The sequence below is a fragment of the Melanostigma gelatinosum genome (genome assembly GCF_949748355.1).
Source record: "Melanostigma gelatinosum genome assembly, chromosome: 5".
In the NCBI taxonomy this organism is placed as follows: Eukaryota; Metazoa; Chordata; class Actinopteri; order Perciformes; family Zoarcidae; genus Melanostigma; species Melanostigma gelatinosum.
In genome coordinates, this window is record NC_136638.1 from 24,376,362 (window position 1) to 24,486,232 (window position 109,871).

General features: G+C 41.7%; 5 protein-coding genes across 5 annotated transcripts; 3 read left to right on the plus strand and 2 right to left on the minus strand.

Moving 5' to 3' along the window:
• Window positions 1-19,017: 19,017 nt before the first annotated feature.
• On the minus strand, window positions 19,018-23,652 carry gask1b (golgi associated kinase 1B; the record flags this gene model as incomplete). The annotated part of the gene is made up of 4 exons (XM_079268657.1): window positions 19,018-19,735; window positions 20,648-20,868; window positions 21,804-22,021; window positions 22,791-23,652. 4 exons carry the CDS (start codon window positions 23,650-23,652, stop codon window positions 19,528-19,530), a joined length of 1,509 nt encoding a protein of 502 aa, XP_079124783.1. The 3' UTR covers window positions 19,018-19,527.
• A 1,311-nt stretch (window positions 23,653-24,963) lies between these two features.
• On the plus strand, window positions 24,964-31,050 carry tmem144b (transmembrane protein 144b; the record flags this gene model as incomplete). The annotated part of the gene is made up of 12 exons (XM_079269223.1): window positions 24,964-25,096; window positions 25,196-25,363; window positions 25,490-25,612; window positions 26,044-26,143; window positions 26,486-26,563; window positions 26,692-26,770; window positions 26,968-27,026; window positions 27,649-27,767; window positions 28,112-28,231; window positions 28,824-28,921; window positions 30,666-30,719; window positions 30,967-31,050. The coding sequence occupies exons 1-12, from the start codon at window positions 25,006-25,008 to the stop codon at window positions 31,048-31,050; spliced, it is 1,173 nt and encodes a 390-aa protein (XP_079125349.1). The 5' UTR covers window positions 24,964-25,005.
• A 24,660-nt stretch (window positions 31,051-55,710) lies between these two features.
• rxfp1 (relaxin family peptide receptor 1) lies at window positions 55,711-86,802 on the plus strand (the record flags this gene model as incomplete). The annotated part of the gene is made up of 18 exons (XM_079269224.1): window positions 55,711-55,753; window positions 59,089-59,226; window positions 68,981-69,064; window positions 73,071-73,176; window positions 75,125-75,196; window positions 76,035-76,106; window positions 77,649-77,720; window positions 77,898-77,969; window positions 78,132-78,200; window positions 78,319-78,390; window positions 78,572-78,643; window positions 79,338-79,409; window positions 80,136-80,207; window positions 80,853-80,924; window positions 81,731-81,960; window positions 84,730-85,140; window positions 85,361-85,579; window positions 86,474-86,802. 18 exons carry the CDS (start codon window positions 55,711-55,713, stop codon window positions 86,800-86,802), a joined length of 2,277 nt encoding a protein of 758 aa, XP_079125350.1.
• Window positions 86,803-89,100: 2,298 nt separating this feature from the next.
• Window positions 89,101-98,638, plus strand: etfdh (electron transfer flavoprotein dehydrogenase). Its single transcript, XM_079269339.1, has 13 exons — window positions 89,101-89,333; window positions 90,062-90,220; window positions 90,444-90,673; window positions 90,941-91,022; window positions 91,434-91,552; window positions 91,988-92,065; window positions 92,541-92,687; window positions 92,852-92,992; window positions 93,650-93,793; window positions 94,731-94,899; window positions 95,625-95,807; window positions 96,780-97,001; window positions 97,983-98,638. Exons 1-13 carry the CDS (start codon window positions 89,303-89,305, stop codon window positions 98,144-98,146), a joined length of 1,869 nt encoding a protein of 622 aa, XP_079125465.1. The 5' UTR covers window positions 89,101-89,302; the 3' UTR covers window positions 98,147-98,638.
• ppid (peptidylprolyl isomerase D) lies at window positions 98,629-103,517 on the minus strand. The gene is made up of 10 exons (XM_079269340.1): window positions 103,359-103,517; window positions 102,538-102,678; window positions 101,973-102,079; window positions 101,557-101,745; window positions 101,328-101,450; window positions 100,874-100,980; window positions 100,341-100,482; window positions 99,997-100,083; window positions 99,775-99,817; window positions 98,629-99,115 (listed from the first exon to the last, which is right to left on the minus strand). The coding sequence occupies exons 1-10, from the start codon at window positions 103,441-103,443 to the stop codon at window positions 99,027-99,029; spliced, it is 1,113 nt and encodes a 370-aa protein (XP_079125466.1). The 5' UTR covers window positions 103,444-103,517; the 3' UTR covers window positions 98,629-99,026.
• Window positions 103,518-109,871: the final 6,354 nt, after the last annotated feature.

The following is a 109,871-nucleotide window of genomic DNA, read 5'->3' on the forward strand; positions in this document are numbered from 1 at the left end:
GGATAGAGATGAAAAACATCCTTTGACATGTTTTGGATCTGAGCAAAAAAAACAACTGTTACGTTTTCTCTTAATATTCAAACCTGTTCTGAAATCTTCCCAGCCTTCAAAGTAGGCTACCTTTTAGAATATTAAGCTGGCATTCTGCTTCCATGCATAACTTTGCATGTTCATCTTAAACTCTTCAAGAACGTGGATGAGTGGGCCTAAACGTACACGGCTCAATGTACAAGTTCAGAATTGGGGCATTAAGAATACATCTTGCAATGTCACGGAGGAGCGAAGTCACATTTTTCATTCATGAATCATTTCAACGTCCACCTTCATGAATATCTTCCACATTCCTCTCCATCTCTTTCAAAATGCACCAACTGTGTGTCCCCTCATGACATCAGGCTGTAAATCCTCAACGTGAAGCCTAATTCCTCCTCAACAGCAGCTGTGTTTTGCGTTCACCTCAGGAGCGGCAAAAGGGGGATTATGGTTAATGGAGTTGTCCGACACAGAGGCAGAATTAGCCCTTGCTGATCTTCCTGTGTGGTTTCAGCTCACGTTCATTGTGTTCCTGAAGGAGGAAGCAATGAATAGAAATTACATTTTGGAAGGGGGAGGATGTTTCTAGCATGGTACCTGAAGGAAAGCGCCTGTTTTATGTGTTGGCTATTTGTGCTGACAATGACTGTCCGGATTTTGTGTCCTGGAAAAAAAAAAGAAACATAATATGTGTATTTGATTCTGCCGGTGTGTGTGTGTGTGTGTGTGTGTGTGTGTGTGTGTGTGTGTGTGTGTGTGTGCGCGCACGTGTGTGTGTTAAAGCATGTCTGGTTTGTCATGTGCTTACCTCGGCAGATGGTTCCAGGAGTGGCTGAGATGGTAAGGTGTCGTGTCTGTGCTTGACTGTGGAAATGTCCTCTGTTCTCTTTGTCTGTGACCATAAAATAACTGAATGCAGCTCGGCATTGTAGTTTGTGTTTCATTACAGAATAATAATCCTGTATCATCCTCATCACAGTGAGCTGGTCCTCCCTAACAACAAGAAGAGAGTTACATTCTGTCATTTTTATCGATGAAGGTCTTCTACAAAAACTACCTCTGTATATCACTCGTCTTCTCTAAAGTCACTGCTATCTCAGGCATGTTTAACTCTAGTCCCCCCTTGGGTAAATCCTGAACTTGGAAATTCTGCCTTTCACTACTTCAGATGATATAAATGGTATTAATTACAGAGGATTTAAAAAAAAACGTCCCACAGGCTGATTTTAAATTGTTAGCTTTGGCTTTGTTTATTTTTCTTTCTCTCCGCTGTGATCTCAATGAGATTAACTGATTAAAAGAGGTTTCGTATTAAAGTAGGTTGTAGCTTGCATTAAGTAAGTACGTTTTTTTTGTCCCCTCACTTTGAATTGAAGTTTTTTGGTAAACCTTGACATGTTTTAGCTTGTTTCATAAATAGTGTGCTGCTTCCTTCAACAGCTATAGGACTGGGTTTTTGGTACTCGATAGCCTTTAAGGTTGAATTAAAATAACCCAGTACCAACTAGTATCGAAACCTCTCCAGCATTTAAAAGAGAGACGAAGATAAGACCTTTGTGACTCCAAACAACTCCCAGAAACACAGTAAACTGTCAGAAATGTTCATCTTTGTATACAACTGGCTTTGGTTCAAGCATTACCCAAAGAGGCGTGACAATCATTTAGCGAGCATTCTTCTTCTCAGTTATTTCAGAAGCCATTACTTTGCACCAACAAACTTTGATTTTGAAATCCATTACTTTGAATTTTGGATTGATGAATTTAATCTCATTCTCTCGTGGAAGTGCAGGGGCACAGTGGAAATCTGATCTTTGACTTGGCGTCACTCCATGGCAGGCGGAATGCAATAGAACTTCTGGCACACCAGCTGTCATAAAGTTAGCGCTGGGACTTTAATATGTTATTGGCTTTAAGCGTTTCCTGAACCTGTTATGCCATGATTATTATAATTTTTGACTTAGGAACAGGATGTCTGTTATCTCCAATGAAGTCGAATCATGGACAGGTAACCTTCCTAACGGCGCCAGCAACTTGGTAGCAAATCAAAGTGAAGCATTGGCATGTGGAATATGCATTAAAAAAATACTATCCTGAGTCAACAGTTTCTCATAAAAGTGTATGAAAAGTGAAAGTGCCTGTGATGTAGACAGATTCAACTTCAGATATTCCTTTTGTTTTTGAAGTATTAAACAAAACAAAGGAGAGCAATGTGGTTTCAAGGCTCCATGTTCAAGAAAAGACAAAGAAGTGAGGAGTCATTGAAGGTTATGATGAAGGCAGCGTTGTAGGAAGACATATTTTAAAGGATGATGAAGCGCCGATTCACAACAGAAGAGCAAACGAGCAGGGACATGTACTATTTACAATGTGCAGAGTGGGCGGTGGAGCCTAATGGCATTGCATTAAAGGCCTCCTCTAAAAAGGGACTTGTTAAATGAACAAGCATCACTTTTAACAATAGAGGATTCACTCAGAAAGCCTTGGCAGAGCAGTACCATCACCACCATTGATTGATTTGGACAATGTTCAGCTTTTGATGCATACTTAACATCACTGAGACTCTACAAGTTTGAGTTGTGTGTACAGCAACAATAATTGGCCCGCAAAATGTTTCTTTGAGAAATTATAACCACCCTGTGGGAATTACAAAGTAGCTCTGCAATGGAAAAACTGTGTCGCATCCCTTCCAATTAAAACTTGAATTCATCAAGTGCCGACTGTTTCCTACAATGAAGGTCACATTATGAGAAAACAGCAGCGATCAGAACGTCCCATCCAGAGAAGCCTCAACTCAACTCCGTCAGATCTTTTACCTCTTTCATCCCTTTCGGTGACGAAACATCACAGACGAGCTGAGCTGGTGAACATGAGCGACCTGGGCACATTTGACTGATGTTGGGTGTTTCTGAATATTTGAAGTTGAGATTTTTCAAACCTCTAGAGTTGCCAGCTGCCAATGTTTTCGACAGCAACTTCAATATTTTTGCTGCATCTGTATTGAAACCGCTTTTAGAAACAGATTTGATTGCAACAACTTCCTTCGAAAATGTCAAATGACTTTGTACTGATTGGTCGGTTCCACTGACTGTCTTTGAAGGGAGAGTGGGTCAGCTCTCTGCAGCTGCAGACAATGTGGCTCAAACAGCTTATCCTTGAAATGATTAAGCTTTCCTCTGTCTCTCTCTCTGTCTCTCTTGTCACTTTCAGTTTCACATTTCTCTCTCTCGCTCTCTCTCTCTGGTCTAATTCCCTCTCCAGTAGGAGTGACATGTCTTGTAGGAGGGAGTGTGTATAGTGGGAGTTAATTTAATCAACATCATGCTTTGGTAAGGCAACCATTTCTCAGCAAGTCCACTTACTGACCTCCAGGTAGTGAGTCGACTGTGTGTGTGTGTGTATGTGTGTGTGTGTGTGTGTGTGTGTGTGTGTGTGTGTGTGTGTGTGTGTGTGGAAGCAGGAGAGTGACGGGAGGAGTCGACTGGAGACCACGACTCTGTACTCCCTCTGCACCTTGATTCACCTGCCCGTGTCTTCATCCTGAGCCGTGGGAGATGGGTGGTTGCTGGTATCCAGCAGGGGTAATATTATGGAATGGCAGCAAGTACGGCTGTCAGAATCCCGGAGGAGAGTGTGTGTTCTTCCTTGTCTTGTGTGTAGGCGTTGCTGTGTTTGTGTGTGCACCATGAGGGCTCAGCGTGGCTGCTGTGGTTGTGTCGCGGCCTCTCCACCTCTCTGTGTGAGTCCGCAGGTCGCCAGCCAGACACTTTTGATGTGCATCTGTGATGTAGAGCACCGAGGTTGTTTTTTTTGTTCTACCTTTAAATCCTCTTTCCGATGGGCTGAATTAATCAGTTTGTGTAGCATGTAGCATTATAATCAGCGTTAAGTGGTAGCACAGCATGAAATAGTATAAATTAGGGATGCGCAGTGTTGAAATAATTTCTCAGAGCCAATAATCCATCTGGTCATTTCGGCTGGTACCCTTTTTCTAATTATCTGTGTCATGCAATAACACATTTATAACACTTTAACTGTGTGGTGCAGATGCAAAAACCCAGAAAAAACACTCGGATGGAAATTGTCTTGGATTACAAACACAACACAGATTCAAAATGTCTGCAATCTTGAAGATGAGCAGAATTATTTCCACCATCAACGGACTGTGTCATGACTGTGTCAACAAAGAAGGCATGCGTCGAGGTACAATGCGTTACAGTTTTCATCAGAGGGCTACGTTATTTAAGTTCTCATTTTTTCAGAACTGCGAGATGCATCTGTCCCCTTCACATCACTGGAACAGACTTGCGTTCTACCAGCTGTAGAATTCATGAGTAGGCGGAGAGGGAAGAAATACGAGCAAGAGTTGCAGTTTGAGAGCACAAACTGATGGTGGGGAAATATTGTTCTCTGATAGGCTATTTCCTGTCTGACTGTCAAATGGCAGTGCAAATGATTCATCTGTATATAAGCTTTTATTCACATTAGATTATCAAGGCCTGGCACCAAAGCCATCAGCATTTCTTGTAGCTGATATAGAATAGAGGTGAAAAAAATACACTGCATTTGGGAATACTGTGGCCAGGGAAATGAGAAATGAAAATCATGAATCATAAAAATGGACACATTAATGCATCACAAAAAGCATTCCGTCTACACATTATTACCATTATTAGAGGGTGTACACTTTACTGTTTGAGGACTATGTTCTTTTGACATTCTGTAAGGATGACATTTAGCGAGAAGCACGACTTAGAAGCACATCATGTCATTTACAGGCTCGGCTTTTTCCTGGACTTGTGAAGGAGGACATTTACATGTCTCCTACAATCCCTGTTATTTTGACTTCAAGGGATTTTCAGTCCGTTCATCATTGATGATAGATATACTGTATTAGACTCTGGTTTGTAGTGAACAAATCGATTTTTAGTTTTGACCTACCAAAGTTCCTGTTCTGGGAGTGGCGGTACTTCTCGTAATAAATTAGGAATTATGGGTAAGCTTGTCAAATCAGGCGAGTTGTTCTGTTCGACAAATTCAACTTTCATGAAATCTGCAGCTTCGTAACAGCACATTATCATGTGGCATCCTTCTCTCACCCTTTCTTGGGAGTATTGTGTTTTGGAAATCTATTTCAGTGCACGTTTAGTGTCATTCTGGACTACTGCATGCAATTACAGTGCCATCCTAAATTCACGAAATGCAATCACTGGTTGTTACGTTCTTCTTGGTGCATCCACTGCTTTGTCAGCACTTGTCCGTGCTAATATAGTGTCCCTGTGACCTGTTGATTCAGATCTATTGCTGTCTTCTGCTGGAGGCTGTCTGCTTTTAATTGCAGCCGTGTCCTATGTAACCTCCACTCTCACATGTATTTTTTTCAGATTCACTGCCTGTGTAAATCTTTTGAACATTGCTGCGTGAACTCCCCCTCCTCCTCCTCCTTCTCCTCCTCCTCCTCCTCCTACTCCTCCTCCTCTTCCTCACATAAGTTCAAGACTGTTTCCTCACTTACTGAGGTTGAAGTGCAACAGCACCACCTGGTGGACTGAAGTTTGTCAGTTATAGAGGGAAGAGTAACTAAATATTTCTGTCTTGCTGTTTCCTAATGACAGGATTCAGCATAATTTTGTTTTTCATATTCCCCTTTGAATTTGCTTCATCTTTGAAATTGTCTCTTTGTTTTTATTGCTCCTCTCATCCTCTTCCTGTCTGTCTTTGTCTGCTCACTCTCCGATCTCCACCCACCTCCTTGTTCCCCCAAACATTATTTTCTACCTTTTTTTTTTATCTCAGACCGTCGGTCTGTCCACCTTTTTCATCAGCTCTTTTCACACACTTTATACACAGGCATCTTGAGTGGGTGATATCTAATGCATTAACAGCTGGTGCTTGACACGCTGTGCTTCATGCAGCACAAACTGTTCCAGCAGTACATATTTGGCCGATGACTCATTCATTATATCTGCATCCTTTTCTTTTTTCCCCCCGACATTTAACTGATGATGTGATGCAGTAATGGAGCATCAATAAAACTGCAGATGGAACAATAACGCGTGGGGGTGTTACGCTTTGATGTTTATGACATGAACACATGGAGCAAAATAAGCTGTAAAGCATTTCCTGTTATCAAATGTTGAAAATATGTAAAATAACGTAAAGAGGGCGGTCCATTGGCCCCTTCCTCACTTCCTACCCCCTAAGTCCTGCTCCCTTCCTCGAACCACAACCCATCTTCAAATCCGGCGTTCATTTGGATCTCAACTACACACCTGTAAAGTGTTGTGACTGCATCCAGGTTGATGCGTTTTCGCCTTTACGTCATCTGTCCACAGACAGACAGACAGAACTGTAAACACCTGGACAAGTACTCACAAACAAATCACTGGAATAGGCTCAGGCTTCGGCTACACAGGACATATACTTGCTTGTAGGATTGGTCTTGGTCTTTGCATATCATTTTTAAAAGAAGTAAAATATTACGCCAAACCTATCTTGTAACGTAGCTGTTTTGTGTTTGTTTGTTTTGTTTCCTTTAAAATGGTTCAGAAGGATTCAGTAATATAAGGAAGTAATATAAGGTGAGGGTGGATTGTGGTGTGATCTTTTACACAACTCAAATTATTCTTTGTGGAAGAGGACATAAGATTGCTGTTGATTTATTTAATGAAACATGATATCATGTTTGCTGTGCTGCAGGTGGGAGGACGCAATCTCATTCTGACTGGTGCATGATGGATGTTCCCCCCAGACATCCAAGGATTCAGCCCTGCCCCGTGTCACGTTCAATCCCCAGAGAGGTGACATCTCTTTCTTTCTCTCTGCTGCCTTCCTTATCTCTGGCTGTATTTGTGTCTTTTTACATGTCTTCGTCTTTCTTTCTTGTTCAATTCCTCTGATTTTCTCTGTGTTCTTTGTACGCTGTGTTTGTTTTTCTTGTTCTTCATCGTTGAACCCATATGATACGGTAATTTAGAGTGAAATATTGAAATCTAAGACATATTGTTTTTAATAGCGTCCCCATCAAGAAGAGAAAAGTTTTAAAAGAGATTACAAAACGTCATTCTGAGTAAGACCATCCTGTTCCTGTGGTCACTCTCACTTTGTATTTGATTCTTTGTCCTCTGAAAGATGAACATCGTATCACAATTCATTCCTTTTCTTCCCCTCTCTTTCTTTCTCAGTCTATCCAGCTCTGTTAATAGTCTCTCCAGTCCCCAGAGGAGGAAAGTGGAGAGAGAAGGCCCCGCTGCCGACTTCGTACTGTCCAAATGTTATTTCATCTCATTCATCAGTGCCAGCTTCTGCCCTCAGCGGAGAGGCGGGATGCTGGTGAGAGGGAGGTGATGAAAGCGCTGTGATAGACAAGCTAAATTACAGACAGGCCCAGTTCCCCCTGGACCCGTTTCTCTTGGAGTCCTTGAAATCTGTAGTTCAATTAATTCCACCGTTAATCTGTGTTTTCTTGAGATGTCACATGAAATACAGCAGCGCTCAAAAGGAAAAAAAAGAAATCACACTTCACAACAAGAATTGTGTGAAATGGGCATTGCCCTCCTGTTTGAAGTGTATTCACACGTTCCCGTTGCAAGCTCCAAATCTTCTACATTGTGTGAAGATGAGACACAAGTTAATGGTGTCTTCCATCGTGGCACCAGTGTGCCCTATTTGCCACCAAAACATGCTCATGAGAATGACACAATATTGATGTACTTTATGAAAGCTCTAACAATGACTTATGGCGAAATATCTGATGTTGGAGTATGTACCCAAATGGTTCAGATTTAAGTGTGATTGCGAAATTAAACATGCATTTCCATCTGCCGCTTTTTCAAATGCTATCATAGAACATCAGAGCTGAGGAAAACACGAAAGCATTGGGACACGTTAGCTGCAGGTCGGAAGTAACTGCAGTGGTATCATCCCGTCCTCCAGCGTCTGCACAATGACTAACTGTCCTGTGGGCCACAGACATAAACATGCTGGTGTGCTGTTTAAATCGGCAAGCGGGTCATTTTGACACATCTCAAGCCAGACACCAAGCAATTCATTCCTCGAGATCAAAACTGCTATTCATGGGTGCATATTTAGCATTTTCCTGCTGTTCCTGGAATGAGGCATTTATGTCAAACCATCTGTGTAAAGTGGTGACAGCAGCCTGCCAACCGGTGTCCCGTCTCATTATCTCACACCTATCTTGAACTCGTGCCACGAAAAGAAAAGTATACCTGACATCCCCAAAGTCAGATGAAGAGACTTTACTGTCAGATTTACCATCGCCGGCTTGAAAACATGTACAAGGTCTAAAAAGTCCAAAAACGAACTGCAAGGAGAACGACATCAACGATTTTGAGTGGAATTCATTCGGAAAACTGGCATTTCTAAACAGGGACGCACAGCAAACATCAATCAAAACACATATACTGTATACTTTTTAAGTCTCCAATACAACTTCAACTTTCTATGCTGCTTTGTAAATACCATCGACCATGTTGGGCATGAAGCTCGACAGCCATGTTAGCAGCTCTGTGAGGCTGTCGCCTAGTTAGGAACGGCGGTGCGTTGAGGTGAACGCTAACGTCGGCATGCTAATGTGGACGACAATACGACCATGCTGGTGTAGCAGGTATGTCGTTTACTGCGTGCACCGTCTTAATTCAGCATATCAGCATGCTGACATTTTACCACTGAGGCTGATGGCATTTGTTTTGCAGGTATTTGGTCGTGAACCAAAGCATTTGATTCAGATGTTGCTCTGATGATGACGCTCGAGGAAAAGAGAACGCTTTAGCACACAGACTGAGCAACATTGCTAGCCCAGCCGCCAGGATTTTTTTTTTTGGCATAGTACATTTTATTTCGATACATTCTCGTTACATTGTTATTTTAACATAAACCATGATATTTTTTACGAACCTTTTAACCAAGTCGTCTTGTTGCCTAAACCCAATCGTTTCACAACATACAAGGCTGATATGAAACGTATTCATGAAACATGTATTTGGTTCAGCAACGTCAATATTCAAATTATCTTGTGGCCAAATCGTATTCCTGAAACATCAAATCAACTTTAGTCTCAAGTTTCATTGAGTTGGACAGCTGTGGAGCCTAGTGAGCCCTGTTCAAGCATTTGTCCAGCACCACGCTGTGTACCTGTGACATGTCCGTGGTGTTAACCCATAAGTCTTCATGGAAAAGGTCTTTGGAGGGCTGAAAGTTATTCTTCTCAGTCAACCTCTGCCCTCTCGCTCCGCTGTGCATTTTTAGAAAAAGGTTGGAGATGTGAAGTGGAGTGTTCAGCCATTGTCAGTTTATCACTGTCAGCTGGGCCCACCAGAGAGCTGAGGCGGGAGGGGTTTGACACAAGGAGGTCGAAGTATTTCTAGGTTCTCATCTCCCAAAGGAGGAGGCTTCATGTCAGAAAACTGCATGAACAGAGAGACAAGCGAGAAGACACTCTGTGGGTGTGAATGATGCATTTTTCATTACGTGTCCTGTTTAGCGGTGCAGGAAGAAGATTGCACTGCAAGCATTTGAGACTGTTTGTTCCCTAGTTCCAGCTGTACTCATTTGAAATCATCGGGACATTTTGAAGAAGAGCCTCGACCAGCGATCAATGTTGGGTTGTGGAGATTGATTTTACCACAGTGAGATACAAGCATGTGTAGCCCGATGGCCATTTTCTCGGATATTGTTTTGTTTTTTGTTTTGTTTTTCGGCTGCAGACACAGAATTGGTGACACTTCTGATGTATTTCAGGCAAGTGCATTTTTCAAATGGGATTTCTTTGTGGTACTGGACTTTAAATGGAAATCTTTAAAGGTCCCTTTGAACAGAATAGGCGTTTGCCATTTCCTTCTAACATAACTCATATCATTCTTGCAAAAGACTTTAAAAAAAGTTGTTTGCGCACATCCCAGATTTATTTTAGGGCACAAAAATTCATTTTGTTTTGGTCAGGGAAGTTTTGTGGTCATAAAATAAATTAAAGTTCGCTGTTGGAGACAGGAGACATTTTACAATCTCTGAGTCAAAGTCAGACACGTCACATCCGACCATCAACCCCAACATCTTACATTCGATTTTTGCAGTGACGTGTAAGGCGGCAGCCTGACTGAGCCAGCTGGGCACGCTCACATGCACTAGAATCATGCACGGACAGCCCGGCGATGTCAACAAAGCAAAAAGAAGCTCAGATCAGACTTCATAAGAATCCCACATATTGCACCTTCAAGCATTTGAACAAATTAACAATTATGTTTGTCATCTGATGAGAACAGTCTCAAAACCATCACCCAGGAACTCAATATACACACAGGCCCCGACAGACCTGTGTAAATTATTAAAAGCTCTTTATTTGCACATCATACCACAGGCACGGCACATTTCTACATTTTGTTCCGTCTCAAAACAGCTCATTTTCTTCACGGTGCTTCTATAAAACAGCCACTAGCGGGCGGCAGAGTAGCACTTTTAAATAAAATATCCCAACATCTCACAAACAGTTGTGTGTGTGGCCAGATCTGTGATGTGGTTTTGGACAGATTATGTGTTTGAAATGCTCTGGTGGTACTGTTTTCCTGTGTTTGCGGAGGATACATGTAAGTGCGCTCACACTGTAGAAGACTGTTCGGTACAGAACAACATTGCCATTCATGAATTGACAATTCTTCTTTCAGTTATATCAAGCAATGCATAACATGTACATGTATACAATCTGGTTTGCAGTGGTTGTCAGGTGTATTATTTGTACACGTCTGTTTTACTTCACTACTGATCAGCGGTTCCATTTGGCATCAGTTATACATCAGCTAATCGACTATCAGTTTCCTGTAGTCACAACTAATCATATGCATTCAGGTGTATATACACTGACAGGTCTTACTATGTCACTCTGCTGATGATGTTGTGCCACATCTGCACTTGGTACTACTTGTTAATCAACCCAGCCTCCTGTTTATGTGCTGAACCACTTTGGTGTTGTTGACTTCACTGACATCTGATGTGCATAGAGCATTCATCACAGACTCATTAAATCAGTCAATCATTTAATGAATCAAACGTTATTTGTACAGCACCTTTGGTACGGGTTATTGCAGTCCAAAGTGCTTCACAGATGACTGACAACCCGAAAATGAGATTGAGCTGGTGTGGACCGTGAAAACATCAGAACAGACAACAGCATTTCAGCTGAAATGACATGAAATGAATATCCACAATAACAGTAAGCATAGTAAAATAAAAGCAAATTTGAATATAATTTTAAAACAAAAAATTACAATAAAATAGAACACATTTTTCAACTTAAATGCATTCACAAATGTGAACAAAATAAAATGAATGACTGACTTGGCAAGCAACTGAAGGCATACAGGTAATCAAACATCAACTCAGAAGACAGACAGCAAGTTGCAGTCGGCCGCCGTGTATGAGTCAACACTTTTGAATCTTCCTGTTCAATATTTTCATGGCTTGTGATGCCAGTTTGGCCGGAGACTATACTGGGCACCGCTCGACCCACTTGATTGACCGAGCCGCACCCCGAGGCCGGTCTCAGTCGTTTCCTTTCCGGCCCGCTCTGTGTGCCTGCCCAGCCCGGGTCAGGCTGTTCCTGTTTGGATTCCTGCAGGAATGGGTAACATTCTCCGTGGAATATTTAGTTTGGAGAGTTGCCTCGGCCACAGTGGTGAGACATGTTTTCCTCTTACTTCTTCACACAGGCTGAAGAGGTGAAACCCCATCAGAAGATTCATGTGAGGTGGAAGATTTAAATAGGAAGCCAAACATCATGGTGGAAATTGATTCCATCAAATTTCCAAAACTATTCCTCTGCTTCACGAAGCACATGTGCTTCCTGGAAATATAAAAATCGTGTTTTCCAAAGAGTCTGAAAGAGACATTCATATTGCCAGCTCCAGGTTGGTAGACCCAGATTATCACTATTTTCATGTACGCATAATGCTCTTTTATTGTCATTGTTCATTTTACAAGTGCTATTTAAATTAGAATGTATAAAGAAATACAAGATGTGGCAGGAAGTTTGAAAAAAACATCTTTTGATACGAACATTCAAGCTTAAAATATGTATCATGAGCATTTCACTGAAAATGATGTGATTTGAGTTATTTTAATTGAACAGAAAAATCTAATTGTGAATAAAGTGTTCCACCCACTGGTTTTATATAACAGCTTGCTTTAATCCGATAATAAGCAGCGCAGTCATTTTACCAGAGGAGCAACAGCTTTCCTTCAGTTGGAGGTCTCAATGACCCAGCGAGGTAACAATAATGTTTAATTTCTTCCTCTCAGACCAGTCTTGATTCCTTTCTCAGAAAACAGCCCAAACGGTGTGAGAGATAAAGTCTGAGCTCTGTCCCTTTCTTTCCATCATAACATTCTTTGTATCTCCAGCACAAACTCTTATCAGTCATCACATTCCTCATTTCCTTTGAAAACAGTCGAGTCGTTGTTGTTTGCAAAACTAATAGAGTGCGGCAAGTTTAGATTTTAAGACCTCGAGAGTCCCGCTCTGACCAGGGCCACGGTTTCCCCGCGCTCATTGGATGCACACAGCTTCTCATCTATGCAGCCAGAACAGCATCTTCATGGTAAAGACTGGCATAGCAGGACTAGCTTTACAGCTGTTGCCTTGGAGGGTCGTGTGTGAAGATTCTTTTGAACAATAAATCAACGGCAGTCGGACCTAACAGTACTGTAAATGCAAATGTGTCTGTAAAATAAATGTCTTTTATTAGCTTATCACAGGTTTATGAAAACGTACTTTCACTGTCCAAAGCACTGACAGATTGAGGGGATTCAAAATGTACAGGGGAAAAAACAAAAGGTTTTCTGCACAGGTTATTTCCAATCCCTGGTGTAGAATATACTGTAAATGCCTCCTCTATGACTTCAGATCTTTCTATAGCTCATGACTGAGGCCCAGCCAAGTTCAGAGTACTGCTGCTGGGACAGTTTTGACCTCGGATAGACGAGTCAGGAATGGGGTAGGTGAGGAATGTTTGGCGTCTCTCTCTTTAGGCTGTTCACACCTTCGGTCAGTTACTGCACATGTTGTTCTGTCCTTGTTTGACCTGCCAAGGGACTGCAGATGCAAATTAGCTTAAGCTATAATCTGGTACAGTGCATCGAATGGAGACATTTATGTTTAAACTGTACATGGTCCCTTTTAAATAAGTGAAATAAATGAAATGCTTGTGTCAGTTAAATAGCGGAACATACTGTCAGTGTGACAAAGCGGCTTGTGTTGGACCAGTTTACCCCGTAATGGTTGTTTCTTGCCTTTTTCCCCCTCCTCTGGGTCCTCGTTTGTTAGATGGGATGTTTTCCACTATGAGTAATGGCAGTGGGGAAAGGCACCAGCTGAGTCTGCACAGTCCAAAACGGGACTCGATTCAAGCTAAAGACCCAACAGCACACGTTCAGAAGCTCTTTGCCACATGTAGAGTGTTAAGTGTGGCAACATTTAACATTATTCGATTCTTTCTCCAGGTTTTTATTCCAACCAAAAGGGATTGGCTCATATATGCTCTGATTTTTGGTGCCCATGCACAAAATCACTCAAAACATGCCTGACCTACTATTGAAACCTGAAAACTGGTAGTTCACTCGAATCTCACGACCACTCATTTTGGTTTGAGATGAAGGCTTTGTCTGCCAGTTGCAGATATTATCACATGCTCACGAAATGCTGCCAAGAAGAGCAAAGGAAGTATTGCAGCTTCATAACGCCAATCATCATCCTGCACATGGAGTCATTCAAATGAATTTAATATGCACCGGAAAAACAGTTTATCATCAACAAGTGATTTCGGTTTTACCTCGTTATGTTTCTTTCTTAATCAGGTTCCTAAAAATAGAAGAAAATAATTCTCCGGTCATGTGACTCGTTTGTCTTAAATCATTTCGGCGCTCATCCCAAATGGTCTCATTCAGAGTCTGCTGCATGCTCCACATGCCACACCTCTCTCTTCACAAGATCTCTAAATATAGAATGTGACATATTCAGCCCACAACTGTTTGATTGTCCCGTATATCTCCGGGAGCAGATGTTTGAGATGCCAGTCCACGGAGATGCCTCGCCCCGCTTTTCAGCGCGAGCGCTCATCCCTTTAATCTAGCGCCAGTTGATGAACTTGGGTTTAAAAGGTTCTTCTCTCACCCACTACCTGTAAAGCCATCAGCAGAGACGACAGAAGATGGGGTCTGTTACCTCGACATGAAGAGCAGTGAACCATAGAAGAATTTCATCAATATGAGTTTTAGTTATCCTATCACCAAGTGTGTCTGGGTTAGTTCACACCAGAGAGTATTATTTAGAGGGAATACTGAATGTGTGTGTTCTTTGGGAATTAATTATGTTAAATCAAGTTTAAATAATAAATTGCATGTCTCATCGCAACTACAAATTATATTTATTGACGAAGTTTACTTTCTGTACTTTAAGGCTAGATTGCCAACGACGTGTCAATTTGTTTGTGATAATTTAATTAATGCAATTTGTCTTTTAATATTGTACCACTACAGCACGTTATAAGGCAACGTCTATTTGATCCCCAATGAGGCTTTATCTTGTAGAGGAGCCCTGAGTTTAAAAAACAAATGTGAACAAATGTGTACTTCATCGAGCTACCACTAAGAGCCAACCTCCGGTCCTGAGAAATGAGGCCAACGCAAAAGTACCAAAAACAGCACTTCATCAAATATACTTGAGGCTGGCTCCAACAGTGAGACCCCAGAGATCCCCGTGTTAAAATGCCAAATCTTACAGCAGAAATAAACATGTTTACAGCCTTATGCAAATGTTTGTTTTTTCCCCCTGTTGATGACATCTAATCAAGGGGTGAGGCCGCTTTGATTGACAGATGGTTGTCGTCGCAGGTCGCTATAGCTGCTCGCTGTCTCCTCTGCCACCTCATCGGGGTCAGCCTCAGCCCCACCAACGATCCACCTTTTTGCCCATTTTTGGATTCGCCAGGAGTTAGGCTGGCACCACCTTTAGCTTCACAGCAGCGTTTCAGAAACCGATGCGTGAAGTCACGGTGACAACATCCATTTTTTTTACAATGAAACCATGAAACTGCTTCCATCTCAGCTGCAACTGAATGGAGTAAACTGACTGCGTTGAGGAATTGGTGCAGTGAAAATGAGTTGTCATCAGCGTTAGATGTTGACAGGAAAATGACTCCGCTAAACGTTCTTGTGGCAGTTGCTAAATGAAAGCAGGGTATAGAGGAGTTGTTGGAGGTGCTGCCTTATAACTGGCATCCTCCGGTCGTCTCCACCACGGCGTCTCTCGTCCACATCCCAAATATGCTACAAAGTACAAATATTGAGCTGGATGTGCTTCGATGCACTCAATCATGCAGATAAGGGAAGTCCCTCACTCGCCTTCATCTTGGTCTGTCACAGTTGAGCCAAGCTATTAACCTTCACCTCTTCACATAAATCAAATTCCACATAATGCACAGACTTTCAAGCTGTTTAAAAATCCAAATCCTCCAAATGGCATCCGAGTGTCAGTGCTCGGCTGAAGTTATTCTCGACCCACCGCTTTCATTAAATCGACTTTTAAAGCTCATAAAGTGTCCTGACATCGCCTGTTTCATCAAGACTGTTTCACTCGGCTGCATTCTTACCTGGCAGAGAGCTTTCTACTTCAACAGGCTGTGAGCTGCAGCTGGAGATTGAAGCAAACTGTTGGTGGGATGATTCAGCATATTTACTCTTTATTTCTAAAGAATCAGCTAACCAGAAACACAAAAGCTGCCCCAGGAGGATTACATTTTTCACTGATCAGAATTCTACAAAGAAATAGTCACTAAAGGTGAAACAAACAAATACTCTGCCCTGAATAGAGCGCAAAGAGGAGGTGTCTTTTCAACTGACAGATGATTGAAACCCGAGGAGTAAGGGTTTTTAAGTCAGGACAGCTGATTTAAATCCCTTAAAAACTTGCTCTCTTTCACAGAGAGGGGATAAGATTCCAAAATCCTGGTGGCGCGCCCGGCCTGCAAAAAAAATGTCTCTCCGTGGAGCGAAAGTCATCAAAAAAGACATTACTCACCGTGTGCCCCGATTCCATAAATCTTCACACGATGAATTATGTGGTTATTTAGTGAAACAAGCAAGCTTTGACATGAGTTTGTGTGACGTGTTGACATTCTTTCAATATCTCCTCTAAAGTCCTTATCAGCACAAAGACAACTTGCTCCAGCAGTGTTCGAGGCACTGTGGCAGGACAAAGGATACTCATTTTGGTTCTATGTCTTCCCATGTGATCCACCTCTACAGTGTTCTGACTGTGACCACCCAGGCGCTGTGCTGTTGAGACGCTCCGAGAGACTCGTGGCAGTGCAATGATGCTTCAAAGACTCCATGGTCCAAGAATTAGGAAGGCCTTTTAGAAAATAAGAGAGACCGGTGAGCGTCTAACAAAAAATAAAGCAAAATGTCAAAGCAAACGGGTATTATCAGAGATTTATTTTTTTCTTTTTAAGAAAGATGACTCTAATGTTGCTTGTGTGTGTGTTTAGATTTACATTTTGGAAAATATTTATTTTTGTTTTCTTCCTGAACGTCAGATGAGAAGGTTGATTCCTCTCTCATATCTGTCTGTTGATACAGTCAGCAGTATGTTAGCTTAGCTTAGCATTGGGAAAATAGCTAGCCAGGCACATAGCCCCACATTAAACCACAAATAGTTGTTTTTACACGAGTGACCAGCCACATAAATAGGGTCCTGAACAAGGGGTCCTTTGCTGACATTCTGTTAAATGTTCTCTGGATCAGTTCACATTTTGAAAAACATTCCCTGATGTTGATAATGTGTGAAGTACTTTGTGCAGCTACAAGTAGAACACAAAATATAGAATACAAAAAATAAAAAAGTTGCTTTGACCAATATAGCCAGCAGGCACATGGTTTGCTTACTTTTTAAATCACAGTTCATTCACTTGCAAACTCTGAAGGGCAGGGAGTGGGAAAAGTGACATCATGGTAAACCAGCGTGATTATCAGCGCTCAGCTGAGGTTACAAGAATAAAGAGCTCCTCTGACCAGGCAGCAGCCAGCTGGGAACAGCTGAGAAGACCTGTCCCAAATGATTCTCATCCACTGCCTAAAAGACCAAATCTTCTCAATTTCTTTACTCTCTTGGAAACAAGAAGAGCAAAAATGTGAACGAGGAGAAGAAGAAAAGCGGACACACTAAAAGCAAAAGGCTCATTATCCGTGTAAGAATGAAAATATCTGAGAAAAAAGAAACAGTCGTTCTCTACATTTCACAAACCTTACCTAAAGCCAAACCTTGTGAAGTTTCTTGAGAACTGATAAGATAATCCAATTTACCATCTTATTCCACAGTGCTCAAGCCAAAACCTGCTGAACAAAACATGGAAACTGAAGCACAAAGCCCAGTGCCTGTAAAGGTATTTCAATTTAAGTGGCCCGCCTGAAGACATATTTGCAAACACTATTTTCCCAGCAATGCTTTTTTTTTTTTTTCCTTTTCAACTTTCACTATAGATTTACCGAAAGCATTTGTTTGTTCAGGATCAAATACAGTTTCTGTGCTTTGCTAAAGGGGCCTTAACCTAATCACAAATCTGCGAGAAGGTGCCAAATTGTGAATGGATGCAGCCCAAGGCACGCTTTATCTTGCTGTGGCTTGTCTGCTCTCTTTGAGCCTCAGTACGCCGAGGCACGGGACAAGGCGGCGGATAGACCTGGGAATCGGTACAGGCTGCACACTCTGCTTATTGGCTGGGGGGTTACACCCCCTCGTTGGGTCCAAATTCTCTTTGCTGACTTTCAGAAGAGTCCCTGGCACATCAAAACAGGAAGAAAAGAGAAAATACAGGTTGAAAAAGCTCGCTGTCTGTGGGCTGTCATCTGCGACAGCATCCAACAAAAAGATGCCCGTGCTGACATTTCGTTTGTGTTGCCATCGCAGTGCAAAAGGTGATAGTTGATGGTTGAAAATCCTTTTTTCTTTCAGCCAGTTTACCCTCTTGCTGACAATGTCAAAGTCTGTTCAAACCAGAGATATGCTCGAGAAAGTCAGAAACCTAGCATGAAAATATTTTAGCATTGTAAATCCCATGTTACTTTAGTGTGTACTTTCACCACTTTAGCAAATTACGGCTTTACCGGGACATTTTCATTCAGCTACCCAGATAGCTGTCAACACCATACATCTCGTGAGACAAGCTCACACGATGCCACACTTGCTGCTCTGCCATCTCGGCAGTAGTTTGAACATCATGTCAGCTGACTCTCTCTCCAACAGTGTGGAAAGGGCTTTCATGGGTTTTGAGTGCTCTATTTTCACTGCGTGGGACAGTGTGGGGGGACATAGGGGGGCTGTCAGGAAAGGTCCAGGTCATAATGCTTGCCTATATATGTGTCTGTGGTGTGTGTCTTTACATATATTGTGCCATAACAGTCAAAAAACAAACGTCACCTTTTGTCCGTGTGTGTTATCGTGTGAGAATATGTAAGTAAGTTCCGCTGCAGAGCACTCTGGGAACTGGGGAGGGTTTTCTAACACAAACACACCGAGGCAAGGACTACCCTGACACACTGATGCGGGTGCAGAGGGGTTAAAGAAACAGCCGAGTGAATGCCCGGCAAGGACACGAGAAAATAACCCACAAAACTCTCCAGAGCACGCTGTTTACGACAGCATGAAAAGTAGAACCCATGCTCCGGCTCGGCTGTCAGAGACACAGACTATTTCTATACATGCTTTGACATGAGAAAAAGAAACGTCTTTGCTCATGCATTTTTTAAACATTGTCTCTACTCATTGTCTCGTTTTTTGTGTCAATGAGGACAATTTAAGCAGGAAAAGTTTCACACAATCACAGTAAAGTAGGGATTTACTGATGACGTGTTGTCATTTCTCGAGCCAAAATTCAATACAAGCCTTCCAGTCATACACAAAGCAAATGACACTTAATGCCAGGCCTCAGGGGGAGCAAAGTTATAACTGCAGCATATTCTGTACACGATGGCCGAAAAATGTATTTCACCTTGATGAGTTCAATTACAGCGTCTCTCAGGCTCTTATGCAAATGACTGGTTTCCATTAAGAAGCTTTCTATTAACAACACCACAATGCTATTTTAAAAGGGTCGTGCCATTTATAATAAGTCCTTCATTAGCGATGTGATAATTGTTACTTTACGAATAGAAAGAACTCTCGAATTATTCATTAATCTTGTTAATTCTTCCAATAGTTCACGGTAAAATTATATGGTCGTGAAGATTAGGACCAGTTTCACTTGACACCGTTATGCTCACATGTCCTTGTGATAGTTCATATTAAAGAACTTGCAAATGACATTACATGATGACATCACTTAGAAAATGTAAGTGGATGAAGCTCCAGTGTCTTGTAAAAGGACAGTAAGTCACAGAGATCAAGCTGTTATTCAACTTCATCTGTGTGGCATTATTGAGGTCACTTGACTGTCATCACAGGTTCATTGTGATGATTTTGATCCCGTGAGCGTTGACGTAGGTGAGGAGGACCTTCGCCCGCCTCTCAATTACATCGATGAGCTTGTCGATGCCCTGCCGGCCGCCCTGGCTCTCCCAGTATGTCCGGTCCAGGAACAGAGACTGGAGGAGCTTCTCCCTCAGCCTCTTGTTCTTCAGCACCAACACCGCCTGCTCTGGCAGCCTGGGGAGACAGAGAGTGAGTCAGGAAGGACACGTATAATCAAATTGGAGTTTTAGTTTCAGGCGCATGTCTCAGAGGAAGAGCTGCTCTTGGCTGGGAGTAGAAATAATTTGATCCATTCTCAATGGGCACAGCTACCCTGTTATTATGGGTGCACCAACATGCTGAACATGAACCCTCAGGCAAGAGTGGATTTCATGATTCCCTGCAGAGGCGTTTTGCCTCAGAGAAATGTTTGTATATCAAAAATGAAAAACCACAACAGAGAGAGAGAGAGAGAGGAGGCACATGGCTAAGACTTTGAAGATGACTGGAGAAGAGCCATGGAGAGATTGCTCAGTGGTTGCTGACTATGTTTATGTTTTCAAGCTGCTCAGAACTTCCACGAAACTGTGATACTGCATGTTGTACATGGAATAAAATGTCAAAGTTTGATAAAAATCAAAAGGATAAAACCATCTCAGATCTACAAAGAATTCAACATGAGATTAAAAAAAAAAAGATCGATGATCGAATGACGTCCTGTCATTTCAAAGTTGCTCCACGAGCCTTGCTCAGATATAAAAATGAGCTTTTTCAGCTTTTTTTTTCAACCATGTTGTAAAAACTTACTAAAAACTTCCCAAGAAAGACAACAGTCACTTGTGCTCCAACAAAATCCTTGCTGTGGACAGTTCCAATCATTCAATACACAGCCTTATATTTTGTAAAAAGGAAAACATTGATGAATCTGACAAAAGTCCATATTTTGATGACATTTGTGTGTACAAACGGCCCATTGTTTGAGGAAATATACATTGTCAGTTTTTGATGTTTGAAGCACACACAGCAAACTAAATATGAGTGAAATGTAATCTATTTCCTACATGCAGAATTTATCACATAATGAATGTTTTTGTGATCCAAACTTACTCTTTAATTCCTTCCAGGAGCCTGAAGTCCAGGTTGTCCTCATTGCGGTCGAAGAACCCCTTGTTGTTGGTAAAGACCAGGTGTCTGGGGTCGTGGTCCCTGTGGATGATGTTTGCCAGCTGTATGTGGGTTTGGTCCCCACATTCAGCGTTGTGTTTCACACACACATCCTCCTGCCTGGGCCTGAATCCACAGCAGCTCGGATCCAGACGGTTGTGAATCTGAAAGAGAAGGTGAAATGAATCAATCAATCAATCACAGTTGTGATTGATTTATGAGTTTTCACATTGGTATTGGTAAATTGTATTTCGTAAATTTATACAAAAACTGTCATATCACATCAAATATGAAAAGGAGGATTTGATGACGTAGCCTTATTTATGGAAGGATAACCTCTAAAGTCTAAAGAGATTAAAATCATCACCAAGACAATCATGAACAGAAGTTCAGTTATCTATTGAGGCCCTGACTTCAAAAATATTCATAGATGTTTTTTTGGTGAAGAAGGGTTTTCTCAGAGGAGTTCAACATTTGCTTCTGTATTCAAATATGTTTTTTGTCACCTGGGAAAGTTTGGTTGTTTTATTATTCATTGTGAAAAATCCAATATAATAACGTCATTATATTCAGGTCACTTGTGTCTTAGACAATATGTGTTATGTGTCCAATCTGTATGAAATCTGTTTTTCTTAACTGCACAATATGAATTCCTCTTTACTTATTTATGAATCTATTCACGAGGAACTTCAAATAAAAGAACAAAGATACATAATGAAAGCTGTGGCACTGTGACCGCAATGGTTGATTTAATAGTTCTAAAGGTATCCAAACTATTGGAATCAAAGTATGTATTTTCCATTTCCTCATTCTGTTACTTGGGATGAATTTTAAAGAATTCTTAGGAGATGTGTACCCAATGCCAAAATCTGATCAGAGAGCCGGGACTTCCACACAGGAAACAAGACATCTGTTTGGCCAAAAAAAGGATGTTTGCAAAAGTCATTCATGAAGCATTTTTGGAATTCGATAAAGAGTGGCTCTATCTGCTCAAAAGCAAACAGAAGGACAGGAAAGCTGCTTTTTGTTCACGTTCAGAGAAATGTGGGATTTATAAATCAGTCTTCCATTATGATGGTTTTCAAACAGCTTCTGTTACCTGTAACAAGAAGTCAAACAGAGCCAGTTTACTCCACTCGTAGTGATGAACTGTGGAGCAGCCAGAGTCCGGCTTTGGGTTGATGTTTTTATGCCAACATCTCTGTTTCAGGGCGCTCTGGTACTCCCCCCATGTTAACCTCGTGGTGGACCAGCCTGCAGCACGGCCTTCTGGGTAGAGAGATGCGTCCCATAACACCACTGGACAGGGCTGGCCATCTAAAGAGGGAGGATAAAAGGATTACATGGCCAAGTTTCAGCAACTGTTTCATCTCTGTGACTATTTAAAAACAAATGTTGTGTCCAGGAAAAGCTTACTGAGCAACGGATACTGCACACTTCATCGGTGGATAACATATACACACTTGCACAGCATGACCTCATCGACTACCACTAATGGAGTGATGATTGGTCATGATTTCTGGAAAGAGACACTGCTGTTGAGTCGTCACAATGTATTTTATTGGCGCTTTGAGCAACACAAGCCGAGTGCCATCGAGTTCCATTATATTTGAGATAAGGCAGACATCTCTACAGCTGGTATCTCCTAAACTCGGCAGCTCACATCAAAACAATCTAGCCTGAAACACAGCACTACAAGTAAGAGGAAACCATTTTTATTTTGGGGTGAACCGTCCATTTAAATCAGTGTTTGAAGAAATCACGAACAAATCAGACTCCCAGAAACAGAATGTTGTGTTCTGACTCACAGTGGAAAAGTTTCTTGTTTCCTTTGCAGGCGTAAAAACAGACACAGATGTTAGGCAAAGATGGAATATCAGTGGAGTGAAGAAGAAAGGAAAGTGGACAGTGGCTCTATGTCTCCTGTATGTGCCCCCAACTTCCTAAATGCATTTTAATGGATTTGCATTCATTTGGAAATGACGTTTATTTTCCTCAGAGATATCCATCCCACCTCCTTACTGCTCTATCTTTCTTTGTTTCGATCAGCAAATGGGGGATTTTGTCCTGGTGTCTGTGAACATACCGTATAAGAAGCTGAACCTTCTGCTGACGGCTGGTAGTGTCCTATTGAGCCCCAGCACCCTGTCCAGATGAAAGGCAAAGACCTCAGTGGTGTCCACGGGGCTGCTGACAACTCCACACTGCCCTCCACATACATTGCTCCGTTGTGTGTGTTGCAGGTTGGTCGTTGTCTCGCCCTCAAATACCAGAAGTGATGGAGAGTCTCTACGAGAAACTTCTTTGATGCGCAAAACGTTGGCATCCGCAAGAAAGCGCATGTCTTTCACGTCATGTGGGCTGAGCCACGGCGGTGCCGTCTGGCTGTATATTCGTATAGAACTGATGTGAGAGTCTGCCTGTGCGTCCGTATGGATTATTTCCAAAGATTTGTAATACACATCCCTCGTTTCTCCCCGAGAAGTATTGGATGCAAATTTGCGCTTAGTTTGGCCAGCGTCCCGCTCCAAAGTGCCAAGTTTATTCTGCGTAAAAGCTGAATAGGTCTCATCCTTATTCCGCCTCACTTTTCTCCTCAGTTTTGGTCTGATTGTACCCCGAATATGTTCTGGTTTTAAGCGCTTAGACTTAAGCGTTATGTACACCACGTTGGACCGTGTCGGGACCACAAAGCTCGCACCGGTCTGCAAATCCACAGAGTCTGTAATATCCAAATTATACAATCCACGGGTGTGCCGGTACTTCTCTTTCTCAATCCTTCTGTCCCGGTGCTGCTGCGAGTATCCGACTTGTGAACCCACCACCAACAAATAAACAACACATGCGCTCGCAATGATCAAACTCCTGTTTGAAAGAGGGCACCTCCGAAAGCTGCTGGTCAGTCTCAGACAAGGGAAGAACAGCCAGTGAAAGCGAGGCTTCTCCATTAGAACTTATGTTATTATCATGGTTGACTGTCTTTTTCCAGCCCAACTCAAACTAGGGAGGAGCACACAGCTCCCGAAACTCATTTTGGAAGGAAGGATGTGTGGCCACTAGTGCACGAATACGACTCCGTATTTATGGGATGGACGGGTTGGGAAACCACCCTCCAACCAAGATCTCAAAGGTTGTTTTTTTCATGTCTTCTTTTAGTTACTGCTTTAATCCTCTAACATATACAGCCTGATAAGCACAGAGGGCCTTTCATATCGAACTTCATTACATTTTCTGCAAACAGGTCAAGTTATAAAAAGTAGGAAATAACGTTGCCATACCCTAATATTGTGGAAATCCTCCCACGCAACTTTTTCAGCGTGAATAGGAATATTAGGGAAATCATAGCCGTTATATTTTTAATAGCCTAATTATTGTTTTTACTAAAACAACAAAAATAAAACGCCGAGCTGTTGCTAAAATGTCACTCGAATCGTCGACTTTATGGTCATATTGTTTGATAAAATGAAAATACAGAGTTTTGAGGTGAAGGTCATTATTTAAGTTGAAGTGCAAAGAACATTAGGTCCATCATACATCACGCGTTTTAGGCGACATCTGCTGGTCCTTACTTCTTAATTGGCTGGGTGCAAACTTGGGACACAATAGAAAAGAATAGAATAGAAAAGAAATGTGCAAAGGGAAACAGTTAACAGCAGGAAACAAATGTTTCCTCCGGTGTAAGGGAGATGCCGGCTGTAGGCAGCAGCTACAGGATTTCCTGACTCCAACACCAACATCTTTAAATATAGAACTCTTGTGTTGTGGCCTGTGCATACTACTGATGTCCAGATGAGCGCTGTCCTCCTCAGTCAGGCAAACCTGCAGAGGTGAATGAAGGAAGTACTTCGACCTTAAAGTCAGGCATTACATTGTTTACTGAAGCGTTAAAACATTTATTTAAAGTGCCTTTATATACTTTATGTGCTGGGCAGCTTAGCCTGTACTATTTATCTATATATCATATTTTGTAATGTTATTAATCGGATTCTACAAACTAACTCGTAAATAAGGTAATCAAATTGATAATGCGTATTATATCTGAAATGCACTATTTCTAAAACATACACACGAGTTGAGTTTAACTTCAACCTGTCATTCATTTACACTGAGATGAAGCTCACAAGACTTTATTTCCTCCTGCTTGCCGTGTATCCACTGCAGCATGTTGGATTGAGTGATTACATAATTGGCAGCACCTGGCTGAGTGTAGCTCCTCCCCGCTGCAGACACGCGCGGCCTCTAGCTGGTTTTTTAACACCGTGCACCAGCTGCATCCTGGAAGACAAATATATATTTAAAAAATGTTTGAAGCAAAATACCCACCTCTGCTTTTATTTGTCACCACATTATTGATGATGAGCTGTCATAGCACTGGACATGCTGCTGAACAAGGTACGGGAACCATCATTTGTATGTGAAGGAGAAGCCTGAGGCTGTTCTGTTGTCCAAAATCAACAACACTGAGTGTTTTGTTCTTGCTTAAAAATTCAGCTGTGAAACATGGCGAAGATGCTGCAGCTGGCAACTTGGAAACATTTGAGTTCACCTTCAACTCAACCAATATCACTCACTTGGTCTATGGAATTGCTGCCAATGTGGTTGCTGTGCTGTTGTATGGAAGCAATTTAGTTCCTGTAAAAAGAATAGAGACAGGCGATGGTAAGCATACAGCACTTTCTTTTCTTAAAAAAATATTTATGTAAATAATTAGTTGACTGTTCCAGTGAAATCCACAAGTGGCGTTTTCTAACCCTTTATGATAATTTGTCTTTGTTCTGGTTCCAGGTATGTTCTTTCAGTGGGTATACTGTGCAGCGATATGGATTGTATCTATGCTTGCAGACTTAATACTTCAGTCGCCCAAATTCCAGCCTTTTGCGATGCTTGGAGGTGTCATCTGGGCTACAGGTAATTCCTCATAAAGCAGAACACCGAACCCGTTCGTGCTCTTTTTCATGTGGTTGAATGCAGACTGGTCTCATTGGAGCAAGTCTCCTCAAAGTGTGGCTAGGTCTGACTTAAAACATGCTTAAAGGGACTTAAACACTCCACCTGCTGTAGACCATCTTAAAAATGAGTCTTAAACTGATGGTGTTGATACTGTTCTGGTGAGATATGACTTTAAAGGACACTTACTTGTCCCAATCTCGTACGACACTCTCCAGTTTATTCGGTACACCTAGCTAAACCAGTATTCAACTGTAATGTGCATAAAGTATGCCGAGAACCTTGTGCACTGCATGTCTTTGCACCGGCTGACTCTATTGTAGACATTTGTAGACCATCACGGGTCTTTAAGACATGCATGTTGCTAACTGTTTCTCCCTTGTTATCTACAGGGAATATAGCAGCTGTTCCAGTTATTAAAGCAATTGGCCTCGGTCTTGGGAGTGTAATTTGGGGCTCTTCAAGTCTGTTGATATGCTGGGCCAGTTCATGGTGAGTCGGATAAATGTATGCTCCTTCAGCCAGAATGGAGAACACATTTCCTTTCTTTTGGTGGTGATATTTTTGATCAGAGTTCATGTTTTAGTTGGACTCTTTTGGTTGTGTGCAGTAGAGTTTTGTAAATGCCGATAGTTGCTCTAAAAGGAGACGGAGGAACCTGATTTTCCACAGATTATGTACCGTCCGGATATAGTGACAGTTTATGCAAATATGTTATATCTTTTTACAAGTTATTTGCTGGGTCCTGTAATGGAGACGTCAGCCCAGGGTTACTGTAATTTGGCAATATATTCAAAATGAACGGAGTATCTGAGTAGTGACTGTCTTTCACAGGTTTGGCTGGTTTGGGAATGCTCAGGATGTTTCCAGGCCGCTATTAAATTATTTGGGAGCTGGGTTGTGTCTGCTCAGGTAAACTGTCTCCCTCCTTCTTGCCAGTGCAACAGTTTAATGGTTGCAACAAAACAGTGATGGCATTTCAGTTTGATGGCTGTTTTGGACATCGGCGGACAGATGTGACAGATTTGTGTTTGTTCCAGTGGCCTGATTTTTTTCTGTGTGAAAACGGACGTGGAACTGCATCCCAACTCTGAATCGATTCCATTACTTCTCGAAAGAGTGAGTACATTGAGTAGATGTTAGTTTCTCACCTTTTGTCATTTCTGACTTCACTCGAACGAATAGGAATTTACCAATGCATAAGGGCAATCAATTCCTGCCACTTGGTTTTTCAGATTGATGACGTTGTGTTTAGCATGTTCCGATGGTGCAGTTGCTTTATTGGACAACATGACTTCATATTTAATTTTCTGCAGAGATCAAGTTCCTCAGCGTTCTGGATGGATGTCATCGGACCAAAGACCAGGCGGTTCATGTGAGCTCAACTCATTAGCCGTCAGTGAGCTGCGTGCACGTTTATTATTCTTGCAAGCTACAAGCGTCGACAAGGGAAGGTTTACGAAACATGTGTTTGCTTGATCATCAATAGAAATGTTCCCCCAAGGAACAATGATAGAATTTGAAGCCTTAGTTTCTACAGCTGCTGGCCTGCTTGGGTTTAAAATGTAACATGATTTGTCTCTTGGCTAGTGTTTCTTTTTTGAGTTAACGTACAGTAAGCCTTTCTTTAAGTCATGACTTCAACTATTTCACAATGAAATCCCACTTAGGAAATGTAGTGCTGCCTTGCAACAGCAAATTGATATAGTAAGCCCTTGATGAAATGAAGCAATCAAAAGCAAAAGTCCTTTAATGAAGGATAAAAACAACACTGCGAACAGTGTTAGGCTTTAAAAGTGCATGTGAGTATACTGCCACTAGTGTAAGTAATACAGTCTCTGTTTACCACTTTTAAATAAAAAATGGGTGTGCACATCTGAATATATATATATATATATGTTACCATGCACATGTAATGAATCAACTTGGTATGCAATGGTGAAATTCAACAATGTCAGTGGAGTTTAAAAATGCATCCATCATGTCACTCTGGTTAGAGGCTGCCTGCTTGCTGCTGTGTCGGGCCTGCTGTACGGGGCCTCCTTTGCACCCGTCCTTTACATAAAGAGCCATTCATCGTGCCCTAACAGCATGTTCCATGGAGCCAGTGACTACGGTATGGCTTTAAGTGTTTGATAACTGACCTCACGTTTTCTTTCTTTATTATTAAAGATGCTATCGATATATCTTACTTAACTAAAATCTGGAACAAAGATTAAAATGTCCTCTCTGGTTTGAGACTGTATCACACTGTTGGTCTATAAATAACACTGGCTCCTCCAGCGAACCAGTTTTAATATCCAGTTTGCTGAGAGACTCTAAAGTCATTGTCTGTGTGTTAGCTCAAGGATCAATACAAAGTATTTCTTCTCTTTTGTATAGTTTTTGCTTTTATTATAATTTGATTTTAGCTTTTTTTTTATTGCAAAACTACAAATTCTTATTTCAACTTCTTCACAGAACTCAACTATGTCCATGCGCACTGCTCTGGCATTTTTGTGGCAAGCACGGTGTACTTTGCCATCTATTGTGCGGCCATGAATAACAGGCCCAGGGTCTACTCCCGAGTCATCCTACCAGGTAATCCACACTATCGTATGTTGAATCATTATATTTATTTCAACTAATGCTTGTTTACACTGAGTTACCGCTTCGCAAGATGCACCTGTGCAATCTAATGTATTGAATACTGATGGCAGTCTGTTGGGGGTTTTGCCATTTCACCCTGTAGGTATTGATGGCATCCTGAGCGCATGTGCTCTAGTCCAGTGAGTCATACTAATGGTTCCCAATCTGGGAATCAGGACCCCCAAGATCAATCTTGGGGATGCAAGATCAATGCAAAAATATCCCTCTTACAAGGAACATTTTGTCTGAAACTATCAAATCTGCTAGTGCAGTGAGAATATCCGCTCTCTTTGCCAAGCTGCATGTGTAAACGCATCCACTCAGGGGATGGTTAGATGTGTTGGTTCCGGGAAAGCTACTGTGGATAAACATGTCCATTCCAGCCCAAAAGCTGGCATGCAGTGAATGAATACCTACGTTTAGTTACTTGCACCTTCTCTCATCTTATTCGTCTTTCTACTTGAACCTGCATTGTGAACTACTTGCTTATCAGCTGTGCTGTGCGTTGTCTTGTTCTCAAGGACATTCTCCTCTTGCTCTCCAGGTATATTGTCTGGATTGATGTGGGCGTTGGCCACGTACAGCTGGTTCCTGGCCAATAACTACCTGAGTCCGGTCATTACCTTTCCTATTGTCAACACAGTAAGTGCAACATGCCCTGAAAGCTTAATGGCCTGGGAATTTGAAATACTGTACGTTTGCCACCACTTGAACTGAGCAGTCTGCCAATTTTCCATTTGAAAAGGAAAAATACTGACTTTAGCTCTGTACAAGTACTCTAATTGTTCACGTTTCAGTTGTTAAACATGTCAACATCCCCCTATAGCCTGAACTCGTCAGACACTTAGTTGGCTGGCTGCAGACCAGCCTGATAAATTGATCAGTTCAGACATATTTGCATCTAGCCGAGCGGTTTTCAGCCAAGCATGATTCATCTGAGATTTTCCGATGTCTCTCTGGTTGTGACGTTTCCCCGGTGGCGCTGCTACATAAAAGCTTATGGAGTGTCCAGAACAATACAAAAGTTAATTTCCCATAACAGCATCACTGCTAAATGCTGTGGCTGTCGGCACATTGTATTTAGACTGTTTTGTTGCCTTTTTGCCCGATGGTGTAGCACGAAATGTCAACAGGACCAAAAATAAAAGCCTCAAGATTCATCCTCTGGGGACAGTGGATATATTAGTTTTCAGTATAAACACCATGGAGAAAGGTGCTGGTCATGGGGGAAATTTTGACCTAAATGAAAGACGGTCCAATCAATAGTTTTTATCTGGAGGCAATTTTAATCAGCCTGGCTCACCAGATGTTTTGTTTACGAAGAACCACCTGAGAGGCACACTCATTGGAAACTGAAGGTACTTTGAAAAACCTTGGCAGGTAATAGACTGAACCACCTAATCAAACGCTTAAGGAAGCGAGCAGAGCGAAACTGTATTTTCCATCAAGAAACTCCTTCAGTGCCAATAAATACTCCCCAGTTCTGATATAACTGATGCTTTTGCAGCATCTACCCAAACCTCTTTAGGAGCTGTTGCTTGATCGATAAGTTGCCTCTCCATGTCGCCACACGCAGCCTTTAGCTCCTCACAGGATGCTGATTGGTCCGTGCTCTGACTTACCGACCATAAATACATTATTTGAAGCCTGGCTAGATAGATTTCGTGTGATATGCGATGCCACAAGAGTCTATAGCTGCCATGCAAGATAACATTTTAATTGCACTTTAGCCAGACTTTGGTGAGAGGATGAACCTGCTTTTCTTTGGCTGTGGTGAGTCAAAACCAATGCCATCCTGCATCTCCTATTCCCTCATAAGATTATGACAATAATCCATTTTCCTATCCTGAAAGCCCTGACGATAGAAAACAAAGTTTTCTGCGTGTACTTTCGTTCAAAGTAACACTTTCAGGAATTGCGTGTAATAAACATTGCTGCTAACAAAGCTTTGGGGATTTGTCATCTTGCTCTAATCCCCCACAAAGGCAATTGCAAATACTGTTGCATATTAAACGTATTCATTAAATAGACTTATGGAAAGAGATTAATCTGTCCATGCATGTTAAAGCAATATAGTAGACTATGGTATGCTAATTAATGCACAGTAGCAATTATGTGCACATAGAGCAATGGCTGGCTAAACTTTGTCACCGACGGGAAATTTGTTGCTTTAGATATAAAATGTAACAAAAACATAATGCCATCATAAAATAAGACTCCTGGCATTGACAACAGCGTTACCAAATAAACTTAATTAACTAATTATTTAACCAATTGCTCTACCTTTTGTGTGAGAAACCATGTTAGTAGAAACTGATTTTAAAAGTGACTATGAATCGTTGTTTTGGGCTCTATAAAGCGTTAGTTTGGGTTCTTTACTCTGCAGGGATATGGTCTGGTTGCAGCACTGTGGGGAACCTTGGTGTTCAGAGAGATTAAGGTAAGTGCCACAGTACTAATCATGTCCAATGATTTAGTCATTCATTGTAAATTAGCTCTAATAAATGCCAGCCTTGTTTAGCAAGTGCACAGCAGCAGTTTACCAAGGAGAACATGACTTCATCCAAATGAAGGTTCCCTAGTGAAACTGCCACCCAGCTGAAATTGGAAACGAGATGCTTTGATGATTGAATTCCACTGAACAAATACAGCCACCAAATATCTTAAACTTGTGTTTTTCCTCTCAGGGTTTGGTCAACTGCTTAATCTTCACCTTGGCCTTCTGTGTTGTGCTGACCGGCTCCTTGCTGACCGTCCTCTCAAAGCTCTAATAATGCAGAAGATTGTCGCGTGAAACCAGCTGGTGATTGTAATGTTTTCATTATATACATGTACACATATTAACTTGTGGGTGAGCCGAACAGAAAGCTATCTTTTGTTTGGTTGAAGGACTGTCTTGCTAAGATGCTGTATTTATATTAATCACTGACATGGTGGTTGTTTGTGTGTTAGTTTTGCTTTTTGGACAGCAAAACTAAATGATTCCATTTTGTCTGCTCCAAGAAGCCTTTTAAAATAAATTGCTTCATATAGAAATGTGTCAGTGTTTGTATTTCTATCAACACTAGTGGTTTTCTCATGTCTCCCCATACAGATCAGTTTGTGTGACATGAAAGCAGTGTGCTCTTGATTGACTTGGTTCGCGCATATGAGGGAACATGGATGAAAGCACAGTTGAAATCAGGGTCCTCTTAATAAATATATGGGGAGTTGAAACAGACTTCCAGTTAAAACGAGAGCAGTATTTGTGATGCTTTGTGACTTTACAGTGAAGCGCTTTAGGTTGAAAAGAAAATCTGTCATAATGGTGTTGTCCTCTTAAACAGGATTAACACAGAGATCATTCTTTCCTTTTTAGTGATGTGCATTTTGTATAACACAGTGGCAGTAAAGTGTTTTGTCAGCTTGTTAAGACATTGTAATTTTGTACATAATTAGTGTGCAGTGTAGCCTATGTCTGTACGCATGATGCAACAAGGACTAGCTGTTTCTAAATTAGGCACTGCACAGTAAAGGTCTGTTAACTCGGTACAAACGAGGCAAGGTATTGGCGTTGATGTTTTAGAACTAAAAGCTTGAGTACCGTGCAAGATTGCCCTGCTGCACGTATTGTACTGTGAGGCTATTGAACCACTTTTATGAATCGTCACCTTCCTAAAATAATGGCCCACGTCATTTTTTCAGGACTTTTGACTTCGGCAAAATAAAACGGACCTAAGTCACACTCTTGACATTATACTACAGCGGTAGAATCGCATGTTCTGTTCAACTGAGGATGTCGGCGGTTTTACCAGAGGTGGCCAACATCATGAGGAGGTGATTTAGGCAACAAAATCATTTTTGTCAAAAAAATGACTTTGGCCATTATTTTAGGAAGGTGACGAAATACTTTTTCCAAAAAAATGTATCTCGATACATATTTAAATAAACGCATTCAAATGGGAAATAAGTGTTCTTGCTGAGAGTTTGATGAGACGATATACAGAACAGTAACTTACTGGAGTCTTCTTGTACTGGTTTCACACTTTGTTTTTGTACAGATTAAACAAACAAGACTTAACCAACTAGTTGATCTGTGAGTTTTAAAGGTGTATGTTGGTGGATTTTGTTACACTACTGTTGGACAGAACCAGACTTGCTGTTTTCCCCATTTCCCGTGTTTATGTTTGCATTGAGTAGGCACCCCACGCAAACAAATCCACAGGATAGCCAGTCGTCAAAAGAAATACAGACGTCGTTTGTATGAATAACACGGATGCATCAGATGAAGAGAGGATACAGCAGCTGTCACCATGACAATAAGGAATGAGGATGTTATATTCGGAGCGGTTACACTGTCAAATTAAAGATTCATGTGAGAATTCAGCACACTATTACAGCACATGTAGGAATATTTTAACATAAACCTTCACGGACAGCCTGATCACTAATTTATAGCTCATTTTAAAACGGTTTCGGAGTGACGCTGAGCGACATCTGCCATCCTATCAAATGGATGCTTGGTATTGCATTAAAAGTGCAGATTCACATATGACACCAGTCCATCACGGTGACAGGAGCATTCGATACTGAGGTTAGATGCCATTCAGTTCAACTTGATGGTCATCAATCTCCATATAAACCTGTCTACCTTTCAACAATATGTCTTCAGAGGCAGATTAAAGTCACAACCCACCAAAGGTTGGATTTAGACGTCGTGGTTTTGAAAAATGAAAGGATTTCATTGATCTGAAAGGCTACATTTGTCGACAACTTTGAAGTGGCACTGTTCCGGCACATCAGTGTGTTGAACAGTAATTGTAAGCAGTGGGCCTGTGTGCTTCCATATCATGTGTTTTGGCAAGACTGTCTCGACCGGGGATAAGCCAATCGTGGGTTATATTCACTCGATCGCATAAAAAAGTGTATTTTTCTGCGTATGTTTTAGACTGAAAAACAAAACACATGACAGACGAGACTTCTTCAAATGCACTGTGAATATTTGCACGTTTTAATTGAACTGGGGTCATTGAAGCGTGTTCTCACTGTGGTCAGTGTAATAAGAACATCTGGGTTTTTTAATGTCAGTCTTCATTTTATTTGATACTTCATGAACTTATTTCACACGACCTCGAATCCTAATATTATAATGATGCAATATTTCAATGAGCGCAATCAGTTATTTTCCTCCAAAACTCCCTAATCAAGAAAACATAACTGTGTTGATCTTCAGTGTTACGCTTTTCTTGCTTCAGGGGTATTACCTATTTATTTTGGCTTCCATTAGTTGATGATTTGCCAGATGCTAATGCATGTTGCTATAATGCATCACACAAAACTCAAATGAGTGAAACAATTACATTTTAGAAATCACAGATGTTATCGCAACAATGCATTTAATATTCCGTGAAATGTTGACGTGAACAGGGTGTAAAATACCTGGTGCACTGCTCTCTAAACTTTTTAGCACTAGTGGTGACACCTAAGTCACCTAAGTTTTCTTTTAAATATTTGTTCTCACATCACTGGCTGGCTTATGGCCATGCTGTGTGTGCAGCCTTCGTGAAAATATCAACACAGAGCGCAGCTTTAGAAACAGGTTTAGGGCCGTGTTTTTAGCTGCAAACATTTTTGTTGACATTCCTCCGTCATGCGTTTCTTCTCCTCCCTTTGAATTTATCTCCAAAACTGTGATTTGTTAGCCGTCTCACCCACAGCCTCTTGTATGAGGTGGAAATGTTTTTGAAGTGTGAATTTCTAAAAGTCATCTGGCACGCAGGGCTAGTTCTGCTCTGTGTGAATAACATCACAGTGTGCAGGTCATCTGTGGGCAAGCTTCAAAAAGGTTTAATTAAGAGGAACAATTTACTGTTCTACTGATGTTACTGAGTCTTATCTAAAGAGCACATGTCCTGCCCCAGTATCACCTCCAAGCTGGTATTCACTGTATAAAGACTTCCATAATTTGACAGACCTTTTAGTATATTACCAAAAGTAAATTGTACCCACAGAGAGCTTTGTTCTCCTCCATAGCCCTTCTTTTATGTCATCGCAGGACTTCAAGCTCTTGCTAAATCAGCTGCTGAGGGTGTCTCTGTGGAAACAACGACTGTATCCAGGCTTTCATTAAAATTGTGATATTTCTCTCCCCTCATCTCACGCTCTCTTCCTTAATTTCTCTCATAACTCAGGACCCGAGCTCCGACGGAAGCTCTTAATAGGACACAATCAGGCCCCTCGTGATAGGGTATCATGTCTAAAGCTGCCGTTATAGTTTGTGAATCCATGTAGACTCATATTTGCATGACTAATGGTAATCGCAGTCAATTTTAGTAATCAGAATGATTAAGTGCCGTGTTAGTGATGTAAAAGCTTACAGTGGCCTCAATTCCCTGAGTGCACCGTTTGTCTGAAGCATGCTATTAGAAGTGTTTTGCATGTGTGAGTGCCTTGTTAGGATGGGACACAAATAAGGTTAGAGACATTACTGTGCTGATTTAAGTGCCAAAAAACTGTGTTGAATTCTGCTTTACGGAGGTGTATTAGTGTGCATTAGTTAGGCTGGGCAGTAAAGGTTCCTTAGCAACCACTTATAGGTGTGAGATTGGTTTGTTGTACAAGGAGGGAATTTTCTCCTGAACTCATTCAGCACGACACTTGGAAATGTGGGGATATGTTTTGATGCATTTTCTGATTTCTCCTCGAGTCCTCTTGATAGTCCTGCCCTCCTCCACTTTAGCTGCTCCATCTCGAGGCTGAGCACTTGTTGCTCATCTTGATGAGCTGTCAGCTTTGAAACGTCATATTGCCTGAGGATGAGACAAACTCAACTCAAATCTAAAAAAGCCACCGCCGGAGCTGAAAGAGCAGATGGTGAATGTCGGGGATTCCATGCTGTTATAAAGCAACGCTTTGAATGGGTCTCATCTGCTACATTGTATTTTGTTCCTCACATCTTTCCACCATCATTGTTGCCATAGCGTCACAGTATATTTAGTTTGTTCATTTGAGTGTAAAATATCCCATGCATTTTAGCTTTAAAGCTCGTTCTGGGTCATTTCATGTCTGTGTCTTCAATAGGCAGAATGTATGAAATATTTGAATTTTGAGTATAAAGCAAAGCCATTCGTTGTGCGTTTGTTGGATCTGTAACTGCTTGCTTGTGTGGACATAGTTGAGCGCTACCCTTTGTTTATTTAAAGTTTAATAATATTGAATGTGTTTTATGTCCAAATTATAAAGTTTAGGCACACAACACTACAGACACAGCTAGATTCAAAATAATCTTTAATGCGCTCATCTTACCCTGCTCATTAACACATTGAAGAGGTCTTGACGTCAATTCACGATGCTAATACTTTTACCCTAACACCATCCCCACTTTTGAACCAACTACCAACATCAGTCTGCGGCCGGCTGTTTATTTTACACATTTCCCATCACTATTTTGAGTCCTTCAAATCTGATCCTCAACTAATAGACAGCACGTTCCGCCACAAATTCAGCTCAACTCCCGGCGGGTGAAACATTCCTCAAGGTTTCCCTCATCTTGAGCGGACACAGACGGAGAGGGAGCAGATCGGGGGCAGCGGGAAAGAGATGGACGGCCTGTCGATAGCTAATCACACACATGGCTGGGAAATCTTGAAAGGATGTGCTTTGATTCAAGTTGGAGGAAGATGTGTCCTCTTCGGCTTTAACAAATTGAACTCTCTCTGGACATAAAATAATCACCAACTGCTGCCAGTCCCGTGAAGGCTCAAAGGAGTAAGATTAAGCCCTCTGAGGCAAATTCATGATTTTGGGCTATACAAATTAAATTGAATAGAAGGAGGCAACATATATACAGTAGACAGACACATGTTTGATGCATCTTATTTATAATACAACTAACTGAGTGCTGAGGTTTAGGTCATCATGACGCCAGGACGATCCACCTACTTGCCTTTTTTTGCATTAGCCTGGAGTCACTGTTTCGTCACTGCTTGGATGACGACGGTCGGTTCCACCCACTTTGAGCTTTACAAAGGCTCTTCAGAAACCTATGGGTGACGTCACGGAGGCTACGTCCACATTGTATTCGGTCATTGATCCACTCATGAGGGCAAATTTAGATGTCCTCTCCCTTTTTATTCGCCAGAACTGAGCTGTGAAGTCTTAAAGTCCTTATTGTTTGGGAAACACTTGAGCTCATTTGCTCAAAATGATAGATTGTATTCCAGGTCCAGTTTGTGATAGAAAGTGTCTGTTTGCATTCATTTCAATTCCCCTTATCTGACAGTGAGGACAACACAAAGGTCTCTTATCTGTTTTGACAGACGCAAAGTTCAACAGCCTTTGCTGGGTGATGGACATGACACCAGCCGCTCGGAGCATTCCTTTCTTTTATTTCATTTATTTGAAAGTCTTAAACAGACGAACACGATGCAGCGAACATCAACATCACAGAGAGACTTAACAACCTCAGAGTACTGATCGTTTTCGTAAAGCCTGAGGACTCGTTCCAAGAATGCTCTCTACAATATAAAGTTCATTCAAATTCAATTTAAAAAGTGTAAAAACGATGAGATCAGGAATAACACATCTGTCAGGAGAGACATATCCATTCACTGTCCCTCACTCTACTGCCATCTACTGCATCTATTACTGAAAGTATCACTCTGGTGTCCACTGTGTCCCATCCGGATGTCCTCCTCTTTCACTCCATCACCACAGCAAGCACTTCATGTTCAACCTGTGTGAAAGTGTAGCAGGCTGAGAGTAAAACTTCTCTTTGACCTTTACCTTATGAGCTTGATATGCGATGGAATGAGACATTGACCACATGACCATGTAAATACTGATGTAGAGACACATTTCTCCTACTTTGCCTCAAGATCAAACTTTATAAGTTAGCCCCACTGAGGCCGAATTGGGAATCTGTTTTCTGCAGTTGTACCAATGCATTTCCAGTAAATCTAGACCCATGTCTGCATGGAACAGTGCAGACTGAAGTTTAAAATGCAAACGGCCTAATTGCAAACATTGCAATGCATGCAAAACAACACAGCACCTAAACATGCAGTACCACAGACATGAGTATACAACAGCATCATTGTTGTTTTTCCTTCCGCTGTTCCTCCTCCACTCTCCCTCCGACTCATGCCATCATAAAGAGGAATATATAATCTGCTATGCACACACAAACAATGACAAAGATTACGATTACCCTCGTGCAATTTGCAGATGCTCAGACATGATGGAAAATGAAAGTGTCAGTGTGGTGGCGGGCGTGGGTGGCTCAGCTGTGGAGGGGCCGGAGTGTGGGAGTGGCTCGGGGAACGGTGCCGGGAAGGGACTTAATTAGGCGCAGCTGAAACTGATCCTGATTGTCTCACGCGCAGCTGTATTTAATCCCACAGTAGCGACGGCGGCGAGAGGGGCAGCTCGGGACGAGCACCGAGTTCTGCTGAGACGGACAGCACGGAAAACTCCCGCGGCGTGTGCTCGGAGGCAAGGCAGGAGAGCACACGGCCAAGCCCAGTTAGGGTGTAGGACAATAGAAACCATTTGAACCCGTCATTCCCCCGTGTGCTGGCGTCATGTGCTCCCCAGACCCACCGGGATATCAGGACTTCATTTCACTCAATTTAGTTTTGGTTGACTATTGAGGATTTCTATTTTTAACTTCCATTGTATCTAATTCATACTGGTTTTATATCCAGAAAATCTTGAATAGGGGGAAATAAAGCAATCACCAACATAATGTGTGGCTCTGAACATTGCAGCTTTTGTCCAGTATGCCACAGTTTATTTTTTTAAAATAAAACAATATATTATGCCACCGGTCCTCTCTGTCTCCTCTTATCTGCACTGGCTGTTCAGCAGCTTTTGTCAAGAAACACATTACAGTCTCCTCACTGACTGCCGTTTCCCACTCATGCATGCTCGTATTGTCGGCCATCTTTTGAGACGCCTTTTATCAGCTCAGAACAGAACCTTATAAAGCAATTGAGGTGCATTTATTACCCACTGGGTTTTGCCCTCCTTTTGAAATCTGCTGCCAGATGGGACTAAGCAGCATTTTGTATGAATTCAACAACACTCTCCCACAATACCGCCTCAGGTCATCGATTCGAAACGTCCGCTCCTTTGTATCTGTTCATATGGTGTATTTTCACTGTTCATATTTTCGCTTTCATGTTCGTGTTCCTTTTAGTGTGCGTTGATGTAACGGTTTATGGTGTATGTTTGCTTGTTTTCTTCTCTTTCTTTGTGCTGGAACTGAGCTATGCTCTTCTAAAACCATTAACACCAACACGGTTGCATTGCAAAGCATCTTGGATCAGCTCAAGCGAACCGCTGCAATGTTTGATTATCACTGCAACCCACACTGAAACCACTTCAGAAGGACTGGCCTTTGATGCATGTACATTAGTGATGACGCTGTACCCGTATAAGATAATCTATTGATATATGTGTCCATTAATGGCTTCTCTTTTTTTCCCACAGAAAGTATACGGACAGTGAAATTAAGATAACAAGTATATGGATGTTATAGGCACAGTTATTGCAGACAATTTCAAGGCAAAAGACAAACAAAATTTAAAAAACGTGTCAGCTGATCTTATTTCTAAACATTTCATTTGTGCCCTCTTTTAATTCTACCTCTGAAACGGTAAATACTAGTGTTCATGCTTGGTATTACTCTCCGACATGGTGCTGTTAGAGCATGCCATGAGATGAAAATGCATTCCAATGTTGGACAAGCTCCACAAACTACATTTAAACCTACAAGAAAAATGTTCTAATACCACAGTTCCATAAATGGCACAAATGCACTGGATCATTTAACCGCCTACCAACACCCAATCAGAACAGAACATTCACTGAGTGTGAATCAGAAGTCACATCTTCAGGTTGTATCAGTAGACATTCAGTACATGCAGTGGCTCTCCTCCAGCACAAATGGACTTCAAATGAAACGTGACTTTCAAGCACTGACTCTCAGCTTTGCTGGTCTTCTGAGAAGAAGATATATACTCACTGAGAAAAGGATTTGTTGCATTTTTTGCCATTGAGTAATGTGGATGTTAAGTTTACATCCTCAACTTAAAGCTGAAGCCAGCGCTGTATCCTCATAGGTGTTGGGAACTAAAGGAGCGTGTTTGGGTTATCAGCATTTAAGAAACTGAATTCTTGACATCAATAGAATTATTGATGTATGTAACAATTATTAATGATTATTAATATAAACGGGGCACCACCCTGCGAACAGGGACCAATAACCAAACGATAAAACTAAGTCTCATAATTAGTAGTCACTCATAATGTCAATAGTCTGCGTATGACTATACATTCAGTGACAGTGAAGGGTTTTAAGTTCGAGCACAGGCCACTACATACAGTCTTATCAAATACATATGCACAAGTAATCACAGACGACTGCTCCTGAAAGTATAACAGAGTTTATTGAATCAAAATAATAAATGATCAAATCAATTAATATTGCAACCAACAAACGTTATCATACAATTTTATATGCCTAAACTAAAGAATGAATAAAATGGATGAGAGTGTATGTATGTGTGTGTGTGTGTGTGTGTGTGTCTGTGGGTGAACAGGAAGGAGTCTTACAGCTACGCTAAAGACTACAAAGATGGCGGCGTCGAGTGACGCGGGCCAAAGGGGAGGGGCCTTAAGAACTACAGCTAAAAACTACAAAGATGGCGGAGTCGAGTAACTCGGACAAAATGGCAGTTAGGCTGCTGTAAGTAATTCACGTGTGCCGATGCAGCACGTGTGTGAGGCGCTCGTTTGAACGAGGTTCCCCAGGGGTAGAGCTAGGAGCTATGTGTATGTGTGTTTCGTGAAAGGAGGAAAGAGAAAAAAGGTGGGGGCTCATGGATCAGACTTCTGCGTGCGATGTGGTAGGGAGCCTGATTGCTGGTTCTATCATGCATAAATATACCGCTGTCGTTTCTGAACTGCCGGTAACTTATGCCGTGATAAACCACGCACCTCAGCTCACTCACGAGTCGAGTTAATGAAAAGAGAACTTCCACACGGAGTGGAAGACAATGAATGAAAAGAAATCAAATAAATCCAAGCAAACAGTCACAGTTAATACACGAATACAGCGGAGCTTCTCTCGTCCGCGAGGAGTTGCGTAATATCTCGATATCACGCGACAGTAATTTAAACACACAAAAACACGGGAATATCAACATATAAATGAATGGCCTGAATTAAACTTAAGTTAATTTAAGCTAAGCTATGCCCAAATGCCAAGAATCTTACTTGTAGATGCTTCGTTGCAACGTTGAAGGGTTCGTGAGCAAAGTTGTCCTTTTTCTTCGAGAGGAAGGGGGGGGGGGGTGCTTCTCAGCGCGGCGTTGAGCTGGCGCTGTTTCGGTCTGTCGTGGCGTGGCTCGGCTGGAGCAAACGCAGACGTGATCTGTCCTCGCGGCAGGGAGGGTGATCTAATTTCGGCTGACGGCGTGCGTCTTACCGGGAATCGTCGGTGAAGGAGGGAGGCGTTGTCGTCTTTCCTTCGCCGGAATGTGTGCACCAAAAGAAAAAGAAACAAAAAGCGCTGAACTGATCGCTGAAGCAGATTCGTTATCGCGGGCTGTTTCATCCAGCGAAACGGCTTGTCAGGGTTTGAGTAGGGTTGAAGGGCCGTTGCTTCCTCGTGGCCTCGTCGTGCTGGAGGGGGGGGAGGAGAGGCCGATGTGTCTTCATGCGTCCAGGACGAAGGTCCGGGCGAAGAGAGCGGTTGTGTGCCTCCTAACTCAACCGAGGTCGAAGGGGGAAAGCTGGATTCTCTGTGGCCTGGACGGGGGGGGGTCCGGGCGAAGAGAGCGGTTGTGTGCCTCCTGTTACCCCGGAGGGAGAGTTGGAAAAAGCTATGAGGTGGGGGCAGCAGAGAGTTTTATAGAACAGTGGCCGAACCACAGGGGTCCTCGGGTCTCTTGGCTCTCGGCCAATGAGATTGCCGCGGTTACCATGGTTATTTGGGGGGGGGGAATTCACACCTGAGTGTGAAATCCCTTTGCTCTCCTCAAACTACAAGTCAGGATGAGACCTGTGCTTGAAACAGTGAAGGCCTGATTGTCTTTGTCCACAGCACATGTTGAAGCCATTTATCAGACCCCAACATCCCCCCTTTGTTCTGAAGAGCGAGATGTTGGCTTCGGTCTTTAGAGCAAACCAAGGGCTGGCATGTGCATCCATGTGGTGGGGAAACCTGAAGAGGTGAGACAGTCCAAGTGTTCCTGAGACCAAAAGCAGTGGTTAAAACAGGCAGTGTTCATTGTTCATAGAGTTCAAGGTTCATAGTGGTCAAGTTCATGGTGTTCAAGTTCAGAGTTCATTGGCATCTGGGCAGATGACTAAGGTGGCATCTGGGCAGATGACTTTAACTACTTCTACCTACATCTACTATCATACACAATTCAAATCATAGGTGAGCAAAACATTATTCCCAAATAATTCAATCGCTATTATGATGTTGTGATATTCTAGCATTGTGGCACAGTGTCAAAGAAAGTAACAACCCAAATAGACAAAACAAAACACAAAAGAGAGAGAAGGAAAGAATAGAAAGACAAGAAGCAGGTGCGGGGCAAACAGTGGTTACTGGTTCAACTCCTAGACAGGACTGGAGTCCGTCGGCGGAGCAGTCGTAGGTTGGCTACGTGGTGTTATGAATAGGAGGGAATCCAGTTTGTCTGTCGCTTCTGGATCTATTAGTACATGATATGCGCGTCTATCTCTCTCTAATCGGTAGATTTAGAGCGAGTCCTGTGTCTAAGTTTTAGAATCTATCGATATTGGAGTTGCGTTGCCAAGACTATAGGCCAGAGGTACCTGTGAGGGTTGCATAACAGTAGTGGTGGCAGATTTACAGATTTCGTTAGCACGGCTAGTGTGACTAGCTAGGCTGGTCTTTCGCTGCTCCAGCTGTTGACAGCTGAGCCTTCTCGGATGAGGTCCTGGATTAAATCTGACTGCTACGGCAGAGGTTATGTCCTCTTTGGTTACTTCTGGTAGAGTCTATAAAGCATGCAAAGGGTTCTCTATGAGAGTGGAGCATCAGTTTACAGTCGCAATGAACGTTTTTCAGGTCATGCAACTGTTCTGGTTCAAGTTGGATGTGTTAGCGGTTAGTGCATGTCTACAGGGTGAGTTGGAGCATGCAGTTAAACGTTAGTAGTCAATAGTAAGCTGCCATTCTGCCGGTTGGTTTCGGCACTGGCGAGATTAGAGTGTACTTCCTGTGAAGTGCATCTCTCTAAGTTTCTGTTGTCAGAGAGCCCACCCCCCTCGCGCTGTTCAAGTGGCGAGGGCGGATATCCCCAAGTTACCGTCAGCACTCAGGGAAATGTCGCGAACAGTTTCACTCTGGAGTGTGTCATGGCGGGCTGGTGATATCTCCCTCCCCCCACCCTCCTAATTAGAGATGGAGACAGGTCCGGCGCACAGGTCAAGTTCAGTTACCTACGGCACTGGCGACTTGACAGGCCCGGCCGATGACTCGGCTGAAAGAAGGCGGTGGCTTCGTTGAACAAGCTGGAGGTGGCTCATGCTGACAGAGCAGGAGAAGAAGGCTTAGTTGACGAAAGATCTTACGAGCTAGGGTGCTCGAAAGGCCTCTAAGGTTGTGGCACCCTAGAGGTGTATGCGAAAAGGTGGGGGAACACATGAGGCTCGTTTCTGACCCGGAGTCGGGTAGAGCAAGAGTGTTATGACCCCCCAGTAGGACTGAAGAATATGTATAGATTTATACATAACGGGCATTGCCTTTGCGAACAAGGTCGCCCAAGAAGGTTGAAGAACGAGGTGCGAACATGGGAGTGGTCGTTTCCGGAAGTGTGCTGAGTTCTCTTCCCCCCCCCTACCACGTCGACTTGGCAGCAGGGGGAAAGGTCACTTGGCTGAGTCAGGTGGGCTGCGAGTCAGCGTTACCTGATGTGTTGCCCTTGAGGGCGTCTTTCACCCGCCTGGTTCCGTTGGTCTTTCGACCGCCAGGGTCGTCTGTTCCTCGGGGGTGACCAGGGCTCGCTAGGCCAAGTCCTCTCGTCGTCTTCCGACGCTAGGTCGGAGTCGCTCGACTGTTGGATGCCTAAGACTATGGCGGTGTCTTCGTACCGATTTGTCGGCCGTCCGCGTGTCTCCCATGCAAGTTGCGTGTATTTCCTAATCTCTGGCATGGTGAGGTTACTCGTTCTGCAGTGCATAGTAACATCGTATCTCACGTTGTCGTGGAGATTGTGCAAGAAAAGCGACTTGAAGGCATGGTCTTCTAGACCTTGGGCGTTACGTCCTTGGAAGTACGCAGATCTCAAGCGCTTGAAGTAGTCTCTCGGAGACTCTAGCCTTTCCTGGGAAATGGCAAAGGCGCCGAGGGTGGCAGAAGCTGGGTCGGTGTACAGGGAGTACTCCTCCCTAAGGGCGTGACAAAGGGATGAATAGCAGTCGCGGATGCTTGGCTGGAGCGTTTCCACGAAAGCGTGGACGCTTCGCGCAGTGGTTTTCCACACTAGCTTTAGCTTTTCGCGCGATGAGAGGCGCGATAGGTCGAGGAGGCAGCGATCGATCTCCCTTAGGTAGTCATCGATGCTCGAGTCGTGATTATCGGGATTGAAGCGCTCTACGTCTTTTGCCAGAGACTCAATCTGTCGAGTACGCAGGCCTCCAAGGTTGATGGGGCCTGGGCCGTCCGAGTCGTCTGAGTCTCCATACTCGCGATGGTGGTAACGACTATCATCCTCCCTCCCTGAGGGGGATGGGGTCAGTTCTTGTCGCGCGCGTGAACTGCGTGGAGGATTGCGGTCGCCTGAGGTGGTTTTGAAGCCGCCTGGGCCGACTAGGACCTGGTGTTGGTCCTCTCTCCTCCTGGTTGGGGATGTCGCTTTCAAGAAGTGCAAGGTGGTTCGGGTCTCGGGGAATGAGGGAGCCGAGACCAAGAAATGACTGGGCTGAAAGGCTCGATAGGGGGTAGCAGTACCTACCGGGGTTGCTGGAACACCTTGAAGCGCTTTCAGTTTGTCATCACTCTCTGATGCTTTAGAGAGTTTTAGGTTGACCTCTCTGAGGTCACTGCGCAGGCTACTATTTTCTGACTGTAGGGCTCTACAGTCACGTGACAACTCCTGAACCTCTGTTCGGAGTGTCCAGATCTCGCGTTGCTGCTCGTTGCTCTGTGCCCGGGTTCGGGCAGCTTGCAGCTGCATTTTCTGATGATAGATGAGCAGTATTTCGCCGATTACGTCCTGAATCAGGCGCTCTCTGTTACCTGCTGGGTTATTTACATAAGCCACCAGCTGCTCTAATTGCTCGTCGCATAGGACAGCAGTGTATTTTGCAAAGTACTCTCTTTCCTTTGCTGTGAGTCCGAGGACATCAGCCACCGCATCTCGTAGTGCGGTGTCTTCTGGAGCTACAGCTCCAGGAATGGGGAATTTCTCGTCGCTCATTCTCTCTAATGAGCACGACTCCCAGTAGTTGTTAATTCCCTAGTGTTAGAACGGAAACTGTTAGTGTTTACGGTTCTCAGTGAAATGTCTAGTTCTGTAACTTAGGATTTCTACTGTTAGATGTTAATTACTGTTAGTGTTACGGTTCATGCAGGCGCACAGTGAAATGTCTAGCTCTGTGACTTACGTTTCTACTGTTGCTGCTCTGAGGTATCACTACTGCTTTGCAGCCAGAGGTGCGAAAATGCTAATGTGGTTTAGCACTTTGGGCCTGTGACAGCTGTGTGTAACTTCTTTGGAGGGATTTAAGAAAACAAGCAAGGTATTACAAATAAACGATCAAATCTACTACACAGCTGGCTGTTAGTTTAAGAAATTAAACGAATCATTAAACCTGGAAGGGAAACGAAATAAAATTTCGAGAAGGGAATTAAAGATTAAGATTAAAAATCAAAATTTAAAATCAAAAATTTAATTACAATAAGACAAGATTTTGAAGATCAAAGCCTACCTATTTTGGGAAATAAGTTTCAGGAATTTGGATCATTCAAAAGAAGAAAAAAAATAATTTTTCGGAAAAAATATTTTTTTGGAAAATTAATTATTCAAAAATAATTATGGATTACTGTGCATATATACTGTAACAGAACTGGAATAACGTAGCCTCACACGGGGCACCATTATGTTGGGAACTAAAGGAGCGTGTTTGGGTTATCAGCATTTAAGAAACTGAATTCTTGACATCAATAGAATTATTGATGTATGTAACAATTATTAATGATTATTAATATAAACGGGGCACCACCCTGCGAACAGGGACCAATAACCAAACGATAAAACTAAGTCTCATAATTAGTAGTCACTCATAATGTCAATAGTCTGCGTATGACTATACATTCAGTGACAGTGAAGGGTTTTAAGTTCGAGCACAGGCCACTACATACAGTCTTATCAAATACATATGCACAAGTAATCACAGACGACTGCTCCTGAAAGTATAACAGAGTTTATTGAATCAAAATAATAAATGATCAAATCAATTAATATTGCAACCAACAAACGTTATCATACAATTTTATATGCCTAAACTAAAGAATGAATAAAATGGATGAGAGTGTATGTATGTGTGTGTGTGTGTGTGTGTGTGTCTGTGGGTGAACAGGAAGGAGTCTTACAGCTACGCTAAAGACTACAAAGATGGCGGCGTCGAGTGACGCGGGCCAAAGGGGAGGGGCCTTAAGAACTACAGCTAAAAACTACAAAGATGGCGGAGTCGAGTAACTCGGACAAAATGGCAGTTAGGCTGCTGTAAGTAATTCACGTGTGCCGATGCAGCACGTGTGTGAGGCGCTCGTTTGAACGAGGTTCCCCAGGGGTAGAGCTAGGAGCTATGTGTATGTGTGTTTCGTGAAAGGAGGAAAGAGAAAAAAGGTGGGGGCTCATGGATCAGACTTCTGCGTGCGATGTGGTAGGGAGCCTGATTGCTGGTTCTATCATGCATAAATATACCGCTGTCGTTTCTGAACTGCCGGTAACTTATGCCGTGATAAACCACGCACCTCAGCTCACTCACGAGTCGAGTTAATGAAAAGAGAACTTCCACACGGAGTGGAAGACAATGAATGAAAAGAAATCAAATAAATCCAAGCAAACAGTCACAGTTAATACACGAATACAGCGGAGCTTCTCTCGTCCGCGAGGAGTTGCGTAATATCTCGATATCACGCGACAGTAATTTAAACACACAAAAACACGGGAATATCAACATATAAATGAATGGCCTGAATTAAACTTAAGTTAATTTAAGCTAAGCTATGCCCAAATGCCAAGAATCTTACTTGTAGATGCTTCGTTGCAACGTTGAAGGGTTCGTGAGCAAAGTTGTCCTTTTTCTTCGAGAGGAAGGGGGGGGGGGGTGCTTCTCAGCGCGGCGTTGAGCTGGCGCTGTTTCGGTCTGTCGTGGCGTGGCTCGGCTGGAGCAAACGCAGACGTGATCTGTCCTCGCGGCAGGGAGGGTGATCTAATTTCGGCTGACGGCGTGCGTCTTACCGGGAATCGTCGGTGAAGGAGGGAGGCGTTGTCGTCTTTCCTTCGCCGGAATGTGTGCACCAAAAGAAAAAGAAACAAAAAGCGCTGAACTGATCGCTGAAGCAGATTCGTTATCGCGGGCTGTTTCATCCAGCGAAACGGCTTGTCAGGGTTTGAGTAGGGTTGAAGGGCCGTTGCTTCCTCGTGGCCTCGTCGTGCTGGAGGGGGGGGAGGAGAGGCCGATGTGTCTTCATGCGTCCAGGACGAAGGTCCGGGCGAAGAGAGCGGTTGTGTGCCTCCTAACTCAACCGAGGTCGAAGGGGGAAAGCTGGATTCTCTGTGGCCTGGACGGGGGGGGGTCCGGGCGAAGAGAGCGGTTGTGTGCCTCCTGTTACCCCGGAGGGAGAGTTGGAAAAAGCTATGAGGTGGGGGCAGCAGAGAGTTTTATAGAACAGTGGCCGAACCACAGGGGTCCTCGGGTCTCTTGGCTCTCGGCCAATGAGATTGCCGCGGTTACCATGGTTATTTGGGGGGGGGGAATTCACACCTGAGTGTGAAATCCCTTTGCTCTCCTCAAACTACAAGTCAGGATGAGACCTGTGCTTGAAACAGTGAAGGCCTGATTGTCTTTGTCCACAGCACATGTTGAAGCCATTTATCAGACCCCAACATAGGCATTAGCTGTGTCCCAAATCCATACTGATTATTTTCAATGCTACATACTTATTTTCATATGATACAGCTTCATCTGTCAATATAAAGTGGTGAATTGTTTTTATACTAACAGGAAGAGATACGATACGTGCGACATCTGACATCCTATAACGGCAGCAGTGGGGTATAAACTAGCCAAAGGCCATACTTGAGTAAAAGTAAAGATACCTTACTGGAAAACTACTCCAGTAAAAGTAAAAAGTCACCTATTAGAATACTACTTGAGTAAAAGTCTTAAAGTAGCTGATATTTATTGTACTTAAGTACAAAAGTAATTTTCTGATATTAAATGTACATCATAACCTGAACATTAAATGAACATCATAACCTGTTCATTGGAAGTAAAAGTACAAGTAAATGCTGTTAATAAAAAAGCAAAGGGTCAGAATTTTGAGAATGATGAAGTTTATTCTTTTAAGTGCTGTGGCACCATGACCAAGGACAAGGAGCTGTGTTGACAATAATTGGGTTGGCTGTGATCCATCCAGGAGCAACAATATTCAACATAATATATTGTACATCAGTATACTTTTGCATCTACTATGAACGTATCATCATAATTCTCCAAAAAGCAATATGACACTATGAAGGAGTTGCGTTTATAAGTATGCTCATTCCGACAAGAGGATGTAGAGGCCAATGCATAATATTATGTTCAGCAACAAATATCCACTTGATGCATCAGGTCAGTGTTGTGAGAAAGGACGCCTGCCTTGTAAACTCCTATGGGCCTGATTTAAACACAATAGACAAAGGTTTTGCTCAAGCTGAATCTGCAATTGGGCGACTGCTACCATCAGAACTCCATCTGATCATCCACAACATGACTCAAATATCAAAACATGATCAATGCTAAAGCAACACCGAAAGTAACCCAGTCATTACTTGAAACTGAAAAATGTCCTGTTCATCTTCAAAAGAAGTTGGTTTTCAAAATTGCGAGAATTCAGTCTCGCTCTTCTTGGGCTGAAGACTAGTCCTGCGATGCTAACGAGTCTTTCACTGAAATGTATCGGAGTAAAAGTATCGGTTTTCTTTGCAAAATGTAGTGAAGTAAAAGTAAAAGTCAACAGAAATATAAGTAGTAAAGTAAAGTACAGATACCCAAAAAAACTACTTAAGTACAGTAACGAAGTATTTCTACTTCATTACTATACACCACTGAACGGCAGTAGTGAATATCTTGGTGTTAAAGGGTTATTGACAGTATGACTGATTTAACGGTTCTTCAGAGTGTCTGCAGGGAGAACATGTTCCTGTGTCTGGTTTTGCTGTACAAACATTTTGTTCAGATTAAATGAGACACAACCAAACATCAACCAAAGCACACCATCATCATCTGTTTTTCTGTATCCTGGTTGTGGTATAATTAAGAATGATGGAAAAGCGGTTTCAGCATGTGATCTGTTGTAGAGTATAAGCACCAAGTACATGGTGTCTTTTCTCTTTGTAGTCTAATGGATGTCACATACAGTGCTTTGATACAGTTATGACCGTTGACGCAACAACATGATCAGACACCTCGGTTCACACCTTGATGTTCAACACATGAAGTGGGAAACATTTCAATCTTGAATACCATTTCATTTAATTAATTACTCATCATTACAACAAACTGGTACCATCATAGCCTCCTTGGATGTAGAAAAAGCCTTCGACAGAGTAAACTGGACATTTCTCACAAGCACATTACAAAGATTTGGCTTTGGGGAATCATTTATTACATGGGTTAAAATTCTATATACTTCACCGTCAGCCACTGTCATCACTAATGGACAAACCTCACAAAGCTTCACACTGCACAGGGGGACGAGGCAAGGATGCCCACTCTCTCCCTCACTTTTCACCATTTTCATTGAAACGTTAGCTGCAGCTATTCGTCAGAACATCTACATAAAAGGAATTCAAACACTCAACACCCATCACAAGATCAGTCTCTATGCAGATGATATATTGCTCTTCCAACAAAACCCCTACTCATCACTACAGGAAACTATTAAAGTCATGGAATCATTCTCTAATATCTCCGACTACTCCATTAACTGGAGTAAATCATCCATCCTTCCATTAGATAGTAACAGTTGGGATGGGGCAGCCCATACATCACCTATCCCTTTCTGCACAGGTGCCATCACATATTTGGGAATACATATTTCCCCCAGGCTGTCAGAGCTGTTCACACTCAACTTCACTCCATTACTTAAAACAATAAATGACGACCTCTTCCGCTGGATGAACCTACCATTATCACTCATGGGCAGAATAGCTACAGTTAAAATGACAATACTTCCTAAAATAAATGACCTATTCACAATGATACCATCTCAACCCACCCACTCCTGGTTCAAGTCATGCTATGTCATGCTATGTATACGTCCTCACATCTGGTTGTCTATCTAATGTAAAGCTGCCATGTTCAGAGCCACAATTTCGGAAAGTACCAATTGTACGGAAATTCCTACTATTTCTGTGACTTCAAATGTATTACATAACCTCGAGAAAGGATTAAATATAAACTATGAAACATTCTGTACAATACAGTCTTTTTAAGACTGTACTTGTTTACACAAGGGTCACCGCATGAATAGAATTGCACAAGCGGACAATTTGAAGCGTCACGTCGCAGCATTCACTCACACTGATTTCAGTCTTTCTTTCTTCAAAAGACCACCTGCTGCGTGTTTAAAGGCAAATATATCAGCAGTCAGCAGGGTCCTTCTTTGTCAAAGTTTCAGATTCCCACAAACTATAACAGATTAGAGCTGTCCCAGACAACACAGTCTATTATATTCAGACAACCAGAGCTTTTCAGAACATTAAACACTGGAACCAATGGCAATAGCATGCCCCCATTACTCTGCAGCTCTATCTTAATGTTCATCAAAACATTAGCTGGTGTCATCGGTGGCAGAAACTACACTTCCTGACCAATAATTGCACAGTTTTCTAATGAAACAGCACATAGAGAGACATTTTCTTTTCTTATTTAAAGGACAGACCTCCTTCTCTTTGCTTATTTAATCACTCTATTTCCATCTTATACTGTGTATCCCAGTTATTATTTTCGCTTTTGCATGCAGATTGTTTTCCTCCCAGGCAGTGCTATTTCCTTTATTTTTAGAGGCGATCAGGAAAGGTTTTTCATGGATTTGTGAGTATTTTTACGTGGTACCTCTATACTGCACACATGCATCTGGTGATCCAAGCTGATTGTTCAGTAATCCCACAACATTCTACACATTCTACAAGAACAGCCTGCAGGGTCAGATTTAAATTCAGGTTGTAAGCTGTGATTCATTCTGTGATAGCATGGACTGAAAGTACACTGAGACAGCAGGCTCTGAAGTGACATTGCACACTTTGCAGTACGCGCCGCCATCATCGAGGATCTTCAAATCCCTGAAATGCAGCTCGGGGAAACGAGGAGCATGGTCAGAGGAGATGAGGCTTCTCGAGGAGCTGACAGCAAAGAAACACCGGTCTATCATTTTCGGCACCTGCCACATAAGAGGCCGGACACACACAGCTGAAATATAAAATAATTAACCATGGCAGGATTCTATGAATGTAACTGTTCCTTTAGTATTCAAAACTTATAGTTATTTATCATGATCAAATGTGCAATCAATCTTTCTGCCCTTAAATATTTAATACCTTAATGACATGTCACCTTAATATGATTTGTGTTGTTATCATTGCATGCAGGCTGCACCCAATTCAACTGCTCTCATTGTGACAGGATGTTTACAAATGCAAACGGCTGCTGATTTGAATTGATTGGGCCTGTACAGATTGTAGCTCTTGCATTCTGCATTAATTTGCAGTATTTCATGTTGTCGTAGGGAGACAGGAGTGCGTTTGTGTGTGTATATAATATCACTTGAATCATATCATACAATTCACTCTGAATTTGGAAAGTACAGTTCTTTTCATACAAATGTGTGTAGTGCTTTACACAATGAAACATAAAGGCTTAGGTGCAAGGACAAGTAGCAATTGTTTCCATTAGTTTGGTCGATGAAATGTATACTTGTAATGTACAAATGCACAATCACACTCATCCCATGTGGATAATCCAGCACATCAACAGGCTGCTGCTATAAAGGGGACATGAAAGGTTCAGAGGATCAGTACTTGTGCTGATTAAGTACTACCGTTGTGTCAAGGAAATGATTATGAGGAGTTGTCCCTTCATGCAGCCTTACAAACAGGTTAATCAGACTCATGATTCAAAAGCAACATAGCCAAATCTTTGCATTATTTTGCATGTAAACGTCACATGCTGACGCTAATGCGTTCAGTTCATTTGCATAAATAGAGATATTTTGCTACCATGGATCAGGAATGGTTCGCTGTAGAGCCATTTGCTCCAGCAATTCAGTTTGAGGGATGCTTTTTATTTTGTTATTGATAACCCTGAGCGGAAATTCCCTCTCACTGGCAGAACAATTGCAAGACCATATAAATATATATTCACAAAAGAAAGTGTGTGTTCTCTCTGAATTGTACCACACTGTTCTAGTAGTTAGGATGTGCCTTCTGTCGCTGTTCAACACAGAGTGGAGCTTCAAATGAAGTGGGTCCGATTTGGTTTTGTAATTCGTCAGATTGATCCCGTTCAATAATCTGCCTCTCCAGTTTTTGCATGCTAATGCTTCCATTCCTCAATTTACATTAGTCAGGCAAAGGGTGCTAAATGCATCCTGCCAAGAATCATTTCCATATAAAGTACAAAGCGCTTTTGCAGGGCACGCACAGAGTAGACATCTGGAGCTCTATACATTACTGTCACCATGAAAACTCAGAGATTACATCTCTGGACACCCACCTGCTCACGGCTGGTAGCATAAGTGTCAGTATTGATCCATACAAGACCGTCTATCAAACACAAGTGTGACTGAACTTCAGCATGTATTAGTCAGTGCCTGTGGTTATTTATTTTTTGGTTAACAAGGTTAACATTGATCGAATCAGCCAGCTGGAGCCCTGTCAAGGCTGAATTTCATTGTTTAGGATTCAGGCTTACATTTTCTGTTTTTCTATTTCTGTATTCCAAGGAGTTCCAGATTTAATCTATCAGCAAAGCATGAGGCTTGAAATGACACTTCCAGCTATTTTTTTCAACATTTATTCATATTCAGCACACTGAGGAAAAAAGTGTGCTGCATATCAAACAACACAGGTGCAACATACGACACGAGAACTGTGCATTCTGAAGCATAAATGTCACGAGCAAAATGTTCTCCGTAGAGGCCGTGCCTATGAAAACATACTGATGTTAACGCAGAGGTTTGTGATGACACACACACATACAGACACTGCTGCACTCACTCAACACTTGCTAAAGATATGTTTTTATTTTCACTCGACATCAATGTTGTCCTATATTTCTTTCAATTATTAATAATTTTTCTAATTCATGGTTTTAAGGAAGCTGTAACACAATGAATAATTTATGAACAATACTTACAACAGACAACTTGATCCAAATCACTCCCTCTCCAATCTCTTTCTCCTGCAGCATCTGTGTGTGTGTGTGTGTGTGTGTGTGTGTGTGTGTGTGTGTGTGTGTGTGTGTGTGTGTATATACAGTATACATGCAACAAACTGAAAAAGCAACTAACTCAATTCAACATGCCTGCTCAACATAAAAACTGCATTAGCTTTGGAAAGTCTGAACTCTTTTCAGCTGCTGAGTCTGAGGTATTATTCTGCTGTGTTTTCACTGTCTTTGTAATATGTTATGTTATGTATCACTATCAACAGGTTTTCTTTTTTTTACCTTCAGAGGTCAGAAAGAAGATGCTTGTAAAGGCTTAAATCGAGGTGAAATTCTGCTGACATGAATCGGGAAATATTAAATCGTCATTTGTCTTCAAATCTCAGAGAAACTCCCTCCACGATTTCAATCTGTAAAGTCAGAGCTCGAACACGCATCCACCAAAAATAACTTTGCATACTAAAGCAGCAAAACCCCAAAACAAACATGCCATCCCCTTTCACAAGAGCAGAGACACGATTTGAAGATGTGCTTGAGGATGCCTTCAGGGGTGTAATTCACTGAGAGTAGATTGCCAAGCACCCACAGGGCTGGTTTGTATCTAATGATCTGACTGTCTGAGGCTTGTCAGCGACTATAAAAACAGAAAAAAAATGAACACATGTAATGTTTTGAAATCCAAGTTTATTATTTTCAACCTTGAAAACTCATGAAATGTTTCATCCTAACTTAACGATATCTGGACTAAGGTCAAACATAGATTCACATCCAAAGGTTTTTAGACTACTTGAACTTTTAGGGATGAAGATTTGAGGTGAAACAGTTTTTCCAGTTCATTGCGTATGTTACTTATAGGCAATGTAAATTGTATTGATTCTTTACGATTTATATTGCATTTATAAATCAAGGCATGCCAATTTAAAGTAACAACCATGGCATTACCGATTTGCCTGTGTATTTCCCTAGAAAAATAAAAATGATTTTATGTCTGATTCCCTGAGAGGCAGTAGTGCATCCATGCAGTTACTGTTTACATTCCAAGCCAATGGTTTAAATGAGATATAGGTGTGAACCTAACAGATGGACCGTGGTTCTATTCCTGGCCCCTGCAGTATGTCAGTGTCCCTGGGCATGATACAGAACCCCAAATTGCTTGTGTGAGTATGTGACTGATTGTCACTCCTGATGAGCAGGTGGCACCTTTGAGTGGTTATTAAAATAATCAGAATAGGAAACGGTTTAATTGCCGGTTTAATTGTTATTTTTTGTTGAGAGCACCTGGCTGCTGTGTCTGGAAATGTCAAGTGTGAGTGAACCAAAACAGTCAAGTTACAGGCCCTGAGCTGAAAGACACAAAAATGCTCCATAGAGTGGTACTAAATATTGATCGATGCAGCTTTAAACCCTGAAACATTTTTAACCTTTCCATGGTTGCACTAGAGAGATGAGCCAATACACACTGGGATTTTTAGGCATGGATCACCCTGCCTGTCAGAATAAAGCCCCTGCCTGGGATCAAGTATTTTATTTGAACACAAACTGACAACATCCTCTGGACTTTCTCTGCTGCTTACGAGTTTGAAGATTCAAATTGTATAGAACTGGAGGGAAATCTCTCAGGAAATCATGCCAGGATTGTTTTATTCTATTCGAAAAAATATCACATGACAGCAGGTTTGCAGGAATTGTAGAGCTTGTTTACGATGCTCTTAAATTCATCAGTCCTCTAATATGGGGAGAGGTCCCTTTTACATACTGCTCTGCTGATTTGCGTTCATTAGATGCCTTTTGTCGGCAGTAAACTCTCAAGGTGCAGTATGTCAACCCTGCAGCTGAAAGTTAGAATGAAGTGAGTCAGAGACGCAATTTCACATGGTGTGCTGTAAAAAGATAAAAGGAAACTGCAAAAACAGAGCTTTTAGCAAAGAATGGACGGGCTCTTTGTTGATTCTTCCTGCTGGCGCTGCACTCTGTCTCATATGTTCAGACATTAAGCGGTAATGTGAACCGCACTACCAGACCAAACATCAATCTTTTGAGCAAATATACCCACTCCAATCTGAACTGAGGGCAAGATGTTAAGAGATTGTTTCTTATAAAATTGTCTGAGACCGTTGTGATGTGAAATGGGTCTAACAAAAGAGAAGAACAAAATCATTCATTTTTCTTAAATTAGGCACTTTCTTTTAAGATGCAAGTTTTTCAAAAGTTATTTTTTGTGTATTTTATTTTGATAAGGAGCCCTTATTTTACTTGAAATGAGAGAACATTTATTGATATGTATTATTTATAATCCATCCAGTTAAATTTGAAAACTGAGAATAATAATTGTTAAAATATAATTGACGTGTACTTTCTTCATCTGATTTGACAGTTGCTGTCTACACAGAGACGTCACTACTACTAGGCTCCTTGAATGTTCTCTCACTCCCACCCCTCCACGCGCAGCACCTGTGCTGTCACTGCTTCTCGCGCGTCACACGATGCCAATTTATTCATTAGACCTTCCTCTCCGTCGGACTGGACGCAGACCGAGTCGACCTTGCGAAGCGGCCACAGGTTCTCCAGGTCCTCCTCCTGCAGCCGCTGTGTCTTATCTGCACGTGTTCATCACACAACGGAAAACTTTTTTATTTTTACGCGCAGGTTCCCAATTTTGGACGATCAGCATCGGGACATCGCGTCTCCCTCTTTTCCACCACCACCACCACAGCAACCTCGTGATCTTCACAAAAACTTCAAGAGGGACCATGCACGTGTATGTGGCTGTGGTACTCGCTTATGGAGTGTCGGGTAAGTTCAGCAACGTCTCTTGTTGACGAATTTAGAACTCACTTTAGTTTCAATCTCTGCCTTTTTTAAAAAGCCAACACGCACAATCTGTGCTGTCTGCTCTGGTTGCTCACAATGTATTGAACAATTGGTTTTCAAAGAAGTAGCCTTGCAGGTTATCAGAGCGACTTAAAATGATATGTTTTTAGTTTGTTAGGTTTTCAATGTGTAGTTCATGTGGAGCAAAATGAGATCTTTGTGTTTTTATCCCCTCTGTGTTTTATGTGAGTCAGTGCAGGGGCTCTCGTTTTGTCAGTGGTATATTTCTGAACAGTGCATCCAGGTCTGTGTGAAGCCCACACTGAAATAGAGCTGACCGTAGTCAGACCCAGCCATTATTTGCTCAGCAATTATTTGCAATTATTTGCTGAGTCAGAACTCCTCACCAAGAGCGGTTCAGGTCAAAAAGAATGCTCATAGGAGCTTTAATCCACTGTGTGGATTTGGTCTTATAAAGCACATCAGTTAACTCCATAGCAAGATATGCTATGAAGGATATAGTTTCAAATCCTGAGCAAAGATGGAGTCACAATTAACGAGATTTCTTTTTTTGGGGTGACTTTGAAGATATGTGCTCTAATCTTAAGTGATAATTGCATTCTTTCGTTTGGCTGCAGACCAGTTTTGCTTTGTGCATTGATGTGCATGCTGCTTATGCACTTATGATACTGTACGGCTCTGGTGGTCGAGGCAGGAAACTGCTGCATAACTGCTTGCATTCTAGCCTGAACCATGCACCCGAGACCTGTGGAGAAAAAAAGCAATGAATGAAAGTCGTGACGGGCCACACGGTGTGTCACCTTGTGAGAAATTGATCTCCTGCAGCGAACAATTAAGATTCTATCTTTTACATTGTCGCAGTCCACAGATGATAGGCAACGCTCCAGAAGCCCACAGAGAGCAATGCCCTAAAGATCTCTCGGATCCCGACTCACAGCCAGCCTGCCATAAGGGGCTGTTGAGCCTGTGGTTTTTTGTGACGCACCTCTCACTGCTGGCTCTGGTCGGTCCTTTTCAGCTTCTGTTTGTTCGACTCAGCCTATTGAACCAGTAGCAGAGGCAGTCGGTGAGGCCGAGTTATCCGAGTGGCCACTCTGGCGAATCATTGTTTCCATTAATTTAGTGTGGAAAACCTCATGGAGAGCAACTGAGGAGGGAACCTTCATCCTGTACGGACAGACATGCTATTATACAACTGTGGTAATAGATGGCATCTGTACGGAATGACCAGCATAATAAAAGTACATTATAGGAGGACAACATCGTACATAGAGTGTAAACAAGTGCCCACGAACACATCTTATCAAAACGGCTTCTTACTATTCTAAGCAAGATAGATGACCAGTGGTGAAAAGAAATAGAGAATATTTATGGCCGTTTTTCAGTGAAATGAGGGCAAAAGAAAGTTTTCCCACGAAAACAATGACGACATATTTTAGCTGTTGGTTTTTCCTTCTTTTCTCCCCATGTCATAAAAATATCAACTCCTTTCCTTGTGCTTGTGTATTATGTGATCGCAGCACAGCCATCTGCTGCGATGGAGTGCCTTAGACTGAAATCAGTTTGCGTGTTGATGTCGTGGCAGGCTTCATGAATCCCACACATTAGAGGATCATGTGGTTTGAAAAAAGAATTTCATAATTAACAAGTGTGTACTCCAGGAAATGGTGATTTATTTTCCTTTTTGTTTCAGAAAATAGACCTCCTTAAAATGTGCTTTCCATCTGGCGGGGAAACTGTGGTGCCGTTCATTAGTAAGCCTCCTGTCAGGTGGGAGCTTCACAGTTAAGTCTCTCCACTTAACTGTGACGTCACCATTGTAAATATGATGCATGTCTAAAGCAAAGCTAAGACCTCTTGTGCTGTAATTCAGCATAGTATCCTTTATAAGAACAAATAGTCTGAGTGTAGAGCAATCAGAGCAGTCTTATTATTTTACAGGTCAATTCTGAGTTTTGTGACAAATGTTAAAAGCTGTGACCCGTTCTCAAGAAAGCACAACAGATACTGTACTTTCTTTAGGCGTCTCAAGAAGTTTGGTATGAGCACCAAAACTCGAGGGAACTTCTATCGCTGCACCACGGAGAGCGTTTGGCAACCTGACTGTTCAGGACTGCAGATTGCCAATGAACTGCCACAACTTCATAACCGCGGCTTAAGTCGTCGGTAACCTTTAGTTCCTAATTACGGACAAAAGATGAGAACATGTGAGAGGTCCTGTTGAGACATAATGACATGATGAATCAATAATTTAGCATGGACTCAAGTGCCAAGTAGATAATGAGGTGAATCATAAATTATATTCCCTTCTTAATTGGTTCCAGAGCGAAGATGCCAGATGAAATATGTATATCTGCAGTTGGATTGCTGTTGCCCTGTGTCCTGTATTTTGAACCACAGGCACGATGAGGCAAATACACTATGGCGCATGAATAAAGAATGTTAATAATCAAAACATGGGTGAGATGAGGGAATGATTCATTTCCTCTTCCAGCTTCATGGCTACACTGAACCCCCGGCTCCCCGGGCACCGATCAATGGCAGCCCACTGCTCCCTAGATACAGGGATGGGTCAAATTTTGTGTATGTGTAAAATGTATATGACAATAAAATCCTAACTTCCTTCCTGTATTGTTTTGTTTATGGAAAATATATAGTGGAGTAATGTCTACCTGAGCAGAGAATGAAGTTGCTCTCCCTCTGTGTCTGTTGCTATCTGAGCTTCTATGTTCTTTTATTGCCATTGAAGGGCCTTGTCTCACCATGTTGAGAGCCATTCAGAGGCAATCAAAACTCTCCCAATTTCCTATCATGCACCTTTCAAAAGAAGCATCAACTCATGAATAGTACAAAGAACAGCTGTCTGGTTAAAACCTTTGATGTGGGTTCAGACAAATGGATTCAAAAGCTTCCTTAATGCGATGCAGAAACTCCTCCATGAGTCTGTTTGGAACACGTCTTACTGCTGCAGGGTCCGACAGAGGGACCAGTGGAGCAGCGAGGTAAAGCTCTGCTCCTGGCCGGAGGAGGAGATGCTGCTGCTGGGAACTGAGCTCTCCTCCTCCTGCCGGAGCTTCCAACTGCAGGTTGAAAGCAGCAGCGAAGCCGGATGTGGGTCTGTCAGCTGTGGGCTGGTTTCTGTTGGGGTCTGAGCTGAAGGGCTTTCTGGTGAAAAGTAAAAAGTTTCTCACAGTAACTCACATCTTTCAAGGGCTCTCAATGTGTCTCTAATAAAGACCCGTGGCACAAATGCTCCATTCATAATCACACTCTTGGATCTTCTGCTTTGTTTATAGCGCTCAATATCACAGAGGAGAAGGCGGCGTGCCCCCTTGGATATTTCCCCTGTGGCAACCTGACGATGTGCCTCCCTCAGGTCCTGCATTGCAACGGCATCGATGACTGTGGAAATCAAGCAGATGAGGAGAACTGTGGTAATTCATTGCTTCTAGAGGAAATGTTTATGACCATGTGCTGTTTCACTTCATGCCGACAGCAAATCTACAAAATGCATTTGTAGATTTGTAGTCATTAGTTCTGTTGGGAGATGTTTCCCATGTTTAATGGCCATAAAAGAGAGGGATGAGAGGTCTTGCGTTCTGGAAGTCTACTCTCCCCCTCGAGGGGTTGACTTTGTGACTCGTGTTGTTATTTCTGAGCGGAGCGTAACAAAGTATCTCGGAGGAGGAGCAGCATTATGAATGATCTGGAAGACTACGCAAACATGTATTTTATCGTGCTTGTCCAAATTTTTTAAATGTAGTGAGCATACTACGGTTTTAAAATTATATTTCTATACCACTCACGCCAGCAACAGTCCCGTTATATTCTGTCAAATGATTCTGGTCCCTGTCGATGGTGGTAATTGTTACACAGAGAATGTAGGCATAAAACAAGAGTTAGTATGTTACTACTGTTTAAGTAAGCCAGTTAGTTTGTTGGAACAGAAGGTGAGGTTGGGGGGGGGGGGGAGATAAATGAGCACCAGGGACTGAGCATTAATGATGGAGGGATGAAATTGAGCATATGATCGTGTCTGATGATATGCCAGGATTGTCGGGGTGCAGGACACCCAGGGAGTGAGACTCAGCGTGGGGGGGGCTTGTCTTACTGTGACTGCATTGTTTCTCCTTTAGTTCCCGTGATGAGATTGTTGTGTTGTTGTGTCAAAATGTCTGTATTAACAAGGCAGTTGCATGACTGACACAAGTCCTGTCGGCAGTGTTGGAGAGTCGGCTGCCAGTTAACGGTGCTGACAGAGCTAATAGTGTTTACTCTCTACAGGAAGCCATGTGTACTGTACATCACAGCAGCACATCTAAGCTGGTCGTGTCTCATAAGCTTTCCCCAAATAGCAAGACAATGATTGGGAACATGTGATTTGAAACATACCGAGATGATAGACTTATTCTGAGCCTGTCAACAATATTTTAGTTGGAGCAAAAAAACTGATCTGTTCCACACTGTTTTGTATAATGTTAGAAGAAGCGTCACAATTTAGAATTAGAGAAGTTGACTCTGGAGAGTGCAGATCTCCACCAGGTGTGTCTGGTCTGGGGACGTGTTGGTGGGGAACAGGGAGTACAGGGCAGGCCGTGTGTCCAGCCTGTATGCGTGACAATAATATGCAGGTTACATAATTATACTGCATGCAATTTGTTCGTATGTAATTTGTTATAATAGCAATAATAATGAAATACTTCAGTACATTTATTTATGTATTTTATTTTAGGCTTTATATTTCAAAACGGTAAAAAATACTTCAATCACTCAAAATATTCAATCACTCCCATCAACCCTGTGTGTGTGTGTGTGTGTGTGTGTGTGTGTGTGTGTGTGTGTGTGTGTGTGTGTGTGTGTGTGTGTGTCTAGAGTGGAGGTTGTCAGGAGCATATTTTTACTCGCACATCTACAGATGTGTCTGTAGAAAAATGTTTTCAACATTAAAAAAGCCTTTGCAAATATTTCATGAGGAAGGAAATGCATTCAACACATTTTAAAGCCTCAAGGATACATACTCCACATGGTACGTTTGAATTTTCTCTTTATTGATGAAGAGTGTGGCGAGTGTCATTAATCCATCTCCACACTGTAAACTGAACTGCATGTCCGAGCAAGTTCAGATATAGGATTTACGTCACCAGAATACAAAATTGTGGCTCTATATTAAATCAATACCTTGCACAGAAGCATAAGCTATATCAGGTGTTACTTTACAGTCAAGTGTTGTTATTAACTCCCGCGTTATCCTTTGACTGGTGAGACATGAAGAAAAGTTCATCACGACTCAAAAATATATTTTTAGCACGTGTCCAAGCTTGTCCTACTCCCACAAGCGAGGCAGTTTTCTGTATTTGATTCCACTCTCCTGCACAAAATCACCACAGCAGAAAATAAGCTTTTCTTTTTCCCTCAATAAACGGACGCAAGCGGCACAAACTGTCTGAGCAATATGGCAACATTTCCAATAAATCTTTCAGTGTGGCCAGAACTTTGTGAAACAACCTGTATATATTCTATGAAGGACAGAATGTATTATGCAGTTGTTTTTTTCATCACTTCTCAGAATACTATAGCTACTGTTTACTAGCACAACAACAACTCTATTCCACGGCTACCTTTCAGTATAAACCTGCTTACAGGACTTGTTAGGTCAATTATAGTACCATCCTAATTTGTATTAATGCGTCTTATTTCTACAGACCTTTTGTGTTTTTGCTTTAACTCGTGCCTTTTCTAAAATACTCTTCCGTGTATGATGAATGTTAGGTTGTGCTCTTTTATAATAAGATATCTGTTCCTGCAAGAAATATTGCACAAGCCCCAAACCAAAGTAATGATCATAGTCATAGCCATCTAGGCCCCATAAAAGTTGCTTTTGAAAAAGTTATTATGTTTTTAGAAAATATGAATCAATCACACAAATGCTGACTGACAGCAGCATGTATGGGCCCTGTGGGTTTACGTGGCATTTAAATTGAATGTCAGCTCGAATGGGCTCAGAATTTTCAGGGCATTATCTCATATCTCTAGCTTTTGTAATGTTATAACTGATGTCAGAAACTTCAGAAGATTTTTTTTTTTTTGTTCACATTTTCACTAAACAACACTGTTACCAACTATGGCTGACGATATAGCAAACTCTCAATCTCCATTTCGGCTGAGGATTTGAAAGGCTTTTCAACACTGTATCAACATTGGCTGTCTGTCAGAGTTTGCAAGACATCAAAGCCAAAGATTCAGATATCTGAAAGATGAAATGCTGTTTTTACTGAGGGAATCACTGAGCAAAGAATACTTCACATCGGCTCAACGTGAGGAGGATAAAACAGGCGTGTTCTTCTGCAATGTCACAATGATGGAAGCTTTTGTGGAAAAAGAAAAAAACAAAACATAAAAGGATGATGCGATGGTCAGAGATGATGTCTGATCACCAAAAGGCTCCAGGTTTGATTGCAGCAAACACAGGGTTTAAATGAACAGTGTAGAAATGCAATATAATATTATTAAGAATGTTTAGTCACCTGAAAAGGAGACTACGGTGTTTTCATTACCTTAGAATGAGACGTTTGTATCTACATACTAGAAAGGGCCATTCGTGTTCTCGCTTCCGCAGCCTTGGTTCTCCTTCACGCTTGGCACGCAGGAGAAGTTTCAGTTGTTTACAATCTGCAACCTCACCGCTAGTTGCCTCAAGATGCTACAAACTAGACCTTCCCAGAGAAAGATGAGAAGTCCACTGAGCCCCAATCCACTCATCACCAGACTGTGTAGATGTAATGTAATAGATATAACACAACACATAATCACTGTCAAAGTAATTCAAAAGGGTATGAGCAGAAAAAGTTTCCATATCAGAAGAGCTTTCTTGAACAAGTTAAATGCTGCTTGACGATGAAATGACCAACAGTTGTGAGGCCGTTGATTCGTTGATGTGTCTGCTTCGTCTCCGTAGCATGTATTAGTTTCATTTTAAAGCCACACAGTTGCATTCCCCCTGGGTTGTAACGTCACAAAGGCCAACATGATATTTGATTAGAATTCACAGCTGCTTCATTATGGGGGCTTTTGTTCGAAAAGCCAATGTTGCATGCAACAACAGCCTCTCATCAGCTTATGTTAATCGAATGTCGAGGCCCTTAGTCTTGATATGAGCTGCGATTGTAGTGCCAAATGAAAAGAGCACTTATTGATCAATAATGAATGTTTCATTACGAAAATGAGATAAAGTCACACTCACTCATTTCTGTAATGAAACACAATGTAACAGTGGGGCTGTTGTTTAAAGGTCTTTCTTAACCAAAGTAATTATGTTAGTAATGAAGGTGCCCTGTGGAGCTTTATTGTGGTTACTCACCTAAATGCATTCGTTAACTCGCTTCCCTGCCCTTGTTGGCAAATTGCTGCGTTTCTTGGTGCATTACCGTCACATGGGGACCCACACAATTCCCCATCGTCAAACCTCTTCTTACTGCTCCAATCAAATGCTATGCAGTAGGAAATTTGCCATTTTGTGTCATATAAACTCCATTGTAAACATGACCAGGAATGGATCAATTCAGGAACATTTCTGGGTCTCACTTAATGTGTGAAATGGGCTTAAGTGCAAAACCTGCTCTCTTTCAGTCAATCTTTGCAAACACCCGCTGTTTATTTGTTCCAAACTAAATTCCTTTTTTGAGCTAAACCGTAATGCCGGTGGTGCAGTTCGCTGGTGTGACACTGGTCTTTACAGGTTAATCCTCCTCGAGAAGATCAGATTCATTGAAGAATGAGGAAAGACATACAGGGTCAACTTTTTCCATTTCAAGCCCACTGTGCAATGAAATTGAAATGAACATCAAAGACTTTTAAGGTGGATGATGCGTTTCCTGAGAATTGATTCATCCAACCGTTTCAGCTTACATTGTTGCAGTGTATCATTCATAAAGGCTTTCTCCTGCAGCGATTTGCATGGAATAGAACAGAGCATGGAAAAGATGAGGCTCTTCCAAGATAAGATTGGAAATGCATTGGCTATCAAAGACGTAAGTGCTCTCACTCGACTCTGCCAGAAAGGAGTTATTCCTTTCTCCTGCACTGTGAGTTACATTCGGTATGGCCCATGTCTGCTGCAGAGCATTGAGCGTTTGCTAGGATAGCCCTCTGCCCCAAAACAAACTTTACATGTTTATGTGACTAAAAGCTGCATGTATCACCTGTTTGCCCCTGAGAAAACCAGAATTCTTCACTGAATCCTATAGAAAACCTGACAATCGTGATAAGAAATGGTTACGTGCATCCTCTGTAGTAGCGCTCCGAGCCCCTGACGCATACAGTTGCACTGCTGATGTTCTGTCCTACCAACTACCTAATTATATTAACTTGGCATCCCAGGTAGTTCCTGATTAGATGTTTAGAAGGAAAACAAGTCGAGGATCCAGGTCATAATAGGATGCTTCCAGGAGCAATGTAGGTCAGACCTGTTGTTTGAGATCATACTGTATTTCTGTACTCTTTTGATAGATCTGAAGTGGGCTCAATTAGGACATTCACAACAACGTGTCCCAGCCCACGGAGGAGCGTGAAGCCTCACTCCACCTCGTTTAAGTCGCTGACAGATGGTGGAAAGGTTTGGCGTTGTTATCAGAAAGAAATGAAATTAATTATTTCTCTAAGTCCTGTCTGTGTGTTTGCAGGCATTTCATGTTTGTCTCTTTCAGTTTGACTTCAAATAGTGTGCAGGCTACATTGCAATGTTCCCACAGTCTCTCCCCCTCCTCCTCCCTTTGTATCACTGTGGCATTTGATCTCTGAGCCGCAATGACGGTATCAATTTTTCAAATATTGGTTTCATTGAGCATCAGTCGTTTTGTGCTATTTAACTCATGTCTATCATCACAATGATATAATGAGTCACAAATTAATCTGCCTTTTGAAGGCAAAGTTCAAAGTGACTCAGTGAAATTCTGATAATTTCACTTTCATGGTTAATCAAACCGTGGAATTACATCGATGGTTTTCTTCCCCTCGAATTCCACTGCTGACTGAAAATGACATGAACTCAATATAATATTTCAATGCATTGGGTGGCAGTGACTAATTGCAAAAAGCTAGATTTCCCATGTGTGGTGTCTTAACCATGCATGGCTTTCATAAATGTAGGTTACTTCCAGACAAAACAATTTTGAAGATTAACAAATGGATTGTAAACACGACCCCAAAGAACATTAAAACTTTCTGTCTTTTTATGATGCAATTAAAAGTTGGCTTAAACCCTCCCCTCAGTGATTGTCCAATCGTAGCTTAGCAATCGTAACGAAGCACAGCAGGTCCAACACCAAACGCACATGAGCAAAAGTGTATCGAATGGGATAAACGTTGTGTGCCTGCTCCAAGTTGCAAACATTATCTACCTAACTACCTACGATAGGAGGATTACATTTCAGCTCAATTAGCACATAATTGCCAAAATACATACCATACATACAGTTTGTGGGTTTCCATGTTACTTTGTTTTTGAAGGCCACATTCATGACTAGAGTGTTCACTGTGTCGTATTTCCCCATTCTGTTGAAGTCAATCCTGGATGGTATCACAGTTTAGGCTAGCGTTAGCAGCTCTGTCTTGCTAGCATCCAAACAAGGTTATGTGAGAACAAAACAAGTCTGTGTGGTCTGATGAATTGTTGGATTTGAAGAACACTACTTCTCTCCTGTTTATTTCTCAGTTGTATCTTACCAACTTCAAGCTGTTGTGAGCTTTTTGGAGTGATTGTTTTTATGCTCTTTGAACAAGCCTGTTGTTGCAGTCGCGTACTGAAAGGAGCTTTGAGCCAAAAGCTGCATGATGCGAGACTGATCTGTCAGTCATTGAACTTGAAAAATGAATTGCTCCTTGCTATCCCAATGGGAGTTGCTCACCTGCTGAGTTATGTTTTGTCTTTGTTATCCAGCTTCCATCACTGAAAAGCTAATTAGAATTCAGTGTCCATGAGGATTCGCTGTCATGTTTGCGTACTAAATCAGACAAAAACAGATTGCCAGATTGGTTCCATTTAATCCTGAGTGGGTTGTTGTTTAGACATTGTCACGTAAAACGTGAGTCATTAAGTCGTTAAAGCTCCCATGAGATGGTTTCCTGTTGAAACAGGACTAAAAACCTCAGGTGTGAAAAACAGTATTCACACGTTATGGAGGTGTTTTGATATAATATGACAGAATCACACATAGTTAAGCCAGGACGTACAGTGGACACAAACATCACGTTTACACAAGACAACAGAAATACAATGGAAGGCTTATTATTGACTGCACATCAAAAGGAATTATCAAAGTTTACAGGAATATGAGTCACACCAGTCACTGGAAAGAAGCTGAGGGTGTGAGGATTTATGTCTGACTCTGCTGTATTTCCCTCAGTGGGGTCCTCCTACGAGTCCCGCCCACTGCCGCGCCTCTCTCCGTAGCCACAGCTGTGCCTCATCTCCTGTGATCGCCTCCAGCTGACATAAATACTCCTGTCACTCTCATCCCAGTTGTCAGTCCGTCCGTTTACCTACTTGGTATGCCGACCCGTGAGTAGTCCGTTTGTGCACTCTCTGAAGATCCGCTACTAACGATGCATTTCGTTTTTTCGACTTGCCTGCCGTACAGTGTCGAGCCTCGGGTTTTCACCTGTACGAAGAAGCCTTCCAGTTAGTTCCTCGGAGATCAACTGTGTAGTCTTGGCGTTCCTGTGTCGAGCCTCGGGTGTCACACAGACGATCCAGCCTGCCTGCCAGCCGCGGACGCGGACCGGCCACTTCCCGGCTGAGATCCGATACTTGTTCGCAAACAGTTGCTTATTTACACATCCAGCACCATTTTCATTCATTTTGAGTTGGGTTTCTGTCCACTTGATGAATGAAAGTCCTTTTTCTTTTTGCTCTTTTTTACAACTCCTGATGGAAATATCTGGCTTTTTAGCTGCTAAATGCCCCATGTTGTTCCCCAGTTAACTCTGTTAGTCTGCTGTTTGGTGCAGCGTATTGTGTACAGCAGGTTTTTAGAGCTTAAAATTACGCCACGAGAGCGGTGGGAGTGAAACAAAACCGTAAACTGGCGGCACAGCTAAACAAAATGAAACTCGCCGTAAAGCTGAGAGGAGCTGCAGATTCAAGAGATAATTCTCTCTCGGTTCATGACCACGAGTGACCCATTTCACATTTTCACATTATTTTCACATTGTCATTTGATACAATTGATAAAATTCTCATTTCGTCAACATAACAAACACTGCTTCCATCAGAACAACCGAATCCATAAAAATAACCTTTTTACTGCAATTTTTCATGCAGCATAGGGATCCATTTATCACAGCAGTTTCCATCATAGCATTCATTAATTAAACTGTGTAACAAGCCATTACTGCCAATACAAAAGTCAATACTATCTCCAGGGAGCTATCATAACATGATCAAAGAAGAACTCGTATTTAAAAGGAGATGTGCTTCAAAGACATGAGGAAATGGAGTCCAATTAGCCATGACAACATCATTAAATCCTACAAGATGAAAAACCAGCACATTAGGGGAGGAAAAAGGAAGGGTGGACTAACATGCCATCTTGCCAATCAATAGCGTACTCACTTCTGAATTCATTCGAGGCTTCTGGTTTCATAGAGGCAAATTGGTCGCAGCTTATCACAAACTAGAGCACCATGAGCAAAAGTCATGCAGGCACAGCTAGAACATGCAAATTCCCTTATCTTTGTTTCCCACCAATGGACCAATGTCCAAAAAGCAGAGGTAATTAGAGTCAATCAGAGCTTTATATCTCTCAATTCGGTCAGTGTTTGAAACTGGTGTGTCCTTTATCCAAACACATGCATGGGAAGCTTATCAATTGGTGCCAGGAGCGCTGTCTTTTTATCACCGCTGATGGAGTGCATAATTCAATCAACTGTGCTTTGTGGTATTGGCGTTTCACATCGACACTGCTGCAAATCTGTAAGAGACCTCCTGTCTCCTTTTTAAAGTTCTGCTGCTCGCAGGTACAGAGAGAGGTCAGGGTTTCACTACTGTATAACTAAACAGAGATTGTTCAGTTATTACAGACGATAACTGATGATGACTTTGGAAATCCCCTGACTTTTCCTTTCGTGCCACCATGAGGTGGTTTTGAGCGAAATATCTCGGCAGGTATTGAAGGGATTGCCATGATATCAATGTCCCCCTTGAACTTCACTGCGTTGGCACAATTGTCATGCGGATCATGTGGACTCTGCATCACCTTTGTATAAGGTGCGGGACTTGAAATCAATACACCCTCATTGTAAGTTATTTCACATGATTGTTGGGGTTATTTCTTTGAATTTCACCATGAGCACTGCCAGGAATGAATGTGGGACTTAAGGAAACTGTAATAATGAAATCATTATGTACATTTAATATGGAATTATTCATTCATTCCACAAGATCCTTGCTAATGAAAAAGGTGAATACCTTCTTGCAGGTCACACGAGAGTCTGATTAGCGGTCTAATGAGTGTTATTATCGCTGTGGTTGATATATTACTCAAGGAAAATTCCTCTTTATCTTCAATTTGAGCAAGAGCAAGATTTTCCGGTTTATTCATTTTTAACCCCAACAAAGTTAACTTATGTTGCTTACACATTAACTTCCACCATATATGTATGATAGTAATACATTTGACAGAATAGCAGAGGCTTTGTGAAATGGCTGGCTCATAAAGATGAAACGACAGTTACCTGAGACACAGCAGCACAGTGACTTAAGGATTAGTTCCTGGCTGAAGTTGAAAGTTACCATAAAGCACCAGGGTTTGAAGAAAATTGATGGACAGTTGGAAAATCACCTGTGAGGAGTCTTCTCTGGAATCTGGACTTGGGTGTGTGACGAGACTGCCAGGGCAGGGTAAAGGGTTTTTACAGCAGTGTGGTGTGTGGCATTGGTTTATGCTCCATACCTATCCCTGTACAAATAAACATCAGAATAAATGTTTGCATTATACCTCCAGCCATCATAAAGCAGCAGAACATTCATCTCGCCTTTGTGTTGCTGTAGGCGAGGTGAAGGTCATTCTGTGAATCACAACGGAGTGAGAGGGACATTTGGACAACCTCAAATCATACTTAAAAAAAGGTGTTTGGTTTTGATGGAAAAATGATGGGTTGTAATCGCTTTGTCTGTCTTGTGTTATTTTCCAGGAGATAATAACGGGTGGCCCAATCTTTTCGACAACTATTTTGGAATGCCCAGCTATAACACTGGGACCAAGTCCAATGTGTGCTGTAAGTACTGCTCTGTTTCTAAACTGCATTGTTAAAAGATTGGTCAATTTGGTACTCCTGAAAATAACTTTTACCAGTCATATAACTGTCCTTGATTGTCCTTGATTTTTTTTTCCTTTCTTTTTATTGTCATCGCTGCTGTGTTACAGATTGTTTTCTTATTAAAGGAACTCGTGGGCAGCGCAAGAGCCTACAGCGGCCTGGCTTTTATCACCAGCTGCTGTTGAGGTGCCTAATCGCATACAGTTTGTGGGTGGGAAGCCGGTGAGGGATCGTGTCATAGTGACTTGGTTTGGTTGGTTTCCTTTGTAGAGATGGGATGGGGGCCGGTTGGCGACAACATGAACTTCAGGATGCATTATGCTCTCATCGTGGAGCTTCAGATAAAAAGTAACAACAAAACGCAACAAAAAAAGTAATACAATAAAACCAAGTACATGTATAAAGGCTACTGATCATCCTAGATGTGGGTATTCACAATATCTTAACGGCATGAATGTAGATCAAACTGGTATACGACAGGATAAACATTTATTTTCTGAACAATGCCAAAAAATAAATAAACAAATTAAAGGACAATTTCAGTGTGATAAACATTGTGTTTGTATCTTCCATCCCTTAAAAGTTAATTGACTATTCAACTAATCCTTTCAGACTCATCCCCCCAAATTCAGCAGCAAACAGCTTTGACAATACAGGCTTGCAAAAATAAGGTAATCCATCATCGTAAATCAGGAGTCAACAATTACATTTTGCATCAATGATGAATCACAGGAGGGAGCTTGGAACTTCTTTTTTTAATGTAAAGTAAACCAAGCTAAGACAGTAGCTTATGTTGAGCACAAATAATTCCACTGTGTTAGCCAGTGTTTAGTTCTTTCAAAAGCAAAGGAGGCTAAGTCTGTCCCTTGATTGAAATACTTTACGTATTTATCGCACATTCACAAAAAAGCTATGATAAAAACCTGTTTTACAGTCACCCTTTTATGCATGTTGACTACCAAACTGGTCAATGAGGGAATCCTTGTTGCGGACCTATTGTTTTAGGCTCTCTAATTTCCGCTCTCCCTTTTCCCTGTTTATCAGCTTCGTTCAAGCGTTGGATATGTCAGATATATGTCAACAGATTGCTCATTTCTAACCTTGGTATGCTTTCCATACCTTTTTTTTATTTGTGTGCAAAGCTGGAGTAGATGTCAGACATGTAAATGACATATCTTATGATGAAAACAGTAATGGTATCGTAATAGTAATAGGAATGTGATTGATAATAATGATAGTAGCAGTGGGTGTCGGCAGGGCCATGGCAGGAGGCAAGACCACGGTCCAGAGAAACCTGTGAGGCGAGAAAGCAGAAAGTGTCCGGGGAAGAAGCAAAGTTGGTAATGTGCATAGGACATGAATTCATACGGAAGGAGAGAGAGAAGAGGAGAGAGGAGCTTAGTGTATCCTAGGAAGTCCCCCGGCAGTCTCGGCATATAGCAGCATATATGGGCAAACCTGAGCCATCCCTAACTATAAGCGTTATCAAAGAGGAAAATCTTAAGCTTACTCCTAAATATGGTGAGTGCGTCTGCCCCCCAGACAGAAACTAGAAGCTCGTTCCACAGAAGAGGAGCTTGATAAATGAAGGCGCTCGCTCCCATCCTACTTTTTGAGACTGCATTCAGGGAGCGCAGCTCTCTAGTAGGCTAAGATAGTACGATAAGCTCCTTAAGATATGATGGTGCCTGATTAATAAGGGCTTTGTAGGTGAGGAAAAAGATTTTAAATTTGATTCTGGATTTACAGGGAGCCAGGGCAGAGAAGCTAATATAGGAGTAATATGATCTCTCTTTTTTTATTCGTACAGTCAACTGGAGAAATTGAAGAGACGTATAAGAGCAGCCTGATAATAAGGAATTGCAGTAATCTCGTCTTGATGTAACAAATGTGCAACCACATTTTTTTGCATCGCTTTGAGACAGCATGTGCCTGATTCTTTAAATGTTATGTAGGTGAAAAAAGGCACTCCTTGAAATTTGTTTTGTCTGGGAGTTAATTAAAGGACGTCCTGATCAAAAATAAATTGGAGATTCTTTACGGTGGTGCTGGATGCCAGGGTAATGCCATCTAGAGAAACTATATCATTAGATAATTGATTTTGGAGGTGTGCTGGGCCGAGTAGAATAACTTCAGGTCATCCAGGTCTTTATGTCTTTAAAACGTGCTTGAAGTTTACCGAACTTGTTGTTTAATCTGGCTTGATCGATAGATATAATTGAGTATCATCTGCATAACAAGGAAAGTTTATGGAGTGTTTTCTGATAATATTGCCTAAAGGAAGCATATATAAGGTGAACAAGATTGGTCCGAACACAGAACCTTGTCGAACCCTGACGAGAACAGAAAGTCCTTTGTCTGATGCAATTAGGTCATTCGGAATTTTCACCAGCGCTGTCTCTGTGCTATGATGCACTCTGAATCCTGACTGAAACTCCTAAAATAAACTATTGTTGTGTAGAAAGTCACACAACTGATTTGCGACTGCTTTTGTCAAGGATCTTAGAGAGGAAGGGAAGGTTAGAGATCGGTCTATAGTTGGCCAACACCTCTGGATCAAGAGTGGACTTCTTAAGAAGAGGCTTAATTAGAGCTACTTTGAAGGACTGTGGTACAAGGCCTGTTAGTAAAGACAGGTTGATAATATTTAGGAAAGAGGTGCTAAGTAAAGGTAAAACTTCTTTAAGCAGCCTAGTTGGGATAGGGTCTAAGAGACAAGTAGAAGGTTTAGACGTAGAAATTGTTGAAGTCAATTGGTCAACGACGATGGGAGAAAAGCCATCTCAATATATATCAGGGTTTACAGCGGTTTCTAAGGATCCTAGAGTTGAGGATTGATCGGTACTGGTTGAGGGCAGGAGATTATTAATCTTGTTTCTAATAGTTATAATCTTATCATTACAGAAGTTCATGAAGTCACTACTACTGAGGTCTGTCAGCCTGGCTACGGTGCTGAAGGGAAACCTGGGGTTCCTATTTGTCTCTGTTATTTTTCCCTGGCATTACGGAGGGCCTTCGTTTATGTTTCAAGACTATATCACCAAACTACCCGAGATTCTTACAAATTGGTGGAACGCCAATGTTGTTGCCATGGTGTTGTGATTTGCACCATGGAGCGAACTTCCTTGGTTTTATTATCTTCTCTTTTAGAGGGGCAGTAGAGTCTAGTGTCATTCACAGTGAGTCTGAAGCGCTGTCAACAAGATATGTGTTCTGCAGTTCCCCCATTGTTGATCCATGTACATCTTTGTCTGTAAGGAGACTGTTTTCTTTGTTTTATTTGATGGCAAATTGGGTTTATTTGAAAGTAAGCATACCTGCAAGGTTACAATAATTGTGTTTTATTCAGCAAATATCTATCGATCAAAAAATACCTTTCCTTTTGTGTGGACCCACTCAGGATATTCAGATCTTTTATTTTTTTTACTTCTTTTTTTTTTTTTTTTGATTTACTGGCCTCAGTAAATAGTTACTCTGAAAACATCCAGTTCGCTGGGAGGGGAGCGAAACATGACTTGTCTCAAATGTGTAATAATCTCCACAAAGGAAAATAAGTTTGCCTGTCAAAGTGAAGCATTCAGTTAATACGTATGTGCCCTCAAAGATAATTTGCATTCATTGGATTCAGGAATGCCTGGTTAGATAATCTTATCTGCTCCATTTCATCACATCGTGCATATCCATACTGGGATTTAATGAAAGACAATCAAAGCTGTCTTAAACCAGGAATACTCAATATGCAATATTGAGAAACCTGCTATTTCCAACCTGTGTTTATCCTCCAAGTCACTCTTACTGAATTCTGGTTTTATTGTTTTCTCTGCTGCTTTAATCTCAGGACTTCTTCCAGCGGGACGAACTTGGCATTGAGCCAAACCGCTGAAGTGTTGACACTTCGACGGTGCATGACCAGTTGATTGGAGTGTCCTCTGATGTTCCATCTCTCTCCCCTCCATTTCTCCAGTGCTGGGTGTCATTCCTGAGCTCTGCCAGTGCCGAGACCTGGAGCTGGACTGTGACGGCACAGAGCTTCAAGACATCCCAGTGGTGGCGATGAATGTCACCATGATGTGAGTTTTTGTGGTATCTTAAAGCCATCCTCAGAAAGCCTCCATCCCTGGCTGTGACTGCCACAGCATGTGAGAAGCCGGATTTACTTGAAGCCAGAATTACAGATGAATCGCTGGTGATAGTGACTAATGCAAGCCCTTCACATTCAGCTGATGAGTAATGTATGTCCTTGAAAGTTGTATGAGAGCCAGCCTCACACACTTGGTTTCTTACATCTGGAGAGGTTTATATTTCAAGATTTCATTAATTTGGGACAATGGTACAAAATACCTTTTCACATGTAGACAAGGACATGTAACCCTGTAGTTACGACAGAGTTTGCCAATGTTTGATGGAAGTACAATACCCTGTTTCAGACTTTATGGGGCAATTTAGGCTGTTTTTATGTGGCCTGGAATATCAAGGCAATTACCAGGCAGATTGGCCTGTCCTCATTATCTCTTACAAAGTGTCTGCTTTGTCATTGGCACAGAATCATTTGCTTAATAACGTATTTGGGTGGCATACTATTTCACACTTTTTCTCCCCTCTGAAACCTTGCTGCCTAGAAATGGTCAAAGAGCCCGTCTCTCATTGTGAGTTTAAAGCGCAGCTGATCAAAGCAAGAGACTTTTGTCATCCATATGAATTTAGTTTGAGAGCAAAAGAACACTAGAGTTCAGATTCCCACCAGTGACTGGTAATCTATGTGTTTATTTGTTACTTTCACAAGCAACTTGACTCTTCCTCATTGTGCGAAATACCCGGTGGCAATCGGGGGTCCCGCCTTCCCCGTGTTGTTGGTGAATGGGTGAAGGCTGTCTATTGTTGTAAAGTGCTCTGAGTGGTCACTGAGTGCAATTTGAATGTTGTCTGTTTGAAAAATTCACTCGAGGCCGATGTAAAAATCATGAATCACAGGACATTTATTCTTGCAAGAAGGAACAGAGTTGAAACACATACAGAGTACACGGATCAAGGCTGCTCAAAGGTCTGCCTCTGAGTCTTTGTCATATATACTGCTAAACACAAGCAGCTGGCAAATCAGTTTTTGGGGACTATTTGTTGGACAAAGCAAGACATTTGAAGACGTCACCTTAAAATGTCTTGCTTTGTCCAACAAATAGTCCTAACCCCAAAGATATTCAGTTCACATGAGAGTAAATCAAAATCTTCACATTTGAGAAGCTGGAAAAAGCAAATATTCGGTCCTTTTGCTTTGAAAAACAATTACTTGATCATCGAAATAGTTGCAGGTTAATTTCCTGTCAATCAACTAATCATTGCCTCTCTAACGCTGATGATCAAATCTCTGAAATGCACACTTCCTCGTGAACAGGTGAAATTCATCAGGCTAAATCAAGGGATTTATGACAAGTCTGCGCAGTTTAGAGAGTTTGGTTAACGAGCAAACGTCACGGAAAGATCAGTACGAGGAATTTAGGATAAGAGTACTTTTAATGTTCTTGCACGAGGCCCGACATGTTTTGATAAGTGAAGTGGAAAACTTGTACCTATTAAGGTCAATCTCCACTTATATAATAACTTGACGAGAGAAGCTTTTGGCACAGCATGTGCGCATGGACAGAAATATACCAAAAGGTTAAAGTAACATTACATTCACTGTGCCTTATACAGTGTAACCCAGGTCATACAGAATCACGTAGTACAATCACAACACCAGGGAGGAGACGCAACAATGTCAGACACTCCCAAAGTAAAAGCATGCCATGGGTGAAGGACTTTAAAAAGGCCTCTTAGGTTATTTACCATGACAACATAAGTGTTTTGAATGGGGCTCAAAAGCCCCATTTATTAGGAATTTGAATAATTCAAACCTGAATGTTAGAAGTATAACCTTGACGGAGGAGGAGCTGATCAGCTGTTCAAATGCAATAGTACTGAATCGTGATCAGCGGTGTAAACCTTATTCAATATTCTGATGTTGACTCTCTTTTTATCCTTCAGGTCGCTACAAAGGAACCGGCTCCAAAAACTGAAAGCAAACACATTCTCTCAGTACCAGAGCCTAAAAAAACTGTGAGTGTTCCATTAATTGTGGATTGCATATAAATACACACCATGTATTCTTTGAATTGTAATTCATGTATTGCATTTTATCCTTTATTGTCCTTTCGTCAGTCTTCTTTCTAGGTCTGAGAAGCACCATATATAATGAATCAGTATTTGTGGCATGCATGGGAGCCTACAACATTAATTCACCGCAGCATATACTGCCTTGTTTGATACCAAAGAGCCGAGATGATGACCGACCTTTGACTGAAAATGGAAATAAATACAAATACAAATACAAAGCTGATAAAGTGTATGACTGCTGGGAACTTTGAATGCAGCGATTGTTCTCTTCCGAGCACGGACCCATTCATTGCCGGCTTGCGTTGTTTGTCAACCTCACACAGTGCCACTTCCATGTGGCGTCAGGAGAATAAGCCTCCGCCAGGAACCTTTAGGCTCCCTCAGACTGTTCAGACTGCTCTGAATATTTCACCGGATTGAAAAACCTCCCAGAGATGTGCATAAATAAACATCAGAAATAATCACCAGGTGTGTGAACTACACAAAGAGTCAAAGCACAGCTCTCAGCGGTGGTTTGTTGAACTCGCAGTATGTGCTGTAAACGAGGATGCCGGGTATTATACCGACCATGACAGTCGGGTATCGGATACAAATTTCTCTCAGCTCGGCTGAATTCCCAATTATGAACATTTCTTTGTGTAAACTTAAACAATCAACTTCAAGCATTGTATGTGTGTGTCTTTAATTAAACCAACAGGCTCAATGATTATCTCATGTTTTTCTTCATTGTTTATTTGGAATTCAAACGATTCACAAACTGTTTTGTGCTTTTGTTATGTAGATACCTCCAGCACAACAGAATTCGAGATGTGAGTCCTGACGCATTCAGAGGGCTCTATAATCTAACAAGACTGTAAGTTTCTTCATTTTCATTATTTTTCTTATTCAGTAATAAAGTACTTATAGTAGTACTATTACATGGTACTTATATAACGTGTTTAACAACATTTTTATGACACACTGTACTTTGACTTTTTAGGGCGGCCCTCCTTTCGTCGTCAAATGAGTTCTTTTTGCTTTTTTTCATGCTGAATGACATTATTTCACACACAAAAAATGAAGAGCACATCTTTGGAAAACACAAGTTTTAAATTGGTTCTTTTGCATGATTCTTCGTGCAGTAATTCAGTTTTACAGATCTGTAGACAATCGTGTGTTAGTCGACTAACAATTTCTCAAGTTGAGGACGGCCATAGACTTTTTTTTTTTTTAAAGGATTTTTTATGGTAATAGTCATGGTATAGTTTGTCATAAAATGATAGACTGTCACTTCTCACTGTTAATTTGTTAGGTAGTGTGCAAGTGTACACCACACTAAAACAGCAAATGGCAGTGCTGCTGCATTGCCAACCACCTCCTTATGTCGTATGTTTTATATTACTGGATGTAACTAGCACATGTGTTTATTTAGGGGAGCACAGTTCTCTGAGCAGAATCCTCACTGCTGCTTGGATTCTCTGAGAGCTCCCTTTTTTCTATCGACCTGTGTAAACATTTGCTCAGTCAATTCCTTGGTGTAAGTGTTTCTGACTGAAATGCTATATATATACTCAGTATTACAGACAGGACAATCTAAGGCTACCTGGGGGGTCTGCTCTCACCAGCAAACTGCAAAGGCTGTCCAATCAGGACGAGTGCTACACAACACAAGGATTTAAAAAACCCTTTTCAGTGAAGGATCTGTATCTAAACGTACCAATGTCCCTCAATGTCGTTACCTACCGGTGAGCGCTGGAGTCAGGTTCCTTTGATTTCTCTCTGCTCTGACATTCAGTTTGAGACTTGTTGTCGAACCGTGTATCCGCCTCAATGATCCACTCTTCCACCGTAGCCTGCAGTTTTCTGAAGCCGTCCAGGAAAACCGCAGATTTTTCCTGAAAAGCCTCAACAAAACTGCAAATCCGTCTGCTCCGGTTGAATTGTGAGATAGGGAGGCTCTTCTTAAGAGGTGTGGGATGGTGAGATTCCCCATGTAGTTGAGATTTCTAATTCTGTCCATATAGATATAGGCATGACAGCGACTGGCTTGATGTTTTTCTTGTGAGCTGTGAGGTTGTTACCTATATATTATAAGTGTATGTGTTTTTCTTAGGATACTGCGTTTTGTGTGGGTAGTGTGGTTCACAAGTATTATCATGTGACTATCATGTGACAAGAGCGTGCATTTAAAGACGGCGTATCTGTTGATATCGCTCAGTCTGTAGAAGAGCATTTGCTCGAAACATCACTTGTGGATTTGACAGAAAAAATGCACTTAAGGGAACAACAGTGAGCAGACCTTTTTATTTGTATTTTCATAGATATCCAGTAAGTGCAATAAAAGCAAAAGGTTACAACTTTTCCTGTCAGTCTATTTAGCACGATGATCAAAGCAAACTCGTCTTTCCTCTCTTAGATATCTGAGCCATAACAAGATATCTGTCCTCATGCCGGGGGTGTTCCAGGACCTGCACAAGCTGGAGTGGTTGTATGTGTATTCTTCACCGACGGATGAAGAATATAAAAAGCTGCATGCATAGTATATTAGGATATATTGTTCTGTAAATATTGATTTGTTGTAGGCATAGAAGTCCAATTTTGTGATAAATAATTCAGACTGATTAAGTGGATTTTGTTCTCTTACACATCCTGTTATTTGTTGTAGGATCCTAGAAAATAACGATATCCGTCAAATATCGTCCTTGACATTCTCCGGACTGAACTCCCTCGTTTTACTGTGAGTTTTTCTTCTCTAGCATTTTCCCGTTTTGCTTTGATGTGATTCCTTGTCCAAACATCGACGTAACATTGTGGTTTTAAGAGGTTTTTCAGATTGAGTGAGTGTTGCTCCTTCTGAAAAGTGCACGACACGTTGTTACATTGCATCGCTGGTTGACAGGGTTATGATGAACAACTCTTTGGCAAAGCTGGATGACATCTGTCGGGAAATGCCAAGATTGAACTGGCTGTAAGTAGGATGTCAAGATATCAAAAGCTGACGTGTCATTTAATGATCTGTGTGTGCGTGCCATGTATGTGTCTGATAATTCCTCTCTGTGTGTACATTTCATAACATGCTCCTGCAGGGATTTGGAAGGGAATCTAATTGAAACCATTGGAAATGTCTCATTCTGCTCATGCAGTATGCTGACAGTTCTGTACGTATATATTTACATAATTCAATCCATGGCAACATTTTTGCTTCAAGATTTTGACTGAATTTTTGTGATATGCCTGCAAATCACTCTCCGTTTCTCAAAATGCTGACAGTTCATTTGATGTGAATAGGTAGATCAACAAGTATGACAATAGTATTTTAAATTTATTGCTTTTCTCCAGTGTTCTACAGCAGAACAGGATCAGCCATATACATGAACACGCTTTTTCAGTCCTACAAAAGCTTGGAGAATTGTAAGTTCATTTTGTTTCATTGTGCAAACAAACCTCAAACCTCAGGATTAAAAGAAGCTGACGTGATGCAATTTAAATGTGAAGCATTGTGAAGATGTGCTATCTGCAGAAAAATGTGTGAAAAACTCACTTAGATATATTTTTGGTGCCCAAGGATTATTTTGCCGAGTGTCTGACCTTTGTGTCAGCCCCAAATTTCCCCTTGAAAAAGTTTCCGCAGATCTACAGGTTGAATTTTTGTTGAATTTGTTAGGATTGTCTACGGTCTCCAGAGGATGAATTCAGCAGGTTATTAAAGTTGAAGTTTATAATCTCCTTCAAAAACATTTTTTGTTACATTTGTTGAAATTCTCAGAACATCGCGACAGCAATCCGCCCGTCCAATCATTTGACAATTTTCCGTTTTCTTTTTGCCAACAAATCCCGTGAAAAAAACTAAACCAACAATGAATCAGCAGGTCACCATAGCACTCTCCTTTTAAACATGTAACCCACAGCAGAATATAGCAAGTTATAGAGCGGCATTTACTGCAGGAGTGTTGTTAGTGTGCCTATTATGCAATCCTCACCAGGAAGAGTTACACAAGTTGGATTTTTTTGTAGATCAGTGGACATCTGTCAGAAGCCCAGCAATCAATATCTGTTTATTGTTCTGTGCTTTTGTCGAACTGATTGGATTTGTCTCGGCGTGCAGGGATCTATCCAGCAACAGACTGGTGGCCATCCCTCCCAATCTCTTTGTCTTGCTGGGGGATTTGCTGCAACTGTGAGTTCTGCTTACACAATTACACCATGATGTACAGATCTGTTTACAAGCATTGCTATTCCATGAATATGTAGCAGCAGTTTTTTTTCTTGCTGTCGGGGACTAGCCATAGAATCGGAAGTATGTTTAGAGCAGATAGAGGTTCAAAGTGATTAGTAAATACAAAATAAACTCTCCTAGATTAGTACTGACCACGGTGACCAACACATTGCATTTTCTTGTGGCTGCTTCACAATAAAAGCCACCATGCGTTTCCCCAAGCAGTAGGATGTTATGTTTGCATTCGCAGTAACATTGGAAAGAGAGTGAACAGTAAACAGTGTGGCTTTTATAAATGATATAAAATTGCGTTGGATTACATGCTACATTTTTCCTGTGAACCCCTCATTCTTATGCAATTTGAATCCAGTGCAGGAATGGCGGACTCCGCCACTACTTATAACAACTACGATCTCGAGATTTATCTACTGTTTGTTCATACATGAATGGCTATTTCAGATGAGATGCAGAACATAAATAGCAACATACATTGGGTTTAGATCTTAAGTTGTAGGATGTAGGAGTCTCAACAGTGTGGTGGGTGGATATTAAGATGCCAGTTAAAGAGGAACAATGCAAGGACACATCTTCAAGATATGCATGAACAATTTTGACATGCAGAAATGATGTCAACAATAAATGGGATTTATTTCCATGTTATCTAATTGAAAGTTTCTTATCTTCTAGAAATATATCATACAATCCCATCGTGGAGCTCCAAGTTGACCACTTTGACAAGTTGCATAAACTTAAGTCATTGTAAGTATATGTCGCTACACACTGGACGACTAATTCAAAACTAGGGCACTGCCTAGGTGCCCTTGAGCAAGGCACCGAACCCCCAAGTGTTCCCCGGTCCATGGGCAGTTCCTTGCTCTGACATCTCTCTCTGACATCACTCAATGAATGCATGTGCCGATGTGTTAAGTGTGTGTAATGTCTAAAAAAATACTGCAGTGTGTTCTTTGTATGGTTGTCTCTGCCAACAGTGGAGAATGTGTTTGAACAAGTAAAGGCTGACTTGTGTTGTAAAGCGCTTTGGGTGGGATCTAAGATTATAAAAGGGCTGAATAAAGGCAGTGTCTATTTACCTTTAGAAGAGGATAGGATGGGAGGAGGTAATTATTCTTGCAACAGTGTCCCATTTTGTTTGGGTCACAGCATTGGCTGCATGATGGTTCCTTGTTGTCATTCGGATAGTATGCGCTCTTTCGTCTTGTGACACAAGCGTTCTGGACACATTCTGGATAAACAAATGAAAGAAAATGTATTTTGTCCAGCATCATTTTTTTTTTTTTTCAGTCCTTGAAAAAGTATTGGTTCAGAACCTTTTGAGGAAAACACCTGTTGTGCATTTGAGGACATTATGGCGTGTCTCTGTTTGTATGTCTTTATATTCTCAAGGAGCATAGAAGGGGTAGAAATTGGAAACATACAACGGAGGATGTTTGAACCTCTCAAATACTTGACTCATATGTAAGTACGCCATTGTCATGTTCTATGTTGGTACTGTTAATCCTCGTCTTTTGGCATGGACTGTCACGTTGACTGGAGGCCTTTCACATGTATTTCTAGTGTTGAGTCCAGAGTGAGGCTTATCGAGACGGTCTGGCTTCCCCTCTGACTGGAAGATGATTAAGTCAAGTTTAGTGTAATCCATCTTCTCTGTGGGTAAAACAGCCTTCGCCCATGCAGGTCCTAGAATGGATGCAACAGAGCGAAAATGAATCTCCCTTGCCTTGTATATAATCACAGAATCTCCTCGAGGCTCTTTATTCTGTCGAATTTCATTCAAGTTTCAGGAAGATACAGTTTGTTTCGCTCAAATAAAATGTATCTTCTCTGAATCAGGCGACAGGCTTTCCAGCCATGCAGATTATTTGCGTTTGTCTCTGGGATTTCCGCCTCTGGACCAACACAATGGAAGGGAATGGAAATTAATTTGTGGTGCTCACAGCATCAAAAGCAATGGGCATATAGAGTTTTGAAAGAAAAAGAAAGAAAGCAATTTCAGTCCAAATTGTTTTCTTGATTCAGTGTGCCTCTCAAGCCCCCACGGGCCACAGCTACCCTGAGTTTGAATCAAAATCAATTCCTGAGTCAAAACCACCCAAACTTTTCTGTTTTTACTTTCCAACTGTCTCAATTCATGAAAAGAAAAACCCTGTAAAAGAGTGTGGAGTGCACACCAGCCTGTAAGGACACAACATCTTGCATTTGTACAGAAACAGACTCCCTTATCTTTTGCTTAATTTGACACTTTCTTTAATCCACAATCCCAGCTACTTCAAGAAATTCCAGTACTGCGGCTACGCTCCTCATGTGCGCAGCTGCAAGCCCAACACCGACGGCATCTCGTCCTTCGAGGACCTGCTGGCCAACATCGTGCTGAGGGTCTTCGTGTGGGTGGTCTCTGCCACCACCTGCTTCGGCAACATCTTCGTCATCTGCATGCGCTCGTACATCCGATCAGAGAACAAACTCCATGCCATGTGCATCATTTCTCTCTGCTGTAAGTCACACTGCATTTACAGGAGGGCGGTAGTGGAAACGAGCTTTATCTAGTTCACCATCATAAAACATGACTTACAATGTATACATAACAAGTATTAGCCAAATAAGTCACGAGGGGAAAGAGAGTGTATTAGCAGCCCATAAACATATTTTTCAATATGGTTATTGACCTGACTGTAGTCAGTAATTATGGATACATCAGAAGTGATAAATTCTGCAAAATACTTTAATATTCTGACGTAAACAAGCTTAAAGAAATTAGTGGGAAATTTCAAATGAGTTCCCAACGTGCTTATCAGTGCATTTCATCAACATTGAGTTTATATTCCACACACTGGCCCGCTTATGAATTTGATTATGTAAAAAATATTTGATGTCTTCAATGAGATGTTTTCCTTCACTGAATGAAAATAATTCACAAATTCCAAGAAATTATTCACAGCATAAAATGGACCCAAAGAAACTGCCCACGGATAACAGTTTGATTGAATAATACTCACTCTCACTGTCTCGCTCGTCTGCCAAAATAATGAAATATTTGGAATGTGGAGGAGTGACGTAGAGACGCCGTATACGGCTCTGGTACATCAAAGCAAGCCAGTCCTGAAGCATACTCTGCTTTATGGTCTATTTTACTCTATTTGACCATCATTTATTAAATGTACATCTTCCTGTATTGAAGAAGACTTGAAACTGGTGAATGAGACCATAAACTCAAGTAAATCTAAATCAAGTTAGATGTAGTCATTTTCTCGGGCCTCTCCTGTTCCCCCTCAGGTAAACACGGGAAACACCGTGAGCTGTGAGCCACCGGCTCTCCATCGACATATTCAGAGCATCTGAGAGGCAATGGAAATGCTCCCAATCTCCGATCTGGCACCTTGAAGGTTTAATAGGCTGCAGTTACTCATGTGAAAATCATGTGATGAATTTTCCTTTAAGTTTTGGCATGTTTGCTCCAGATTTACATACAGTATGGCTCTCACCGTGTTATTATACGTCACGGGAAGAAACTGAATTCATCACAGTGTGCTGTGGAAGAGAATATAAAGCACATAAACTGCTGCTGTAGGACGTCACAGTATAAAAACCAGCTTGTGTACATTAATGGCTATTAGTCCCAAGATAGAATTTCATTCCACTTTGATCTCTCTAGCAGAGAGAGAAAGCACAGAAGCACAAAAGATATCCGGAAATAAATGTCCTAACAACACATTCATACATATATGCTGAGGTTTTAGTCACATTGAAAGGATCCTGTGGACTGAAAAGTCCACAGGATCCTTTCAATGCTGTCCCTTCAATTTTCACAGGACCAATATTAAGATAAAAAAAAAAAACTGGCAGTCTTTGATGATGATGTACGTGTGTGGAATTAAAAAACATGCTCTTTGAGGAGCATTTGCATGTTTCCATATCAAAGGAACTATTATCAAGTGGGTTTTGGGTAATGTATTTAGCACATCATTTAATATCAAGTAGTGACTGATGAAGCAGAGGAGAATTCCTCTCGGATTTAAACTGTGAGTTCAATTTCAGCTCCTTTTGCCAGAGAGAGAATAGAGAACAGGAGTAAGATAAAACATGTGGTTCTGAGTGTTTTGAGTCTGAACTTTTTTACTGAATAGGGCTTGGGGCTCATGCTAAAACATCTGTGAAGATGTAATGCAAACAGGATATGCATGAAAGCAGAACTGTGCATACCCAGTCTTTACACTCGGTGTACAGAATAAAGCCCTATATAAGTTAGTGTAAGTATGCACACATGATTACTGCCTCGTCAACATTTATGTATGTGTATATATATATATAAATGCTATATATATATATATATATATAGTCTATATTCAGCATGTAAAATGTTTTTTAGTTCTAATGCAATCAAAGCATGATGCTCTGCACTCCTTGCTGTCATTTTTCTCCCTTTATTGAAGGTGTAGCTTCATGTGAGCATGTAGTGGTTTGTCCTTGGTTCCTTTTTATTATGCATGGATTTACAAGGTGAAGTGGCTGCTATCTGTCAAAGACCGAAAGCCTTTGAAGATCCATGTGTACATGGTTTGCTTCTGTTGTCACCGCGAAGTAAAGGCAGTGTGCTTCCCTTTAAGGAGAGCTGCTTTATGAGAAAGTCTGGGTGTTTTATATTTTGTATAAATAAATAAATTCAGCAGACATTGTGCTCAAGGTTTAATCAAACAGGTAGTGCTCAGTTAAACGTGTTTTTTAAGCTGTAAACTAAATGGTATGACTGCACTTGGATGAAACACATCAATGCTGGAGTTAATATTGACATTTCTTACCAGAGTTATTCAAATTGGCATTTCATAAGTTGGAAATGACTCCACATGGCATTTACTGTTTTGGGGGCGACTGTGACTCATTGGTGCAGCGGGCAGTCCTTCAACCGGAAGATCGATCCCCGGCTCCGCTGGGACTCCATGTCGTTGTGTCCTTGGGCAAGACGCTTAACCCCGGATTGCTCCTGAAGGTTGTGCCATTGGTGTATGTGTGAATATGAATGGTTAGTTAATCGTGAAGGGCAGGTGGCACCTTGCGTGGTAGCCCCCTGCCATCAGTGTGTGAATGGGTGAATGAACATGGATTAAAGCGGATGGAATTAGGCTCAGACCTGGGGGTGAAGTTACACTTTAAACCTCTCATAGATCTGAATGCATCCTTACAGGGTCGTATAAATCAGACATCTTTACAGTCGGTAAATCCTCTGAAGATGTTGCAAATTCTGTAATTTGTAACTCCTTCCTTGCAGGTGCAGACGGACTGATGGGTATCTACCTCTTCATGATTGGTGCGTATGATCTGAAGTTCCGCGGCGAGTACAACCGGCACGCTCAGGCCTGGATGGACAGCAGTCAGTGTCAGGTCATCGGCTCTTTGGCCATGCTGTCCACTGAGGTATCCGTCCTTCTCCTCACTTACCTCACTCTGGAGAAATACATCTGCATCGTCTACCCTTTCCAGTACTTGACGCCTGGATGGAGACGAACTGTCACCATCCTTTTGGGGATATGGCTGTTTGGCTTTATTATTGCCCTTCTGCCGCTGGTCTGCAAGGGGCTATTTCGCAACTTCTACGGGACGAATGGAGTTTGCTTCCCGCTGCACTCGGAGCAGCCAGAGACACTTTGGGCTCATGTTTACTCCATCGTCATTTTCCTGGGTGGGCATTTGATCATTCAGTAGTCCTTTTTAAACTTTTTTTCTTGTGTTTACTTGATTGTTTTTATTTACTCACTCATTCTCTGAAGCTACTTGTAAAAGCACAGTTACTATTAAGTGAGCATTTTTGTATTCATATGCATAGCTTTGTTATAATTGTGCAAATATGTGCCACAGCAGTTGCATGGCAATCCATAATTTAACCAAATATCGCTCTGCAGGTCTGAACTTGGTGGCATTCCTCATCATTGTCTTAGCCTATGCAAGCATGTTCTATAACATCCAGAGAACAGGGACTCAGACCACTAAATACAGCAACCACATCAAGAAAGAGGTTACCATCGCCAAAAGGTTCTTCTCTATCGTCATCACGGACTCCCTCTGCTGGATCCCCATTTTCATCCTCAAGATCCTGTCACTGCTGCAGGTGGAGATTCCCGGTACAGTAGAAGTGCTAAAACCATTTAAATGATTACTCGACTGGTTCTACGTTTCGAGTATCAAATACAAGCCCCTCAGTAGGCTGGCAATGGGACTCTGAAAAGTTTGCCGTGTGTCATTGAATTTAGTGGCGATTTATGTCAGAAAATGTGCATCAAAATGGACAAAGAATTCTTTTATTTTTTTAATTGAGTAAATTAGGGTCTGGGTATAATATCATGACAAGAAATGGAATTTTATAATTTCGCAGTTTCATATTTATTACCCTCAAACCCCCAAATGTATGAGGGAGTCTCTCTGAGGCCACATCCACACTTCTGCGTTTCTGTTTTACAATGCATATCTTTTATTATGTTCACACCGAGGTAAACCTAGCGTAGCCCAACCTTTTATCTGTTCAAGTGTACAACAGTACTCTGTTGTAATTTCTGTAACTAAGCAACGAATCTACTTCCTGTACAACGGCACCCGCATGCCCAGTTCTTCATTGCTCTCAGCTTTCATAAGGAGCAATGACGCAACAGCATGAGTAACATTTTAGAGCCACCTTCCAAGCGTACAGGGAGATGAGTGCTTAAAAGCGGGGTACAGCTGGTCTCGCAGCTATTCCCACTTAGTGTTAACAGCTGCAACCTTAGTGCTGTTTGCACTGTATACCCAAATGGCCCATCAGAATCCATTATATATATGAACCTGCCGAGCTGTGGCTTCCTAATTACGTCCCCTGTTGGGTTAAAAGACATTCTCATTTATGACATGAATAGATTTGATAAAAGGTTTTTTGTTGAAGCATTCTCCCAACTCATAACCCTGTTATAATGAATGTTCTTAAAACAGACTATATGCCAGCTCTGTTTGACTTCTTCCTCTCTGCGTCTTTTCTTTCTCGGCAGGTACCATCAGCTCATGGGTGGTCATATTTATTCTGCCCATCAACAGCGCCCTTAACCCCATCCTGTACACTCTGACCACGCGGCCTTTCAAAGAGACCATTCTGCAGGTATGGGCTAACTACAGGCAGAAGAGGCCTCTGCTCAGCGGTCACCCACCTCATCATCCGTCGCTCACCTGGCAGGAAATGTGGCCCCTGCAGGAGAGCAGCCACGGCCTCGCCACGGACCATCCGCTGGCCACGACAGCCAAGCTCGCCCCTGTGGAAAATACCAACAATGACATTACCACATGCACACATCAACTACAGAAGCAGCATACATTGTTGTGAGTATATTCAGGGAAACAATGCCAAACACACTCCGAAACACCCACACATACACAAACTCTTTTCAGAGTCAACGAAACCGATTCATTGTGAGTCAGGTCCATTCATCTCATTAAAAACAGTCTTTGATTTGTAGCCATGTTTGTTAAAAATAATTAATATTCATTCGTGTCTCATTAGAAATCTCAGTGCGTGCATGTCTTGCCCAAGCAGCGGCCATAACGGCAATGGAGTCAGTGCACAAATCCCTTATGTGGCACAGCAACTCCGCTAATGAAGACTAATGTCGGCTTCCAAAAGATATCCATCAACACAGAGCTGAAGCCATGCCCACCTATGGTTTGGCTTTTGTTCCAATAGCTTTCATTGCTCAGTTTAATTTCTCACAGAGGACATCTTCCTTCTTTCTGAGCTGAATGTTCATCTCGTATTATATTGGGAAATAAAGTTTGGCCAATTTAATTTCTAACAGTGATTAAAGAATTGAATCCAATAACTCCCACTCCCATTATGACATATGACAGTACCTCTGTGGTTAAGACACTTTAAATGTTGCTGTTTTGCGCGAACAAAGTAAACATTCTTCACTTTGGAAACAGGAGTTTGACCAAAAATAAAAATCTACCGGTAGATTCATTTAACAGCTTTTTCCGGGGCTTTTAAGCACATCTTCCGGTTTTCCTCATGGAGTTTACTACACTGTGCTCAAATAGTAAGTGTTTGTACCAGCCAGACAGTAGTAGAATGTATTTATTTTGTTTATATAATATGGACAAAACGACATTATCCTGATCAACGAAAAAAGCATGGGAGATGTATTGCAAAATACCACAGCAAAGAGTGTTCATGTTCCAAAAATGTTTGTAAATATTTAGAATCAAACATCAACAACAGGCAACACTAAAATAGGCAACATATGAGGAACTAAAAATGACGATTGAGTATGAGTATTTGCAGCTCATTATGCTGCTCACGATAACAACATTAAACTGAAAAGGACCACAACTGGCATGTCGTTATGAAATTTTGCAGCAATTTGATTTAAGGTAGTTCTGCATGTCTTTGTCCAGGCCCTGAGCTTGGGTGTCTTATGGGAACATTGTGTGACAAGAAACAATGTGCAGCTAAAGGCTTTGAATTGTCAGAATTGCAGGAATTACATGGATTACATTGATTTTTCTTTTTTTGTACAATCGATCACTGAGATGTTTTACTGAAGAACTCAGGCGAGTGAATCGACCCTGTTATGCCTTTCTCTGTTCAGAAGTGCATTGGTATCAGCAGCATTTTTACATCAATGTAACTTTCTATGTTTTCATCCAGTCTGCTAAGAAGGGATAAAAGGCCTACGGTACTCTTTTATTCTGCATTTGGTCTTTAGTGTTTTCTGTGTTGCCTCTGCCACCAAAAAATATTTTATATACATATTGAATGTAATGTATGAGCCATTTCCAGTATGTTAAACAAAGAATGTACTTAATGTGTGCAGAAGAAAGTTCCCCAGCTGGTCTGGGGTTTTTAACTTGGACTCAACCAACCACTACACCACACCTCACATTCTATTTACAATGATCTGTACAGTGAGGACATTTGTACAATGTTCCATGAACTGTACACATACTTCACTTTCAATGAAATACTGATTCCTGTGGAAATGTATCCTTTCAGTCATTGTAACTGTATGAATAGTTCGTGTTTGTGTTTCGATAACATCCCCATACATGCTAAAAAGACAAGGAAGCCAGCGGTTTCTTTGTAGATATGCTGATAATATGTGCAGGCTTATATTAAATATCGATGGGGGAAATGTTTTTAAACATGTGTTATCATTTTATTTGTTGTCTTGACTTGTGTCTAAACATAATTGTTTACAATGGTAATTTATGTATTTCTGTTTTTCTTGAAACGTAGACAATAAATATATGTATGCCTCACGTCTACTTGTTGACTTATGATTTGGTTTATATTGGTTATTTTACGCAATGACAATGATCCTTTCAACTCTAACGCAGTCAGGTGGCACACATTAATGTTAATACTTAAAAGGAAGCTAAAAACAAGTATGACTCTGCTGACTGTTTCCTGTTAATTGACTGACTGATCGCTGTCATTTTTAGCAGTAGGCCATCAATAGATGATAGATGGTACTATGGACCCCATATACGTCCACACTCTCTCCTTCAGCAGACAGCCGGGGATGACTCAATCAAATCCTCGATTCCTACACGTTACCAGCTCAGCTGTACTATCAACCCAGACCGACTGTGAAAACGTAGAGATCTGCGTTTGCGCAGCCGCGCAGCCGCGCAGCTTACGACGCTGTCCAACGTCTGTGCGATGAGATGTCTTTTGTAAGGTATCTTAGTTTTGTCAACGTTTGTTTTCCAGCAGGGGTTACACACAAGTTGTCCACGAGCAGTGGAGTGGGGACACCAACAACTTTACTTCGGCTGATTACGGATAAAGAAGAAGCGTCTCGTGAGCGTACACTAGCTGAAACATTATGTTTCCAGCTATCAGATATTCAAGTAAAGGTACGTCAGCTCCTTAGATAGCATATTGCAAGCACTGCATGTAGCTACTATACTTGATAAAGCTAACCTTACTAACTTTAATACCGACAGTGTAGTCGTCGTAACATATACTTTTGTTATTTGTGCGCTTTATTTTTAGGCTTTTCTACAGATGCATGCGTTATCATTAGCCAAACAGTACAGCGTGCCTGTTTATGTTAGCATCAAAGCTAACATGTAGGTGAAAGTTGAACCAACAGTTTAGGTAGGTCACCTAAACAACGTCCTTGTTCTTGGTGTACGCTACATGTACAATATACACGTGTTGGGAAATGTACTGGTGTTCTTAAGTTGTAATTATCGTGAATGTTGAAGTGTTTTCCTTTCTGAGAAGGATGTTTAGTCGCAGCCTTGCACTTTGAATTTAGCTTAGCTGTGGTCACACATAACTCTAGCTAGCTAGCATGGTGCTAACCGGTGCAACTCATTGTGACAGCTGCTTGGCATTGTCACTACACTAGCTACGTACTTGTATCGCTTTATATTGAGGTGTTGTGTTTTTAGAAGCACCCTTGGTGCATTGTGGCACATGTAAAAACGTGCAACGCTTGTATTTATGTCATTATTTAAATGTATGTTATTTGTGTTTTGTCAGATCGGGCTAAACTAAACCAGTGAGCACACTGCCTAGATAGTGTGCCCACCAGTTTCAGCTGGACTTGACTGTGAATCTGGTCTCTCCCTTGCAGCCCACAGGTGCATCAGGGCATTGAAGACAGCTCAGATAGAGCATGCTGCCCCTCAGCTCTACACAACGCTAAACAGACGGGGATGCTCTTCGGTGGCAACACCCCGCATCACAACACACTACACCATCCATTCCCGGGATAAAGATTCAAGATGGGAAGGTAAGACACTGCACTATATAAAGTTACTTTTTAGATAGAATTATATGTTACCTCCAAGGACCCATGGCCAGAAAGACCGTTTCTGGCCATTTTTAAGATCTAGGCTACCCGTGAGAGGACTGATCTTTTTGTAGCTCGATCTGCATTGTGTCATGTCAACATAGGCTTTCAATCAGTGCCTCTTTCGTTCCTCAATATTGTCTTTCTTATGGTCCTTTCCCAGGCATCGAAATGGAGAGGTTTGCCGACGAGGCAGATGTGGTGATAGTAGGTGGGGGCCCTGCCGGTCTTTCGGCAGCCATTCGTCTGAAGCAGCTAGCCAATGAACATGAGAAGGAGCTGCGAGTGTGCCTCGTGGAGAAGGCCTCTCAGATTGGGGCACACACCCTGTCGGGAGCCTGTCTGGAGCCCAGTGCCCTCAACGAACTCTTTCCTGATTGGAAGGAACGAGGGGTGAGTGACTTATTCAATATTTCTCTGTGAGCTTGGTCTATAGATTGGTATAGATGCCCTACCTTTATACCATAAGGTTCACATCATCACATCATCAAAAATGTTGCTTATTAAGTTAATAGTTAACAACTAATCAATTAATTGATTCATTGTTGCAGCTCTACACCAGAATAAAGTAGATTTATTCATCATATGAACATGCATGTAGTTATACACACAAATCCACATGAAGTCAAAATCTCAACACACATTGTGCTCTTACCTCAGGCACCTTTGAACACACCAGTGACTGAAGATGTGTTCAGCATTTTAACGGAGAAACACAGAATCCCTGTCCCCATTTTGCCAGGTAAAAGCCGTTTTATTCTATTTCAATACAAAACAAATCTCTCTTTGTATTCCACACCGTTGTTCTGACGAGGGCACAGGCGTCAACAGGGTGTGGTGTTGATACAAGACATCAGAATGGCATTGTGTAAATATTACTGTTATTTACCATTGGGAGAAAATAAACAGGTGAGAGTGGAGAGGATTTAAAAACAGCAACAACAAAAAAGAAAGCTGCTGCATTGTGTGGCGTGAGCAGACATATTGTATCCTCAGATAAAATTGAGTGAACGATGCTACATTCTTCACAATAAAAATGCATTTTGGAGACTTGCTACCAAAAGAATTGTATCTTCACAAAAAGGTGGGAACGCTAGCGCTTGGTAGGACTGGTTTGTGGGTTTGTACTGATGTTTTTCCTTGTCGCCTTTAGGTCTGCCTATGGGAAACCACGGTAACTACATCGTGAGGTTGGGGAACTTTGTGCGCTGGCTGGGGGAGCAGGCCGAGGAGCTGGGAGTGGAGCTGTACCCTGGTTATGCTGCAGCTGAGGTGAGAACACCTTTACATTTATTTGCATGGAATCCAAAATATGTTTTTTTTTATCATTTATTTAAAATGTTTGTATTTTTCTCAGAATTTTGTAGATTATTTGTCCATTCAGTCAGCCACTGGCCTGATTTAAAAATAAAACGTTAAACCTTTATTGTTTTCGATAAACATATAACTGCCTAATATTTCATTTTCATCCTGGGCTAAACTCATTGATATATGTACATACACACATACATTCTTTATTTTTTACTGCCTAATCAATTCACTGGCTCAGTTTAGTGGCTGATTAATAGTTTTACCTGTATTGGTAGACATGGATATTGTTGAGTGAAGAATTATCTAATCCAGTCGTCGGTGTTTGTGCTTGTTCAATCATTCAAATTAAACATTTGTTTATAGCTTTAATCCTTTTTCTGTGTTATTTTTGTCAAGGTTTTGTTTCACGAAGATGGAAGTGTAAAGGGAATTGCCACCAATGACGTAGGCATCGGCAAAGATGGCTCACCGAAGGTATTGTGCAGTGAAAAAACAAATTCATCATTCTGCCCAGCTGTAGTTCGTTTGTCTTCAATGAAAACTACAAATACAGGCCATCCTTTACAATATAGAGCGGTACAGGAGTGAGTCCTAAAACTCAGAAATGAGATCTTATTTTGTGCAATAATCCAGAATCCAATGGGAAAAGTCCCATCGGCCTTTTGTCGGGGGAACCAGTGCGACTTCCGGGTCTAGCCTACAAAAATACAGCATTCCTGCACCACTCTATGCACACAAATAGCTTGGATACATCCGGCCCTGTGAAAGATTATGAAGGCGAAATAAACCAACTGGAGCACAAGCACTTGTTGTGACGCAACATGCATAATAAAGTATAAACGTTTCTGTTTTTCCTTTCTGTGTCATTACACCAATTGTTTTCCTCTACATAACCGCCTGCTATCCTACTAGCCTAACTCTTACTATTACCGCTCCTCTCTGGCTTCAGGATGTTTTTGAGAGAGGAATGGAGCTCCACGCTAAAGTCACGTTGTTTGGAGAGGGCTGCCACGGCCACTTGGCCAAGCAGCTTTACAAGCAATTCAACCTGCGGGAGAACTGTGAACCGCAGACCTACGCCATTGGCCTCAAGGAGGTAAAGAACATGGACTGCTCGCATTAAGCTGCTGTTGGTCACTCTGGTTGTGGCCTAAATTGGATTTCCCCTAAAGCCGGTTTGACTGATCATTCCCAATGAGTAAAATCCATTGTGAGGTGAGGTGATTGTTAAAAGTCACAGCGGTGATGTGTTTGTTTTAGGTGTGGGCGGTCGATGAGAAGAAGTGGAGGCCGGGCAGAGCGGAGCATTCTGTGGGCTGGCCCCTGAACAGACGCACGTATGGAGGATCCTTCCTGTACCACCTGAATGAGGGAGAGCCGCTGGTGGCGTTGGGCTTCGTGGTGAGTGGCTTCGTATACATTCTGTTCACGATACCAACAGACGTGACAGCTGATTGTCATGCAGGCAGCGAACAAACATAACTCAATATTTCACTGTGACATGTATACTGGGAATATATTGAAATATTCTTATTCATATCTCTGCCATTCTGCACACATGGATGCGTTAGTGATCGAGGAGACCAATCCCCGATATTTGGAACCGATACACATTTGCAGCAAAATGTAGAATAACAAACAACACAAAGCTTTGCTGAAATGCCTTGAAGCATCTGTTTAATGAAATACTGCAAAAGGAAGGCCATGACTTGGGAAGGACGTAGCCATAAATGTCTCCCAATTTCAGCTGAGATGAACAGCATAGCGCTGCAGCACGCGTCTTTGGGTTTAATTAAAGGTGTTAACTTTTAAGGACACTGATATCCTTTAAGGATACAAAGCCGTACTTTGTAGTGTCGACACCGAGAGCCTAAAGCGTGTTCTAGATTCATGGCACAAATGCAACAAAGGTGATGTGGAAAAACTCACAACATTCAAAGTAGTTTAAGCCACAAAACACAATCAAACACCCTACCTTTTCCCACTTAAATCTTTACTTATTATACTTGTTTTTCTTAAATGACTTTGATTAAACTGGCCATGCTTTTCCCGCTCCAGGTGGGTCTTGACTACAGCAACCCTTACCTGAACCCCTTCAGGGAGTTCCAGCGCTGGAAGCATCATCCCTTCGTAGCTGCCACGCTGGAGGGAGGCACCAGGATCGCATATGGAGCCAGGGCGCTGAACGAGGGAGGACTTCAGGTATGTGTCTCACTGACGTACGCTCATCGTCAACGAAGACACTCGTTTGTGCATCTTAGAAGCGGTTAGTTTGAGTTCACTGATGTGTGTTGGTTTCTGCTGCGTCCTCAGTCAGCCTGATTCTATTCTGACTATTTGATCCGTGACAGTTTTAAGAAGAAGAAACGAGGACAGATAAGGCGAGGATAGATCACGTCCTCTGATCCTTCAGATATGCAATATCACTCTTATTGGGCAAAGATTACAAATATGAATAAATCAAAAATATGTCTCCACTAATTAGCAGCCAAGTAATATGGACCGTTTCATACTTCATAAAAGTTTACCCGATACCACTTGAGGTGCCATCGTTTTACAAAGTGTCATTGTTAGAAGTATGGATGAGGGGTGCATTGTGAAATACTAAATGAAGGCAACTTATTGCAGTGAGATGTTGTAGTACTATAGAACACGTCTGTTTTGGGGTAGTTTTATAGCTTTACTAATAATAATAATAATAATAATAAAAAGTTTATTATTGTGTATTTGTAAATAAGAATATAAGAGTAAGCACAGCCGCTGCTCATTCACATTGAAAAGGTCCGTTGATGATGGATTCCTCCCGGTGGAGGATTTCTAGAGTCCAACTGGGAAGCGAGCCAGCAGCTGACCCCAAACAGCCTTGAGGGATGATACATCCCACCCGGCTCAGGGGGGAGGATGTCTGGGCTCCCTTCATCAAGCTCCTTCCACTGCGACCTCCACCGGGACACTCTGCAGAAAATGGATGACTGGATTTCAATAAAGTCTCATGATTGCACATTCCCTAATTGCTTTGTGGCTGATAGTATCCAGTAAAATGATGGATACACTGATGACATATTTGCTCTCACATTAAACATGAATGTGAAAAAAAATAAATGTGCATGAACTCTCTCCTCCTCCGCCTCCTCTCCAGTCCATCCCGAAGCTGACGTTCCCTGGAGGGCTGCTGATAGGCTGCAGCCCTGGTTTCATGAACGTCCCAAAGATCAAAGGAACCCACACAGCCATGAAGAGCGGCATGCTGGCTGCTGAGGCCATTTTCCCCAAAGTCACAGCAGAGAGCCTGGATTCAGAGACGACGGGTACGGAGTTTAAGACTCATAGGCGGCCCTGATAGCAGCACCAGTTTGTGTTTCCTTCCAGGTACTCCCTTGTGGCTCACAGCTTGTAAAGGTTATGCAACACCTCATGGGAGCAAAATGATATTAACTCTGCGGTTACAGAAGAGCAAACACTGCAATGAGGCCGGCTCATACCATAGCAACATTTTCCATCTGTAAAAGGTCAGGCAATACACTCTTTAATGTGAGTTTTCAATGCAACCTTAGAAAACTGCCAAGAATCCAAACATAATGATATATGATCCATCTCTGTAGCACTGTGCTGACTTATTCACTGAATCATTTTTCATGAAGGTTTTACTTCATGTCGTTTTACTTCATGTCTCTGGAGCACAAAGACGAAATAGGAACTTTTAAAATCCAAATGGTGCGTCGTGAAAATAGAAACCGACAAATGTTAAGTTCTTCAAGGGTTCGTTAGCCCAAAATACTTTTTTCACTCCTCGTAGCATTATGCTGCGCAGACAGTTTGTAGTGAGCTGCCTCCGAAGCTTCTGCCACCGCTCAAAGGTTTTTTTTGAGGTGGGTCGACTTTAAAGCTTTTCGAAAATGACAGCAGAAGATTAAACAGCAGTGTTTCACCACAAACTGTCCTAGTGTCTCGTGAAATGCTATAAATGTACAGAAAACAACAGAAAGGACATTACAATCCTTCAATTTATTATTATTATTTTACATCCTCCCAGGCCTCCATGCGCCCGAGTACGCTGAGACTCTGAAGGATTCGTGGGTGTGGAAAGAGCTGCGCGCAGTGAGAAACATCCGGCCGTCCTTCCACAATTACTTTGGCCTGTACGGTGGCATGGCCTACACCGGCGTCTTCTACTGGATCTTCAGAGGGAAAGAGCCGTGGACGCTCAAACACTGTGGTGAGAACCACTGTGCAGCTTGCTGTTGACTCGAGTATTATTATTATTATTATTATTATTAAGTATTATATTAATACGTTTTATATATATATATATACATGCATGCATGTATATATATATATATATTTTTTTTTTTAAATGAAGCAGTGTCGTGCTCTGGGTTGCGTGCGTCACATCAGGACGACTTCCTGTTGCTCACGTCTCATTCTCTTAATTTTCGCTAAATGCACTTCCTCCATTTATGCTCCCCCCTGTGTTCAGTGTCAGAACTGCATGTGTGTAAATTCACTTTGTGTTTTAGATAAACGAAAAACTACATTATGGCTCAAACACTTCAGCTGAAGTTGACAATGACAGCAACAGGACAGGGGAGGAAGAAACTAGGTTTTTGGCTTGATTAATAATCTAATGTGATGGCTACAAAAGTCTAAAATGTCAACGGTTTTCATTGACGTTATTAAAATCGTTCAGGTTTTCTTTCACTGACATACGACTAAAATCACTTTAAGTTAACGGAGACTTAAAAGATGAGTTTGACTAAATCTGATGAAGATATTAACTACATATTAAGTACATTTGACACAGGATTAAGACTAAATACAAAAATAGCTGACAAAGAATAATCGTGTGTTACTAGAAAGCTCTTATTGATGAAGAGAAATAAGCGGCTATGAAATGAGCAGAAGACGTTGGAAGATGGTTTGTTTTTATCCTGAAATGTGAGTTCCAATTTGTCATTGCAAAGAGAGCCTGGCTTTGTTTCAGTGGGGTGAGCTTTGCTGTTCGTATTAAGAACGTTACATGTACGGTGGAGCAGTGGAGCTTTCCATGCGGTTAGTCGTGCTGCTGCAGATCAGCAGCACAGCACGATGCTCGTGTGTTTTTTTTTATTCTTTCGGTGAAGTATGAGGTCGCGTTATCTCAGCAGAGTAAATCAATATTTCGTAACCGTCTGTGCTCGATCTGTGTCAGGCCTCGATGCAGACCAGCTGAAACCGGCTAACGAGTGCACGCCCATTGAATACCCGAAGCCCGACGGCAAGCTGAGCTTTGACCTGCTGTCTTCTGTGGCTCTGAGCGGCACCAACCACGAGGGGGACCAGCCCGCCCACCTGACCCTGAAGAACGACAGCGTCCCGGTGGACAGGAACCTGGCCATATACGACGGACCCGAGCAGCGCTTCTGCCCCGCAGGTACCTACTGCAATATTACAATATGTCAAGCTGAACCCACATGCATCTTTTAGACTCTATGATATAGGTCATTTCATATCTCGATAACAAATATAGCTCACTTTGTAGCATGTCTTCTGGTATTTCAATACACTCGTCAAACCTTGTGCTTTGAGGTCAATCAGATGGTGAAGGAGGTTGTGTTGTCACTCCGAGCAACGCTGACCACAGCTCAGTCTTAATGAGAGCACTCGTTGTTTACACCAGGTCTCCAGATAAAGACTTCTGAGGTCACTTTAAAAGTTGATGTTTGGTCCGAGGCTGCGCTGACCAGACGGCGTTGAGCTGTTTGTGGTGAGCGGTGAGCGGTGAGCCGTGAGGAGATGAGACAGAGGAGGACAGCAACTACTTTAGAGGTTCTGTGCACTCTGCAAGTTCATTGAAATGAATAATTAGTTTTGGGCTCGGCATTGTTTGCTGGCATGAATCAACAGAAATGTTGTAAGTCTGTGTCTAAAAAGCAGCATGTAGTTTAGCCCTGGACCCTGTTACATCATCTAAACGTTGGATGATGTAACCTTTAGTCTAAAGAAGAGGGTCACAGTTCTAATTTACCTCATTTCTAGAACGTCTCCAACAGACGTTTTTTTAATAACTTTTGTTCAACTTTAGTCATGTCAACTTCTCGGCTTTAAAGCAAAATGCATTGCATTTAACGCTGTTATTTTTACTCTGTAATATTTCTGGCAGAAAATGGCAAGTATTTCAAAATAAAATCACTAGAATCTTGCAGAAAGAATGGTTCATCATCCTTTGTTCAGTAAAATTGACATATCACATAAAACAAATGCAAACAACTCTGCAATAGGCAATACAGTGCTAAGAAATCTCATAGATCATGAGCTCTCTCACTCAATTTCTACTTTTTTGCGAAACTTTGGATCAGACGACAAACTGAATCAAAATGAAGAGAAATATTTCACAGCCTTCGTTTCCTCCCAGGTGTGTACGAGTACGTTCCGCTGGAGACTGGAGACGGGATGAGGTTGCAGATCAACGCTCAGAACTGTGTCCACTGTAAGACCTGCGACATCAAGGACCCGAGCCAGAACATCAACTGGGTCGTGCCCGAAGGCGGCGGCGGGCCGGCCTACAATGGAATGTGAACATCTTGTTTAATCTCTAGAAAGAGAACTGTGACGTGTCGACCACTCAGGGTTGCGGTCCAGAAAATAACTAGACGTTTTTATTTTTTGAGAGTATGGCAAATAAAATCGCCAAAAAGCGAAGATATTAGGAATTGATTCATCGAAATGTGTTCTTACGTTATACAGTGGCATAGTTTAACATGTGGCACAGGAGTGAAACCCTTGTTAAATACAGGACCATATGAAACTGAAGCTAGAAGTCACAAGTTCCAGTGTTTGCATCATTAAAATCCACATTAAGGACATTTAAAGTAGTTTAAAAATGAAGTGGCTTCCGTTGTGTGAAGTACTCAATCAACTGAAAGTTAATATATTTCCTTCAAAATATTTCTGTAAAAGACCAGTTCTCAAACGAAGGTTTATATCAGCATTTATTCCAGATGTTTGGACAGCATTTCAGCCACACATTGTACATAAAATAATTAATGAATAAAGAACTCTTGAAGGTTATCCTTTTGGTTTTATTGACTTCTGTAAAAAAACAACATAAAAACAGATGTACTGTATGCGGTATCAAAATCCCTACAATGAAACGATACAACACATAACGTTTTGCTTTGCTCAACTACTTCAGAGCCCCAGAGGGAGGAGCAGTGGAGTCAGCCATGCGTCAGACTAACTCAAAATATTCATTACAGTGAAGGCGCTTGTCAGAATAAAGACAGGTCAAAGCTTACGACAGTTATTCCCTTAAAACAACACAAACAGTGAGGTGTGCCCGCTTGAACACATGAGGACCTGCTGTACGTTTTCACCTGCTGACAGCGGCACACATAGATGACTTCAAACATTGATCAACAGTACTAACAAGGAATCATTGCATCGCCGCGCCAGACGTTCATGCAAACATTTTGGCATAGATTTTCTTTTCTTTCTCCTTCTCCTCCTGGATCTTCAGCTGAACCCTCTTCATCTCGTTGCTGATCGCTGTCGATAGAAAAACACTTTGAATTAGCGTTTCACTCGCAGACTTCTAACACGCGTCGGCTTCACTTAGCAGGCACAGAGCGTGACGCGCACTGATCGCTCTTATCTCCGAGCCAGCAGTCAATGAACTGCTGCTTAAAATAACTCAAATATAGGACTGCAACACGATCAACATGCAGAGCTCCAGATTTGCAGCGTGATTAAATACAAGAGTTACTAGTCTCTGATAAAGTCTCCGTTCTTTCACAAATTGGGACAGGAACTGTAGTCATCTTTTAGGTCGGTTCCATCAGATTCGCCCCGCTGGTAGCTGAGGGGGTGTTGTCTGTACAGCAGTGTTGAATGTCAGTTTATGAAGTTAATGTGCTTTGTTCTATATCCTCAGAGATTTAATTCTTCATCAGTCTGTAGATTTTTTTTGGTAGCATGCTGCTCATAGAGAACACAATTACTCATTTCTCCCAATAAGGTTCAATTAGGAGGAACAACAAACGGAGACAACAGGACGTCTTCCTGCAGCCGTGGACTATTTCTCTTCATGAGCTCGCATAATAAGTTTGAATAATACATGTGAATATGCATGCGATGTTAAACAGAAGGGGAAATATTTGCAGCATTCTACGGCTGAACAAAGAATATCTTCAGGACAGATTCCCCACCTTTGTCTTCTGGAGCTATTCCCTGAGCTTTCTTCAGATCGACCTGAAAAGTGCAGAAAAGCAGTCTGTGAGTGAAGCAGATCCACCAGGTCATAAACACATAAGCACTGTTATTACAGCACATTATCTGTCTGTGCTCACAATACTGTTTAAAACAGACAATGATGTACATTTTGAATGGCTGTGTTGTGCAGCATATAGAGGCGCTTGTGTGGATGTTACCAATGCTTTGCCGTTCTCCTTTAACCCCTGCCAGGCCTGGCCCCTCCGGAACAGGGCCTTAGTGTTGGCTTGGTTCAACCCGAGAGCCTGTAGACACGACAGAGAAACGTCACAAATCACATTATGTCCTTCATAGTCTCCTTACAGTTGGAGATATTCATTTGTGACTTTATTTTTAAGCAATCCTCATATTTAACATATATACCAGGTAGGAGCCGACACTTTATTTGCATATAAATCATATTTCTGTGAAATTGACTTGTAAGTACTAGGCATAATGTATACTACCAGTAACGTAAAACAAATAATTCCCCCCCCCCCCCCCCCCCCACTAACAGACGTACCTCGTTGCAGCTGTCCAGAGCGTCCTGCCACAGCTCCATCTTCAGGTGACACGCTGCCGTGTTGAGGAAGCAGCTGAGCGCCGTGGGCTCCAGCTTCTGCTGAGCCTCCTCCTCCAGCAGCTCTCCACTCACCTCCAAGTACCTGCACGGGTAAAATAGACCAGGAGCAGTTTGTTGCCTGTTAGGTTCAAAGCTTTCTTGGTTTTGGGCTTTTTATGAGATTTCCAGCCAGAATTAAGATACGCGTGTTATTTACACGTGCCCCTCGTTAAATCCCTTTTTCCAGGCTATTTTAAAGCCGTTAATCTCAATAAACTGCCCTGAGAATAAACTGCATGTCTGAGGATGACGCTCATACACCACAGCAGTTCATTTCAGTATTTATTTATAGAATATTTCTAAAATGTATGTAGATTATCTGAAGATTTGATTTCCTTTGCAAGGGTTGCTGAACACGTGCCTTTCAAATTGTCACTGAAAGTAACTAACACACACACACACACACACACACACACACACACACAGTATGTTACCTGAGGGCTTTGCTATATTTGCTGACTGCAGCTTTCCAGTCTTGATTCTTAAACAGACTGTTTCCAACATTCTTCACGTCCTCAGCGACAGACAGAACTTTGTCAACCTGAAAGCAAAAAGGCAACTAACAGGATCAGACCGGCTGTAAACAAAGCAATTAGTCCAACGATCTAAACCACTTTACTTTGAGGGACAATCGAAACTGAGCACACTCAAAATGCCTAAAATCTATCGTCCCTCATTTTGGTGACAAGCAATTGAATTTGTTTAGCAGCAGTGTTGCCATGTTTGTTATGCTCAACACGTCGTGGATCTCGATATTGATCTTCTCTGTTTTGGATGAGACAAGAAACAAGAAACAAAGCCAGAATTCTGAGAGCTTCGAGCGATCTGATGCTATCTAACAAAGTCCCCCCTGCGTCCTTGAGGATCAAAGACCTCACCGATACTCACATCTTTAAAGTCGACATCGGAGTCCTCGGGGAAGTCTGGGTGGGTGTCTCCGGTCCCATCGCTCGGTCCAGCGCTCCAGCTGTCCTTGTCCTTGTGCTCACCACAGTCTGCTATGACGCATGGCTGCAAAGGTAGACATTCAAATCAAATAGAGGACAACAGAACATCTGGAAGTAACACCATGGTGGTAAAACACGTGTTATTACTGGTAAATGTATTATTTATTTACCTTTACAGGGACGTCCTCGTTGGTGTCGATGGCCTCCAGCATCTTCATGATTCCCAACCCTTTCAACACTTGTCCAAAGACGACATGCTTGCCGTCTAAGTGTGGAGTGGGGACGGTGGTGATGAAGAACTGGGAGCCGTTGGTGTTCGGCCCGGCGTTGGCCATGCTTAGCAGACCCACTTTGTCGTGCTACATTGAGAAGGAACATCATTATAACAACAGACACAATGTGGCACTGCTAACACAGGAAACTGAGAGATATGCGGTTATATCTGTTATTCAGAAACAAGAGTCCAGAAGGCCTTGGTCTCCTTATTATAGCTAGAAATAACGACAGTGATGGAGAACCTTGGCAGTAGTGTAGACCTTCTGTCGTTGGACCGAGATAATATGGGTTCTGATGTTCAGTAGTTTACCTTGTAGTGGAAGTTCTCATCCTCAAACTTCTCCCCATAGATGCTCTCCCCCCCGGTGCCATTATGGTTGGAGAAGTCACCTCCTTGGATCATAAACTTCTTGATGACTGCAAAAGAAAAAATTTACAAATTACATTCCAGGTAAACCAGACTGAAGCTTCCTCATTTAAAAAGGAAGTAGACGGAGCCTGTTCAAATAGTTACTGACGATTTTACATACTATACTGTCTCATGATTGAATAAAAGCATTAATAAATAACATAATATTACATTATTCAGTATCTAGCTGTCGGTTAAAACGTCCATTTTGTGTCATTTGTTTCCCCCAACTCACCCTTTATCAAATGTGGCCATGTATGCAGTTTTACTTGTTATGAATTTTGGTTAACTGACACCTGAAATAGATTATTTGGGGTGAGTTCAGCAAGTAAGTAACTAGATATTCTCCAAACGGCTCACTGCATTGGATGTATTTTAGCCACTTATGATGTATTAAAACTTCCAAGTCTGTCATTTCAAACTAAAATGTCCCTTTATAATGCAGACGGTGGAGAAGCTTTTTTACCTCTGTGGAACGGGCATCCTTTGAAGTGCAGCGGTTTCCCAGTGGATTTGCCGGTGCCTTTCTCTCCGGTGCAGAGCGCCCGGAAGTTTTCAGCGGTTTTGGGGGTGATGTCAGCAAACAGCTCCAGAACTATCCGGCCAGCTGTGGACAGAAGAAGAAAAAAGGTCAAGTCAGTGTAACTTTACTGACAACCTAGAGTAGAGTCCGGAGCAAGTTAGTAGTTTATATAGAACAAATCATTATAGTTACATTACCGGTATATTCACTACAAAAACAAGATAACGTATTGCAGAATATTAAGATATTTAAAATAGGCCTCGTCAGGCTACAGTAAAATATGTCTTTGTTGTGTTTCCAAGTTATTCGCTGCAGACAGTTAAATCATCAATAAGTCACGTGTTAGCTAATGTTCAGCTTCTACCTACTCATATGATTAATAATCACTAACTACAATGGTTATAAACGCTGTGTTACACTGGTATAACAGCAAAGCTAAGCGTATAGCCAACTAAACTAACAAGTCATTGTAGACAACACAACCACACGTGGTTAACGCACTCACACGCGCTCTGTAACCGTTTATCGAACAGTAAAGCTAGCTGTTCGCTCACGTTCAACACCAGCGAGATACTCACATCGATATGTTACAGACTGGCTTTAATTGTAAGGTGCAACGTTAACTCCTCTAGCAGCTAACTAGCATGAATTAATCACTTTGTACAAAGTCACCATTACGAGCCAGAATTGTGCTAAGCTAAATAGGGGCTAACGTTAACGGTTATACTGATACTAACTGACATTTAAAATCAAAATATCCTTACCTTTTTCACCGCCAATGTCTACATCGAAGAAGACACGAGGGTTTTCGGGGTTTGAGGGCTTGTCAGACGGTATTGGGTTGGACATTTTAAGGACAGGGCGGATTTCAGACACTTGTTTCGGCTAACCTAGCTAATCCCAGCCGGTGTAACGTCGCTACATGAGCAGGTTAAACTGAGGATGGACTCAATCACTTCCGGTAGGAAGATTTCAAAATAAAACTGGTATGTTGGTTGAGAATGCATTAAGTGTTATGAAGAGACGAAATAAATCAATGAATAATCGTTTGTTTGGCTTGCAAACATAGACCGACGAAAACAAACATAATTCATAATTTATCCAAAAATGTCCCTTCCACAGCATTATGCCGTTATGCGTAATTTCGTGATTGTGCTCCTCCACAGAACTTCCGGTCATGCTCAATATAATTCACATATTTTGTGTGAAATCGATGAATTACTCGATTACAGTTTGGTCGTGTAATAGCGGGTTACATAATCAAGCATAAAAAACGTGTTTTGCTAATCCATTTTATACTTGACAAATAAAGGTACTTTACAACACGTTATGAGTCGGGCTTTCGTCAAAAAAACCGCAAATAATGTTCTGTCTCGACGAAATGTAATCACAACATGCCCTCAGGCGGGTGTCAGATTGAGACCAGCCTATTTTAGAGATGGTATTGCCATCTGACCTCGAGAAATGGATGTCTGTGTTGCCCTTTACATGGAAATTGGCGGTGTCTCTTGTGGTAAAGATGTTGTACAGTTATCTACACCATGACATATGTGGATATGGTTGCTTTAGCTGCGGGGATGGATTACCAGGTGCTTCTCGTACAGGAATTAAAAGTCTCTATCCGTGATGCTGTGAGTGGGGAGAGGGACCTCTGACACACAAAACCAACTTGGTTATCGCTGCTATTTTTGAAGAGACTGTTTCTAGCAGATTGTGAAAACTTTGACAAAGACACAATACAACCCCTTGTTCGCCAAGTTTACATTTTCAGATGTGCTCATATGCTCCTTGTGCATTTCAATAAGTCTAACCGAACTGAACATGAACTTTCACAGGTATATGATCGTGCAAGAAAACAATCGGAGTGTAAACTTGATATTAAAACGAACATGTGAATTTTTGAATCATTCAGGATGAAAGGTGTGAAAATGACGTGTTGAAAAGTCATCACGCCGCAGAGATTAAAAGATGTTTCATCAAACTCGACAGATCTCGTTAACAGTCGGGTCATCCAGCCGCCGTGGGTAGCAGAACGCCATCTGCTGTTAGCTCTGACTGCGTCGGTGAAACGTGGTGTTGACTCGGAGTGAGTCATCCGTCATGTTCTTTCTGGGAGGAAACAAAGAGAGGCGGTGAAAGAAATGAATGAGGCCAGATTCGACATCAATTACCTGTGTAACTACAGGGTGTGCTATTTTTCATTTCTTTGATGTTCTTTCACATGTTAAATAGTCACCTTTCAACGTGTCATTTAGTTGATGTCGTAATAATGTCTCACACATATCCAAAAGTTATGAGTCTGAAGTTATAAGAATAACTGGCAGGTAATGGGTTTTCATTTGTTCTTGAAGTGCACATTATCTGAAAGAAACTCATTATTTTTAGTTTTGAAGGATGGGATCAAAATCAGGAAAAAAAATGTAAGGATAAGTTATTACAGGTTTACAAATATGTGCAGTGTAGAAAAAAAGGACAATCATTTACTAATTTAAGGGGCTCGGATTGAACCACTTTTGGCAGTGGCCTCTTCATTTTTTGTCTCTTTGTGGTGGTTGAGCCCATGCCGCACCCTCAGACCTTCCCCCGGATCATTCAAATGAGCAAAACACAGAAGTGCATTGTTGCTGCTACTTCCCAGAATGTCAGCCTTACGTTTGCCTGACGTTGCTTGTTGTCAGCAGTTTAACAGCTGTGTATGCCTCTGCATACTTTCAGGGTCTAGTGCTATGAAACAGCCTGGGCCCCATATGCTGTTGTAATGCATGGGGCTCTTTTTGCAGCAGGGACGCTACATAGAAGAGATAAGTAGCTGTCTCAACTGGGACTGGTGGCATTGAGTCCATTCTTCTCCGTGATCAGTTGTGTGTTGCACTTTGCATTTTAACAAGTAGCTTTCGGTGTCGGCACATCATGTGGGACGTCATCGAGATCTCCTTAAAAGTGGATTTCCGTTGAGCGTTCTTCCTCTGTCCATCAGATCTGAGCCTTGTTACTTGCTAACATGTTAACTTTGCAGTAGCTCCTCTTATTACTTGTCTGATTTCAAAAAAGATTTGGGTATGTTTAAACATTATCCTCTTATATGCAGAACAAACATGGAAGTCTGGTGTGTGTGCCCTTAAAAAAATGTCTTTTCTCTTGAACAATGTTAGTTCGCCTGTTGTTATATGCTGTTGTATTGTGTTATATGCTATTGTATTGTGTTATATGCTGTTGTATTGTGTTATATGCTATTGTATTGGAATAGAACTGTCTGATTCCAGGAAACAGGTCAGCCATAATTACAAATCCACACTCACATGTCACATTTTCTTTGTCAGAATGTCCTCCTTTCATTGCACATATACAGGTCCTTGTTTGATGATGAAACTTGGGTCAAATGTAGCCAGAATTGTCCTCCTAACTAGCCTCGGCATGCTTGTCTGTCTGCTCTCTGTTTGGAAAACGCCTGTCACAATATTTTAGTCTCTCTCCAGTTTTAGTTTTGTGACGATGGTTCTGTTGTTTCCCTGCTGGCATCACTGTCTTGTCAGCTAAGACTTCTTTCTTGCATGCTTGTCTGTGTACTTTCTACACTGCATCCAGATGTTGTCGCTTTTGTCACACAGGTAAAAGAACAGCTGGCTGTTTGTTGACAATGACAGCTGAGACCGTGACATACTTTGAAAAGTTCCTGCAAGTAAAAGTCTCTAGTGACCCCACGAGGCTGTAATACTCATGAGCGACCAGAAAACAAAATCACCAACATACGCAGGTCACAAGGAAAAACTAACATGAAATAAGTAAGTTGTTGGGCCAGCGCAAGACCACCAGAACAACTTAGTCAAGTCTCAGGGACTCAACTGGACAGAAGCAACAACGGTGGTAGCTAAAGCCCCATCGTGGACATAAGCACGTCTCCATTAATATATCGGGCAATTGGCGGCTTAATGACATAAAGAGGAGTTTACCTTCTACATTTGCAGGCAACGTCCACATTTTATTTCCAAATGAACACCTTCAAATTTGACTGTCTTTGGCCAAAAAGGTAAATCAATTTCAACCAAAGTGTTTTCATGAGGTGGCGAATCAAAAACTTCTTTGTGTTCTGTTTGGGAAATTTGGACTCATGACATCAGTCTTTCTCAAATCCTGGTTACAGCCCCTTGATGTAAAACCATTCTCCCAAAAATATTCTCTGTTTTGGTGTTTTGGATGACAGCGGTGGAGTGCGCAGTCTTAAATGTTGCTCCAAAGTCTCCCATTAGTGTTCTGATGGGTTCCAGTGACTGTGAAGGCTAAAGTGGGTCATTTACATAATCCACCCAAACAGTTCAGTGCTCACCATGGAGGCATCTGCTTTCATTTTGTTTCCCCACTCATTCATATAGGTTTTTGCTTTCAGTTTTCAACCATCTGTCGTTGCTTTTCCTAAATGCTAACCACTAGTGGGGCAACATTTGTAACGTTTGTCCAGAGGATGGTGCCAGAGGGGAGTCTTCGTAGTTACTGACAGTTAAAGGGTTTATCCTTTGTACAGTCGCCTTTTAGGACGTCTCAAACTCAGCTCGTCAGGATCAGCTCAGCTGAACAGATCCACCTCCTCTCATTAACTTTTTAGTGCATTAAGATTCTTAAAGTGCTGTTTAATTAAGTATAAAGTCTCATAGTAGGGACATTTGGAATCTCATATTTACTGTTACATCTTGTTTAGGGAGTACATGTAATGTAGTTGAATGTATATTGCGGTATTTCGGAATAAGGTCAATAAGGTAGAAGATAAACCTTTTTGTTTTGGTCAGTATCTGTCAGTGGTGTGTCTGTCTGGCACATTTGTGACCTGCGGCTTGAGGCGGTGTGTGTTTCTACAACAGGGGAAGTGCTGCATTATAGATGGGGAAGCAGATAACCTACAATGCAGTCACTCAACACTGTGCAAACCTGAGACGTTCCCACTTATCCATTCGACACACATGCGTAACAGGACGTGTCCAACGTGAGGGTTACAAATGTGGTCTTACTGGTCGCTCTGGAACCTGTGAGTCGCTCTGTCCTCCAACGCTGTCCGGACCTCGGTTTTCTGTCAGAGAAGGAGGACTGTTTGATTTAACACTGAAATGCTTTTTACTTTATTTATTTACATTTCTGGTTAAGAATGCGTGACATTTTTCTCCTCGACAGCATGTGAAATCCATATTTATGATGTCTTGACTCCAGACTGATTGTCTCACAAAACTAACACCCAAAAAGTAACTTACTATGTTTGATGAGCAAAATATGAAATAAGTACATCTGATCCAGATTGGATAATGTGCCACTGTCTGTCCTGTGATTCCTGTATATTTCACATCATAATCAGCCATTTCTCAAAGTCACGCTCACGGTGACCTTGTGGCAGGTTTAACTCAGGAATAAAGCTTCTACATCTCATTTGCATAAGACGCACACGGTGGATTTCAGCCGTACCTTAATTTGCATGTTGCTGAGCAGCGTCCCACTGTTCAACAGCTGGTTGTACTGCCAGCCCCAGCCCACCTCCCCCACGTAGCTCTGCTTGGGCAGAGGAGGAGGGGCGTGTGCTGCAGCTTGGCACAAGTAGCTGAGGTCACCTGTGGCCCCAGGTGATGAGGCGCCCGCGCCGATGTACCGGGGGAAATAATTTGATCTCGGCCTGTAGTCTCCAATTCCATCTGGGCCTTGTTAGAATTAGTGGAAATGTGAGAAAAGAAGGTAAACTAATATCCTCATGAACCTGAGACACAGATGGAGAGAGAAGTTAATAAAAAGAAGGAAAGAAAAAGGAAACTAGTGGATTTATTAAAGAGTGCATTCAGTCAGCATTCAGCGTCCAGCGTAACTTGTTACAAATGAATGTTTTATCTCGGAGGTATTAAAAGATCAATGTTTTTCAGAACATGGATTTGCTTCGATGTTCCTTTTTGCATTTCATTAATAATTACATAAAGGAATATATTATTATCCTTGTAAATAAAAGATTCAGCTGTATGCTTGCACGTCACGCTCTAAGTTGTATAATGCATGAACTGCTGCAGTGTCAGTACACTTCTACATGCCCTAATGCATACAGAACAACATACTTCACACAGGCTCACACAGGTACACACACAGTGGGTTAACGATCTGGTTGTCGTGCCACCGTGTGTCCAATTACAGTTATATTTGCTTGGACACAGACTATAATGCTGAGACGTCATATAAATGTTGAACATGGGTCCTAAGCATGCCTATTGTAAAGAACAAACTGTACTTCCTAAAATTGCACTCAGTTGAGTGACTCATAGAGGTCCATGCTCTCCTACCTGTAAAGAGCATCCGTTGTCCATGCTGTGTCCCCCCTGCAGCTGCTTCACTGTTACGCATCATTTTTGTATATAATGGACCCTCTTGGGTGATAACTTGAGCCCAGCGGTCTGCTCTGGTCATGGTCGGTTGTCATGCAACCTCTGCTTGTCATGACGTCAGTGGTTGTGTCCTAGTTACAGTCTTAAAACACGGGATGCTCTGTTGAAGCGTGTCAGCTGCATATGACTTTATTCCAGGTGAAGAAACAGATTCACATAACGGCAGAAATACCAAAACAATGATGGTAAAATAATCTCTTTATTTATTTGCATGGTAAACATGAGCGTGATAAATAGAGTAAAACCTTCAACGGCATAACATTTATGTTGTTTTATTGTTTTGTATATTGTACTTATTATTCATAGCTGTATCAGTAAAACAAGTTATTTCTTTATTGTTATTATTGTTGTTGTCATTATCTTTATTATCATCATTTTTGTTTTACATCATAGAGACATCTAGAGACATCTAGACATCTAGAAATCACTGTAACACATATGGAAATATGTAAAGAGGGGAAAACAGTTTCTTCCCTTCCTGGGGCGGTCCTCTTGAGAGACAGTCACATCATAAGGCTTGATGGTTTTTGCAACAAACAGTGGTTCCATTAAACAAAATCTAAAATCTAAAACATATTCTGGTGTGTTTAACACTTGTTTGTTCACTAACTAATTCCACATGTGGTATTTCATGGTATTGATGTCTTCAGTATTAATCTACAACATAGAAAATAACAAACAAACAAAAAGAGAGGAGAAGGAGAAGGTGTGCCCAAACGTTTCACCTGTACAGTTCATGCATAAATATTTGCATTATTAATTTATATTGTCTAATATTATTATTTATATTTTCATTTAATGCAAGATCTGTTAATGAATATGAAGTTTGCTTGATGGATTCATGATTGCTTTAAAGTCTACACTCACACAACAATG

Bases quoted from the DNA above. Each gene is read 5' to 3' on its own strand.
- etfdh (XM_079269339.1), top strand. From the start codon at position 89,303: ATGTTTCCAGCTATCAGATATTCAAGTAAAG. The intron at 89,334-90,061 runs GTACGTCAGCTC...TCTCCCTTGCAG, and splicing joins TATCAGATATTCAAGTAAAG to CCCACAGGTGCATCAGGGCA. The intron at 91,553-91,987 runs GTGAGAACACCT...ATTTTTGTCAAG, and splicing joins CTGGTTATGCTGCAGCTGAG to GTTTTGTTTCACGAAGATGG.
- ppid (XM_079269340.1), bottom strand. From the start codon at position 103,443: ATGTCCAACCCAATACCGTCTGACAAGCCCTCAAACCCCGAAAACCCT. The intron at 99,818-99,996 runs GTAACATCCACA...TGCACTTTTCAG, and splicing joins AGGAGAACGGCAAAGCATTG to GTCGATCTGAAGAAAGCTCA. The intron at 99,116-99,774 runs GTGGGGAATCTG...TTCTATCGACAG, and splicing joins AATAGCTCCAGAAGACAAAG to CGATCAGCAACGAGATGAAG.